Source organism: Cyrtonyx montezumae, unplaced genomic scaffold (genome assembly GCF_038088225.1).
Source record: "Cyrtonyx montezumae isolate F1298 unplaced genomic scaffold, pur_monq_1.0 scaffold_29, whole genome shotgun sequence".
NCBI lineage: Eukaryota > Metazoa > Chordata > Aves > Galliformes > Odontophoridae > Cyrtonyx > Cyrtonyx montezumae.
The window spans coordinates 3661270-3799315 of record NW_027072033.1 but is presented as its reverse complement, the minus strand read 5'-3'; the positions used below and the strand labels follow the sequence as shown (position 1 = coordinate 3799315).

Sequence of the window (138046 nt, the reverse complement as noted above, 5' to 3'; positions counted from 1 at the left end):
GCAAAGGAATGCAGAAGTGTAGCAGGTGTGTATTAAGTATAATACCACCTCCACTGCATATCTAGGATGCTTAAGACACAAGGGGAACTCATTCTAGCTTCATGGTGACAGGAAGTAAATTACACATACCTATATACTGCACAGTGATTTTTTGCATTTAACTTTACACTTCATTGTTTGCAATTCATACCACTACCCAATATCTTTGGAAAGCTAAGCAGCAATATGCTGTTACTGTGATATGTAGCACTTCCAGAAAGATCACAGCAGCCTTCACATCTCCTGTAGCTTACATGTTATAGTTCCCATCAGTTAACAAACAGCTCTGTAGTTTGCAAGATTTTTTTGCTCTGACACACTGTAGGAGACCATGGCAAAAGTTGTCAATGAGGCAGTTAGCTTTAAAAAAAAAAACAACTTCATAATGACATCCCAGCACAGAACAAAACTAATATTCTACTTATTGGGCAATTATCTAGGATGTTGTGCTGATGCTTACATGATCCCATTATAGTTTAATTTTATTATATTAACAGCTATTATGCAAACAAATGACAAAAATACCCAGACTGTATTCTAGAGCTAAAGAATAGGTGTGGTCAGTTTTCAGGGTGCTTTGCACTTTTCTCAAGAAATCAGCATTCCAAAAATGTTTCTATGTTTTTAGATAAAGTTATCATGGCTCATTCCTCTTTGAGGTTGTCACGTTGTTTCACTGATGCTAAATACCAAGTCAGTAGTTTAGCAGTTCGTATTTATCACCAGTGATAACAATGCCATTCAAGACTTCTCAGCAAAATATGCAGAAAATCTCTTAAATGTAACTGGGTAAATTTTCTGCAACTTCACTTTTAAAGAATATAGTCCTGGTTTTGTATTTGCAGTTAACAGGACTAAACCACAGATTTCTTCCTAGATAATAAAATTGTGATATATTTACAAAGTTGCATAGAATAATAGTTACCATTTGTGTTTGACAGATGCAAAACAATAGTTCACTGCATAACACATTATGGATTATGCTGTGAAGGCATTATTCAGTCGGTTTCGTTACTCTAGTACTTTTACTCATGTCTATTTCACCAGCTTGCCTCTTCTACTTTATATGCTCTGCCTATGAATAGCATCTTTGCTTATATGTAATGTGCTCTTCTGCAAATAAAATCAAAGTACACCATTGGATATTATCAAGGAATTCTGTTGTGGAAGTTATTTTAAGAGTGGCACTGTCATTTTAGTGTGTGTTAGGGAAGGATAGGGAGTTGAATAATAATTTAATATTGGTAGTTACCCTGCTAAAGATGTATTCTCACATCAAAGATTGGTACATTCTAGACAACAGACTAATAAGAAATATCTCTGTTTCTGTATCATGTTTTACTTGTGAACTCATGGTGTGACAAAAACAAAAATAATAAAACATAGGTGACATTCAGTGATCATCATGTTAACTCAAAAAGTTTCACAAAACCCTTCACGATGATGAAGCCTGTAATAGTCAAACAGCAACATTTAGAAATTGCAGTGCATTAGAACAATAGCATATTAACGGTAGTTGCTGGTCTAGTAGGATTTCACTTGGGAAATTATTTTGGTGCAGAACTAGGATATTTCTGGTGATTATGGCTTTAAGTGTCAGGAATCAACATGTGCCGTATTGCTTTTGAGGATAGAAAGCCATGAGTCAAGCATGACCCCAGAACACTCAGCACTCTCAGTGGCAGCGTACAGTTCCACAGGGTCTCAACAGGGTACCCTGTTTAGCAGGGAGAACTTGGTGATGCTGGCAGTTCCCATCAAAATTCCAGTAGTCATAGATAAGGTAAAGTAATCAATCATGTCTTAGGTGAAGACAGGAAATGGAAACAGTTCAGGAGCAGTAGAAAGCAAGAATGAAGAAAGGCACATCAACAACCCAGCTTGAATTTAAATGAGATGCCTGGGCCATGGTGATGGTATCCAATGCACAGACAATTTGATAGCAGGCAGCACTTTGCACTCAGCTTCAGTAAAATTCACCCATTTAATTTAGATAGTACTTCCAATATCTCTAATAAGCCGAGCTCATTTAAAAAGTTGCTACTTTCATATTTCAATTTATTTATTGTAAAACATATTTCTATGTATCAATAGGATGAATGTTAGTATAACGTAATACTTCCAACAGCCAGAGTAACATTCAGGTGCCCTTCATAAGTGTGCAGTGAGTTACTGGGATTTTCCACAAGACCTGTTACCATTCCTCAGATAACTCCTGACCTTTGCAATATAAGGTGTGGCTGAGATTACTCATTACATCCTACTCTATTTCCTTGAAGAAAATAAAATACTCTACTTTTTTTCCTCACTTAGTATTGCAAGAATTTATCTATATTCTAGGCCCACAGTGTTAAAAATAGTGCAAGCTAAAGTAATACAACAAAGGTCTCTAACAGCTAGGGAATTAAATCCTAAATAAAAAATTAATTTGACAAAGATAGTATTTTTAAGAAAAGGCTTAAATAATCTCTGCAATATTCTACGAGAAAGCTGTTCAACAGAAGCCTAATCAGCAACCCTTTTTCAAAGGTAAAGGAAGAACATTCCTGTTCAGGGGAACACCCTTTTCCTCCTTTTCTCATGCACTTTCAAGTGAAGACTTCCTACCACAAAAGCTATCTCCTATAATTCCCCATCTACAACACTTTATTATTATTATTATTTTATAAACTAGCTAACCACTAGCTAAAACATACTAGTGGAGCACACTGGATAGTGTCCATTTGACAGAACATAGGCTTTAGATATGAGTTAATGGTGTGTAACCTATGCACAGAAACATTAACCAGCTCTGGTTAAACTCCAGTTGGCTGCTCTGACACGTTCTATAAAGAATGACTCATCTTTTGCTGTAACAGGTTCACCAACCTGCTAAATCAAACACTATTATTAAAACTGACTTACATGCTTGCTGAATTGATTTGCACAGAGCTTACATGAGCTTTTAGAATCATTCCACGTGTACAAAGTTTGATGTATTCTGGCCTGTGATGCAGGAGAGTGAAAATCAGCAGATCAGGGTTCAAAATCCACTGGTGATGAAGAGGACCTACTCCAGGCTTTTTACTGGCTAAATGCAAAGCTGATCATTCTGAATTTTTATCACAATGTTAGCATGATGTTCCTCTCAAATTCATTAGCTCCATTGAGAAGCATGGCATATAAGCTTGGGCATCCCATTTCATTAACATATTTGCATGACTTCTAAGCTGCAAATGTTTTTCTCTCAGCAAAACAGGAGTATAAGGCTGTTGAACTGGAATCCCTCCCTGTTGACCTACCCTAATTTATCAGAATTTGGGACTAACTATTTTGTTTCTCTATAAAACTTATCTAGAAGTTCTTCACAGGAATGCTGTGAAACTTAATGGCTTGTTTACTTTCAGATGCTATTCCGATTTTCAGAAACACAGCCCCTCACTAACTGTGCTCAAAAATGGCAGCAAAGCCACCCAATAATACTAATGTAACTGTTTTAGATTAATATCCTAATCTGTTTTGTAATATGGTGTTGTCCTTTTTCAAATGGGAAAACCTGGTCTGGGAGATAACATGTTTTTGCACAGGAAAGAACTTTTCCTTAGTGCCAGCTGGAGGTTCTGGATACTCAACATTTCTGAAACGCATGCTCAAATTAGATATTTAGCATCTGAGACTATATCAGTAGCTGATTTCTAGCTCTCAGTGTCTCAGTCTTCTCAACCATAAGAGAAAAATGTTCAGTTCAATTTCTTATATAGATATGAAATGCCCTTGATGAGATTCAATCTCTGTGAAAGTTTTGATCATTTGTTCATTGCAGGGGATGTCCCTTTTAAAATGATTCTGTGAGTCTTTGTCCAGCAAATTCACAAGAGGCTCAGGAATATCAAGAAGCCAAAGACAGAAAGACATAATAAACCAGATCTTGGTCTCAGTTGAAAAAGGAGACACTGAAAAGAGGAGTAAGGTGACAACAGGCAGCCTCAGGCTTACCAACTGTAGACAACTGGACAATGAGTTCTCCTGACTAGAGAAAAAAGATTCAGTCAAGTATGTCTCACATGTAATGAAAACTGATCTTTTTAAGCATTCCGAGACTTGTTTCCTGTCTATATGCATATGGACAATAGATTTTATTAAAGAACAGAACACATAGGCTGCCAGGAGATAATAAGAGTGCAGCTGGAATACAAGCTCAGGACTGTCTATAGTACCTGTCAGAGGAATACTGCACTTCCTGCAATCTGGTTGTTGAGAAAAAAAATGTTTTCAGAAGAAATCTGAATTATTAAGGAACAGTAAATAGCAGATGTTTTGGCAATGATCTTGAATTCCTTTTCAATGTTTTAATCTAGTTTTCAATAGTCCCCAGGTCCTAAACTTCTCTTTGACTGAAGTGTTTGCTAGAGAATACAATCCAAACATCTGTGCTGTGCTCTTCTGTGGTGGAAATGGGATAGAGAACTGCACACTGTGTTTTATCTCTGGACTTGAATAATGTACTGTTGCAATTTAACTAGCGCAAAAGTAATGTGGATCATGTTGCCTTGGTCATTCTACTACATAAAAGCTTCCATGTGCTAAGACACCATGAATATCCCTCTAGAAGTCTTGACAGTGCCAGTGTATGCTCAGAAATATTGTTTTTCTGGGCATTAGGCCTCTACTGACTCTGTTTTAAAGAACTCCCATATTGGTAGGTGGTGAACTAAAGAGCTTCACACATTAAATTGATTTCTAACCTATTAGTGATTTCTATCTTTGCTTTTTTGTTGTTGTTTGTTTCCTAACATTGCACAAGGGACCTTATTTCATCAACAGCAAACATCTGGATAACTCCTTGCTTAGGTGTTGCATCATGTCTACTGAAATAAATGGAAAAGCTCCTGTTAGTTTAAGAGGCATCTGTATCTAAACTAGCACTCTCGTAGCTTTTTTTTTTCCACAGCAGCAGGAAGAGTTTTCTTAATCTGAGCAACAATATGTTCTTCATATGGACTAACTAAATCAAAATGAATCATAATGATTGAAAGGTTTTTAGATTTTCAGCAGTGAGAGTCTGCGAAAAACCTATTCCTAGTCAGTTGGTTTGTGTGAATCCCACACCTTAAATGATTTTATGAGTTATTTTTAGAATATTTCTGTTTGCTTGTTGGTGTTGATCTTTCTTTCTTTGTTTTAAGAGAAGGCTATAAGACTTCAGCCAGCATCCTTCACTTTGAAGAAGAAGATATTTTCCCTAGCCTTTCTCTGGCTGTATGGCTATGCGAAGTTCTTTGGTCCTTAGATTTATTGGCAGAGTACTCTCTGGGAGTATTTCTTAATTCACTTCTGGTAAGATCAGTTAAGCTAGCTTACACAGGTTCAAAGGCAAACAAGAAACTCAGGCTGTGGAAAGGTGTTTCTCAATGTTCTCTGCCCTGAAGTTAAAGGAAAGCTAGTAAGACGGACAGACACTGAAAGTTCTATCTTGCCAACTCTTGCTTCTACTTAAAGTAAAAAAGGAGTACAGAAACAGAAATTCCATAACAGTCCAGGTCAGTAAGAGAAACCATAATGAATCCCTGAAGAATAAGCAAAGGCACTTAAAACAGAACTGATAAATGATATTTCCATAAGTTTTGTTGAATTTATGAATGTGAAAGCAGTTCTTCCCTCACACCAATTTTGTGAAATTCATTCTAAAATTGTAAAGTACTCAGTATTCTTTCCTGCATTACTGTTATTCCATCATCTAGCTATCTATGACACCAGTGGGAAACTCCATCTGTCATCTTCCTTTATTATTTTTTGTTGGTATCTCAGTAATTATCCAACTTGATGCATCCTTTTGTATCAATTTCACACATAATTAATGGACAATCTGTATTAATACACTATTTGTTATATAGGGAAGCAACCCCACATTTGTTTTAGGATGTTACGATCCAGCATTCTGAAACCTATAAAAATTCACTGGAACTGAAAGGCATTTAAATCAGTGAAACTGCCAAGGTGGTATTTGTCTGATGCCTCTCAAATCACGCACATCTCAAAGGCTACATGATACAAAGTAACAGAAAAATCACTGCTTCATGGCAGCTGTTCAGTGTTCTTGCCATGTCAGGTGTCAATACCCCCTTAGATCTGCCCAGTGAGCAAATTGTGTAATACCTCCCAATCCATTTCCATCAAAATAAAGCGGGCCATTTCTGATAACTTAACAACTTTGTTCACCCATCTCGCCTCAACTCATGTGGGTTAACAAATGAATATTCACGCAAGCGGCTCGAGTGCTGGATCTGAAACTGCTGTAACCTTTAATAAGGGACAATAGTCTCTTGCACAAGCGCTGGTGAAATGAAAATAGGTTGTGCCTTTCCCATCCAAAACAGTAATTACTGTGGAACAAAACCTGGTAGAATCACTTTCTCATCAAAGTAAAACTTCAGACACGATTAGTTGTTTTTCCAAGGTTTTCATTTTGAAACAGATATTTCAAATCAAAACTTTGAATGGAGGTTTTACATAGCACCTGCTATTCTATTTGCCAAGCCCTATTGTGTAACCAAACAAACAATAGATATTGACTTGTACCTATCAGTAAGCCTGTGCAACAGCTCTCATGCAGGATTTCAGGTCAAGGGTAAAAGCAGCTTGAAATACAAGAACAAAGCACATGTGTTGGAATTGCACATTTCAGTCATACAATGCATGATGCAAATAATGGCAGCTTGACAACAAAAAAGAGAGAAGTAATGGAACACTCAGTCTCTGCTGGAGAGCAAAAGCATCACCCTCAGCTGATACTGGCATGGAATTCTGTGTGCAGATACACTTATGATGGTATATTTGAAAATATGGGGTACCTGTAAAAGCCTAGCACAGTACCCCCTTCCTGGTCAGCAGTTTGCTATAAGCAGACAATTTTGTCTTCTATTATCCTGATCCCTTGGATTTCGACACTCACTGTTTGTTGTTCTGCCAGGCATATTCACAGGCATAATTCTCTGCTAGGATACCTAGCAGTCTGACTGCTTTAAATACCAAAAGAAATGCCCAAACATCTACACATACATATATACTAATGCAAACAGAAGTTACAAGAACTCCTTTTACTCCTATCCTCATGAAGAAAGAAGTCTTAGCCCTTAGTAAATGTAAGTACTGTGAGAGAATCCCTGCTCCTAGAGATTTTCCTGTCAAGGCTTAGGACTGCAGCTATCTGCAGCTGTGCAGCATGGGACATCTGCTCTGTAAGGGTGAGAGCTGGGAGCTGAGGGAAAACCCAAAAGCTTGCCAGCCAAAAAACTGTCTCACAACTTCTGAACAAGGTGAGTAGGATGGGACCAGAAATGGCAGGGTCAGCCTAGAGCCCAGGGCACCTGGGTGATGAGATGGGGTCAACATCAAGGCAGGAATGCAGATCTGTAAATCACAATCATGATCAGGCTCTGTAAAGGTTTCCACTAAACACCAGACAAGTCCACATTGATGAGAAAAGTCCAACACAAGGCTAGGGAGTCACGTGTGAGCATTTCAGTGGACAGATTAAAGGGTCCACAGCCAGGCATAGTCAGGACTGCAATGTAATGGCAGCTGTAGCTCAGGTGGGAGCCAAGCACTGGGGAAACATGGTAAGCCAGCCTCCACAGGAAGCTTGGGCTTCCCAGCAGTGCTCTCCAGGCAACAGCTGCACCATCTCCAAGTTGGCCCTGAGCCTTCCTGCTTCTGCCAGATACTTAAGGTTTCTATACTTAAGCTTAACACCAGAAGGATGTTACAAAAGGGAAAAAGAGGAAATTGGTCTAAATTATGACATGCTAGCTAAAAAGAGGTAACAGGATATCTCTTTTTTTTTTTTCATTAGAGATGTTTGGGCCAATAGATTGGGAAAACCATCCCAGTTTAGCTGCTTGGTAAGTAAACAGAAATAATGTTGTAACTGTATTTTCAAATAAGAATTAAGGCTGATGTCCTATAACAATGATGTAATTTTTCAAAGTAATGATAAAATCAAATAAGAATGAACAAACAGTACCCTATAAGAGTGTTGTTCTTTTTCATCCAAAGATCAGCAAACATGCACTGAGTCCAAGGTGCATTCAGGTCCATTTGAATGCCTCTTTGTTTCCCAAGACAGCGAAGGGAAGGATCCCAGTGGGCTCACTTATCAAAAAAAATGCCTAAATATCTGGAAAATACTCTGTGAGAAGCATGTTCCCTTGCTCTTTTAAGCAGGCCAAACCCCTATTAGGTATTATTTACAAGGATATTGTTAGTACTTCTTTCTGTAACCTAACAAAATCCCAGGCTTCCCTACCATTTTTTATTTTTGTCCCAACAAACAGTGGTTTTGTTGTTGTTGCTGTTGTTTTTGCCAACATTGATTTAGCTCTTCTAGCTAAACAAACATTAAAATAGACAAAAATTGCATGTCGTGTTCCCTTTCTATAGCTAGTATCTACAAATAAATCTGCTTTGTCCGTGACATTCTTCAGCTATCCAGCAACTTCTGGAGTTCTCTTTTCCAAAGGACCCACTTTTTTCTGCCTGTGAAAGAACAGTGAGTCAGAGTTAGCAGACAGCAGGCTTCCTGAGTGAGTCAGCAGACCCTATCGCCTCCTATTCTGTGGCATTAGTATTCACTAACACGGTTGGATGTGTCAGACCAGCACTGCAAGACTGCTAGATACATTTACCCAGAGTGCCTCCTGCTTCATCCTTGACCTTTCCCCAAGTTTCTTTTTCTTTTTTTTCTTTCTGTACTTTCCCAGTCTTTTATATCACAGCCAACACCCTTACACTTTAAAAAAAGGAATCAGATACACAAATTAGGGCAATCTTCCTAACAATCCTGTGTTACTTAATCAGCCCTCTGATCAGTAACTACAGTTAGGCAAATTTAAGGTAGAACTAGTAACATAGCAGAAATACAATAATTTCTTCTACTAAATTATTATTGTCAGTATTCACATTTTTGCTAAATCCCTTCAGTGACTCGCACTTAAAAGATGTCTTTTTGATAAACAGGAAGACCATGGAGCTTGTAGCAGAAGCACTTTTCTTTACAGGCATGCAATATTTCTCAGAATGGGTGTAATAAAGAAGAAGAAAACAAAACAATACCTATCTCTTCCATGTTAGTGTTTCAGAAGGATTTACACATTTTGGAACCACAAACAGTGACATTTGTAAATGCCATTTTGAATAAAAAAACAAATTTTCCAAAAGCAGAAGGCTGACCAAGTGATCTGCCTAGCGTATCTCAAGAAGCAAATAGTGATTACAAAATAAGTTGCATAAATCTGTCAGGATTTGAAGGCTGTTGTTTCTGTGACAGTTATTCTGCATTTTCTTAGATTATTGTAGATAATGATTGATTTATATCTGAATAAAAACAAAAAACTATTGTGCTTTAAGATGGCTGGTATTCATAAGCTGAGACACCAAACTAAAATATGAAAGCATATTTTTGATGCAAAGGGTGTGTTACCCCAGGTGAAACAGCCTCACTTGTTTTGATTTGTTTTTCAGAATTACTTTCATGCTCATTTTCCAATAGCTTTTTCAAAGTACCACTCTTATGAAGTTATACAAATTCCTTAAGTCTGCTGGCTTTCAGGCATACAGTAGTGCCGATGATATTTGAATAAAAAATGAGTAGAGCTAACCTACTGTCATGGTTTTGGCTGGGACAGTTAATCTTATTGTAGAGGCTCATATGTTTAGAATTTTTGATGGAAGTACTGGTGATAACATGCTGATGCTTTAATTACTGCAGAGCAGTGCTTACATAAAATCAGAGACTTTTCTGCTCTTCACATGGCCCTTCCAGTAAGGGGCTGGGGGTGTGCAAGGAAATAGGAAGGAACACAGCCAGGACTGCTGACCCAGACTGACCAAAGGAATATTCTATATCATATGGTATCATGGCGAACATTAAAATCTATGGGAAAGGAGAAAAGAAGGGGTGAACATTTGGAGTGAAAGCATTTGTCTTCCTGAGAAACCATTATCTGCAAGGACTGCCTTCCTTGAAGTGGATGAATATCTGATTGCTGACAGGGAGTATCAAATGAAGTGCTTGTTTTCTTTTGCTTGTGAACACAGCATTGGCTTAACCCACTAAACTATCTGTTTCCGTATCTGTGGGTTGCTACCAGTAGGTGACTATGGAATGCACAAGCCTCTACCTTTTTCCTTGTTAGCAACTATGGCCTTAGCAGGTTTTCAGTGTTTTTTACAGATACCCAGCACTGACCTGTCTAGTTTTTTTTTCACTGAGCTTCAGTCAATATGTACAAATAACATAAAATAAATACATTTTCTTCTTTGATCTTTGATGTGGATTACTATGTGGGAATTACATTATTCATTTCATAATAGCATTATTTGCAGATGCATATAATACTTATCAGTATCAGTGAAGTAGGGAAACTTCTGCAGCTGTATCACGATCAGAACACATTTAATGCTCCAGTTAAATGAATTAAAATAACTATTCAACAGATCCTGAAATGTATTAAAAACCTAATGTTTGTTTTTATGTGAAAATAAAGATACAATACGATGAATGGTGAACAATTTTTAGATTGCACCACCTTATGAGAATGATAGATATTTCATACAAGCTCTCTTCCATGCTCTCCTTGCTCCTTACAGCTCCTATAAGCTGTTACATTAGTATTCTACTGTGCTGAACCCTTGTGTATAAATGTTCTTTACAGCTGTGACTTTAAGAATAATTTCAAAAATAAATTTCAGGAATACCCACATTCTATTTCTCTTTACTGACATCTTATATGCAAGTAGTATCAAAGTAGCCTCGTGGTAGTTTCTAGATATCTATATACCATTTTGATATCCAGCAACACTTACATGATTTTGTAATAGAGTGAAATATATTTTGATCATATGAACTTACTTGTATTTTCTCTCCGTATCAAGTACCTATGGAAATTACAAAACAACAACAACAACAAACACTATGTTTTTACCGTGTTATCCTTTTTCACTTTCTTAAAAATGGGAGTAATGTTTCCCTTTTTCCTCAGGTATTTCACCCGACAGCCATGATTTTTCAAATATGATGGAGAGTGGCTTGGCTCACCATCAAGATGTATTTCCATTCAGTACAACACTTTGAGCTCTACCATCCAGTTTTTCACCCAGTGTACTACGTATCTGTCCATCCCTCATTTGGGTGCTTTGTCCAGAAGGATATTTTGAGAAGAAGACAGTATCGAAAACGTTGCTAAAATCCCGAAAACTACATGCACTCACTTCTCTCAGTAAGTGGGTTATGTATTCATAGCAGGATACTGAATAAAAAAGACAGGACTTTTCTCTCATGAACCCCGGCTAATCTTCTCCATAATTTGTCCAGACTCTGAAGCTAAATTCACGGTTATGTAATTATCAGAATCTTATCTCATGTCCTTCCTGTAAACTGAAACAACTCTTCATAGTTTAGAGTTCCCAGTTTCCCAAGACCTTTCATACTCAATTGGGAAAGATCCTGCTATAAAATTCACTTTCCAAATACTCTGTGGTGAATTCCATCAGTGGAACTTGTTTGTAAGCCCAACAATGGGCTTACAAATATTCAACTGATACAATTCATTCCTTACAATTTCAGTTTCAATAAATGAAAACACTGTTCCTCCACTGCGGAACTGTGCAACAGCAAGAAAAGAAGTCATTAAATGCATCTGCCCTTTCATCATCATTAGTTGCCAAGTGATCAGTTTCATCCAGTCCTTACACCTTCACTCCTCATTACAGAATTTAAAATTTTTTGTTTGTTTGTTTTTTGCTATCTGAAACCATAATTGAGCTTTGTCCTTTCATTTTTTTTTCCTGTAAATGTGAATTGCAGCTCTGCAATCTTCCTGATCTTAGATAGGGAGACCACATGCTTTCTTTTTTCTGCTTGGGTTGCGCAAGGAGTCCCTGTTTGGCCAAGCTGGTTTTCTGCTCACTTACGTGACATATAACACAATGGGATTGACATTTACTTTTAAAACGTGCTTTTTAAAAACAAACCAGCTCTTAGGAACCACTGGCTCTCAAAAGCAGACTCACAGGGGGATCCTGTTGAATGGTTCCTTGGTGTATATTCATATCTTTTTAAAACTGTATTTTTGATGGATTTTTTGATAGAGAAATGTTTTCCTAAGTCAGTTCTTCTGACTGTCTTCAGATATTATGCTATGATAGAGCTTATCTTAACAGGAATTCTAGAACATTAGTTAAAGTCTAGAGAAGATACACAGTATAAATTCTTTCACTATCAATCACAAATCTGACCTACATTTCATCTGAAAGTAAGAGATCTGTTGTCCAATGCAGCATCTGAGGTACAGACTCAGATGTGAACGATACAAAATGTTTATTACAGGTTCTTACTTCCCTTACAGACATTCATAAGTTTCCTCTTTTAACTTTTCCACTCACCTTTGCATGTCAGCAAAACATTCCACAATCACTCCTTGATTCATTAGTTGTTCCAAGCCACGTTCACTTCCTCCAGTGAGAGACATCATCTTGCAGCCATCACACAGCTTACTTGGCTTTGTTTTTCTCTTCTTCTGGAGAGGTCCCTGGTTCTCAGCCTTGCTTTCTCATGCTGTTTATCTTGCTCCACAGTTTCTGCTCTGAATAGTCTTATCTTGTATTCCCACAGTGCAATTCCAGACATTCAGTGTAACAGAATACAAAGCATACAATCTGTAGAAGAGGAAAAGTTCAAGAGAAAGAGATTCAGAAATAAGTATGCTGTGTAAAATATGAGTGTGCTGGGCATCCTCCCAGTACCACACAGAAGAACCAATCCTGTAAACAACAAATCTTCTCCTTCCTCCTTTGCTTCAATACTTTTGTATATTCTGGGAGTTATAAATAAAACTAGGACAGACGCACTTCAAATTGCGAACTGCTATTCTAACCAAATCTTTGTTCAATAACTTTCTGTCCATACAAAGTGCACATAACAACAACAAGACCTAAATCATTTGAATGCACTTGGAGTATCAAGAACTCACACATAACTCACACATGAAGCAAAAGGATGCCAGTGAATTCCTTCAAACAGAAAAAAAGGCACCCAGTTACATACATCAGTGCTTGCTGAAAATTAACAGTGAATGTGAGCACAGTGAAGCGGTAGGTGGTGCATTTCAGCAGTGGTGACAGCAAGCCAAAAAACAAGCCATGTTCTGGATGGCCATACACAGCTATCACGACATAAAATAAAGAGTGTCTCAATCTGCTTATCTGCACAAACTGGGGGGATTCTGAATACAGAACTGTGTACAGAGCTGAATACTGGCTTCAGTGCATTGGAAACAATGGTGGCAACACTGGAATATTGTAAAGTTTGCATCAAGTAGGTCCCACAAATGTTCATACAGAAGGAACTCCATATGCAAGTTTGTGAGGACCTTTTAAACCAATATGAGGCTGAAGGTGACAGTTTCCTGGACTGCATCATTACTAGTGGTGGGATGTGGCATCACCAACACAAGATGAAGTCAAAACAACAGTCCATGGAATGGCAATATGTGAAAATGTTTTCTTTCTTTCTGAAAAAAAGGTTCAAGACACAGCTCTCATTTGGTAAACGAGATACTGTCTTTTGGGATAGGAAAGGGATGATCTCTCTGGGTTTCCTGCAACCCTGATAAACCATCAAGTGTGACTAATACACTGTGACACTGACTGAGCAGAAGACTCCAACTTCCAGAATCAGGCCAGAGAAGAGAACAACCTTTCTTTTGCAACATGATACTACCAAATCCCATATCACTCTGTGAATTACATTGCCTGTCTTGTCTGGATTGTCCTACCACACCTACCACACATACTATGTAGTCTGGATTTAGCACCTTCTGACTTTCACCTTTTGGGGCTGATGAATGATGGGCTGTGTGGGCAGCATTCTCTTAATAACAATGCTGTTACAGCAGCTGTGAAACAGCTGGTGACCCCTGCTGGTGAAGATTTTTTTAAGTACAGCATGGAGGCTCTTGCTCGTTGGCAAAAATGCATTGCTAATGGTGGTGACTATGTTGAAAAAGTGTTTGTAGCTAAGAATTTACTCTTTTGTTCTCTTTGCATCTGTTGTAATTACCACGGAAACAAATTGCTGGTATTACTTTCAGAACAACCTACATATTCATTTGACTTAAAATGATATAGGTAAACATATTGATTTATAGGATGTCGCTACTACACAGAATTCTAGAACCAGAATCCTGAGCTGGAAGGAACCCATAATTATCATTATAAAGCCAACTCCTATTCCATACAGGACAACACAAATATCCAGCCATATTTCTGACAGGACTGCACAAATGCTCCTTAAACTCCAGTAGCTCAGAGCCTTGACCACAGCCCTTGGCAGCTTGTTCCAGTACCCAGCAACACTTTGGTGAAGAATCTTCCCCTAATACCCAGCCTGCCCCTCCCCTGACACAACTCCATGCCATTCTCTCAGGCCCTGTAACTGTCACCAGAGAGCAGAGACCTTTGCCCTCCTCATAAGGAGATAGAGGCCACCATGAGGCCTCCCTTCAGCTTCCGTTTCTCTGTGTTGAACAAATCAGGAGACCTCAGCTGCTCCTCGGACATGTTGCCCACTAGAACCTTGAATCTCTCTAATAGTTTCATTCTTATATTCCTACACTGAGGTACTTTTGTCTACACGGTATTGAAGGTGAGGCTGCACCAGCACAGAGTAGAACACATAGCAAAATATGCTTTAATCCTCCTTTTAGAAAGCATCATGTCTGTATGGCTTCAACACAGATCAGCACAAAGTCTTTAAACAGTATGATACATATTTCACACTCTCTAGAAAGTACAGCTTGGCAATGAAGCCTTCAGTCTCGCGATTTTTGAAAACATATTCAGCTGTTTAGGTAACACAGAAACTGAACTGAAGTTTGAAGTTTCCTGTGAACAGCTTATATAAAAAGTCTACACCAGGGAAAGCTGAACTCATATCAAAAACAAATAGAGGTGGAATGATCTTCATGGAAAGAACTGGAATCAGTTTTTGCATTTGCAGGATTTTTAGCCCCACCTAATGGTCAGAAAGGAGACGATTTTCCTGTCGGCCTCATATTTTCAATATAATCGCTATTTAAAAACAACTCACTGCATCAACCTTTATATCAAAATAACACTAATAGTGAGATGGTAGCAATAATGGAGAAATACCAGCAGCCTTACTTCATAGAATCAACAGCTCATGAACGTTTACTATCCTTGGAGCGAGTTATGTTAATATTTAGCATGGCTGTTCCATGCTAAATATTAACATAGAACAGTACATGCTGCCAGATACGCTGTTCATAACTCAAATAATAGGAAGGATTTTTAGTAGGCAAAGACAATCAGTGTTTTAGGGAGCTATGTGACTTCACATTGATATAGATCTGGTAATTATGTTCTGCTTTATTTGCTGAAGCTTTGTTCTATGTTGCGTCAGTTACTTGTGCAATGTATTTTCTCTGGATAAAAAATAAAGTCCTTCATGCATGCCACTCAATGATCTATGCACTAATTCATCATTGGTTTTTGTTTGTTTGTTTGTTTGTTCCCCCAACAGGAGCAAGCTTGGAACACCAAGCAAAATTAGGTGGTTTTTCTTCTCTTTTTCCCTTCCCTTCCCCTCCCTTCCCTTCCCTTCCCTTCCCTTCCCTTCCCTTCCCTTCCCTTCCCTTCCCTTCCCTTCCCTTCCCTTCCCTTCCCTTCCCTTCCCTTCCCTTCCCTTCCCTTCCCTTCCCTTCCCTTCCCTTCCCTTCCCTTCCCTTCCCTTCCCTTCCCTTCCCTTCCCTTCCCTTCCCTTCCCTTCCCTTCCCTTCCCTTCCCTTTTCCTTCCCCTTTCCTTCCCCTTCCCTTCCCTTCCCTTCCCTTCCCTTCCCTTCCCTTCCCTTCCCTTCCCTTCCCTTCCCTTCCCTTCCCTTCCCTTCCCTTCCCTTCCCTTCCCTTCCCTTCCCTTCCCTTCCCTTCCCTTCCCTTCCCTTCCCTTCCCTTCCCTTCCCTTCCCTTCCCTTCCCTTCCCTTCCCTTCCTTTTCCTTCCCCTTTCCTTCCCCTTTCCTTCCCCTTTCCTTTCCTTCCCCTTCCCCTTCCCCTTCCCCTTCCCCTTCCCCTTCCCCTTCCCCTTCCCCTTCCCCTTTTCCCTTCCCCTTCCCCTTCCCCTTCCCCTTTTCCCTTCCCCTTTACCCTTTTCCTTCCCCTTCCCCTTCCCCTTCCCCTTCCCCTTCCCCTTCCCCTTCCCCTCTTCCCCTTCCCCTTTACCCTTTCCCTTCCCCTTCCCCTCTTCCCCTTCCCCTCTTCCCCTTCCCCTTCCCCTTCCCCTTCCCCTTCCCCTCCCCCTTCCCCTTCCCCTTCCCTTCCCCTTCCCTTCCCCTTTTTCTTTCCCTTTTTCTTTCCTTTTTTCTTTTCTTTTTTTGGGGGGAGGGGGTTATTTTTTATTTTTTGTTAATACTCAAAAATTCTTTATTTATTCTGGTGGCTTTCTGTGATAGCATTTATGTATAAGCGGACAAGGGAGACACCACTGATAATGCCAATCTTGATTTCATTAATGCCTTTGCCATGGTCCCCCGTAACATCCTTCACTCCAACATGAAGGACAGGTGGATTGTTCAACAGACAAAGAACTGGTTGTAAGACTGTACTCAGGGAGTGGTGGTCAATGGCTCAGCGCCCAAATGGATATCAGTGACCAATGGTGTATTTCAGGAATCAGCACTGGGACTGATGTTCTTTAATATCTTCAGCAATGACATCAGCAGTGGGGTGCTGTGGAGTACAATTGACAAGCTTGAGGGATGGAATACCTTTCAGAGACATCTAATCAGGCTTGAGTAGTAGGCCCAGGAAGATCTCACGTAGTCCATCAAATTCAAGTGCAAAGTCTTGCATCTGGGCCATGGCAACCCTGCTATTAGTACAATTTGGGGCAAAGGCTATGGATTCTCCATCCCTGAAGGCATTCAAAGTTTAGCTGGAGCAACCTGATAAAGCTGTAGATGTTCCTGTTCATTGCAGGGGAGTCGGACTAGATGATCTTTAAGGGTTTCTTCCAATTCAGTTCTATGATTCCATAACTTTATAATCATGATAGATCTTTGTAGAAGATTTTTTAGTATTACAGTAACTTCTATCTTATGATAAGATCTAGATGCTAAGTCACCAAAGAATGGGCAGATTCAGGCTTAGTTACATCGTGTCTACAGAGGACCAGAAAACAGCTGAATTGTGATAGCTACTAGTTCAGTCACTTGTTCCACAGAAGGGAAATTCTATCCTAGAATGTATGTGAAAGCAAATAACCTTTCCATGGGAAGTGAACATAGTAACATAAGAGCTCTGCTATTCAGTAAGAGAGGCTAATGAGAAAACAATGACATATCACAAGATATTTCAAAATTATTTTATTCACTATTCTGTTTAATTGGAATATAGATTAATGTATATTTTATCTGCCACTATAGCAATTTTCTTTTCTTGAAAATGTTTGTGTATTTTCTATTTAAAAGCAAACAAAAAAAAAATCAAGAGAAAGATAAAAGGACTAGATAGACACAGGGAATGAGGAGTCCCTAGAAACTGGTTAGCATTTGTAATAGCCTGAAAAAAAAATTAATAAATAATGCTTTAAAAATCACAGTTTGATCAAAATTGAGAAGAAAGAGCTTGCTAAAAATAAAGTGTGGCTACTTTGCAATGAAATTATTGTTATTAATATCACAAAATTTTGTGTTTGGAAGAAAAATAGTAAACTCAGCAGGAATTACAGAACCATTGAATGTACTGAGATGGAAGGGATCCATGAGCATCACTGAATGCAACTTCTGACTCTACACAGGGCAACCTAATAGTTAAATCATTTAACAAGGGAGGTTCTCTTCCCCCTCTTCATTGCCCTGCTGAGGCCACGTCTGTTGTACTATGTCCAGCTCTGGGCTCATCAATTCAAGACGGGACTACTAGAAAGAGTCCAGCAGAGGGCAACAAAGATGATTTCGGGACTGAAGCACCTCCCTAATGAGGAAAAGCTGAGAAATCTAGGTCTGTTCAGCCTGGAAAAGAGAAGACTGAGAGGGTACCTTGTCTACACCTATAAACATGGGCAAGTGTCAAAAGGATGGAGCCAGGCTCTTTTCAGTGGTACCAAAGAAGAGGACAAGGGGAAAAGGGCACAAACTAGAACACATGAATGCCCATCTAAATATGAGAAAGAACTCCTTTACTCTGGGGGTGACAGAGCACTGGTACAGATTGTCCACAGAGGTTGTGAAGCCTCCCTCTTACTGCGAAACCTTCTCTAGGGACACTGCTTTAGGGTGGGGTGTTCAACTAGATGATCTCCAGAGGTCCTCTCCACCCCTGCGATTCTGTGATCTCAGAGTACTGTCCAAATTGTTTTTGAACACTGACATTGCTGGTGCTATGATCACTTCTCTGGGAAGCCTGTTCCAGCACTTGACCACCCTTCCAGTGAAGAAAGTTCCTAATATACAATGTGAATTTCCCCAGTACACCGTAAGTTATTCCCTGTAATCTTGCTTTCACCAGAGAAGAGATCAGTGCCTCCCTTTCCACTCCCCAGAAGGAGGAAGTTGTAGACCATGATGAGATCTCCACTTGGTCTCTTCTTCTGTAAGAAGACAAACCAAATATCCTCAAGCACTCCTCATAAGTTATAACCTCTGTACTTTTTACTGTATTTGTTGCACTCCTGTCAACACATTCTTAGTGTCAAAATACATGATGTTATGGAATATAAAAGACTAGTCTCTCATCAAAGTACACACTGATACTGACTTTAATCACACCAAAGGTCCTTTTGTATGGAGCCTTTCTCCTTTCTTCTTTATATGGAACTTTCTACACTGTATGGAGCCTTTCTATTTTAAACCTTTGCAAATAAGAACACTTTTTATTCTATAATGTGGAAATTAAGTCAGTATAGACTTCAAGCTACAGTACAGAACTGTTCTGAAATTCATCTAAATCACTGTGTATAGATTACACTGCTCATATACACTCATAAAACACTACAGGAAAACTGCTGATATGTAACTATTATTTGATTATCTCTAAAGATCTTTATGAAATATTAATCACTTCTTCAGTCATTTTAAACATAATCAAAATGACAAAAATGAGTCCATAATGAATGGATGTGTCAAGAAACACTAGAATATATATAAAGTTTGACCTAATATCACACACATACTAAAAAAATATGTATCACAACACTGCAATAAATACCTCAGAAGTTATACTTCTACAGACTGCCATAGAGCACATGACAACAGACTATACTTTCTGTTAAATATAATTACTTTGAGTCTGTTGTGCTCACGCAACACACAAGCAAGTCTGACTACCTTACAAGAGGAAACATAAGCCATTTCTGAACTAATTCAAATCAATGTATTTTAGTCAGTGCTAGTCACATATTTCTTCTTGCTCTTACCTATTTTATTTGTAAAGCAACATTTTCTTTTGGATAATTGAAGGAAAATCCATTGTTCATATGTGTTTAGATTATCTCAGATTGAAACAAAGTCTTAGCAGGGGGTTGCTATGAGTCATGCACAAACCCACATAACAGTTAAGACTGAAAACGGTATTATAGCAGACATACTTTTCTACCTCAGTCCAAAGTTTTCTGGTTAGTTAATAATAACGAACACTTACAGCAGTTTGTTGTGTTTTCATCCTGATATCTCTGCATATATTAGAGAAAATATTATGTATACAATACTATAATTAGCATATAAATTTTGGGGGATTCATATTAACTCCAGCAGCTCAGTGCTGTGACCACTGAATTGGAGAGCCCATGCCACAGCCTGACCACTCTGGTGAAAAACGTTTACCTAACCCTCAACCTAATCCCCACCCCTCCCCCACCCCACCCCCAATAGCAGCTCCATGACATTCCCTCAATTCCTGTTGCTATCACCAGAGATAAGTGTTAAGCACCTCTACTCTCATTATACAAGCTATTTTAGAAGCAATAGGGAAGAGTTAAAAATAAAATGGCTGTCTGTATTTCTGGTGCTTCTGTGACATGCTCACCAACCTGATCTTTGGTATTTCCCAAAAAGATATGCATAAACAACATACAAATGGATCATGACTGCATATTTCATCACCAAATTACACCAAAATAATAATGTCAATAGGATGTCTCTTGACCATGTGACATGTAACAAAATTGAGAGAGAAGTTGAATATCTTAACAAAGATTTAGGGAAAAAAATAATAATAAAGCCACAACTAACAATTACTCTTGAAAAAGAACAGAAAAAAAAAAAATACATGGGGTAGAGAGAACACACAAACTTTTAAGGTCATGGCTGAAACCACCACCCATGGTAAATTGCGGAGAACTCTATTTATTTTCTTCGGAAAGATGAAAGGCTGAAGGCTGAGTCATCCGTGAGCCAGTGACATAAACCTTGGGTAGGGTGATATCCTACTTCATTCCTCACTCATCTGATGCCAGAAATATGTTACAAGCAGGACGTATAAAAATTGAGCAGACGAGTCTCTGGGAAAGCTGCAGTCTTTTGTGTTCAGAAGAAAACAAAACCTGTAAAGCCTGTGAAAACCTGTGAAAACAAAATGGCTGGTTAGCATTCAACTATCTGTTTGCCTGCACTTGAACACTGTCCAATGAGATCGAACATTTTACATCTACATACAAACCCGCCTGTATACCCAGCCTTTCACACCTGACCTCCCACTCTTTTCCCAGTAAAGCACTCTAGTAAATTAAAAAGGATCAGTTAAAGGGGAAATAAAGTCACATACACACCCACTTGATGTATTTACATATTCTCTGGACCTTGGGACCAAACTCCATTATTCTCACTGGCTGATTGTGTTTGCCTTTGAGGGAAAGATCTCAGGTGGGCACTTTCAGATACAAAATTACTTTAGCTTCTAAGCCCACTTATGCAAGATACTCTAAAGGTAAATTGTTCTTTTTTGTTGTTGTTTATTTGTTTGCTTGTTTGTTTTTACAGAAGCCTGAACTGTATGAATGAAGCAGGTCTATCCAATGGCCCACACCTCAAACAGTGCTTAACTGCCTCCACAATACAACCAGATCAGCAACGAGTATGCAGCTGTTGATTTCAAGTAGCAGTTTTTGAAGGACAACTTAAGCTGACTGACTAACTTGGGTAAAGAACACATCTCCCTTTCTTTTGCTAGCAAACGCACTTTCAAAGCCATGAGAAAACTAAATTTATTCTCTTTTGTCATATGCTAGTTGCTTGGCACAGGTACCTGAACACTTTTGCCAGTGTGGAGGAGGTAATAAGAAAACTAAACCAGGCATTTGGATGTGATGGAGGCCTCCTCCTTTGGCTTGAAGTATTTGTGGAATCACAGTCTGATTTAATGGGTCTCAGACTACAGTAAGACATCTCTCTCTGCAGCCATACTAAATCTAGTCTCTAAAAGTAAGTAGCCAAACATCCCAGCACAAGAATAGCTTAATAGGAAGCTTTCCCCCTCTTAAGTATCCCTCTTTAGGAAGCTTTCCCTCTTAAGTATCCTTGCAGATACTTTTTTACCAATTGGCAGTAAATCGCACTAATCTTCTCTATGCTGAGTCTGTTTTCTCCATGATTGTAATTGCTGGGGAATCTCTTGTCTCAATCTCAATCCATGAACTTTTGCTTGGTATTTTTCTCCTTCTATCCTTATTGAGGAGGAGAAATGAGAGAGCTCCTGTGTGGCTCTTAGGTGCCCACCACCATTAAACCACAACACAGTAATATAGTGGTAATGTTTTGCATACTTCATTTCATTTTCTGTTCTGTTCAGTTTTGTAGGAGTGTGCCCATTTCCACCAGTATCCAGGAGTCTTAACAAGTAACACTATTAATGTGTACAAAGCCTTCTACACATACCTTTTATCTTTCTTTTAAGTATAATTAAAATGACAAATGAATTTTGCTCTGTGTTATGCAATTCCAGTCAGTCCTCACCATAATAACAAAAGGCTAGTTGTGCAGACTCTATTTCAAAATAAACAAGTTGAATGTTGGGAGCTAACGATAGATGTTGAAGCCAAGAAAAATCACCAACTCATATTGCGTTCTGTAGCCTACGGAAGTAAACACCACCTTCCAGAAAACCATCCAGAAATGAAATATCTACATTTTCATTTAGTTCTACTATTTATTACTATACAGTAAGCAAGTATGTAATATTTCTCTACTGAATTTATATGTGTTTTTATTATGTTTTTATGTTCTTATTATATTTCACTAAATGAAAAAGTCCTGAATACCCTTTGTGAAGGTACTTATTCATTCTAATCAAGTCAATCCAGATCAAATGACAAACTAAGCAAGATCACTTAGTCTCTCCATGAGACATCACCTGCAGGCATTTTCTGTATTCTCTTCTGAAATTATTACATCTCTAAACTAACCTATGTACCTATCTTAACACTGCTCTTTTCAGTATAAAATGCCAAGAGATATCTTGGCGAAACAGTACCTCACAAGGACTTTTCTGCCACAAACTGTTAACATCTTCTGTTTAATATTAATTGCTAGAATATTCTCCTCACCTTGATTGTTACTTTATGTAGCTGTATTTCATAATGTGATTATAAATGTAACAGAACCCAAATCAAGTTCACAGTCCTCCAGTTCAATGCCCTTTGCTGTTCTCATTTTATAACGAAACTCCAAATGGGACAAAAATAACTATCCCTGATGTCTATTCTGACAAAAACAGTGGAGGCTTTAGACTATGAGAATCATCAAAGACTATAGTAATAATTCCTTGAAATGAATTTTCTTGAAAAATAAAGTCAAAATGAGGTCATATTACTCAACATGACCAATACAACCTAGGCAAGTACCTAGAGGTCATAAGTGACACTAGATACGCATGAGATATGCAAATCAGAGTAAGTAGACAATAATTTAAAACAAAAATTATGTTCAAAGATATTTCTACTAACATACGATAAATCAAGTGATTAATTACAAATAGAGTAAAAGTCATGTAAGTCATAAATCTAAATGTACTTAAAAAAAACCCACAACAGTATCTTCAGGGTGTTTTTTACTCTCTCAGGCTGAATGGTCAGGATCAGCATGCAGCAGTATATGAAACATTCAGTTGAGAAAAGTGAAGTAACAATTGTGTAACAACTAATTCAGGAATGTGCAAAATAAAAGGAAAAAAAAAGATAAAAAGTTAACAGTAAATACCAGAAATGGAGATTCCTAGAAGAGACATTAGAAGAATCTTGTGCTTACTTTAAACTGTTTGCTTCCTTAAAACTGTTTGCTTAAGGTTGGCAAAACCAAAAGGTATCATACTCAATACTTCTTAGCAGGAGTAACATCTTTTTTCCAGATGCTGAGGACTCATATAAGATACAATACTTAATGGAATAATAAGTACTTTGAAAGCAAGAGTAAGGTCCATTATTTTCTAAGCAGGACATAGAGAGACAGCACCTGAAAGTTTTTAGTGGGAAAAGGAATGTAACAGTCAAAAAATAAAAAGAGAGAGAAAGGAAGATAAAAATGTTAACAAATGCAGACAGATAAAGATAACTTAATTATTTAAATGAACAATTTTAAAGTATTCCTCAATTTAAGCCAGTATTTTAAGCAGCATCTGTTAGTTATTTAAAGAAGACCGTGTAAAGAAAGGAGTCTCTCTGCTCACCAGCTGGTATTTATTGCCTTCTAGCAAGGCTATCCTGTCTGACGAGGTATTTGACACTGCAACACAGTAACAGCTAATGAAATTCTGACAATTTCATGCATGGGTTGACTGAATTGTTGGAATAGAGTTGCCAAATACGGTTACATTTCTAATTGCTCTGAATCAGATATAGATTTTAAGCTGGAGCTACGTACAACAACTGTATGTTCATCCATTTTCTGTATGTCACTGATGACACAGTGAAAGACAGAAATAGCATGTGAATCTTCAGTTCTCTTCTATCCTACAATCCAAGAAATACATTGTGAAATTGTAATGAGCTGCACAATAAGATCAAACACTTAAAGTCTCAGAACCTTCTGTCATATACAGCTATTCAAAAATAAACATTGACAAAGATTTTCCACATATTACACTGACATCATTGCTTCAAGAATTTTTTGAACTGATCTTGACCAGCACAATTGTTTAGGACATTTGTTTCATTTTCATTATCCACTCTGTGGACAAAACTTCCACTCCATACAACAGTTCCAAAGGCCAGAGATCAAGTGGTTGTCAATGTCATGCCCATAATTCATATGACTGTAAAGAAAAGGATTAAGGAATGAAAACTTCCAGCAGGTGTGAAATTAGGAGATTATCATGTGCTTAGTCAGGATTCAGAAAATAGAATGCATTTCCAAATCAAAGACTTCAAGTAAGCTTATCATGGGCTCAGCCTGCATAAACCCTCATCTATGCATGTCAGAGGCAGCAAGACTAAACAAATCACTTCAACAGAGCTAAAGGAGTGAACAATTTTCTGGAGTTGTAGGTGTGGCAATGGGGAACAAATTAATTTCACTGAAATTGCTTGAAAATTATCTAAACTTACCTTGAGCATGGAATTCTGTGCTACTTGGAATCACTGAATCATTTGCTATAATGTAAGATTCTTAAAATACAGTCTTACAGCATAAGTGAGCAGCTGCCCGGCATATGCACGCTACGGAGTATAATGCTTCCTAGGATTATGTGCTCCTGCTGAAGAACGATAAAGATGAATCAAGAAATCTATGGTATTTCAGGATAAAGTATTCTTCTAATTGCAAGGAGCAGAGCTTAATTCTCTGGACCAGGGAGGTACAAAAGGATGTAAATTAGCTGCCTCTGTCTTGGTCTTGTTCTCTCAGCTGGGTAGTTGGAATTTAACAATGACTTGAGCAATATAGTGGTTCATTCCTACAAAAAGGATAGTCATCTCATTCTTCATGCTAGTTTGGCTACTCAGTGACTGATTGGAGACCATATTCAAATCACTAATCCAGTAAAATATGTTGAGTTTCCTATCGTGTTAGTAAATTGAATGGGCTCAGTGCAAGTTCTGGTGACTGTCAAAACTAGTATAAGGCCATGTGAATGTATGACTAGAAGGGGATGAGGAAGTCCATAAAAGACATGTCTCCAGTAGAAAGAGTAGTAAAAATTATCCCAGAAAGTCTCTGACACTGATTCACTCATCAAAAGTGAATAGATCTCTGCAGGAACTTGTCACTGTGAGCCGTGTACTTTAACCAGTGTCTACTTCTCTGTTTTCTCTGAGATAAGTAATGCTACTCCTTCTTTATTTTGGTAGACTGAAATATCTTTAAGACCGTATGGATGAACAAGTCTTGCAGTATTACACCCTCATCTTCCACTAACATAGTAGATTTTGCAGTAAACTTGGCTCTGTAGTGTTGCAAAGTAATAGCTAAAGAGCAAAGCTAGCTTTTAATTCAAAAATGTGACTTTAACTAGTAAAATAAAAGGAATATTTTTAAGCTCTAGTACTTTTCCACTATACATATTTTAAATATAATTGAAATGATTGAAATATTAGAATAAAAACCTGTTAAAATTAGAAAAATGTACTACTAATAAGTAGTCAGCATACATTTCCAGTATATCCAGCTTATGCACAACAGCATCCTGGATTCTATTAGACATAGTGAAGCCAGCACGAGTCAGAAGGTGATTGTCCTCCTGTACTCAGTACTGGTGAAGCCACACCTTGAGTACTGTGTTCAGTTTTGGGCCCTTCACTACAAGGAAGAAAATGAGGCCTTGGAGTGTGTCCAGAGAAGGGTAATAAAGCTGTGAGGGATCTGGAGCACAGGTTTTATGAGGAACAACTAAGGGAACAGGGATTGTTTAATAAAGAGAAGAGGAGGCTCAAAGGGGGCACTCTCTACAGCTCCCTGAAAGGAGGCTGTGGTGAGGAGGGGGATTGGCTCCTTATACCAGGTAACAGCGATAGGACTGGTGGTAATGCACTCAAGTTGTGCCAGAGAGTTTCAGGTTGGATATTAGGAAAACTTATTCTTAGAAAGAATGGTAAGGTATCGCAACAGGTTGAACACCGTCCCTGGAGGTGTTCAAGAAATGTGTAGATGTGGCTCTGAGTGACATGCTTTAGTGAGCATGGGGGTAATGGGTTGATGGTTGGACTAGATGATCTTAGAGGTCTTCTCCAACCTTAATGATCCTATTAATTCTGCACCAAGCAACACACTCTAGCTTGTGCATTTTCTAAGATTTTCAGTATCTGGTGGCATGTAGCAGTACAGGTGATAGTATTAAGCCTTAGCATCTTAATGAGTGCAGTGTCTGCTCAGATATGTTGCCATGTAAATAAGTCTTGTAAAATGCTAGTCTTCTAGAGCACACCCTACAAAGTTTCATAAATACGAAATCAAGAGATGTTATTGAAACAGTCATTGTCTTGTAGCTCGTACGATTCATTCTTCTGTATACTGGATGTAAACAGAAACCTTTACTCTGCATCTTTAAAAACAGTTAGTGAGCTACATCTTAGCCCTAAATATGGCCCTAAAGCTTCCATCACAGCTATGATCTGAAGTAAAAAAAAAAGTCTGCCTTTCAAGTACCATATTTTAGGTATGATACAGCCCATGGCTTGTTACTTAAGGCAGGACAATTCTCATTTGTCTTGTCCAGAAAGCTTCTGTGACAGCACACTGCAGTGAAGAGACGCCTCTGCCTGAACAGTTGAGTGCAGCACACTCCTGCGCTCCTGGCCAAGGGGATGCAGCATAATCCACCTAATTGGTGAGGCAAATTCATGTATCAGTCTGTCTATCAAAAGATACCATTCAGTCACTTGTGGGAGGGATTGCAAATTGCTGTTCTGCTGGCTTTGGGATGGGAGTTCAGCAAAGAGAGACAAGATAGCGACAGAACAAGGGGAGATGGCTTTAAACTACAGGTTGGGAGACTTAGATTAGATATCAGGCAGATGTTTTTCACTGAGAGTGCAATGTGGCACTGGAACAGGTTGCCCAGAGATGCTGTGGTTGCCCTGTTCATCCTGGTGTTCCAGATGAGGCCAGATGGAGCCCTGGGCAGCCTGATCTGGTGGGTGACAGCTCTGACTATGGCAAGGGGCCCAAACTAGTAAGATTTGAGGTCCCTTCCAGCCCAAATCACGGTTCTAAGAACTCTCTGGAACATGAACTCCCAACCTCCTCAGAAATACCCCTCTAAACATGTACAGCCCCATGCCTTCCACCCTTACAGAAATATTTGGGTAAGAAGCACCACCTACGAAGTGAATCCTCTCGTCCGGGCGGGAAGCTGAAATTACTCTTGCAGTTTCGGCCCTGCAGAGAAGACCTGGTCGGGACACAGACCTATGCCAGCTCAGAGAGCCCCGCAAACTTAATCCCGCATTCCCTCACCGCTCTCACACCCCGAGCGCGGCCATGCCCACTCCCACCCACCTAGGCGCAGCCAAGCGCGGAGCTCCGAGCCCCGATCCCCAACTAACACCGCCCCGCCGCCGCCCGCGGGCGCCCCCTGCCCGCAGCAACGGCTTCCTCGCCCCGACCGCCACCACCGCCTCCTTTCGGGGCGGGCCCGGGCCCGCCTGTAGGCGTTTGCGGGGGAGAAAGTAACATGGTGGCTGTTTCCTTCGCAAACAGGAGCGGCGGCGGCTCGGGCTGCTCCTGACGCAGCGGTGGCAGGAGAGGGGGGAGGCTGCGGATCGGGAGCGACGCGACTGTTGGCGCGGGCGTCGGTGTTTTTTGCCGTCCGGAGGGCAGGCAGACGGCAGGTGAGCGGGTGGGGGCTGACAGGCGCGGAGCGGGACGCGGCGCCCCGTCCCCGTCCCTCCGCCCGTGGCGCGGCAGGAAGCTGGCAGCGCGGCGGGGAGCACCCCCGTCCGCCGGGCCCTCCCTTTCGCCGAGCTGCGGGGGAAAGAAAAAATAGGGGAGGGGAGAAGAGGGGAGGGGAAGGGAGTGCGTGGGCGTTTTCTGAGCTTTCCTTTTCATGTTATTTTTCCTTTCGAAGTGCTCGCTGCTGGTTTCGCGTTCCCTCGCGCCGGCTGTCCGCCGGAGGTGTCTTTGGCTCCTGCCGTCCTGCGGGCGCCGTGCCCCGGCCCACGCAGGGGGCAGCGGAGTGGCGGGTGGGCGGGCGCAGGTGGCCCCGCAGGTGAGCGGGCCGCGGGCAGCTTCCAGTCTCCCTCCTTCCAGTCTCCCTCAGCCCTTCCATGTGCCGGCTCCTCCCCTGGGCCCCACGGCTGCGAGCTTAACCTCCTCGGGCGGGAGGGCCGCGCCGGGCGGCAGCGTTGGGGCAGCGGCGTCCCCCTGCCCGCAGCGCGGCGAGAAACGCACCGCTGCTACCAGCCGCGCACTGTTTGGGGAGCTGATGCTATCAGCGTCGAAACTAGCTCCGTTTGGTTATGCAGATTTAAGGGGGAGTGGATGGGGGAAGCTAGAGCCGTGACTATTAATCACCCTCTGCCATTGTCTGGGGGTATCTGGTGTGTCCTTGCAGCATGGTCGGATAATCTGTGCTGCTGTAGGGTTCGCTGACACATTTGTGCCTTCATAAATCAGCATGGGAAAGTTATCTCTAAAAGCTGCATTTCTTTCTAACTGCGACATAAGTTGATGTAATGCTGTCTTCCTCAACGTTTGTAATTGTAAGTTAACATATTGTTGGTGCGGCAGTTGCAGAAAAGATCCAGAAGTTGAACGAAATTATGTCAAATTATTCATCGGTGAGATCTGTATGCACTTTTCTTTTGCTGCTATGATCAAGTGCGTTCCAAACATGGGCAGTTGTGATGATTTCAAACTTAATGCCCATGGCTAAACTTTTAGAGGTGCTGCGTGAGGGCTTACATTGTAGACGGGATGTTTGATCTGCTTTCTTTTTTTCCCCTTTAGCTGTGTTAGTATGACTTTGGGGACTAGTGCTTTCCTGTATTTGTGCTTTCTTGCCTCATTGAGACAGCTGAGGACAAGCAAATCTTGAGCCTGCATATGCTGGTAATAATTTTCCTTTTAGTTGCTTTTGTTAGCTGTTTTTTTTTTTTTTTGCATGTGTGTTTAGTGAATGCAAGGTTAGGAGAAGCTTTTGTATCACTCTTTTTAAGGTGGTATACTGGAAGTTTAGGGAGCAAGGATTGCTGTATTTCAGTTGAAAAAAAAATGCTGGAATGCAAATTACTTCACACCTATTTGGAAAATGTAAGTAGCTTTATTTTGACTTTTGTGTAAAGGCCTGCCATGCCCAGACTTAATTGACTGTCCAGACCTGTGTATATATTTCAAATGCATGGCTCTAAGAACACCTCTAAATAACCAGTCAACCAGCAGCAACAGAAAAAAAAACCTGTTAGATAGCTTGAATACTTCTGCTACGTGTGATGATTATAAGTTTTTTAAAGAATTTCTTTAATAATTGGCTGGCTGCTTATTACCATTCTGGTGAAACTGAAATGCTAATGCAATCTGCCTTTAATTGTACAAGGGAATAATGCAGTAGAAACCATAAATTTAAATATTTCTTAACCTACATGTAAATTTCCACGTTAAAGTGGTTACTAACATGCATAATAACAGTTGCTGTATTAAATAAGAAAATCGATTTTTTTGAAAAGCGTTAGCTTATAAATTAAGGTGGACATTTTCTTAAATAATATGGATAAGGACAATATTGCATTTGATTGTTCATTTTTAAATTAAGATCATATTCTCTGTAGCCCAGTGGAATTGCAATGATATCTTCATGGTCTGAGTCTTGCGTGCTTGTATTTTAATTTGAGCATTTGAATCATCAAAGATTGTGTGTGAAATTTTCTAATTAATTCTTGGAAACTCTTATTTATGGAGACATTTGCTCCAGCTGTGCTACTGTCTAGATGGAGCAAAACCAAGGTATCCAAATAATGACCTGTATCGAATCCCTGTGACTCAACATGTATGAATTCTCATTTGAGCTAGCAGTGCCAATATTGTTGAAATATAGTTTTTGGAATGGAATCTTTATAAACGTGATTCTTTTTAGGTGTGTCCTTGACCAGTAGAGTTCAATCTCAAAGTGCTTTAGGGACAAATAAGTTCCAGAGTTAGCTTTGATGACATACCAGAATTTGCTTGAGCACACGGGAAGAATGAAGTCTTGGTGAAGTGAGGAAGGAAAGGTGTCTTTGGCAAAAATGCAAGAGGAAGGTAACGGAGTCTTTCAACTGTTATTTAAAAGATCACCTCTCCTATTTGTTGAGATTTCAGGTACATTTCACTGGCAGCTACAAACATAGAGCAGTATCTAAAGACCGTCTGATGTGTTTGGTGGTCTCTATGCTGTTTTCATGTATCAATGAAACACAGCTTTCTGAGTGGTTAAAAAAAAAAAAAAAAAAAAAGGATCTGTAACCTCTGTTCTGGCATCTTTTTGTTTAAAGGTAACCTGAGCTATAGAAATCTGTCTCATGGAAACTTTTTTTTATTTTTTATTTTTCCTGTGATGGCTTGTCATCCCAAAGCAGAGGCTGCATTCTTCCTGAATGATGTTTGAGGTACTGAAGATCTTGGTGTGGGCAAACTCTAAAATATTTTATGGGGTTCATAGTCAATGTTTATGAAGTTACCTCCCATGTGAATTGCTAGGTAGTTGTCCATTACTGCTTCTTCACGTTTGTTAAATGAGTCACTTTGCTGCATTTCAGCATGAGATCTGCTTTTCTCAGGTAGAGTTTCTGTGACACTGTAAACTGAAGTCTTTGCACTTTCATCTACTTTTTAGTTTCTGTCTTGCTAAAAAAATCATCCCTGTCACAAACTCTAATACTCAAGGGCGTTGTCTTTGGTTATACAGAAATGCGATGCCGCTTCTTTCTTATGGAGTAAAGCAGTGTTGGAAACACTGAGTTCATATGATGATAATGATACTGCTTTGTTCCTGCAAATATGTGGAGCTGGCAGCTCGCAGCATTGGCCTCTGTTGTTAGAACCTTAGCAGGTTAGTTCTGGGCTGTTTCTGGACTACAAAATAGGTTCTGATGAAGTATGACTGTTTCCAGTTATTCCTTTGACAACATCTGTCATAAAAAGTGCGCATGCAAACTTAGTTTTAGTACAGTTGTACTGGGCTGTATGTGCCAAAGTGAAATGGAGCAGAAGCTGAGTCTCAGTCGATACAGTCTCACTGTATTCCTTTGTTTTTGCTTACAGGTTCTTCAAGGGTGTATCTGGAGTCCTGATGTTTACTGTTAGCTATGGCATGCAGGAAACTTGAAAACAGTTTTCAAGATAGCGAAGATTGTAATGATATTCTTTGTTTATCCATGTGACTCAGTTTGCTACTCTTACAAAAGTGAAAACTGAGGGTTGCAGGGTTGTTGATACAGAGAACAATAAAAATATACCTACGCTTTCATGTCTAAAGTTGACTTGCATGTCATTAAGAATTTCATTTACTTTGTTTCAGTTAAATATAATGAGGCAGTGCTGCCTTATTCTTTTCATCTTCATTTTGTGCCGTTACAGCTCCTTTCCTTTACTCTAAAAGAACTCTTTTAAAAAGAGACTTCATGCATTTAAAGCATCAACCAAGAGCCTGGTGGGTTTTTTGTTTGTTTTGTTTTTTTCTGTTTAAAAGATGTTAAAAATAGTGTAAATCAGGGATTTACTTGCAAATTAAGCTGTTCAGCTCTGGCAGCAAAAATAGAGTATACAATTATGAATCTCCAAGGTAGCTGAAGCGTTCTTCCTTCTGAAATGGAAGTGTTTTCCCGTTCTGAATGAATTGCAGCTCTACTACAAAACTTAACAATTTTTCACTACAGAGGCAAAGAACCTCATGTTTTTGCTTTCTCCTGAACCTGCCCGTTTCAGTGATAGCTTTTGTCTTTCTAATTAATTACAGCCTTTGATCAGTAACGCTTTAACTGAAGTCCAGCCACTGCATTCTTTAGTGCTCCTCTTCCAGTTAGCAAGTCTTTTGTGTTGAGGCATTGTGTTACTGGTGAAAGCAAAACTATTTCCCCCTCCTTGCCCTTGGGCAACCCAGTGGTGCTATTCTTGGTGTCACATAGCATGGCTCTAACCTTTGTTATTCCTTAGGGAAGAAACTAGACTCTTACCAAGATAAGAAACTTGACATAGGTAGAAGTCTTCGAGTAAAGTATCCTCTTGCCTCATCTCTGTAATGTGTATGCTGCGGCTTAGTGCTTAAAGAGGACATAAAAACGTGGTTGAAACTGGGAGAAAGTACTACAACTTCAGAGCAGTCAGATAGAAGTAGTTTATGAAGAAGTTCAAGCACTTAATGTTTCAGGAAAGCAAGAAATCAAGGCAAACTCTAGCTGGATATCTAAGCCCTGAAATTTCTACAGGATATCTCAGGTCTCAGAGAAAGTTACAGAAAGGAAACATAAAGCAAACTGCTGAGTCACAGCAACAGGTTACTCAGTCAGTTAGTCTTGGTCATTGCATGGGACTATTGCAAAATGTGGAAACAGGTGCGTCCAGTTTTTCACTAGTTGATCATATGGACATCCTTGGAAGTAACAGCTTGCCTAACTAGGGCATAATTTGGTCTGGTACTTTCACTGATTTCTCTGCACGTTAAATTCTTCCACTTATGCTTTAAGTAGTGAATGACCCTAATGAGAATATGGGAATATGTTGGCTATCTAAACCTAAGTAGCAGGAAATTGTTGTGCTTGAAGACAGTGTGAACTTGAATAGACTGAGGCATTTTATTTGTTGTGTGGTGTTTTGTCTGTTCGTTTTTAATCTGAAAGTGTGGACAATATTTTTGCAGAATTCCTTAAATCATTGGAAGTAAGCTGTGTGTTTGCCAAAGGAAATCTCTTCAAGGGTATGGATAGCCTGAAGAATGTTTAATGCTTGTAAAGCATGTATGTCTTGTAGCTGTTAAGCTTCTGAAACTATGGAGAATGTGACTAAAGGGGAATATTTACATAAGTTAGATTGAGCTTTACAGGGAGCAGTTCCCAGTAAAAGCCTCGCTGTAGCTGCTCTGAATTAGCCTTTGAAGCTCCTCATTCCAATTCCTGTAGAATGGAATCTAGGAAAGCTATTTGAGGTTAGATTTTCTTTTCTGAATAGTTCCCATGGCCATCTACAAACTAAAATTTGGATCTAGTGGGAGGAGAAAAAGTAGAGTCACTTTCTAGTAAATTTTTTAAATCATGAACTGCTATGATGTATAAATGTGGTTTATTAATGTGTGGGATAGCATACTGAAACATTTAACTGCAGTATGCCTCATCAAGGTTTGTTTGCAGTTATGAATATTAAAGGATAACCAGTACAAAACAATGGAGAGCTTCCTATCTGCATAAGCAAATTATTGGTTTCTCAAAGTTGTGATAAAACCAGAAAAAGAAATCTGCATGTCACTTCTTCAACATCAACTTCACTGCTGAAGTGAATTCTTGCAGTCAGTGAAAGACTAGACTGACTTCCAGTCTTAAAATCAAGCATTGCACAGGGTGATGTGTGGGTGGTTTTTTAGCTTTTTTTTTGTTCCTTTTTTTTCCTTTTAGTTGTGTCTTAAGCTTGAAGTTGTAATTCTTACTATGTAGAACTGTTTGGTTTGTTCTCTGAATAACATAGAAGAAGAAAATCACTAATGTTTTCTATACTAATGAATTATGCAGGCAAACTTGAAGGCCCACTTGTATAAGAAAATCACACGTCATAAGTAGAAACAGACTTTGCAAATAGAAATTTGGTTGTGATGTTGTGCCTGCACTGAATCTTATGCCAGAATACCGCTGTATCTTTGACGTTAATTTTTTATTCGCTCCTAGATGAGCTAGTGCAGTTTGTCTAGGTAAAAAATAAAATTAAAAACAAAACAAAAAAAACTAGGCCTGCATTATGTTTAGCAAATGAAGGACTGTGTTGTGCAGGAATGAGTAGGTCAGAGAGAAAGATTACATTTCAAAATCACTGTATGTGCCTTGTGTGTGTCATTTTCTATGTCTGATGTGTGTATTGTTGCCTTCCTGCTTCTAGCTTTTGTCATATAATTATCTTACAAGACTGAGTATATGTGAAGGCCTTAAATTCCTTCGGGTTCTGATGATTCATTCACTGTGAATGTAGTGAGTAATGTGACATTTCAGTTTAACTTAAAGAAAACAGAACAAATGCTGCACATAGTCATTTTATAGCTTCTTTCTTCTGTGTGGAATTCATAGTGCATATACATGGTGTACACTGTTAACTTCAAAACCACTGACCTTTAATCTCCCTGATGGAACCAATTCTTTTAGGGGGAAAAAATCTTAATGGTAACTCCTCTAACTTTAAAATACTTCTTAACCAGATGATCCACAAATCAGAGAAAAGAGACTGTGCTTTGAGCCTTGAGTGCCTGTTGTTTCTTGTATCTTTTAAAAAATCCTTTACTGATATGCTTGCTTGAGAGAAGTGAAAATTCTTTTATAGCATGGCACTTATAGCACAGGTAAAATACTTTCCGGTCTTAACTATGATACTTCCAGCAAAGTTTCTTTCAGATTTTGCTGTCAACATTTAGTTGTCCTATCCCACTTTTTTAATCCTTGAAGATTTGTCACACCTCTTTTTTACGTCCTGACTTTCCTCATAGGGAAGGAGACTGGGTTGAACATCTGTGTTAAAGTGCTTGCTTTTGAATTGTCAGGGTGGTAAGTACAAAGTTATTGTGGATGACTCTATTTGTGTCCCAGCTCTCTTTGTCAGCACTCAGTGTTGTTCTTGCCCTAGCCCTATTAACAAATGACAAAGGAAGTAAAAAATCTTGTAAGAAAGGAAAGCATTGAAATTACTGTGCAGTGGAGCTATCTCAATGCGGTACTTAGGAAGAGGTTGTGACAGCTGATGTGGGTTTTTTTGTGAAGTGAGAAATTTCAAATTTCATTCTGCTCTGAATGTCGTTGTCTCATTGCGCATATACCATAGCAGCTGGGCATTGGAGTGATGGGGCTGTGCTGATGAAAGTCATGTGGGAAATGTTGTCTGGTTTACTTTTTTAAACAGTTCAGGAAACAAAACAGGTTTCTTTTTATTTTAAGAATTTATTTTTGTTATACTAAATCATTAGCAACTAAATAAAAACCATTTATGCTGAGCATTTTACTTAGGAGTACATACCCACCCTTCTTGAAACACATACGCATTGAGGAGTGGGGCTCAGTTAGTGTTATGGATCCCTTCCAACCCAGAATATTCTATGATTGGTATGTATATAGTATGGTACTATATGCAGAAGTGAATGTGTTAAACTTTGATAAAAATGAATGTTTAAAATAAAAAAGAGTAATAGCAATGATGTGAAGGGCACTACAGTTTTAAACTCTAAATCCACACTGATTTTCACGTTGCATTCTTTTTGCACTATAGACTTAATACTCATCTTTGTTTTCAGAATGTTTTCAAAGTTCTACTATAGATTAGTTTTGAATTCTCTGAAGGAGTAGTTCTCCATTATAGTTGGACACTGCTAATAACATTGGCTGAAACCTTGTAACATTTCTTCCCTGCTTTTTTTTTTTTTTGTGTGTGTTATTAGCTTAGCTGTTTTGTTCTTTGTAATGATCTGACTTAAGCGCTTTTGCTACTTAAAGGATGTATGTTTTTGCTCAGAAAATTGAGTTTCCAGTAGATGTTTTGTCCTAGAACTCCACCAGTGTGGAGTAATACAGCAGAGATACTTTGAGTTTTAGATAATAATAACACGAAGAATATCTAGATATTTGTAGTGTCAGCCTTTACATTTACTTGCCAGGTGGTGAGTGATAGTGTTTCATCACAGAATCTCTGGCTTGCTATTCTTTAATAGCATTTTTTTATTGCTTCAGAAAAACATTTATTGATATATTTATCTGTGTGAGAAGAACCTTTATTATGCACAGTCTTTCATGACTGTTTTCTTCAGGAGTACATCTAATGATAACATGTTTCACATACAGTCAGGCTTTAATGGATTCAGATATACAGTTCTCTGAAATTTATGTTCGAAGACATAAGTAAGCACAGCAGGAAACAGAGGTTGGTAACAGAGGGCTCTCAAGAGATGGAAATGCAAGATTATTAAAATATATTGCAGAGCTCAGAAGAGGGGGAAGATTTCTTGGTTTGTTGATGAGCAGTTGTGATTTTAAAAACAAAAACAGAAAAGGTATTTCTTGTTGCCTCACGCGTATCTGGTCAGTTCAGCGTAAGCATAAAAGAAATAAGAAAACGTACATTGGATATACAATGTTAACATCTGTGGATGAAGGTTATTTTTGTCAGTATAAATTCCAGCAATATTTTATTATTTTGGAGAAAGAGGTGTAGTCATAATGAAGATTTTGAGTCCCTTCAAGTATATGCTTTTGAAGATATGCATTCTGCTTGGTGACTTCAATTTGTAAATGCTTTTCCGTTTTCTTACTTCCAGTATTAGTTTTCATATTGGCTAGGTGGCTTTGGTCCATTTCATCCGGCCTTTGGAGTGTGGGTCTGTAGGTCATCTTGTAATTATCCTTTGAAATAAATCAGGAAAGACGTGGGAGGCAACTGTTGACTTTTAATGCAGTTTCTAAGGTTGCTGTTGCCTGTTTCTTTATTATTATTTGTCTGCAAAAGTTTTTCTAAAACATTTGGTAATGCAGGAAGTAGTTCTGAAAGGTGAAGGCACCTGTTTTAAGGCACTTGTACTTGATTTGTGTTTGTCGTAACTTCATTGCAAGGTGATGTGTGAAGTGGCTGCTGCAGAGGAGTTGCAGAAGCAGCGTATAGGCTAGGGCTCAGAGCATTTTCTACAGAAGGACTAGTGCAAACCCTCACTGCAAAACTGCTGCAGATCAAGATTTTGACAAGGCTGGTGCTATGTAAAGAACAAAAAAGACAGCTCCTCCTCTAGGCTTCTTATTGCTGGAGCTTAAAACAAAAACTGTGAATATTCTAGCTGCTATCAATCATGTGGTTGGGACTTTTTAAAGCCATCTTGGCAAAGGAGTGTTTCTTAATGAGAAATTGGCAAGAGGATTAAAGGACAGTCTTTCTGAAGTGTTAATAAGCTCCTGCCAAGCTTCAAAAGCAGGAGAGAGAGAATGAAAATGCTGACATGAAACCAAGTGTTTTGATGCTGCTGTCATAAGCTAGATAGAAATGGGAGTCATCCTCTCAGTAACTGGGAATGTGTTCAGTGGGGTCAGGGTAGGCTTTGAAGCTCTGAAACTGTAGCTGAAGCAACTTGTTGTGATGAAGTTGTCACTGACGGGATCTGTAGGGTAGAATGACAGTTTACTGCCTGTTGCAGTGTTTTTACCCCCAAAGATATATGAAAAAAACACAAACTTCTAAAGTGTTCCTCAAAATCACTAAGAGAGAGATTCTAGATCTGTGTAATCAGGAGATTTCAAGAAGCATGTGGTTTTACTGTGTTGTGGACAGCTAACAAAAACAAAATGTAAGTATGATTCTGTGATCTGGCAAATCTGTCTTTCAAGATTCTAGCAAAACTGCTAGTTCTAATACTAGACTTTCAATGGTTAGTGGAGAGAACAAGTATCTCAGACTTTTTCAGTTTACTTTGAGTAACCTCTGAGCTGCATTTGAAACAGAACATCTTTTTGTCCCTCTTTTTGACCTCTCCACACAAAACACTGTCCAGCCCTATCCACTCTAAAAGCAGCAGAGAAAAGCCACGGAAAAAAGCACTAAAAAAACCTACCAAAAACAATCTGTGAGATTTGGGCTCCCAGATGGCACTTCACTGCTGGACTATAGTCTCTTGACTTTTTCTTTACTGTTTTATTTTTGTTTCAGGCTACTATATTTGACTTTGCTCCAACAGAGTTTCCAATTACAGAAAGTGTTCTCTAACAAAGAATGTTTCCAAGGCTGCAGATGTTTCGCTCATTACATAATACTGAACGTGGCTAACCTTTAAAGCTTGCAACTGGGGCAGTAAGCATATTTTGTAATGCACTTCCTTTGCTCTGAGAACTAGTACTGTTTTTCTCATTATTAATGTGTTCTTAGGGTATTTTTATTATTAATTTTCTCTTCAGGACTATTTTTTTTTCTAGTGACCGGGCTGGTTGTATTCTGTTGTGTGAAGAAACAGCCTGGTTAAACTGGCTTATTAAATAAATACGGTTCAACTGCTTGCTGATCGTCATTCTTCCTTGCTTGCATCTTTTTGATTTCTGTTTTCTGTCCTTGGCCATGGAACTTCATTTACGGGTACCAATCTTACCTTCAATTGATTGCAGCTGCTGCTCCTCCAGTCTCTGTAGGTCACTTCAGAATTTGAGTCTTGGTCTTGTAGGTTGTAACTACTCCAAGGCAACTGCTTAATCTAGCTGTATTTCAAGACTTGATGCCTTTGCTTCTGTAGAAGTTTTTCACCTGAGGTGATGTTATCTAATTTTTCTGCTTTCTTCCTAGTACGAGGCTCTGATGTAGTTGGAACATTTTAGAAGATTTTCTTACCAATCTGGCTGCATTTATTTTATTACTTTTATGTATACATTGCCATCAGATATACAACCAACTATTACAGTTAACTTTTTTTCTTTGACTGTGTGCAGATTTCCGACAATCTAGCATAAAAAGCTATTTAAGATTATTTGTACTATCAGTCCTTGACTGAACTTGTTTTCTGGCTGAATTTCAATTAACTGATTTTAAAAAGAAGAAAAAACATCAAAACGTGCTGTAAACATACTTCATTTAAATAATTGACATTCCATTTATTTCTTACTTTGTCCGCAGATTTGTTATTCATTGTGTTATAGACTGCTGTGAAATAATCAGCTTGTGTTTTATAACCTTCATAGTTTTGCAGCCATTACATTCTTAAATGTTCACTTGAAAACTTTATAAAGGAATAGTCCCATATTCGCATATGCGTGTGTTCAGACCTAGTCGCAAGTGACATCCGTCCATTCTTGTTCCACAGCTGGCTGTGTTAGGACAGGTAGAAGTTGGGCATTGCATGTTGATGAAGTTGTTAACTCTAGATTTTAAATGATACTGTGATTTAGTTGAGTGATTGTTTCACTCTGTAGTTTATGATAATACGATGTGCATTCTAAAAAAGAGTCTTGAAATGCACATGTAGGAGTTCTTTTTCTCTTGTTGCAGATCGCATGTGACTGATAAACTGTTAACTGCTAATCTGAACTAGTTCAACATTGTTGAATGAGTTTATGTTCCATTCAGTAATAGTTTTACGTTGTCTGTGGTTCGTGTGAATGCCTGGTTTCTGCTATCACACACAGAAATGAATAGATAGGAGCTGCATACTGAAATGAATAGATAGGAGCTGCATACTTACCTGAGCACAGGTGTGCTTGCTTAGGACTGCCAATATATGGACAAGCATAAAGATGAGAGCAGTGTTACAAAGATGTGTTGAAATGTACAAGTGGCTGGAGTGCAAGCTCTTTGCCAACCCTGTGTGCACAGTCTTGTGCATGCTGGTTCTTAAACTGCTGGTGACTCTCTTTGCTTGTTCCACTGATACTTTATCCTGTGACAGTATATCTGTGTGGTGGAATCATATCTGTATTTTGTGTTTTGGAAAAGTCTGAAGTTTTGATTGCCAAGTATAGTCCATAATCACGTTCTTTATTACTTTTCAAAGTGTCAACATAATATTGAGAACTACCTTTCTTACTATGGGTATGGAATGCAACTAGGGTAGAATGCAGCCCGAAAAAAGTGCTAGTATTGGTTCAATATTATATTGTTGATGCAGTTCCACTGCTGTGAAGTTCTAAGAAATGGTACGAACTTCATGAATGATAGCAGTCGCAATTGCAATTGTATTTCAGTTTGATTTCTTTTTTCTACATTTTTTTACAAATAACCTAAGACAGAACTCTTTGGTATCCGTTTCTTCACTGGTGATCAAACATACTAAGTTCAGGCCTTAAGGTTTTACTTTCTTCTGTTCAAAATAACTAAAATGTATTGTTGAGATTAATCATCAGTAATGTTTTAAAAAAAATCTATATATATTTAGACAGTGTAATTAACTTCTCCACACAAATTTTGTCTTTACAACTGCTGCAAGATATTACATAGAGACTTTGGTATTCAAAACGCCTGCAGAAAGAAGAGGGGGCGTAAGCTGAAGGAGCAGTGCAGCCCAGTTTTATCTGCTGCTGTGCATTGCCAAGTGTATATTTAGCTTCTTGAAAGATTTACAGATCTGTTTTAACTTGTTTCCATTTTGAATTTTAGTGTAGCAGATACTAGTTCAATTAATAAGTTGTCTTGCTTGTTACATATATGAAGCTGTCTGACATTTGTTTGCTAAGTAGTGCTTCTAATATGAATCAGGGATGTTTCCAAGGTGACTCATTAAAGGAAATTCCGCACTATTTGTTGTGGTAAGATTTCTTCACGAGGATCAATGAGAAGATGGTTTTATGCAAACGGGGAAACAAATCGTTCTTCCTATTCCATAACCAGTAATACCATCTACTCCCAGAAGGAAAGAAAAGAAAAGCCAGTATAAGAGGGAAAAAAACAGCAACAACCAAAAACCACCAGTTATCTTTCCCTGATCTGTATCTCAGCAAGGAACCTTTCATTTTGAATTTTCAGGGTTTTTTTTCTCTTCTCCTTGGTTCGTTGGAAATAATGGAGAAATCATAAGTATACTTAGTTGAATAGCTTACTAAGTTCTGTACTGGGGAATTCGTTGTTTATGATTATCCTTCTGTGGTCTCTGAAGTTTTGCCTCATGTAGAGGCTGAAAAAGCAAAGTAATGCTTCTGTCTTACTTGGATTTTAGCCAGCAAATTTCCCAAGTGTTGCAGATGACCTCCTGACAAACTGTCTTGTCCAGCAGAATCTTTGTCTTTTAAACTAGTGCAGTTAGTTTGCTGTCTTCCCTGTTCTTTAGGACCGCTTATTCTAGGAGTAAGTCAAGGGAATAAAGTGGTTGTACATTTTTCTTATATGTTGTTTACTGACAAAAATGAATTATGTTTCACTAGAAAAACCTAGAGTTTGTGTAGGACTCTTGAGTTGTGTTTTACATCTGCTTTGCTTAAAGGTCTTAACAGTGCTGGGTGGCTGATTGCAAAATAGTTATTTCAGACAGCGCGCAGAAAGTGATGAGATTATTCTTGAGTGTGGAATGAAACTCACTTCCTTACCAGCCTCGTTACAAAAAATATTTTCTGTTTTGAGGAAACATGCTATCTTTTTAAAAGTTGGTCAGTCATCTGTGCATAAAGTATGCTTGGACAAAATAGTTTGTAAGTAGTAGATATTTCCAAACTTATTTCATTGGTACTATCATTGTCTGGAAGAAGGTAGAAGTTTAATTGGTTGCAAAGTCACATGTTAATCGTTTATCGCTTGCAGAAGTACCTTTAAAATATCAGATCTTTGCCCATCTCTTCATCAGTATTTTCAATTAATTAGATTTCTGGATTTGAGTTACAATGAAAATAAGGAGAAAAAGTGATGGCTTTATTTTTGTCATTTAGGGTCAAGAAAATTTCAGTTCTGTGTCTTTGTATGGGTGGTGAAGGAAAGGTGATCTATTTGAAGAAAGTGTCAGTCTTCTGACATTTTCAAGGAATTGTTGATGCACATAATGAAATTACTATACGAAGAAGCAGAAAAGTGAGTTTCATTTGCAGGAGGATTTGCATGTCTTTTCTTTCCAAAACTGTTTTCTATTAAGTGTTAGTCTTTTACTGGTCTGATTTCAGTTGTTCCTAATGGACAATTCCTTAGAATTCTGCAATTTTTTTTTTTTATAAGCAAAGTTTAACTTAATTTAGTGTATTATTTTACTGTGTGCAGTTTAGGCTTGGGAAGAACTTAGGAAATTCAATTTGAGGATATTAGTAGGTATTAAGTTTTCTGTGTAGCAGTAGTGTGCTCAGAGATGAGTAAATAAGGGGCTTTTACAACCAACTTGATCTTTTGTGTGTGTGGGGTTATGCTAGTTGTCCTACTGAGCCTTATACTAACTTTTTGAGAAGATGTAAGATAATAATTTCAGTTAGATGTTAGCAGTATGAATCTTTTTTATCCATACACTCTCTCTTGGCATAGCTTCATTTTAGTCTTCGCCTGTGTTGATACCCAACATTTTTGCTGCTTACTCCTGGAAGCTGGAAGAAACAAGTAACAAAGGATTTGTGTGTACATGAGCAGAGAACACTACCTGTGAACGTACTTCACGGATGGATGCTATTACTATGAAGTGAGTGCATATGCACATTTCCAAGGATAGCTTTTCTGTATTAGTATTGAATATAAATATTGTCTCCTTTAAGTCTGCTTGCCCATGAGTGTGTTCTCCTGTTCTGTTGTTGTTCCTAGGCTTATGCTAGGTTACCAATCAAATTTTGGAGAATAATTGAAAACTAATGTTTTAGAATTAGGGATGGCCTGTACTTTGAATTAGATAATTTTATCATCTTTTCAAAGACAGGTATCATAAAATATATTGTAAGCTTTGTCACTTCATTGATGGAAAAAACTCTTCTAGAAGAAGGGTCTGAAGTCTCTAATAAAGCTCTTCATTCTAATAAGATGAAAGTTTCTGGGAAGTGAAGGACACATTTTGTTCTTTTCCACCACTCTTTTTGAGCAGATCTAAACTGTACTTAAAAGACAGGTTACAAAACACTGAGCCAGTTTTGATTCAGCACAACAGACCAATGCGATGCTGAGGCAGTGTTTTACAGTAATAGTATTTGATCTTGGAAATAAAATACTTGCAATCTGTAGTAAACTACTATTTGTAGTTTAAAAAGCAATGATAGGCTTCTGTGTTTTTGTTGCTCCTGTTTTCTGAGTTGGCTCTGCATCTGCTCTGCACAATGTTACTTGGTATAAATATGGATTTTGCTCTGTGGCTGTCCAAAGTGTATCTTAAATGCTTTCTGAAATACATTGAAATCTTTTGAGATAAATGCTTCCCTGCATAATGCTCCTTCTAGTATCCTAAACTTTTGACAAAGTGAATTGATCTTACATCTGTGTTATAAGCAGACATTACCTGACTGCAACTAGTGGGCATAGCAGTAAGACAGATTACAGCGTAAATGGATTTTATGCAGAAGGATCTTGGGAAAACGATTCTACATCTGACACTGTTAAGATAAATATTTACTATTACTCAGATTATGGCATGTTGAAGTTAAGAGTTGTTAGAGAAGTCTCCTTTTCCCTTTTTTGTAGATAATACTGAGTAAAACTCTTCTTTAAAGAAGTATTATGTATGTATCTGAAGAATAGTAGGAGTCCTCAGATCTGATAATCTATATATAATGAAGACTGAGGTCTTTATCTCAGTTTTGGAGTGGAAAAGCTTTTAAGTGTATGAGAAAAACAACATTTCTATGAAATAAAATGCAGATGCAATACTTAATTTATCATCTTCACTTCCTTATGGTTGATTGTATTTTGCTGTCACAAATTCTTATGTCTTTACAAGAAAAACTCTTGTTGCAGTTACAGCTATCTGTAAATTGAGGGAGTTGCAGTCTAACTGTATGGGAAGAAACTTGTAACTGAAGACCTAAGGTGTAATCAGTAAACACAGAAGCTATTTCTAATAATGTAGCATTTTTTCATAATTCTGTCTTAATAAGAAACCTCTCTCCAAAAGCAAATGCACTATGAAATCTCTCCTTAAGAAAGGCTATGATCTGTATGAAGCTGATAGCTGACTTCTTATGTTTTTGATATAACATTATGGAAGCACCATAAAAATTGTGTTCCAGTTGTGAGAAAAACTGTTGTTTTTTTAGAGAGTTAAACCTAACCTGGACTGTATTTCTTTGAGCAATGAAAAAAGTGATCTTTTGACTCTTGGTCTTTTTGCAGAGCGTAGCCTTGGGCTAAAATGGGCCTTACTGGGTGCTCTAAATGTCTGTGCAGGTTACTTCTGCTTCTGACTTATAAAACTTAGTATCTATGTTAGGAGTTCTTCTATGAAAATCATAGGTATTTTAAAAGTACATCATCTAGTATGAGGCCTTCTTGATTTCTTAAAAATAAATTTTTGGTCCTAAACTGTTGGTGGCAAACTTTTCTACTGTGTTCTGACTGTGGGGAACTGAAGTCAGAAGATCTGTTTATATTTGTTTTGGTGTCTGTTAATTTGTAGCTTAGTCTGCACTTACATTTATAGAGTGATGCATTACAGAAGATGCCCATACATTGCCTGAGATAGTCATGGCTTAGTAAGAGCTATAAAGCTAAGATATTTCTTGAGAGACTCTTTTGCGTTAAATCTTTCTGAAATAGGAGAATATATTCTCAGAGAGCTGAGTTGTACTGCTTACTTGAAACCTTACTTATTGTTTTGGAGAAATGAACTTTCAGAACATTTTGCAAAACTCCCTAAATGTTGTCAGGTGACTGTTACTTCTGCCTGCCATATTACACAGATTTTCTATGAAGTAAATCATCACCATGGCTAAGAAAAAACTGTAAAATCATAGCTGTAGTTGTATGCTCCTTAGCAACAAAATGCTACAGTTTTATTGATTTCCACTGGAAAAAATTTGGGAAAGGATTATCATAATCTCTAACCTTTCATATTTAAGTATTTTATTTTCTGAGTACTTTTTAATTAACTTACTCTGTTTACTCAGGAATCCTGTATTTCTCAATTTTAAATAACATCAGTGCAATTCCTGTTACAACAGCTGCAGTCAAAAATAGAAACTGTTGTGAGATTTTTAACTTTATGTACTGTTACTGTTATATTTCCTTCTCTGTTGAGACGGGAGAACGAGTAGTAGGTAATAAAAGATGATCATTTTAACAATAGATTTGATTTTTAGAAAAGCCATGTCAATCAGTTTTGGCTCAGGACTTTTTTTTTTCATTTTTTTTAGACTCACAATTTTATGATTAATCAAGCTGCTGCTTTTCTGCTGAGACAGAATCACCACGTAATTACTCTGGTTGAACACTGAACAGTTGTTTTTTTTCCAGGTTAACATTCAGCCGGAGCAATTCTTCTTCTGGTTCATTTTGGGATTGCAAAAACTGTTTCTGGTCATAAATGAAGTGCAAATGAGTAGTAAGATTATGAGGAGAGACTTTTTATAGAAGCACCAATTTATATGAGAAACTGAAGCCATTAACCCATGCATTTCATGGTGACATGTGAGGAGCTTTATTTGTTTAATGCTGTTTATGATGGTAAGGGGGATGAACTGCAGTGAGTTGTGAAGCTGATAGTTACTCTGAAGCTGCTTAAGCAGCTATGGCATTAAAAGTAGTTCCCTATTTCTTCAGGAGACCTGAGGGGAGAAGATCTGACAGAGTTAAACTGAACTGGAAAAATAATGTATACTGTATACTTCCAGATCACCCCTCTGTTAGTGGGCATTAGTGTTTCTGCAATTACAGTGACAGTAAGGATCTTGTAAATATGAGACACTTGATAGCTTTGGTGCACATATTCATAGCATTCTAGAGATTGGAAGGGATCTCTGGATTATGCTTAAATATTTCTCCATCAGCTTTCAGAAGGATAGGTATTTCATGAAAACTGATGCTAGAAATTGTACTTGTGATATTGAAATATAGTCTGTCAGATAGTTTTACTCATTAAAAAAAATATACATTTCACTGTTGTAAAATCAGATGATAAGTGAACATGCCGAGTGTTTGGGGAACAGATCTTTCCAGAACTAGAACGTGCAGCTGGACACTAACATATACAGTCTAATCAGCTGTTGAAATGTGGGCTTGGATGTGTGATTTCTGTAAATGAGTTCCGGATATTAAAGTCACTCTCTGAATGTTTCAAGACTGTGCTGTTAGGCCTAAAATATGAAACAAAATGGATAAAATGTGCTGATGATAAACTAGAGAGCATATACTAAATATTGTTCTCTCTTCTTAAGGGGAAAAGAAAAAAAGTGTGATTCTGTAGTCAATTTTCGTAGTAAGTGATGCCAGAAAAATATAGATAATTTTCACAGAATCACAGAATTGTAGGGGCTGGAAGGGACCTATAGAGATCATTGAGTTCAGGCGGGTCTGGAACGTCTCAAGAGAAGGAGACTTCACCACCTCTCTGTGTGGCTGTGCCACTGCTCCGTCACTGCACTGGGAAGAAGTTCCCATGTGCATTTGTGCAGAATTTCCTGTGCATCAGTTTGTGGCCATTTCCCATTATCCTATTGCCTCACACTGCAGAGAAGAGTCTGGCCTCGTCCCTTTGCCTTTCACTCCTTAGATATTTATAGACATGGATCAAATCCCCTCTGAGTCTTCTTTTCTCAAGGCTGAACAGACCCAATCTCTCAGCCTTTCCTCATCAGAGAGGTGTTCCATGCCCTTTATCATCTTTGTAGCCCTCAGCTGGGCTCTTTCCAGGAAGTCCCTGTAATTTTCTTACCAGGGAGCCCAGAACTGTACACAGTACTCCAGGTAAGGCCTCACCAGGGCAGAGTAGAGGGGGGGGGGGAGAATCACCTCCCTCAGTCTGCTGGCCACACTCTTTTTAGTGCACTCCGGGATCCCGTTGTCCATCTCGGCCACCAGGGTGCACTGCTGGCTCATGGCTAACCTGTTATTCACCAGGACACCCAGGTCCCTCTCCTTCGAGCTTCTTTCCAGCAGGTCATCCCCCAGCCTGTAGCAGTGCCTGCAGTTATTCCTCCCTAAGTGCAAGACTGCACTTGTTAAACTTCATCTGGTTCCTCTCTGCCCAACTCTTAGCTTGTCCAGGTCATTTTAGTTAGGGATACCTGCTTTAAGTTTTGCCCTGTGAAGATCTTGAATGATCTAATAGCTAATGCCAGAAAATTTTCTGCACAGCTGATGTGTTAGGAACTTTGATCTCTGTATCAGGCTTAATCTTCCTTAAGCTAAAAAATTTCTGTTACTATGCTAGAACTGGAATCTAATTTCGTGCCTATCTTTTTGAGGATTTTCTGGAGTCTCCCTTGAATTATCTCTAATTTTCTGAAGTCTTTGTAGGAATTTTTTTTATTTGCTGGATTTTCTTTAAATATTTTAAACTGTGATAGCTTGGTAGTTGTTTAGGGAAAGGTTTAGCTTGAATGCAATGCGTTTGATTTATTTCTCTTTGTTTTCCCTAGGAGTACTTTCATAACCATGATAGAAGACAAAGGTCCACGGGTGGCTGACTATTTTGTAGTGGCAGGACTGACTGATACAGATACTGCAAACCTCTTGGACCAAGAAATCAGCCGTCATGAAAATGGTCCGAAGGCTCCAATTACTGACATTGCTGTGATAATTAAATCAGCTGGTGAAACTGTCCCAGAGGGATACACCTGCGTTGAAGCCACCCCTACAGCCCTCCAAGCCAATCTAAACTATGGAAGTCTTAAGAGTCCTGAACTTTTTCTCTGCTACAAGAGAGGCCGAGACAAACCACCTCTTACTGACATCGGGTGAGATACTTGTGACCATTTACTTGTTCCTACTGTTATGATAAAATTCTGCTCTTCACAGATGGTGCTGCAGATATGTGAAAGCTTATCAAAGCATATAGTTGGGTATATATATTACTTGTTTTATGTATCTGTGTGGCATTTTTTGTTCTGAAATAAGTTGTCAGTCTTCTAGTGAACTTGTCTTTTTGAATGGAATGAAAAAGTTTTAGCTAGAGATTATATACATAAATATGGAACAAGACAAGTAGGAGAAATAAAGTTCTCTGCTGCGGACTTTGAAAGGTAAGAAAATATTATAAAATTTATGTATACAAATGGTATTGTGCAAAGTCAGAAACATATTTCATCTGGAAGTGATAACTTAAGGAAAAAATACTGCAAAAAACATTGTTGACAAGTCTAATCAGGCTTGTATCTTCAAATAAGAAAAAAAGAAACCCTTTTCTTTTTGTCCTGATTTAAAGATTTCTACAGATTCACTAGCACTGTAATTGTAAACCTTGAATATATTGTACTATATTGAAGCAACATGGTATCTGTGACATTCACAAGTTTCCTGAAATTATTTGTTTTCTCTTGATCACGTTACAATTTTTAATTAAACACTCAAATAACTCAAACCTTTTTCATCTCCCAGAAATACAAAGATTTTTTTTCTCCTGAATTCTAAACCAGAACTGGTTTTTAAGTCAGTAAACTTTTAATCGGTTCTGACTTTGAGAATGGAGGAATCTGGTTACTGTTGATCTCCAAAGCCTTCTATAAATGTGATACAGCTTTTTGCAGCTTGAAAGTTGCAGAGATGAAAGCCGATTTTTTTTCAGTTTCAATCTGTACAGTACAGGTATTTTAACTGCATTTGTGAATTCTTAGCTTTGAAATCTTACTAGCAGTGAGCAGATCTGAATGTAAGATTTGTCCCTTGTTTTCTTGATGTGTCCTCAGTTTCTGTATTATCTTGCATGTGTTCTCAGCTGCATTTTGCTGCTGCAGTATAATACTGACAGATAAAATTGGGAGCATCTGTGGCCCTGAATAATTTTGGAGGTGTATGGTTTAATAAATGTAGAATGTTTGTTGAAGATGAAGGTGTTTGTCGCCTTATCAAATTATCCATATATGGAAAAATGTGAGAATTTAGGCTGCTAAGCTGTAGAGGAAAAAAAAGAGAAGTGGAAGCAACTCATCTGTGTGGTAGGGAATTATAAACATGGAAAATTTAATGCCTGGCAAATGAAGGGGGGATGAGGAAACTTTGAACTAATTTTATTACTTAAAGGATTCTGAGTTTTGTGTATTAAGGTGCAATGCAAAAAAATTCCCCAAAATCTTGAGGTGGTGAGTGTAATAATTCTGTGCTACTACCATTTTGAGGAAATTCTTCATCTGTAACAACTCATGCAGCTCTGCATTATTGTCAGAATCATTCCATATAGCACTGTTTCTTTGCTCCTCTCGTATGGATATGGTTTGCAGAATTACTGGGAATGTAGAATTACTGGAGAAAAAGAAAAAAGAAAGTGGGTGGAACAACTGCTGTGATTGTTGTTATCTAATGAATGTGCTTGTTTTTCCTTATTTAACAAATAACTGATGAAGAGTAAAGTAAAATCACATGTCTGTGTCAGCTGTAAATGCACTTAATGTCATACATGTTTAAGCATGTCTGGCACAATGACTACGTATTTTTTGGATTTAGAGTTTGTGAAAGCCAGCTGATGAGTCCAGTTTGGGAAAAAACTAGTAGTGAAATCTTGGTAACAATGTGAGTTGCATGACAGAATTTGTGATCTGAAGATCATAGTTCCAGTTGTACAGTTAGCCTTATGTATTCAAATTTTTGATAATCTTGACTATCTAAACTATGTCCTAGTACCCGTTGTCAAAGGGACTCTGCTAGTACATGTTTATGTTCATGTCCCCCTCAACTTTTGGAACCTGAGTGCTTCGATCAGCTTTTTGCTTATCAGCTGATAAGCAGAACAGGGGAATAGCTGTCTACTATGAACTTCCCAGGCAGATCTATTCTTTATAAGTTACTGATATTTGGCAAGTAGCAGTTAATTCTCTACTTCGTTTTACGCAGATCTGGTAGGGGTGTCACACTTAACAAGTAATGGCAGACTTTTGTCACTGAGCAGTGGTGCGTGTGAATGTTTTCCCTCTGCTGCTTCTGCTTTTTTGCAGCTATGTTCAAGAGATGGTTTGAGCAATCTGTTTTGTGAATTTGTGTGTTCAAATAAAAGTGGAATTTGGACAAGGGATGTAGGATAGGTCAAATGTACACTCTCAAGGCTAATTTATGCTGTTCTCTGTTTTAGTTAGAAGTTGTGTGAAATAATTTTTTAGCTTTAATTATCCATTCAGTCAGCTGACACACTGAATAGACTTACTTAGTAGAGGAAGATTCTCTCTTCAAAAGGGTTAAATCCATAGTTGGATATTGTTTTTATGTATAAACAAGCAACTTTATAACATACTACTATAAGACAAGCATTTATAAAAGAAAGTGAAATTCAACTTATATGAAGTAACTATATATAAAACTATAAATACATCTGAGAAAGTTAGTTATATTAATAGTATAATATAGCAAATTCACAGTTTGAAGTTGTAAGCCTATTCATTCATAGGTTTTAAAATGATTTTTTTTACTTATTTGAATGCTGAGATAGCAAAATAAGTATTATAGATGTGTGTGTATGTATATATGTGCATGTGTGTATACAATAGTCCTGAAAGTTTTATACATATTTTTAGGAAGATTGATTGAAGAAGCCCTGTTTGGAAGAATGTGAGAAGTGGAAGTGTTGTTCTACTGCTTCATCATTTTCCTTGTGTTCTCTCTGTGCCTTCTACCCTGTTTCTGTCCCATTGCCACACCTTCATATTCTTCTATTGTTCTTAAGCTGTAGGGTCTGTAAGCTGCTAGTGGCTTCCTGTTACAGCTGCTCACTTCCATATAGTTAAGCTGTCTGATGTTCCTCTGACTGCTGTATGTACTGTGGTTGTTTTTTTAGTTGTAAGAATAAATATTTGATGTTAGGACAAGAATCCATAAGGTCTTTTTCTTACATATAGTGTTAAAACTCAGTGCATTATGAGTCAGCAAATAATTCAGCTGCTAGTCATTCTGTTTCTTTCTTCCCAAATCTTTTTCATGACATTCCAGAAGTCAGCAAGAACTGAGGTTTGAGATTTGTTTCTATTCAAGTGCAGCAGTATATTGAAATAAGATCTCTCTGGGGAGGGAGGTGATCGTCCCCCTCTATTCTGCCCTTGTGAGGCTCCACCTAGAGTATTATGGACAAGTCATTAGCCTCACCATGGGGAAAAAAGTGAAGCTTTAGGAGAGTTTCCACAGGAAGGCCATGAAGATGATTCAAGAGCTGGAGCCCCTCTCCTATGAAGACAGGGTGAAGGAGCTGCTCTTGTTCAGCCTGTAAAAGAAAAGGCTGTTGAGGATACCTCATTGTGGCCTTCCATTATTTAAAGGGAGTTTATGAACTTGAGGGAAATCAACTTTTTACAGGGTAGATAGTGATTGGGCAAAGGGGAATGGTTTGAAATTGAAGGAGGGAACATTTAGATTAGATCTCAGGGGAAGTTTTTTTTTACTGGGGGTGCTGAGGTGCTGAAACAGATTGCCTGGAGAGGCTGTTGATGTGTTCTCCCTGGAGGTGTGTAAGTCCAGGTTCAGTGGGGCCATGGGCAATCTGATCTAGTACTTGATCTGTCAGCTGGCAGTCTTGCATGTAACAGAGGGGCTGGCTTTTAATGACTCTTGATGTTCTTTCCAACCCAAGCTGTTCTGTGATTCTCTTCTCACTGGATTTCAGTTGTTAGGAATAGAGGAGAATTCCAAAACTGGTTTCTTACATGAAAGAATACTTGACAGAGAAATGTGTTTAAGGGGTTTTGCTCTTTCTAACACTTCCCGTAGAAGAGATCAAAGATTGAATCCTAGATTTCTTTTCTTAAGCAGAGTTTTTGCATCACTGAGTAATGTTTTTTGGTAACTAATGTAAACAAATATATTTAAATAAATACTAAATATCTTAAATAAATGGGAAGATTTAGTTCTGTTGGGGCTTCTGTATCAAGAATGTATCTTATTCGGTGTAACTGTTTTCTGAAAGTGTTTGCATGAGTTGATTGAGCAAATACTTTTTTAGGGATGTATTTCAAAAATGAAAGTGAAACACAAGTTTCAGGGAACTTAAGAGAAAACGGAGGATTATCTGACTAGCCAGCATCTTACATTGTTCCTTAAAACCCACTAGTGTGACAAGTGCAGTAGAGTATTTGGAACGTCCTAGGATAATGAAGTACGCATCAATGTTTAGATAAATAATAATAATGGTGGCAGTAGAAATAGAAGGTAACTCTTTTCCTTCTACTTGACTGAAACTCTGACCCTCGTTATACATAGTGCATTTTCATTCTATAGTATTTGTATACTGCCTTATCTTCAATGAGATAAGATTTGTTGTAAACGACGAGTTATTTTGCATAAGAACTCTAAAGGACAGAAATGCAGTTGGAACTTGAGGAGGAATCAGGCTGGAGAGCAGGTCCACGTGTGATGTTGTGGCAGGGCTGTTTTTCCAGAAGCCACGTTTGTGCATTACAGATGTTAACCTCATTTCCAGGAAGGTAACGTTTGTCTCTAAACGCAGATATCTAATGTATTGAGATAAACCTTTAAATCAATAAAAACTGGTCACGAGAGAACTTAAATGTGTGACATTATACAACCTTTCAAGTAGATAAGAGTTCGTGCTCATACATTGAAAGGACTCAGCGTTTAGAGGAAGCTGCAGATTACATTTTGCTTGGAATGAAGTTGAACTGAAATTGGTAGAATAATGTGAGAAGGAAGGTGATGAGGGTGAGAGCTAAAGCAGAAAACAAACCTTGTTCTGATCAGTAGAGATTAATCTGACTGCAGACATTGGGAAATTCAAATAAGCATGAGTAGAATTACTCTCTTATGGAGGATTTTATCTATATGTAGGGTGTCGTGTTAAATATTTCATGTATCCTTTTGAATGTTTTCATCTGTATCAGTAAAATCACTGTTTATTTTGAATGATCCATGGTTGTTGGCTTTGTTCTGTTTTTCTTAAACTCCTTACTATGCATGGGATCTGGATATGGTGTTTTTAATAATTTTTCTGCTAGTGGATGTGTAGCAGCAAGGACAGATTTCATTTTTTCTCTTGCTTTAGAGGGGAAGTAATTCTACTGTTGCAGTCTTAAAATCTGGTCAGCCTCTTATCTCCTGGAAGTATTTGCATAGATCAAGTTTAAGAAATCCATCAACACCAAGGGCTGGGTCCTGCACCTTGTCCTCAGCAACCCCAGGCAGCAAAGCTACAGGCTGGGGGCAGAGTGGATTGAAGACTGTTTGGAAGAATGGACCCACGTGGGTTGGCTTTCAACTGAGTGCGAGCCAGCAGTGTGCCCAGGTGGCCAAGATGGCCAATGGCTTCATGGCTTGTGTAGCCAGCAGGATCAGGGAAGTGATCAGTCCTCTGTACTCAGCTCTGGTGAGGCTGCATCTCAAGTACTATGTTCAGTTTTGTGTCTCTCACTATAAGAATGACATTGAGGTCAGATCTTAAGGGGTGTATGTTTGGAAAAGACAGAAGTGTGAAGTTTTATCTCATTTAGGTAAGAATATAGCAACATAAGCTATTGATCTGGCTAAGAAAATCCAGATGCCGTGTGAAGACTTCAGTATGGGTGTTTAATATGTATCCATTCTTCTTTCTATAAATAGTCACCTATAGTTATTATTGTTGTTCTTATTATATATTATGCATTTCTTTGTCTGTAGCATTGAGCATTTTTGTGTGTGTGTGCCTATTATTTGCTTGGTTACTTATTGTTTACTTGTTATTGCTTTGGAAATGTTAACCAAACTAAGAATATAAATAATTACTGATACTTTCCTTTTTTTTTTTTTTTTGCATAGGAAGCAGACTTCTATATCTCCAATTGTCTAAATTATTTTTTAAAGTGATTAAAAAATTAAGTGATAATAATTGTTTCTAAGAAGTGCTCAGGTATACTGTGTGAGGCAGTTGCTATCGAATGGACTAGTTCTGTACTTCTGCCTATGTAGTTTTGTATGTTCCTGAATGCATGTAATATTTTGTTTCCTTCCTGTCCACAGAGTTCTATATGAAGGGAAGGAACGTATCATTTCAGGCTGCGAAGTGATTCAGGCTACTCCTTACGGTCGTTGTGCTAATGTTAACAATAGTTCAGCTTCTTCTCAACGGATCTTTATCACGTATCGAAGGGCTCCTCCAATACGACCTCAGAATTCATTAGCAGTGACAGATATCTGTGTTATTGTTACCAGCAAAGGAGAAACTCCTCCTCATACATTCTGCAAAGTTGATAAGAACTTAAACTGTGGTATGGTGAGTATTTAGAAGTTGTTTTTTTTTTTTTTAAGAAAGCAAACACAAAAGTAGCAGCTCTTTGGACTCTTCTTGGCACTATTCAGGTGGTGTTCTATGACTGTGTCATAATTCTTTCTCTTTTCATACTGTGTGTGTGACCAGTTTTGTAATATTTATTATTCTGATTTTTTTTCCTTTTTTGTTAAAAGAAACAACAAATGTAATTTCTTTTGAAATACAGGAATGTTAGTTACTGCTTACACTTTTTTCAGTCATTTTATGTTTTTTTTAGTGTTCCTTGTGTTTAGCTTTCTCTGTCTGCAGTCTGTATTTTTTTTCCTCAAGTGGGTGACAAACTACAAAAAGCAAAAAGCAAAGCAAAGAAAACCTTATGTGAGTATCAGTTTAAGGAAGTACATTTAAAGGGTCTAATGTTTGTGTTTAGAATCCATTGATGATTCTGCCTTTAAATAACCAAGAAAATAGAGTGTATGAAAGCTGAAAGTGACCTGCTTCACATTTCTACATTCTTACATGGTAATATTTCAAAGAATAGTATGGTATTGTGATTATTTTATGCAAATCTGTAATCTCTAAAAATGTGGGAAGGTCAGATTCTTCATTCCATGAGTTGAAATACACTGAGCAGCTAAACAGTGAGTTTGTTCTGTAATACTTTATTTCTGCTCTCTTTGTAAGTGGGAGTGTATTCAAATGTTTGTGTCGTTTCTCTTTTGCCTATCTCTGTTGGCTCTCATCATGAATTTTATGTCTTTCAGTGGGGTTCCAGTGTGTACCTTTGTTATAAGAAGTCTGTGCCGGCTTCTAACTCAATAGCATATAAAGCTGGTAAGTAATTTTAGAAGCAGACTGTCTAAACATATTACAAGTAGGATTCAAGCACTTTCTGAAATCAAATAAATTGTAAAAACTTAAGTGTTATCTGTAGTAATTATCTTTGTAGACCGTGGCAGTTGAAATCAACTCCTTTAATGCCCTCTTGGCTCACCTCAGTTTTTTCCGGGGTGATGGGGGAGGGAAGCCTTCATAGAAACAACATTGTTCTATGTTAATTTAGTTTATATCATGACAGAATTGGTAGCATATGAGTTTAAATGAACAGTATAGAAAGCACTTCACATGCAAGAAATTACTTTGTATTTTGTGTTGGTGGTGATGGAGAAAGAGTACTTGAGAATTCCCGTCAACCTTATTTGTATTTTCTTTAATGTTTCATAGCTAATTCAACATCTTTCAACTAATTTGCAAGTTAAATGTGTTCTTTTCTTTCAATTTTACAACTATTCAGTAGTTTCATGTTGAAGGAGGGTAAAAAGTACTCTGAACAATAACTGACAAGAAAGCCTTTCCTTTTAAGTCTGGATTTTTTATATATATTTTTAATTCATTGCTATTGATTTTTTTTTCTTGTTCCTGGAGAGGTTGAAAAAGCTTCCAAAGTAGTGTCTACTGATCATTAAATGCAGGAAGATCCTTTGAGAAGAGTAAACTGCTAGATGGTAAACATAAGAAAGTAAACATAAACAAGAGTAAACATCTATGCACTTTTTAAAAAAAAAAAGTCACTGTAACATGAAATGAGTGAGAAGAGCTGCAAAAGTGAACTGATACTCAACATGCTCGTTTTCTACAAGCAACACTTAACTATACTTCTGAAAACAGAATTAAGATTTGTTTAAATTGAACATATTAAGTGATCAGCAGAAAATTTGAGGAGTTAGCTAGCTCACCCTATATTCAGTGGAGATGCTGCTTCTACGGTAGGCAATTTATCACTTTCGTTGGGACTTTTTTGTAACAAAATCTGTTTCAGTGGCACTTAAATAATACAGGTAATTCCTGAAGTAAAAATCCTCAGTGGTTAGTTTTTAATATATAAAGCAGTTGTTCAAAGAGAGTCGCAGAATCACAGAGTTGAAGGGGTTGGAAGGGACCTGCAGGGATCATTGAATCTAACCCCCTGCCAAAGCAGCTCCCTAGCCCAGGTTGCACAGGTAGGCATCCAGGCAGGTCCTGAATGTCTCCAGAGAAGGAGACTCCACCACCTCTCTGTGCAGCTGTGCCACTGCTCCGTCACTGCACTGGGAAGAAGTTCCTGCACACATTTGTGCAGAACTTCCTGTGTTTCAGTTTGCTTCAAAATGTTTCATGTTTACATGAAATTTCTAATTGATTGTTACTGAGATGATACAGCCTTACTGTTAAATGAGAGTCTTCATTCTGCAGATGTAATCTTCAGTTGTTAAGTCCTGATAAGCAACGGACTTTTCTGCATATTGTGAAAAATGTATAGCTTATATAGGGCTTGCAGAGCAAATCCACTAATGTTTCATTTTCCCATCCTGAAGGCTTGATTTTCAGATATCCTCAAGAAAACTATGAATCATTCCCTCTGTCAGAATCTGTACCTCTCTTCTGCCTTCCTATGGGAGCTACTATTGAATGCTGGGACTCTCAAACCAGATATCCACTACCTGTCTTCTCAACATTTGTACTGACCTGTTCCTCTGCAGAAAAGGTATGGCTACACATTGTGACTTCTTTTTGCTTAAATTTAAATTGCCAGTAAGATAAAATAGCCATAATCCCTTCTGTGTTTGAGAATCAATACCTATGAAATGGTTATACAGTTTTCTAAGAGAAATACTTGCCATAAGCCTTGTTATGAGACAGGAGATGTAAACTGAAAAGAAAACCGACGGAAGAATTTGTTCTGTTTAGTAATGTGTAAGTAGAACTATATGCTTAGCAAAACTAACACCACAGGACATGGATTTTTCTGTTCTTTCAAGAAAAGTTCCTAGCAATTGAAGGATAGCCCTGTTGAGGTGATGATCACTTATCAAAGTATTAAAAATGTGTAAGTTGTGGTTTCCCTGTGATTACCTCAAAAGCTTGTTCCTTTTAAATTGGTATTAACTGACTCTGTAGCTATCTGTGTATGTAAACAGAAAAACAGTTTCCAGGAAAAAAAAAAGTGCAGTGAGGAGAAGAAAATGCAAAGAGGAAGTATGTGAGAAGTGCTCAAGAAATGAAGATCTCTTGTGACTAGTGATCGTGTTGGAATTCACATAAGATGACAACTCAGAATTCAGGCAGTATGCAAAATCTGTGCAAAGCCACATGCACACGTCACGTGGCAACAGAATGTAGCAGAACATAGGTGGAAAGGTTCAACCTCTGCTGCCATACCAACATCTGCGTCTGATGTTGTCTGCCAACATAATAAAGTAGGAGGCATTACCTTCAGAGCTGTCCTTGTAGATAAACCTGATAAAACAAGGGAGTCCTTTTTTAGGGGCTGTTCTCCTAGCTGTTGTGTCAGGTTGGCAACTGTGTCAACTGTGTAAATGATTGTAATAATGTGGTTAACTATCTGTAACTAAAAGTAGTTGAGCATCGTTAATGAGAACAGATTGCCTTTCTCTGTTCCCTGAGAAATGTACTATTCTTCTTTTGCCAAATAAGAAAACTTTTATCCAATGTATTAATATTCATTTGCAAGGATGATTATATTAACTGCAGCTGTTTTTCTCAGAAACTACAGCACAGCAATGCTGTGATTTCCCTTTTCTCTCTCTGCTTTCCCTTTGCTAAATTTGCCTTAATGATTCTGCCAACCTTGAAACTTTGACAGATAAGGAACCAATTTTTCTAGTGTATTTTCTTATTAGTTTTTTAAAATAAGAAGAATCAAAACTTAGATTGTATTGTTTCATGTAACAGTAAGGGAATATTACTGAATACAATCATTTTGTGAGATGATTTTATTTTCTCTTATTACTAGTAACAGTTAATAGACAGGTTTTGTCAAGGAATGCAGTTTAATTCCTTCTTGTTTTACTGTGTATAAATACTTAGAGTGAAGTGCCATGAAATAGATGAAGAGAGATACAGGAATCCAGAAATACTTCTTTTATTATAAGGATATTTAGTGTATGCTACATAAATGAGAAGTAGTTCAGCAAGCTACCAAGAAAAGTATTCTGTGTGCAAACACTAATGGCTTATGGAGAGTTCAAAAGTTCTAACCCAAACTCCTGTTAAATACTTGATTTACTCAGCTGTGTTTCTTCATCTTTTAGGTTTATGGTGCTGCTATTCAGTTTTATGAGCCTTATCCTCGGGAGCTGCTAACAGAAAAGCAGCAATTGCAGTTGGGTCTCTTGACAGCTGTAGAGAGAAAAGTGGTTACTTCCAAGACCATCAATTCTAATAAGTGCATCTGCCTTCTTTCACACTGGCCTTTCTTTGATGCATTCCGAAAATTTCTTATGTTCATCTACAAGCTCTCTGTCTCTGGACCTCATCCTCTTCCCATTGAAAAGTATGTTACTTATTTTTCAAGTTAATGTGTGTAGATACCAGTTCAAGTAGTTATCTGATCTAGATGTCATACTTTCATAGCTGCTGTATTTGCTCCGTCTCTTGCATTGTATAACTTGTACTGATTGTACTGTTAGGAGCTGTTGTTTCTTCTGGCTAATGAGTAGGTTTTGCAGTGCTAGGAGTGTGAACTGGATTGTGAACCAGATTCTACCTTTACTTTTCTGTTAGAATTTTTGTAGCCTGTTTACCTTTCATTTAAACTTCAGATAACACAAAATTTGTGAGCTACATGCAACATGCCAGTGCTTTCTGTTTTAGATTTTAAATTAGTAGACTTCAGTGCAGGCACTCTGCAGTAGCAGTGTATTTCTATGTCTATATTAAAGCACTGCAACTAATGCAGATGAATTCCCCTAACTCATCAACATGTCTAGTTTTCTAAGGTCCTACCTTGTTTTTTTTCAGGCACATTTCCCATTTTATGCACAATATACCTTTCCCTTCACCACAAAGACCAAGAATTCTTGTGCAGGTAAACAAAATTTTTGCTTTCATTTTTAGTTACTGTATTGTCAAACCCTTCTTCTTGCCTTCAAAAGCCTGGATTTTTCCTCTTGTTTTCTTTACTCAGTTTTGAATATCCAGCTGCTCCAAGGAGCTGAGAGGAAATTGGTGGGTGGAGTCTCCTTCTTTGACACTGCTATAAACTTGGGGTGACTTAGAAAAGGAAGCTGCTTCAGATTTTGGGCCGTATAAACTGCAGCAGCTGTTCTTGTGCTTTTTAAATTTTTCTCATACATTGCTCTTTCATTTTATAGATATCATTTGCATTATGTCACTGGGGAGTTGTTTGTGTCAGTTTTCCACTGATTATTCTGGGTCAAACATTTTTTGCCTGTGGCACTGTCTCCTTTGCTTTGCTTAATCGCCTAGTCAGTTATGTTCAACGCTGAGTCATGTACAATTACCTGTAACTTACTGCTGACTAGTACAAACTTGTTGACTTACTGAACAGAAGCTCCACAGATTTTTCTGATTTGCATCTCTTGCGTGGCATTGTGACCTTATCTGCCAAACATTTTATTAGATTATGGATTAAAATACTATACTTCACTAAATTTGGAATTGTTAGTAATAGTGCTATTTTATGTGTTTCAGCTTTCTGCACACGATGCATTAATATTGTCCCAGCCAGTTTCTACTCCACTGCCATTAAGGTATTATTGTTTAATCTGTTTGCTGCTTAAAGCATCCTGAGCCAACTAGAAATGAGGCGTAAAAGAAAGCCAAACACTGCTACAGTATCATTAGTTCTTTTAAACAGAAAGCTCAATACGTTTTTGTAGTATTAGGCAGTGGCTTCTTTTTGACATAGATCTATCTCTTATGAAAGAGTAGTGTTTCAGATTATTCTGAAATGAAGATAGATTGCCAGATTATTTTATATAGAAGAAGTAGGCTGTGGGGAGAAATATATGTATTTTAATATTTTAGATCTTTGGGTATATGTGTATATAAGCAACTTTTAATGATACACTTTTTAAATCTCACATACGTCCTTTTTATGGATCTGTGGGAGACACTTATATCAAACAGTTACGTGGAATCAATCAGTGCACAAACATTTTGGAAATGGAAAATTATACCTCAAAATGGATATCTGTGATTGAGGATTGATGAGGTCTCTGGGAATACTGCTTAATCCTCTAGGCCTGGAGATCCATGTGGATGTGACGTGACTTTTTATTTTCTTTGATTGTATTGTTAGGTTAGAAACCAAAGTATTATTCCTTTTTTACTTTTTTTCCTTAAACAGTAACATACATAATACCCTATATGCAACAGGATCCAGTGTTTAATCACATCTCTTTGCACAGCCATTTAGGGGTAAAACTGTAGCCAGACACTGAACTGAGAAGTATGATGTAAGCACTTTTTGAAGGACAGATTTTAAACCTCTCTAGTACTCTTAGAGATGTCAGTAAAATTCCTGAATGTCTGTACAGTATCCAACAAATGAAAAGGAGATTAAACTCTAGGAACTAAATGCATTTTGATATCAGAATGATGGATTGTTTTGTTCTTTTTCTTGACTAGTCTTAAATTTGATACTGTTGATAATAATATTAAATGGGTGCTTAGTACATGATTTTTGCCTTTATCTCATTGATTGAAACTACTAGTGTTATTTTCTACTTGGATTAGTTGATAATGCATTAAACCTGTTGTATTGGTACAGAAACTTAGATGTGTGTAGACATGAGAGAGAGCTATAAAAAGCACAGAATTAGCATGGTGTGTTGTAGTGTAAGTTTCTTTTTTTCTGGATTTTTGAATTTAGGCTTCTATGTGTCAGTACAAGTTTTACAAGTCTTTTATTGGGGTGATAGCTGTCTAGCCATTTTATGTATGATAACCATATTAAGATTACTCAACTAGTAGGTCCAAAACAGCTGTCAGAATTTTTTTTTTATGTTTGTTTTCCCACCTTTCCACTCACCCCCTAGTGGAGCAAACTTCAGCACTCTACTCATGAATCTTGGACCAGAAAACTGTGCTACCCTGTTACTGTTTGTATTGTTAGAAGGCAAGATCCTCCTCCATTCTCTTAGACCAGCTGTGCTGACAGGAGTTGCTGAAGCTGTAGTAGCTGTAAGTACAAAATGTTCTGTGCAGTAGAGAGGGAAATTGGTGCAAACTCCTAATTACTGTGAAGTGTAGAATGTTAGAATGCTTGAGTTAAGTTAGAAAGCTTGATGCATCAACTGGTTATTTTTCCTGACAGTATCATTTAAAGTACCATAGCATATCTAATTGTAACTGTTTAAATGGCTGACATTTTTCATAGGCAATTAAGAAATATGCTGTAAAAAGTTTTCAGATTAGTCTTTTTTTATACAGTAAAACATGGTTCTTGGCAGTTTCAGCTTACTGCATGTAACGACTTCACCTTTTTTTATTGTGCAGTATCTGTTGTCCTATTTTAATACATTGGTTTCATTTCATTTTTCCTTCAGATGATATTTCCATTTCAGTGGCAATGTCCATATATCCCCCTCTGTCCTTTGTCTCTGGCCACCGTACTCAGTGCACCTGTTCCATTTATTGTTGGAGTTGATTCACGATATTTTGATCTGTATGATCCACCACAGGATATTGTGTGCATTGACTTAGACACAAACATGGTGTACATGTAAGTTATATGGGGTTTTTACATTTATCTGTAGATGCAGAAATTGCTTGACAACTTTGGAGAAAATTTGATTTAAAAACAAGTTGGTCTAATTGTTTCTGCCTGACCACTATTCTTTTTCTCATTTCACATTTCCTTGAGACTGGAAATTTGTTAAGGTGAGGGTCACCTCTTTGGGGCTGCTGAAAAATACATGATGCAGATGGTGTTATAAATGTAGTAACAAAATATCAGTTATAATGTACTTATTAGGGAAATGCGCTAGAAAAGCAAGATGAGAAGATTTTATTATACCACTATTTTATATGTTTTCCTCTGGCTCCATCACTTTGGAGCTTGATTTGCCTGTGTTCACTTGAGCATTGGCATGAATATGACAGCTTTTGATGCTGTCTTGCAGTGAAGACTCTTTGTCAGTGTTTAATAATTAATTTTTCGTAAGTTATACAAGCTGAGTTCTCAGTGAGATCAAACAGGCAAGATCTTTTGGACTGCCTGCATTCAATTCACAGTATTTTCATTTAATTATGTTTTAATGCCTTTTTTAAGTAAAGGTGTTGTCTGAGAAATTTTTCCACTTTTTCTGCTGGAGAGGCCAATCTAGAATAACTTCACTTTGTAGTAGATCTTAGTAATGAGTGCAGATAACTGAATTGGAAATCAGTTTTTGAATTCCTTAAACTTATGAGTTACCTTTTCATTTTAGTGTGTTAGATGATAGTTAGAAAGTATTTCTAAGCTATTTCAAGATGAAAGTGTGCATAAGTAAATGATGTGCACATTTTTTAAGTAATCTTAAATTCTTATATCACTTAAACTCGTGATTGTCTTTTTTACTAACATAGAGTCAAAATTAGTCACTTGAATCAGTTGAATACTCTTCTGCTTTCATTATGTCAGAAGAACCCTTTCTGTAGTGCTCCACTGAAGTAAATGCTTCCTTTAAGTTACTGAAGGTGCATAGTTAAAACACACATTATGAAAGAACAATACATTAAAGAAAAGGAAATGAAGCTAACTTGTTTATATGAAGATACTGCAGCAAAAAGTATCTGATTAGTTGGTTGAAATTTCACTTCTTGTGAGTAAACAAAGTCTGGGTTGCAGAAGAATGAAGCAGATAGAAGTAGTAGTATAGAAGAGAGAAAAATGTCAAGATTCTATTGGAATGAGACATAGAAAAATTGAGTATAAACCTTACTTGCATTGGTTATTGGATACTTAATTAAAAATATACTAGTTACTGACCTCATTTCTATTAATCTGAAAGGATTCTGGCACTTCTTCTCTCAATCTTATGAGTCAATTTCTTTTTCAATAGCTAATCTGCTGATCTGTTAATCTTCTGCTTTCTGTTTTTTATATATATGTTATCAGTACCACATGACTTTCAGAGGAATTGAATTTGTCTATCATTTGACTTGAAGTAAAGTTGGGATGGTGTTGAAGACCGTATAGAGTTCTAAAAGTTTCAGGAAGTAAAGATTATTGTTCAATTTTATTTTGTGCACAGCTTTTACACAACACAAGAATAACATGAAGAATTCAATGCTCTCTAGTACATCAATCTGTCTGACTTGGTATTTTTAGGAGAGGTTTGCTGGTATCTTCCTTATGATAGACTGAAGTTTCGTTTACTGTAAAAAAAAATATTGGATGCCTTGTATTCATTCAACATCTTTCTTTCTGTCTTTTGTTGAACGTTTTCAACTGTCTTTGTGAAAGTAACATCAAAAACTGATTAAGGAAAGTATCATTTTTGGGTGCAAATTTGAGAATTTTTTATTTTTATACGTCTTTTTTTGCATTTTTGGAACAGTACCACTTACATTCTTTATAGGCATGCTGTTGTGGTGGGGAAAAATAAATAAAATGGGAGATGACATTGCAAGAATTTTTAGTTTATGAAACTTAGGCTCTCTTCTTAAGTGATATGACTGTGCCATTTTAAGTAATTTCATTGATGCAGAGTGCTAAGCAGGCATTCTCCCCCTCTCTTGAAACATGTTCATGTTGTATTCCAAACTGATTTTAAATTCTATCAATAGCAGTAAGGCAGGTTTACTGCAGTATAAACTCGTCATCGCATACAGGTTGGTGTTCTTGGACTGTGCAAGTGAGAGTGTTAGAATTTCTGAAAGGGAAGTCAGCAATGTGAAACTTCAACCAAAATGTTTAAACCAGATATTAATGCAGGTCTTTGTACCAGATTGGAGAGCACTTGACTCATAATTCAATTTATATTGTTCTTTTCTGTGGAAAATAAATTCTGAATTGGTATCAAGATTCTGTTTTTTAAAAAAAACACAAACATTTCTGAAAGACTGGGGCAGTGGCCAGATTTCAAATAAATTCCTATTTCTGAAAATGAATTAATGAAGCCCAACATAAGCACTTATTTTCTGCATGGTCTGTATTTTCATGTATTTTTATCCTCCCCCATCTTTTAGATCAGATGATAAGAAGAACACAAACTGGAAGCAGTTTCCTAAGAAGCCATGTAAAAGTCTGCTCAGCACATTAAAGAAGCTGCACCCACAGCTGGCAGCAGGTGAAATATATAAAATAAAATGGGAAGGGATAAGAACAGAAACTTCATATATCAGGGATAATAAATATTAAAAGAACTACTAAATTTTCTGATACACCTCTACAAGTCTTAAATTATAATTAGCATATAAATGTAAGTACTTCTTTGTAAAAGATGATGTAAATTTTTTCTTTGCTGTTTTTCTTTTCCGTGACTTCCTCATATTTGGAATTCTTTTACTTATAGTCACAATTATATTTGTACAGATTTGATATCAAAACATATGAATTTTTGTGTGAGCAATGTTCATGAATCTGATAAAAAATAATTGAGGAAATGAACATTATCTTACTCATACACTCAGTACTTCAGGTGCTGTGCAGATGCTGGTGAATATCTCAGATGCTGACTACAAAAATAATCAAGAAGCAAAATATTGACAAGGTATTTTGTCAAAAGAGATAGAACTTCATCAAACTAATAACTTGGAAAGATAAGAACAAACTTAGATACAAGTGTATTTCATACATAGCTTCTATCTGTAGATAGACTCTTCAAGGTAAGATGATTCAAAGTAAATTTAGTTGCATTCTTATAACAGACAGTTATACCTTCATAGCTTTACAACAGATAAATAAAGTTGATGAATTATAACAGAAAAATGCATTTGTTAGGAGTTGGGCTTTCTTGCCTCAGTATTGTTTGTTTTGTTTTGTTTTTCAGATGCTTTTTACCTAATCTGTTAGAAAGACTTCTTTTGTTTTATTTTGTTTTTTTGTTTTGTTTTGTCAGCAGGAAATCCCATATGCTCTACCTAATACAGAGGATACTCTAAAAGTAATGCCTCCTATTTTATTATGTTGGCCAACCATGTCCAGCACAGATGGTGGTATGGCAGTAGAGTTTGAATCTTCCTGACAATATTTCATTACATTTTCTAATTGAATACGTACATCTGAGCAACAGATGGCAGCAGAGGAGCAATCTGACAAAATGGCATCTGATATAGAAGTGTTGATTAAGCAAGGATGTGGAATCGATTTCCTCCATGAGGAATAAATGGCATCTATTGACATTTATCAATGTTGCTGAGTGTTTATGGAGACCCAACAGTAGATGTGAGCACACTGAGTTGGTGATTGGTGTATTTCAGCAATGGCATCAATCACACCAGCTGTGAAACAGTTTGTCATCCTGCTGATGTGGATTTTTATGAACTTGAAATGCAGGCTGTAGTTCGTCACTGGTGAAAATTGTATAGATAATGGTGGTTACTATGTTGAAAAAGTGTTTGTTGCTCTGTCATATAGTGCTTTTTGTAGCTGTTGTAGTTTCCATGGAGGCATTACTTTTGGAGTGACCTATGCATGCTGTTTTCTAATTTTAAGTGGAGAAGAATTTATGGGTTTTTTGTTACTTTTTATTATTATTTACTTTCATACTTATCTTAAAAATCTGGAACTGTAATCTGTTCCAACTTGAATTTCCAGCAGTTTCTGGTACTGTTATTTTTCTTGAAGAATGCCAGTGTGAACGCTGGATGTCATCTACTTCTGTTCACCATTTGCTGTGATGACTCCTTCGTGTTTGCATTGATGTATTACTGAAGGACCACATTTACCTGGGTGTAAACAATAATATTAACTCACCAGTGAGTCTCTTCATTATCTCCGGTCACAGAGGGCTTTATAAGTTAGAAAAACACAGAAGCAGCTGTTGAGGTAACTGTTTCTTATCTAGGCCAGATCAATTGGAAAGTAATCGTAGCCCTAGGAAAGAACTATTTTCCAGTGTTGGTAATTTCTGAATATGGGCATAAAAAGAAAAAAGAAAAAATGTGAATCTTCATCAACGTCTTGCAAAAGTTGTCCGTTAACCTACACTGTATTTTAATACAGGACTGTATATATTGATGTTTGCTAGTTCACAGGAAAACTCAAGAAGGTTCTGCAGTGGAGATGACTCCCATTGAAGCAGATTTTTCCTGGCAGAAGAAGATGACAGAACTTGAGATGGAGATCCAGGAAGCTTTCCTGCGTTTTATGGCATCTATTTTAAAGGGTTACAGAACATACCTTAAACCTATCACCCAGGCACCTTCGAATAAAGCAACTGCTGCTGATTCTTTGTTTGATCATCAAGGTGAAGTTGAGATAAATCAGCTGCTGATAGCACTGGCAGTGTTGCAGCTTCAGAATCATGGAGCAATTTAGCTTCAGAGGATTAGATTTTTCTATGGTTGTGCAACTTTTAAACAATATTTCAAATTGCAGTTATATAAAATCAGACTATTCAAAATTGATTAGAACATTGATTATATATATATATATATAAATAATATACGTTCTATGAGAGTTCTTATTTATATATATCATTTTCTAAGAGCTCTGGTATTGGGAAGAGATTTTCAATAATGGGATGCCATCTCTGTTTGGCATGTTCTCTAAGGGCACCTCTTAGGAAATAAAGAATTTATTCCACATGGAACATAGCAGAAATGCCAGAAGCCTGGTAATGAAGAGCAAATAAGTGTTTTTTTTGTGTAAATGGGAAAATAGAAAGTGCTGAGCAGAGATAAGAAACAAAATAAACAGCAGTCAGTGAAGATCTTACTTTCCTCACCTAATCGACTTAAGATTTCTGATGTGTTCTTGTGTTGAATGCTAGCTGAAATGTCATGGGTGGGTTTTTTTGTTTGTCTTGTTTGTTTTTGAGTTAACTAGAAGATTCTTATTCCAAGGCTTGGAAAGTCATAGATATTTTCAAGTATAATACCTCATATGATAACAGATTTTTTGAACTCTTGTTCTAAATGTTAAATGCTTCTGCTTTCAGTGAGGTGGTCGTCTCCTTTTCCACGTATAAAAAGCCATCAAATCCAAAAAACAAATTTCATGACTACAAGGAGGTGTCTACTTGCTATATATAATGAGCTGTTTGCAAAATATATCATAAAAAATGTTATTTAACTCTTTTGAATGCATATAGTGATAAGCAGTTGTTTTTACTTAAAAAAAAAAAGTTATTTATTAGTACTTTAAATAATTTATGTTAACATATTCCATGTCAGTTTTTAATGGAAACTTTAGTTGGTACTTAGTTTTGTGTTCCTTTTTCTAACTAGGATTTTTAAAAAGTAGAGACCGTGCATATGCAAAGTTCTACACACACCTTACCAAAACGCAAATATTCAGCAGCTTTATTGAAGAGTGCAGTTTTGTGAGTGACAAGGACACAGGCTTGGCATTTTTTGATGACTGCATAGAAAAGGTGAAAAAAACATTAATATTATTTAATTGTATACTTCATTTTATTTTGTTATATTGGGCTTTAGTTGTAAATACAGGGTATTTGTAGCAGAGGTTGAGTGAGATGTATTGCTGAGTTTGTTGTTGTCATCCTCTGTCTTCTTTGGTAGTTATCATTTTCTGTGTTGATACAGGAAACTGTTATCAAAATCATGTAGGATGTCAAGCTACTAGGGAATGTGAGAAGTACCAGTATTTTATAACACAGTGCCCTTGTGAGTTCCCTTTAAATGGTACTCAGCCTCCCTGTAATTTGGAATTATCTAACTGTGGTCACCTCTGGTGTTTTTTTTTTTTTTTTTTTGTTTTTTTTTGTTTTTTTTGTGCAAAAACTGTTCCAGTTCTCATCATTTAATACTTTGAAACACTTAGTTTGTGGAATTTTCAAGTTTCTATGCATTTTTCTTCTCCTCAGTATCAGGCATCCAGAGTATGCGTCTAGGCTATGCTGTGTTTAATAACGTTAATAACTTAGTGCAGGTTGTGAATGTGTCAGACTTAGGTTTTCATATTGAAAGTATCTGCATAGCAGCAGGTTCTTTTAGTTAAGCTAAATGAAATTGCTTTCTTTAATAGATTCAAAATTATGTTTAGCCTGTAATTTTAACATTGAAAACATGATGATAACTACCTCTTCTTGCTTCAGCAAAATAATTCTATGAAAGAGAGATTAATTGCTTCCAGAGTAATGTGAAAACTTAGTGGTGCTCGTTTGATGTGTGGGTAAATCATGCAGCTGTAGTAAGGCTATATAGGATCTTAAGTTGTGAAAAAGCTCTGATTTTTTTCTTCCTCTTTCTGTAGCTCTTTCCAGATAAAGGAACAGAAAAAGGAGATAAGGTAATTTGTTCCTCAGAATTTTAACATGAAATAAAAATGACAAGCCAGGGCTGCAGACTTTAACATTGAGAGCAAATGTACATTTTATATATTTTTATATTGTGCATATACATAATAAATAGAATACATACTGAAAATGTATTTTAAGTACATGTTAAAATATAGAGCTAGTGCGTGTGTATCAGGATTTAGTCCATGCATCTTCATTAGCTAAGTACTTTTTATGTATGGATCACGTACAAATGTATAGGGAGAGTTGGAGACATTTGTGAATTTGGCTATGTTTTTCTTCTGTAAACTTTGTGGAATACTGTCAGTGATAGTCTTCTGAGTAAATATAGAGAAAGGGGGAAGTATGTGCATTTTAATGTTAATTTTATTATCCTGAAACTATTTTCAGTGCTCAGATTACAAATTCTGTTTTTAGGTTGATGTAGATTCCATCGAAGATGCACGGTTGATTGAGCTTGATGAATCACAAAAAAGTGAACACACAGTGTTTATAATGCCACCAGAACCTCCCCCTGATGATGGACAAGACCGAGCACCAAAATACAGGTACACTTTAAAGAACAGAATAGAGAAGAACTGAAGTATTTGAATGCTTATGATGTTGAACAGGACAGATGTTCCAACTTGGTTCAAAACTTAGCATAATAAGATGCTGTGAATAGCATCATTAAAAATATGTCATCTGTTTTGACTCTACTAAGTTTTTGAGTGTCTAGAGGTCAGTATTTTGTGTATATGTTTGATGGCTGGAAGATTTTGGTTCTAGGATTTCAGTAACAATTTGCCAAGTTTATAGCTATTACTTGTTATGAAGGCTGCTTTGAAAATAATCCCTCCTGTTTCATTATGTTTGCCCATCACCTCAGAGACAGGTGGTGGTGGTATGGCAGTAGAGGTTGAATCTTCTTGACAGTATTCCATTTTGTTGCCATGTAACAGATGGCAGCAGGGGGGCAATCTGACAAAATGACATCTGATATGGAAGTGCATATAAAACTGAGGGGTGTCACTGAAATCTTCCATGCTGAAAAAATGGTACCCACTGACTCAGTGGTTGCTGAGTGTTTATGGAGACTGAAACAGTAGGTGTAATCACAGTGTAGTGATGTGCTGCTGCTGAAATACATTACCCCATTATAGCAGCTGTGAATGATCATCCCTACTTTTGCAGATTTTTCTGAGTTTGGCATGCAGGCTGTTGTTCATCACTGGTGAAAATGCTTAGCTAATGGTGGTAACTGTGTTGAAAAATAGTGTTTTGTAGTTGAGAATTTGTTCTATCATACAGTGTTATTGTGTTCTTTGCGGCTGTTGTTGCTTCTGTGGAAATGAAGAGGAGGCATTACTTTTGGAGTGATCTATGTATTCAACATCTGTCCATCACTGAGTCATTTAGGTGTATGTTGTAGTAACTTGAGAACATTCTCTTTGTTTCACCCACAGAAGGTGGGTAATGGACCTGCCCAATACTATTGATCTGTAAGAGATTAACCAAAAAAAAAAAAAAGAAAAAAAAGGAAAGAAAAAAAGCTTTTTGAATTCTTTCAGTCAGTGTTTTTCATCTCTGTGTAGGAAATGTGGCGTTTCAGCAAGTGTATATATGTTTTTCCTTACTCTTTCTTGGATGTTATGAAAGTTCTATTTCCGGCTGTTGTCCTGGTTAATCATCTCTGCTTCTCTGTCTTCTGTGGTATGGATGGTAGTCTTGTTCTTGAATTCACAGTTTATTTAAACTTCATGTCTTAAGCATCTTCTTTCTTATTGCAGTGTTTTTCTGAATGGGACTCAGAGAATTTCATCTGCTCACGCCTGCATGCCCCCTTTCTCCTTGGTTCTTTATTCTCTTTATTAGTTCTTAGTTTGCAAGTTGTCTTTGTAGGGCTTTTCTGCTGTCAATGGATATAGGAAAAGTTTTTCTTTTTCTTTTTCTTCTTCTTTTTTTTTTTTTTTTTTTAATAATCTATAGCTATAAAAACTTCCCACGGCTAGATTTCAAGCTCTTTGACAGACCACAGGAACTCAAGCTCTCCTTCAGGAGACACCCAGCTGGAAGCAACATTTCAAATAGTCCAGCACTCATGGCAAAGAGGACAAAACAGGTCAGATATGTCTTACTGTAACCACTGTGTAAATGCTGAAAGATACAGAGGTTTTTGTAAAATTACCACTGCCTGTTTATGCTATAAATTACGTTATTAGAGACTAGGTCTTGGTGTTGCTATTGGGAAGCAACATTGGTCAAGGAAAGCAGTGGAGAGCAAGAAATTAGTATATGAAATAAAACCTTATTTTCAAGCCAATTCTAAAGCTTTAGGCAGTGATATTAAGAACAAAATACAGAAAAAAAAAATGGAAATGGAAAGGAATGCTTCAATGAAAGGGGCAAAATGAAGGAGAGGGTGGGATTCAGATGCTCTTTTTTGCTTGTGGAGAGGCTTAATAGAAGTGTGTTAAGTGTGAAATGTCAGTTTAATGTTTGTCTCTTGTCCTTAAATGCTTCCTTTAAGAGGCTGGTATCTGAGTTAGTAATGGTTTCTAATTTATGGTTGCTCCCTCTTTGTCATCTTTGTTATTGTTTTGTTTTACCTTTACAGGAGATAAAAACTGCCCATAAGTTAGCCAAGAAATACTATGTAAGCCCTCCACAGTGGGCTAAGTGTCTCTTCAGTCACAGTTACAGCTTATGGTTTATTTGTCTGCCAGCCTACGTCAGAGTTGCACATCCTAAGGTCAAAGCACTCCAGAAGGCGTATGATATTCTAATTAAAATGAGGAAAACTGATGTGGAACCACTAGATGAGGCAAGTGTAAATGAAATATTGTTACAATGAACATGGAAAACAAGGCGCAAGTATAGAGTAAATCTTTCACTGGCAACAGAAAGTGAAACATTCTTAAAGCTGGTTCTGATTTAAAGCTACATTGAAATGGACTTGTAGTCCGCTTAACTAGGGCAACTGGAACTCTTTTTTTTTAATCGCTGACATCACATTAGCTTCTTCAGGTACTCCAGCTTAGTATTGCTTGTATTCTTTCAGACTTCTTTCAGACAGAAGTGCTTGAATATCCCTATTGTTAAAATGAACTTTTGATTACTACTCCACCATCATTGTGAACTGAAGGGGTAATGGATCTGTATGCAGCATTCTGTTCCTGCAGTAGTATACACAGACATAAAAAAGCAAGTTATCCTACTTCTTTGAATGGATGTTTATTTCCCTTCTCTCTTTTGCAAGCAGAAGAGACAGGGAAAAAATCGTGACTTAATAAGTGCTGATGTTATTTCAGCTCATGTGATTTCTTGTTTAAATTTTACTCCCTCTTCTGGCTGTTAGTTGAGTAGCTACTTTCACATATCTTTATCTTACATATTTTTGCAAGTTGGAAATTTGAGAAGATCTAAAGCTGTTTTAAAAATCCTTGTCATGAGTTCATTAATGGACTTCTGTATCTTATCAGGTGTGCTACAGAGTTGTAATGCAACTCTGTGGTCTGTGGGGTCAGCCTGTTCAGGCTGTGAGAGTCCTCTTTGAAATGAAAAATGCAGGAATACAGCCAAATGCCATCACTTACGGCTATTACAATAAGGTAGGAGAAATCTTGATAAAGGATATGGGTCAAGTGTCTCCCTCACTGTTAGTCTCCTTCCCCTATAATACAATGTCAGTACTTCCATAAGACTCTTGAGTCGATTTGTTGGTTCTTTTGGGCACACTTAACTTGATCTATGGCATTACAGTTTTACATTTTTTACATATACATTCCTGTGCTGTTTCCTTAATTAATTTGTTTAATTAATTTAATTTAATTAATTAATTCTGTTGAAATATACTAGTGCTGCTCTGAAAGAAATGCCTCCTGTTTCGTTATGTTTACCCACAGTGACAGAGGTATTATGTTAATGATATGGCATGAGAAGTTGAACCTTCCCACCAGTATTCTGTTACATTTTGTTGCCATGTGACAGGTGACAGTAGAGAGTCAGTTTGACAAAATAGCATCTGGCCTGGAAGTGTGTCTGAAGCAAAAGGATGTAATTGAGTTCTTCCATGGTGAAAAAATGGCACCCTTTGGTGCTGAATTTCATCAGTGACACTGTCATAACAGCTGTGAAACAGTTGATCCCTACTGATGCTGATTTTTTTTTTTTTATGAGCTTGGCATGTAGGCTTTTGTTCATCGCTGGTGAAAATACATAGCAAATGGTGGTAACTGTAGTTTTTTGTAGCTGAGGCTTTGCTCTATCATGTAGTGTTATTCTTTATAACTGTTGTAATTTCTGGTGGAATAAATAGAAGTCATACATTTTGGAGCAACCTCTGTATGCTAGTAGTTTTTCAATTACCAGACTTTTTATTTATACTTATTTACTTATTTCCTTTATTTACTTATTACTTAATACTTTATTTTTTGGTACCTAAAAGTGTACTGGAAAGTGGTTTTGTGATACAACGAGGGATAATGGCTTCAAAGTAAAAGGGGAGAAATTTGTGTTAGATATTTGGAAGAAACACTGTACTCAGTGGGTGATGAGGTACTACAGTAAGTTCATAGAATAATAGAATCATAGGGGTTGGAAGGGACCTCAAGAGATCATCGAGTCCAAACCCCCTGCCAAAGCAGGTTCCCTGCACCAGGTCGCACAGGTAGGCGTCCAGGTGGGTCTTGAATATCTCCAGTTGCCCAGAGAAGCTGTGAATGACCTGTCCCTGAAAGTGTTCATGGCCAGGCTTCGAGCACCCTGATCTAGGGGATGGCACCCCTGCCTATGACAGGGATTTTGAGGCTAGGTGGTCTTCAAAGGGTCCCTTCTAACCCAAACCATGGTTCTAAGGCCATCTGTTCCTATGTATATCCATTAAGGTAGAATGATCCATGACTGGTTGGGATTAGACTACTTAGAGCAGCCTGCTCCTTTCCTTGCTCAGTGTTCCTGGTGGGACTTCATAATAATCTATGTATTGTAAGAAGAAATGAGTCTCTTCTGTGATCTTTTGTTTCTAACTTGTAATATGAATATGAGTGATCTTGTTTAATTGAAGAAGATTTGATCCATAGTCAGTTGCCACTAAGCTAGTGAATCCATTGCTGTCACATAAAAGGGAAAAACCCAAGTATTTGTTCTTAACATTGATGGTAGATAACATCTTTTTCTGAGTATGGAAAGAAGAGGTTCTTACTATACTGTGTTCCTTAGTGTAAATGTGTTACTGTGTTGTTATTGCAATCTCCCTTTCTGTAGGCGGTTTTAGAATCTCCTTGGCCTAGCAGTAATCGCAGTGGCATATTTCTGTGGACAAAGGTACGAAATGTAGTTCGTGGCACAGCACAATTTAGGCAATGCCTAAAGAAAGCAACGCAGAGCCCACGCATACCTGTGATATCAGGTAATAAGTTAGATGAAGTGAATTTGTTCTGCTGAATGACAGCATGACTTGGTTTCTGAGAGACTGCAGCTAACATTCTGCTTTTACAAGTGGAAAGTCTTTCCTAAAGTATATAAAAATTGCCAACTTGATGTCCAGACTGTTTGTCTTAGAATGTCTTCCCCACACTGAAGTACAAATTGTCTAAGTTCTTTTGATAGAATTTCTCATTTAATATGCGCAAGCAAAAGTATTTACTGTTGTCTGAAAAGGTTAGATGCGTTTCAAAGTCTGTAATTTTAAATCCTCTTTTACTAACCAGCTCTCATTCGTGTCTTTAGCTCTGCGGAGTACCACGGGTGGAAGTGATGGGGACATGGTGAGCCATGGTAGCGTGGATAGTTCTAATGATGCTAACAGTGGGGAGCACACTCTCTTCGTCAGTGACTTAGTCAGGCTTGATTCCATTGATAATCACTCTAGCACAGGTACTAGATTCTGCTGGGTTTCACTACTAACAGTCCCCTAAAAGGTGAAATATTCTGTTCTCCTTTTGATTTCCCCTTTACCACCACCGTGTTCCCCTCTTGAGGCTGTAGAGAATGAAGCATGAAGTTAATCAATGTAAAGAGGTATGCTGTCATTGAATATTACTCCTCTGCCACAGTTTACACACCTTCTTTAAGTGAATTGTAGCAAGAAGTACAGTTACTTTAAACTAAACACCATACTGCAATCTCATGAAATTTGCTTTTTTGTACTAATCTTTTAAAAGATAAGAAGCTTCTGCTATTTGGTTTCAGCATATTGTTATTTATTCATAGAAATAAGTGGTCAATGAGTAATGTCCTTGTTTGTCTTAAAAGAAAAGGAGAAACAAAGCTAATGCTTTGAAATGTTGCGCCTTAATGGTAATATGAGAAAGTCTAATTATCACTCCTAGAATTAGCATGATATGCTAGGTCATAGTAAACTGTGATTTTAAAGGATATAACTGACCAGAGTTCGCCTACTTTGGGAATAAATGTATAAATGATTAGAATTCTTGTCATACGGTCTTTAGGAAGCACGCTATTTGAATGGAAAGACAGTTGATGAGCTGGATTAAAACTCAGCCCTGAGTGTGGTGTGCACTCCTGTGGTTAGACTCAAGTGGATAGCGTACACAGACAGTAACCACTTGAGATAAAAATCCATGGTTCTTAGTATCTGTTGTTCATTACATGCTATCTATGCACAGTCTCAACTAAACTTTCTTTCTATTTTTACCTCAAAACTTACTGTACAAACAGTTCTCGCATGCTTTTCATGTTTTTGGTATCTCTTTGAAGAGAACTTAGTGTCTTGATTCCTGAACTTCATCCAATATGGCTGCCTACATTACTGAACTCTCCTTCTCTCTGCTCTTTGTTGCTCTGCTTTTTGCTCTTTGCTGTCTCTTGGGTGCTGCATTTGTCCTTGACTATCATGGTGTGGGGTGCAGACTTACATGGTGTGAAGCCTTGGATGCACATGTACATTAATTCTACCCTTGGCTGTTACTTCTGCAGGTAATTTGCCCATTTATTGATAGGGTATTTTCACTTCAGTGGAATGCAGAGGCTAACATCACTGAGGATAGAGGGAAATTAAGGACCAAAGAATATCGGAAGTAGCTTTTGTGTATAAAAGGTTATTTTACACAGTAGTCAAATGTGTTAATTGATGGCTACATGTTTCTGCGTTTGCTCTATTTTGGAAATATTAACAGTCTTAATACACATAGATAAATTATATCAGTCATTCAAGATTTATGGAATCTTCTAATACCTTTTGAAACATTAACTTACATTTTGTACCCAATAACTTTTATTTTGATCTTTTCAAATAGTGTCATGTGTTCTGATAGCTACTGTGAGGCATATAAATAATCTTGTTTAACATGCTGCTGAGGATTATGTCCCATATAAAATTTGTATGTTTTGCATATACAGCAGCACTTCAGATAAAAGTGACCAAAGAATTAGTCTTTTTTTGATTGTTTCCTGTGGTAGCTTTTTTTTTGGACTGTATTTTTTTTTTCATAAAAGAATGAGTTATAGGTGTCAAATGTGATTGGTATCACAGAAGAATAACTATTAAAAAATACTTAGTTTTTTACTTTTTTTTCTGTTGCATTCTGTAATTTGTACTGTGCTGCAGAAACAGCACAGTTTGAAGTAGAGTTGTTCTCAGGGGTGTTTTCATTGTTAGAAGTTGATTCAATTACAGTTGTGTGTAAATTTCTTTTGTAGATGTACATGAGAATGTAGACTGCTCAGAAGTGAAATATTTCTTTCTAATGAGAGGTGAAAGGAATAGGAATGACAGGAGATACTATGTGTTCAGAAAAGTAGCTCTAGTGTTCCTCGAAAAATAATGCTTATTTAGTATAGTAGTAATTTAATGTAAATTAAAGTTTGCACTGCATAGTCTAATTTTCTCTGTTTTGACCATTGCCAATTTGTGCACAGATTTGTTAGTTTCCTGGTTCTTACTCTGAGCATTTCTGACACAACAGAACATGAAACAAATGGATTTTGGTTTTTATTTTCCTATTGAAAAATTCTGGAAGGAAAAACTAACCCGAGGCTCGTATTTTATTCCTTCAAACAGGTGGTCAGTCAGACCAGGGCTGTGGATCTAAGAATGAACTGTCAAGGGATAATGGAGATAGTCTTTGTGCAACTGAATCACAAGTAGAAAAAGATGTTTCTTCTAAAGCTGAAGAACTAATAGGAGGTTAAGTATGCATGTTTATACTGATGATATTCTTTGATGTACTTTCTTCATCCATTAGTCTGCCACAAATACCTAGTTCATTCATAATGTTACTTACCAAGGTCAAAGTATGACTTCATAGAATCTGCTAGACATTTGCTGTGCGTTAGACAATAGCAGCGAAGTACATGTAGTTAAAAGTAGTCTTTTTTGTGATTAACTTAATATAGATGAAAAAAATGGAGAAGTGTTGAATCATAGAGTATTTTGTATTACATTTCTATCCTTTGTGTGTTTGAACTCTTGACCATTTTTTAAGCTGTACTAGTAGGCCTAATAAAAGGCACTACTCTACTATAAGCTCTTTCCCACTGTTGAAAATATGAAAATCTCCTCTGTCCAGATTTTGACATTTATTTTTCTTGGTTTGTATTTCATTACTGTGTCTGTTTCATATTTGTGTTAAGAAATCCTTAATGTCAGTTAGGGCCTCTGTTCTTATCATTAGACAAACAGTCTTTCATTAAAAACTGAATACTGCTACCCTGATTAGATCTGTTGGAAAAGTACCAAGGGAAGAAATTGACACGAGCTGTACAACCACACAGTCTTAGTCATACTCTCTACTGTTGTCTTCTGAGTTACTACTCCCAGGAAATGCTACCTGCTGGTAGGGCTGACCTTTCAGATTAATACCATATAGAAAAACAGAGTATTTGTTTTCTTAACAATGTAAATTGAGTTGTTCAGTTAAAGTAACTAAAATTTACATCGTCTTTCTTCTAGAGGTTTGCATTGAGGAATCTGATGAGAAGAAACAGCTAGATATAGAAGTTCATAGTCCAGCAGATCCACCTGCTTGGGGTAACAGTATTGTGAAAGTTCCATCTGGCATTTTTGATAGCAATGGAAGGAAAAACAGTGGTGGTGAGTCACTGGCTGAAACAAAACTTACTGAAGTCTTGAGCTTATTGTGCTGTAATGTTTTGCAACATCTTGGCTACTAAAAAAAATAATTATAATAGAAGTGCAAATGTCTTACATAATATTTATTTTCCACTGTTATCCTTTTTAGATTAATTTTAAAGGGATTTGTGGATTTTAAATTTGAAAACTAGTAGTGCTCAGTAGACTGAACTCAAGATTTTTCTTGTTCTACACTGAGTGTCTTTCACTAATGTACTAGAAAATCGAGAGAACTAGAGTCTCTGCTCTTGACTTTTGGCCACCTAAATGTCAGTGGCTTTGGACAAGTCACATTTATACAGTGTCTTATGCTGCCAGTATATAATCTGGGAGCAGTACTATATTCTTAGTGACACACGAGATTTATGTAAATACCTGGTGCTTTTTAATGTGGAAGACAAAAAGGTGGATATATGACAGACAAATCTTGGGCCTCTTTTTTCCCCCCATTTTTATGCCTGTCCTTGACTAAGACAATGTAGTCCACATTCAGTGGTCAGGTACAAAACAGCAGAACTCCTTAAGAGGGTTGCCAGCATTTAGTTTGATATCAAGGAGTTGAGTCTTCAACAAGAAATTGCCCAGAATGTTTATGACAGTTGTGAGAACAAGAAGCAGCGTCAGTAGGATGCTCAAATGTTCTCAAGCAGTGGATATGATACATCTAGTGCTCTGTTGGAGTCCTAGTATAGTAGGATTTGTCCTTACAGAGATCATTAGAAGTAAAAAAATTCTGCTTACCTAACCTTCTTTCTAAGCACATATTGCCCTGAGGAAATAGGAATGTTTTTAGGATTAGTTAATAACTTACACATCTGAATTTAATGTTCTTGAATGTATTTCTGTCATAAGCAAAATCATGCTTTGTTGTGCCCACACATTATACTTCAGAATTAAGTGTGGATTTCAATGTATGCATCTGTGAATGTAGCTCTGGGGAAAAATAAATTAGAATGCACAATTATAATTGTACTTTCCTTCATTTATTGAAGAATTACCTATTGTCTGTTGGGAGGATGGCACAGGAAAAGAGGTGAAGCCAGAAAAAGCTTCAGAGTCAAATGATGATTTTTGATTTACAGGGTACCACTGCAGCCAGTAGAGTAATGTGTTAACAGCAGTTTTAACTTTGAAGTGAGACCTTGACATTATGTTGCCCACAGTCTTCTCAGTAGAGAAGCCAGATGACTTCAGAAGGCAATGGTTTTGATGGTTGTGGATGCCATATTAATGCCATTTCTCTTTTAGAAACTGCTTCAAGCCTACTGTCCATAACTCAGGATTCATTTGAAGATGCAGTCTTCGGTGATGCTCCTCCTAAGAAAACAAGTGAAAAAGGACAAAAGAGGCAGAAACTATTTTCAGAGAGAAGCTGCAGTTTCAGCAGTGAAAGCAAAGCAGAAATGCTGCTGAAAAAAGGGAGCTTGGACTTACATTCCAAAGAAATAGCAATAATGATGGGAGCGGATGCTAAGATTTTAACCGCAGCTTTATCTGGCGCCAAAACTTCGGTCTGTAATACAAGTAGATCTCACAGTGTTGATAGTGTTGCTGACCAACAGGTTTCTGGCAAAAATGGCACTTGGAGTCACGTTATTGATAGTGACTGGGAATTGGAGCATAGAACATCGCCAGTGCTGGAGGAACCTGGGGAAGGGCAGGAGCATCTTGAGAATGGAAGAAATGAAAATGTGAACATGGTAGAGGGCATGAAAATTGAACAGGTACCTGAGTCGAAAAACCAGAAAGTGGAATCCAAAGATGCAGCTACTAAGAGGAATAGCTTTTATGGGGTGGTTAAGCCTGTTGAAAGGGAAGATGTTGAAGTAGGCTTGGATCCTTTATCATTGCTGGCTACTGACTGCATCCAACCAAGACTCCCAGAAGCTGAGGAAAAGCTGGTATCACCAGTTGCAGCACGTAATTTGGCAGATGAAATTGAGAACTATATGAACCTCAAGAGCCCAATGAGTAGTAAGTTTCCCAGCATGGAACTACACAAGCCAGACAGGGAAACCGAGGCTTCTGGTACACTGAGTCACACCCAAGACAGGAGGTCAAGCCTGCCTTTGGACCACATCCCACCACTCCCTGAGTCTTACGAAAATCGCAGAAGTCCTTCTGTCTCCAGATCCAAAACATTTACTGGACGACCAAAACAACAGATGCATCCACGAGTTCAAAAGGAGCGATCTTCATCTTTGACAGGACTAGGTCGTTCTTCTCCACATGGCTCCTTAGGATCGGTTGTAACAACTTTGTCTAATCTGAAGTTAGACAATATACTGTCTGGACCAAAAATGGATGTTCTAAAATCAGGCATGAAGCAGGCTGCCAATGTGGCCAGTAAGATGTGGGGAGTTGTAACTTCGGCATATAGCTACTCAGATGATGAGGCAAGTATTTTTCAAAACGAACAATTTCAGTAGACAAAATTAAGAGCACTAACTCCTGTGCCCAGAAGATTGCTTCACAACACGGTATGCTTTTATTAAGTAATGAATTTTATTAGCTAATTTATAAAAAATGTACTGTATTTTGTTGGAGTTTTGTGCTGGCGCTGAAAAACAGTTTTCAGTTCAAAGCAAATTATATGATCTTGATGTAGTAAACCCAAAACTCAGCATGTTTTATTCTCAACATTTCTTCCCTACACTTGGCGCAGTTTTTTTTTTTGTTTTTTTTTTTTAATAAATCTATAAGATACACTTGTAAGAATAACATTAGGTAATCTTAAATTATACCATACTGCTTTAAAAAAAAAAGTGAAAAAATTGAATTCTACAAACCTAAGGCAGACTGTTGAATGTTAAAGCTGAATACAGTAAAAAACAACTCGAGGTCTAGTAATTACACACTTTAGGAATTTAGTAATGGAACACTGGAGATCCTTTGTGAGCACACTTAATGAAGAGTCTATTTCCATTTAAATCATTTTAAAGCATAGTGACACAAATGTAAGAGGAAATGCGTATTATAATTTAATAATTTACATACACATCTTATTACTGTAATTCCAAATGTACTTTTCTGTCTTCGGGAGGACCTCTGAACTGGTTAATGCCTTTATCTGGTACATTGCTGTCTAAGGATTTGTCTTCTCTCTGGAAGCTGTTAAGGTGGTTCCTTGTTTCCTTTTTCTAATTCTGCCTCTATTTCTCCATCTCTGTAAGAAGTAGGAAGGAAGGAAATAGCTGTGAAGTTTTATTTCTACTTGAAACAGATATAACTGATGTTATTAGTATGGGCTTCTCTACTGAATACTGAAAATACATTTCTTCCCTTTTTTTGGCATGTTATCATGTATATTTTGCCAATAGTAACACTTACTGGTTCTTTTCAGAGTTCTTCTATTTGATTTTCTTTGTTTTTGTTTTAAATCATGACCTAGGTTTTCTTGAATGTTTTTTTCCCTTATGTTGACTTATTCCTTTGAGTTTTCTTCAAGAGAGCATCATAATTCCCTTAGTTTATTCCATTTTTACCTTTATTATGTGTTTTTTTGTTGTTGTTGTTGTTTTGTTTTGTTATTCTCTCCTTGGTTCTCCTATGACAAAGAAGTTAAATATTTTTGTCTGTTTTGTCCAATATCTCCTCTTTTTTATCAGGGAAGATTGTCTACATGTATCTTGCATGTAAAGATAATAATCATTTGATTATTGATGAAGATAAAGATGAACTGAAGTAACCTAAAAATGCTCATTTTGTTTTTTTAACGTTAAAGGAAGAAAACAGTCAAGGAGACTCCAACTTCCCTGCTGGCTTTGAAGATAGTATTTTAGGAGATAATCTGTCATCCAGAGTTGGAGTCCCAGGACTAATTGCAAATGAGCTTGCAGAAAGCACTACTAGTCTTGGCAGTAGCAGTAGCAGTGGAGAAGCAGGAAGACAACATTACAATGCAGGTGAATTTTTTTTTCCTTCAGAATCTGTTTATAATATAATAGTATGTCTGAAATCATTCAAAATAATGGATGCTGTTGCCATAAACTGAAATAATGTCAAGCTTTTAAAATAAGCGTAGACTATTTATCTATTTTATAAATACTGTTTCTTTGCAGTAGCAATTAGCTAATGCTTCTCTTTCCTGAATATAAAAATTGTAGGGACTTAACTTTAAAATACTTCCTCTATATTGAAGAACTGCAAATAGTTGCATAACTAGTGGAGGCAAAGCCATCAGCATTGATGTGGAATAGGAATTACTGGATGCAGACTTGATTTGAAGGTAAATAATTGATGAATATGTGCCTGAAAGCCAAACCGACATTCTTTGAAAGACCTAAAACTAGTTGAATTAGATCAAATCATTTTCAGTTGAGATTTGACTTAATTTGTGAAAAGAAAGTGTGTTGGAGGACTTTTTTTGTGATTTATCTATCTCTGTTGTAATTTAATTATATAAGTATGATAAATTCCACATGCATCAACTGAGGAAGAGGTCTTGTCAAAGGATGGCCCTTTCTAGCAAAATCTGTTAGGAATTTTAAGTCTGAAGGTGTTCTGGTTGCACATTAAAAAAGTGTGTGGCCAGCAGGTGATCCTCCCCCTCTACTCTGCCCTGTTCAGGCCTCACCTGGAGTACTGTGTCCAATTCTGGGCTCCCTGGTACGAAAAAAGACAGGGATCTCTTCGTAAGAGTCCTGAAGAGGGCTACAAAGATGATTAAAGGGTGTGGAACACCTCTCTTATAAGGAAGGACTGAGAGACCTGGGTCTGCTCAGTCTTGAAAAAAGACTCAGCGGGAATCTGATTCACATCTACACATGTTTAAGGTGCAGGAGGCAAAGGGACAAGGCCACTCTTCTCAGCAGTGTGCGGTGAATAGACAGGGGGAAATAGCCACAAACTGAGGCATAGGAGTTTCCACACAAATGCGCATGGGAACTTCTTCCCAGTGCAGTGATGGAGCACTGGCACAGCTGCACAGAGAGGTGGTGGAGTCTCCTTCTCTGGAGATGTTCAGGACCCGCCTGGATGCCTACCTGTGCAACCTGGGCTAGGGAGCTGCTTTGGCAGGGGGTTAGAGTCAATGATCCCTGGAGGGTGCTGGGACTAGATGATAACCAGAAGAATGATATCACTGTATGTTGCAATACCAGTAAATTTACAGAGCTACACACATTTGAGATCTGGTACCTGTTTCTGTCTTGGCTGAATAGAAATTCTGTTCTGGTATTGTTCTTTTCTTAATGAACAAATTGCTAGAATGAATTACTTGTTCTTTTATGTACAGGTGAAGTTTCATTCCCAAGAAGTATGAAAGTTCCAGATTCTGAGAAGTCAGAGGTCAGCTCTTCTCATAATACAAGTTTATCCAGCATTTTCCAGAACTATGCAATGGAGGTAAGATTACTACATTCATAAATTAAATATATAATTATTTGATATTATTATGTTGATTAATTACATGTTTAGTTGGATGGCAGTTGAAGTTTTCTTAGCGTTTTTGCATGTTTCTGCTGCAGAGAGGCTTGATGTGACAATTAAGTTTGAAAAAGTTTCAAGTGGTTTTGTGTCTCTCATATATGGGGAGAAGAGAATTTAGGGAGAGGTTAAAACTTGATGTGCAGTGGAAATCAGTATGAAAACAAGATTTCTTTTCCTTTCAAACATTTTTTCCTTTAGGAGAATTGTTTATTGGTGCTAGATAATTCTGATGGGCTGTCTCTACAAGTCCCTAAACCCCACTCATCCCACCTCATTAGAGTAGAGGAGAGAAGCTGAAGTGCAGAAACAAGGAAAAAAACTTGGGGGTCATGGCAAAGACAGTTTAATAAAAGTGATATTATTTCTTAATATGAAGAAAAAAAAGAAAAGGAAACTGTAAATAAGGGACGTTGTCTCAGTCATTCATCACAAGGAATCTAGTACTCCCTATGCAACAGCTACCTTGGAAAAACTAACCACCACACCCAACTTTTTTGCCAAGGATGAAGTTACGTAAGATGGAATATCTCCTCTTGTCTCCTTTCCCAGTCTTTTGCCCACCTCCAGCCTATTTGCTGAGGTAGCAGAGCAAGGGACAAAAAAAAAAAGGCATTCTGGTGTGTAAGCTCTGGGCAGCAACAGTTAAAATGTTGATGTTTAATCAGCATTATGTTGTTCGTGTATTGAAAATACAGGACAATAAAGGCTACTATGGGAAAAGAAAAGTTAATATACCAGAATAGCACAGTACAATTACTTGTTTTGTTTCTCTGTTTCAGTTATTGCTTACAGATGCTTTCAGAGTTCAAACACATAGACAGTGGACACTTCATGTGCCTTTGTCACTTTTCACTTTAACACTTTTCTGTAGTGTTGTTTTCTTTAGGTTGCGTATAATTTTCTTTAATGTTTGATCTGCATGCCTAGGCATTACCTTACATAAGGGGTATAGAATAGTCAAAGAGAAAGTTGCTGTTTATCTAAGAAGCATTACTTTGTGTTATTTCCTGTGCAAATAAAATAAAGGGAAGCCTGAAAAAGTACTACTACAGTGTTATTTTTGAGCATCTCTTCTCCAGTCCTCAATCTAGTTTAGTAATGAGACTTTTATGAGGTAAGAACTAGCATTCTTTTTTTTTTTCCACCACAAAGCTTTCTTTTTTAATTTCTACTTCTGTGGAAACATAGATGGGTACATAAACAATCTGTGTATGATGATATCTTCACAGTAGTTAACAATTGCAAATGGTAATATCAGCATTGTGGTTTAATGCTTCTTCCAGTGTTCAGAATACCTAACCAAAATGATTACTATTTGCCTTTCATAGTAGAAGTTATGAGGAAAAGATAACTTGAGTATGCTGAGTAAGCAGTGATAAACTCAAGTCTCTAAACTGGCATTCTGATACGTACACTTCTGTGATTACCTTAAAATTTTAAGACTGACAGTTCTTTTATCCATGTAAGCTGTGCAGTGAAAATGTGCAACTTAATAGGAAATAAAAATGAGCCTTGCATTACCTGACAACTTTTAAGAGGAAAAAAAAAAAGGGGGTGGGAGTGGAAGGAGAGAGAGAGAGAGGTGGATGGAGAAAGAGATCACTGGTCCAGCCAGTGGAGGTTCTTAGACTCTTGGAGTGCTCATCCAGAAGTCCTTCCTAAGCTTCTCTAAGGCATCCTTTTGTGTCTGCTAGATTTTTGGCGTCTGCAAGTTTGGCACACCTGCAGTCACACTGTTGTTATCTATTGATCATTTCTAGAGGTCATTCTGTCCCCCTTGAACAGTGGAGTTTTGGCCAGACCAAGGCTACCTGCTTTGACAGGACTCGCTTCTCCAACCACATCTTTAGTTTAGTCTGTTGTCATGCTTATAGTCTTATCTACAAATGCTTGGGACAGTTCCAGGCATACCACAGTTCCAGTCTGCTACACTACCCCATGGTTCAAACAATTAATAGACCATAGTTATCTGAGTAGATAGAAAAAGGGGAGAAAGGACAAGGAGAGAGAAGAAAAGAAATATTAAGCTGCTATTCTGTAGCTTAATATTGTTGTAAGGGATATAATTATTACAGGTAGGAAAATACCTAAAATCATAATTCCATTATTTACAGTCTATCTTCCCCACCGTGTGAATTCTGAAGAGCTTAGCAGGGAGCTAGATTGGGATCCAAGAATTCAGTCCCCGTTGCAGTGGTTTCTCAAGTTAGCACTGTCCTCTTCAAGATTTGAACATCTCACAGTTTATCTTTGATGTTGTTGACTTATACACAATACACAGAAAAGAAGAGAACAAGCAATCTTAGACTTAACGTATGAGAATGCAGTACAGAATAGAAATAACACAATAATTACAATTCCCATTTGTAGAAGCAATACTAACCATTCTTCAGATGAAAGTGTGAAAACACAAAAGATCTAACTACCCTCCATCTCATTCTCTTGGAGATGTTGAATAGCATCTTCTGATGTCTTAAATGAGTCTGAGATTGTTTTAGATGGCAACTGATACATAAGATATTTAAACAACCCATCCGTACAAAATCATGGCATCTGTGATTATGCTGCAGTAGCAGAACAAGTTAATCTACAGTCTGGGTTTACATAAAGTCATTAAAGTCAAAATCAGAAACACAGTTATTATAAACACCAATAGTCCCTGAAGACACTCTAATTCTGCATGCAGTATTCCTTGTACAGGTGCATTCCACTATGTACAGGAATCTGGGATTACTGTAATGCAAATAGATATAGCGGCTCAGTTGCAACTGGATTGGCAGTGATTTAAGGTGTTCAAAAACCATCCTTTGGCCATGTTGTCCATTAAATCCTTGGGAATGCTTTTTTCAGTTCCTTCAGTCCATAATATAGTTTTCCTTGTCTCCAGGGGTTCAGGGAGAGAGTGACTTTCCTGCTGTTCCATTTTCCTAACAGCTAGCTTACATTTAAGATTACTCCCAATGATTCCAATCCTTCTGCCATAGTTTATCAACTCCTAGGCCGTTTTTCCCCAGCCATTGGTCTCTCCTCATCCAGCTTGCAAGGCTAGGACATTCTGTAAGTGGTCATTCTAACTGAACTGCATGTAGAATCATAGAATCACCAAGTTTGGAAAATACATCTAAGGTCATCCAGTCCAACAATCCACCAATCATTAGTATTTTCCACTAACCCATGTCCCTTAGTACAATATCCGAATGTTTCTTGAACACTTTCAGGGACAGTGTTCCATCACCACCCTGTGCAGCCTGTTCTGGTGCCTGACCACTCTCTTGGAGAATTATTTCCTAGTGTCCAACCTGAGTCTCCCCTGGCACAACTTGAGGTCATTCCCTCTAATACTATTGCTAGTTACATGGGAGAAGTTGCCAACTCCCATTTCACTACAACCTCCCTTCAGGTAGTTGTAGAGAGCAGTAAGGTTGTGCTTGTGCTCGAGACCCTTCACCAGCTTTGTTGCCCTTCTCTGGACATGTTCCAGGGCCTTAAAGTCTTTCTTGTAGTGGGGAGCCCAAACTGAACACAATTCCCAAGGTTCAGCCTCACCAAGACTGGGTACAGAGGAATGATCACTTCCCTGGTCTTGCTGGCAACTGTATCCCTGATACAGTCCAGAGCTGACCTCTAGGGAACACCACTTGTGACTGATCACCAGTTGGATGTGACTTCATTTAACACCAGTCTCTATGCCCAGTCCTCCAGCCAGTTCCTTACCCAGCAAAGAATTGTCAACATTTTACCAGGCTGGTTTGGCCCGGTTCCGTGATGATCAGTGTGGGGGATCCATGGACCCACAAAAGGGGAAGGGGGAAAGGGAAAAGGGAGATGGGCCTAGAAACAAAACAGCAGCAACGATCTGAGGAGGAAAGCTCATTTACTAAATAGATATCGGAAAGCAAAATAACACCATATAATACAATATAATTGGAATTAAAGCTAATAAATCAAATAAAATGAGCAAGAGAGAGTGTCCGATAAACCGAAGGCCTTACGCTAACGCTGAAGGCGGACGGCAGCGAGCACCCACTGCTGAGTCCATCCCAAAGGAAAGAGAGTGTCCCGTGACTGCAGACAGTTTTTATCTTTCCCTCTGAGTGTAAACACGTAAAAATGCAAAGCATCGCACAGTCCTCTGGGGAATGCAGTTCTTCTCTTCTGAGACAGGTATACCTGAGACTGATCAATGATCCACGGAGCTGGAGCATTAACTCTTTAACTCCAAATGCACTACATGATGTTCTGATGTGGAATACCAATGCCAAAAATCATAAAACCATGACAAGAATGTGTCTGCCCAAGCCACAGTCTGCCAGCTTTTCCAGGAGAATACTGTGGGAGAGAGTGTTGAAGACTTTGCTGGAGTTTAGGTTGACTACGTCAACATCCTTTCCCTAATCCACAAGGCAGGTCGCTCAATCACAGAGGGAGATGAGAGTCTGGTCATACAGGACCTGCCTTTTGTGAACCCATGCTGGCTAGTTTTCCCAGTTGTCCCTCACATGCCATGTGATCTCCCTCAAGATGACCTGCGCCATCGCCTTTTCTAGTCAAGGTGAGGCTGACAGGCCTGTGGTTCCCCAGGTCCTCTTTACCACCTTTCTTGTAGATGGGAGCCATGTTGTCAAGACTCCAATCCTCTGGGCCCTCTCCAGTTGACCAGGAATGCTGATAGATGGTAGAAAGCTGCTCAGCTATTACATCTTGCCAGCTCTCTCAGCACCCTCAGGTGGATCCCATCTGTCCCCATGGACTTGTAGCTACTACTCCAGTAGCTCTCTTAACAGTTTCCACCTGAATTGTGGGGGGTTTATTCTGCTGCCCATCCAAGACTTCCAGGTCAAGGGGATACCTTGTGGATAAATCATCTGACATTTAAAGACAGATGTGAAGGAAGGCATTGAGAGCTTCAGCCTTCTCCTTCTCCTCAGTGGTCATGTTCCCAACTGCAGACAGTGAAGGATGGAGATTTTCCTTAACTCTCTTCTTACTGTTAGTATATTTGTAAAAAAGTTTTTTGTTCTATTCTACCTGAGTAGCCAAGTTGAGTTCAAGCTGTGCTTCTGCCTTTCTGGTTTTCTCCTTGCACATCCTAACAGTGTCTTTGTACTCTGCTGAAGTTCTCTGTCCCTTCTTTCATGAGGGGAAGATTGTCTTTTTGTCCTGGAGCCTCAGGAGAATCTCCCTGTTCATCCATGGTGGTCTTTTTCCCCCATTGGCTCATCTTGCAACACTGGGGAATTGCCTGCTCCTGGGCCTTCCTTCTTGCAGAGACAGACTGGGGGAAGAATTGCTGGAGAAGAGCCCTGCATAGAAGGACTTGAGGGATCCAGTGGATGAGAAGCTGGATGTGAGTCAGCAGTGCATGCTTGCAGCCCAGAAGGACACCTATATCCTGGGTTCATAGGTTCATAAGGTTGGAAAGGACCTACAAGATCATCTAGTCCAACCATCCTCCTATCACTATCCCAACCCAACTTCTAAATCAAATCCCTTAGCACCTCATCTAAATGCTTCTTGAACAGCGCTAGGGATGGTGCCTCAACCACCTCCCTAGGCAGGCCATTCCAGTGCCTGACCACTCTTTCAGAAAAAAAATGTTTCCTCAGGTCTAATCTAAATCTTCCCCGGCGCAACTTGTGGCCATTCCCTCTCATCCTGTTATTATTTATCAGGGAGAAGAGGCCCACCCCCTCCTCACCACAACCCCCCTTCAGGAAGTGGTAGAGTGCAATAAGGTCTCCTCTGAGCCTCCTCTTCTCCAGACTAAACAATCCCAGCTCCCTCAGCCGCTCCTCATAAGACTTGTGCTCCAGACCATTAAAAAAGAGGGGAGGTGATTGTCCTCCTCTACTCAGCTCTAGTGAGGCCCCATCTGGAGTACTGCATCCAGGCCTGGGGTCCCCAGCACAAGAAAGATGCAGAGCTCTTGGAATGGGTCCAGAGAAGGGCCACTAAAATGATCAGAGGGCTGGAGCACCTCTCCTGTGAGGAAAGGTTGAGGAAACTGGACTTGTTTAGCTTGTAGAAGAGAAGGCTCCAGAGTGACCTTGTTGTGGCCTTCCAGTACTTGAAGGGAGCATATCAACAGCAGGGGTAATAGCATAATGACCGTTTACCTGGATTAATAGTGATTGAGCAAGGGGGAATGATTTTAAACTAAGACAGGGAAGATTTAGGTTAGATATTAGGAGGAATTTTTTTTCCCTCAAGAGTGTGGTGATGCACTGGAAGAGGTTGCCCAGAGAGGTTGTGGATGCCCCATCCATGGAGGCATTCAAGACAAGGCTGGATGTGGCTCTGGACAGCCTGGTCTAGTGGTTGGCAAATCTGCCCATGGCAGGGGGTTTGAAACTAGATGATATTTGAGGTCCTTTTCAACCCAGGCCATTCGGTGATTCTCTGAGGAGTGTCCAGCCTTCATGGATCCCTTTACCCTTCAGTCCTGAATCCCAAGGAACTGTCCCTACCAGTGTTCTGAATAGTTCAGAGTTTGCCTTCTAGAAATCCAAGGTAGTAGTTTTTCTCCCCTCCTGATTTTGCCATGGGTCGAGAACTACCATTGCGTAGTCACTCTGTCCAAGACAGCTCCTAACCTCCATATCTCCCACCAGTCTTTCTCCACTTGTGAACACCAGGTCTAGTGGAGCACCTGCCCTGGTTTACTCTTTTAGCAGCTGTGTCAGGAAGTTATCTTCCACATACTCTTGAAACTTCCTAGACTGTTTCTTCTCAGCTGCACTGTGTTTCCATCGTATATCAGGAAGTTGAAGTCACCTATGAGAACAAGGGCTGGTGATCATGCAACTTCTGCCAGCTGTTCTTAGAACACCTCATCTGTTTCTTCATCCTGGTTAGGCAGTCTGTAACAGACCTCCACAAGGATGTTTGCGTTGTTGGCTCTAACCCTGATCCTTATCCATATAGACTCAACCTTATAATTCCCAGCCCCAAGCTCAGCAACACCAAAGCACTCTGTAACACAAAGAGCCACGCCACCACCCCTCTTTACTTTCCTGCCCCTTCTAAAGTGATTATAGCCATCCACTGCAACACTCTAGTTGTGGGAATGATCCCACCATATTTTTATAATGGCAACTAAGTCATAGTTTGAGCTCCTCCTGTTTGTTGTCCGTGCTGTGTTAATTGTTGTAGATGCACTTCAGCTGAGCCCCCTTGCCTCACACCCAATCCTGTCATCAGTCCTCTAGGCTCATCTCTAGCAGGCCTGGTTTTATCCTCTTCATATCTAGTTTAAAGTCCCCAACTCTGAAGTTTCTGTCAGAATCTGAACTGGGGGCTTTTCTATGGGGATTACATACAAATAACACAAAGAACGCTGTTGCTAGACTGCATTGATTGGAAACAACCCTTTGCAAACTTTCTGTCAAATGATTTACAGCTGAGGTCCCAATACACTGTTTCTAAGGCAGCCAACACAGTAAGCAGCTTATTTGGTTAAGGAACAGAATTCTGATGGATCATTGGTAGTTGAGAAAAATTCAGGCCCCCAGTATCCCTGTGCATCATTTTTTGAAAGCAGGACTCGATCTCTGCCCATCAGTAATACTCTCCACACATACCATGTCTCAGTTTCTTCAGCTAATTTTTGTATTTCTCCTGGATTTTTGGGGCCCACCATCTTGGAGAAGAGAAGGCTGCAAGGTGACCTCATAGTGGCCTTTCAGTATCTAAAGGGGAACTACAGGAAAGGAGGGGACAGATTCTTTAGCAGGGTCTGTGGTGATAGAACAAGGGGAAATAGCTTCAAGCTCAAAGGGGGTAGATGAAAGGAAAATACCTTTCACAGTGCTGGTGGTGAAGTACTGGAACAGGTTGCCATCACCAAGTGATGTAGTTAATGCTTTCCCGCTGAAGACTTTCAAGATGAGGCTGGATCAGGCCCTGGGCAACCTGATTCAGCTGTGGTGTCCCTGTTCATTGCAGGGGAGTTGAACTAGTTGTCCATCAGGGGTCCTTTCCAACTCTAAGGATTTTATGCTTTTTGACTTATTGACTCCCATATAGGCACTGTTCAGGTAACCACCTGAGGTCCCCCTCCACCTTTGCTACTATTGGTAGTCTCTGTTTTAATAAATGACCTCATCCTCTGCCTCCTCATTTTCAAGTAAAAAATTTCTAACTCATTTCTAATTTCTTATTTGGGTGTTAGAGGTTCTTGAATCTGACCTCTGTTTTTCCAATGATTTCGGCAGGCTTGAAAATCTTGGTTTGCTTTCTGCAGCTATGTCAAGGCTTATCACTTGTTCCTTTTCTTCTAATTCAGACCACAGATTTTTTTTCCCAATCTGGTGCATCAGACAAAGCCACGTGAAGATGCTCATTGATCTTAGGGTTTGCATCTATTTGATACTGTAGCACTTTCACCAACTCGTGTAGCAACTTCTTTGTTTCCTCTTCTGTTCATCTGTTTGAACACCTGTCTTCCTGAGAGACTGTCAGGGCCGTTTCTAATACATATGCACTGTGGCTCCTAATACATCACACACTGTTCCCTGCAGAAGGAATGCCATCCAAAGGGACCTGGGCAAGCTTGATGAGAAGGTGCACACCAACCTAATGATGTTCAGTAAGATCAAGTGCAGAGTGCTGCATTTGGGTTGGAGCAGTCCCAGGTGTGTTCAGACTGGGAGAACTTATTGAGAGCAGCCCTGCAGAGAAGGACGTAGGGGTCCTGGTACATGAAAAGCTGGACATAAGCCAGCAGTGTGCCCTTGCAGCCTGGAATCATAGAATCATAGGGGTTGGAAGGGACCTCAGGAGATCGAGTCCAACCCCCCTGCCAAACCAGGTTCCCTACACCAGGTAAGGTGAAGACGAGCTGCATCCTGTACTACATCAAAATAAGCATGGCTAGGAGGGAAAGGGCGGTGATTGTTTCTCTCTGCTCTGCCTTTATGAGTCTCCATCTGGAATACTATGCCAGACATAGGACCCACAGCACTGAAAGAAGAGCTGTTGGAGTAGGTCCGGAGGACAGCCTCAAAAAATGATAAGAGAACCCCTTTCCTGTGAAGAAAGGTTAAGGGAACTGGACTTGTTTAGCTTGTAGAAGAGTAAGCTTCAGGGATATCTCATTGCTGACTTCTTGTCCTTAAAGGAAGGAGCTTATGAACAGGAGAAGGAGTAACTTTTTATGCAGGCAGATAGTAATAGAACAAGGGGGAGTAGTTTTTTGAACTACAGGGGGGCTGGTTTTATATTAGTATTAGGAGGGAAATTATTACTCAGTGCTGAGACACTGAAGCAGGTTGCTCAGAGAAGCTGTGGGTTCCCCATCCATGGAGGCAACAAAGGCTAGGTTGGTTGAGATCCTGGATAATGGGAGGATAGTGGAGAGCAACCCTGACTATGGTAAAGGGGTTGGAACTGGGTGATCTTTAAGATCCCTGCTAGTCCACGTAATTCTGGGGCTCTATGAAACTCATGTAAGTGCTAAGCCAACACAGGCCAAGGAATCCTAAAAGAAGACTTATAGTACTCATTCCTTCTTGTTTTAGGTTTTGATGTCAAGCTGCTCTCAATGTAGAGCTTGTGGTGCTTTGGTTTATGATGAAGAAATTATGGCTGGATGGACAGCAGATGATTCAAACTTGAACACTACTTGCCCTTTCTGTGAAAATATTTTCCTACCTTTACTTAATGTTGAATTTAAAGACCTACGTTGCTCTGCAAGGTTAGTGAGCTTTACAGATTGGTTTTCTGCCTTTTCACCTGTATGTGGTTATGTTTTTTCATGAGTGTTTTAGTTGTATCTTCCAGTATTTTTGTGTAGATATTTTTAAGAGTACAACTGTCCAACAGTTGTGATTGTACTGAAGGAAATTATACATTTTGTAAATCAGTGACTTTTGTAGTAAAATAGTAAAAAGAAAAGTAGTTGTTTTTTACCAGTCTTGATATTTTCTCTGCAAGCTTTATTGCAAAGTAAGTAGTAAGTCCGTTTTCATTTTGTTTCTTAAGTGTGGAAACACATATTACTAGTGTTAAAATACACTAGCAAAACAAGATAATGTTGCTGTTCTCTTATGTCCATAGTAATACACAATCTCTTAGTCTCTAAAGTTATGTTACAGTAACAACTGCTTTATTTTGATTTGTATGGTACTGGTATGTTGTTACTCATTGAGAATGATTACAAACCAAGTTCCTTATATAAATATCCTTAATATATAATCTATATATATCCTTAGAGTATAGAGTAGGATTTCTTATTTTGTAGATGCAATCTGTATTTTTCATTTACTTTCCCTTTCTTGGTTGCCATAGAGAGAAGGGGATGAAGACTCTGTCATGTTGTCAAGTTTTTAAATATTGTTCTTCTTGATTTTTGCTACCTTTTGAAAGTAAACATTGAAAATACTACCTTAAATGAATCTATGTTTGTATCTTAGCTTGTTTCTCCTGTCTCCCATTTATGTTTTAACTTAGTTTTTTCCTGAAGCAAAGTACCTCAGGAGATAGTTTACAAGGTAGTAATACTCCATTAACGACGGATCTACTGGAGCAGAAGCTGTTGTCCAGTCCAGCTGTTCCCGACTTGATCAGTTTTTCAGATCACCCACAGCCCAGCCATACTATAGCTGAAGAAACTAGCCCTGCAACTGATCAGAGGTAGGTAGAAAACGGTTATTAATTCTGTCAGAAACACTTTCCAATATTCTTACTCTACTTCTAGTGTGAAAATTGGCTTAAGCAGCAGATGTGGAAAAATCCAACTATAACTTGTCTGTTTCCAGTTATTCTTTTTCTGTGTTTTAAGTGTGCTATTATTGATATGATGCAAGTGTCTTCCTGTAAATAATGCCTTCTAAGCATACAACTGTCTGCAAAATGTTTGTTTGCTATTAATAGGTAAAGCTTCTACTTGGTACTTTAAGAAGGCCTTCACCTTTTAAAGACACAAATTCTGGCATTAGTCCTCCTTTCTGTGTTTAGAATCAGAGAAAGACACTGCATAATGAGAAAAAATATATATTTGCTGCAGAATTCTTTGAGATAAAGCCTTTGGAATGACCTGCACTTGTATTGTGGGAGTTTTATGGCAATACTCATGTAAGGCAGTGGTTGGTGATGTTGCCCATACCAGGGGGGTTGAATCTAGATGATCTTTGAGGTCCTTTTCAACTCAAACCATTCTATTATGTAATTAAAACTCAGATTCAAACTAATCTTTTGGAACAGTGTGAGAAAAGGTATCGTGTTGGAAGGGGAGAGAACTGAGATATCGCTGCTGTGAAGCTTTTGCTGGGATTTGCTCATATTTTGGTGGAATAGCTTTTTCATCATTGTTCAGCTTGGAAGCCTTGAATATCTGTTATTAAGGCTTCTCTCAGACTGTTAAAACTTTCATCAGTGTATTAGTAGTGGGTCTTAGTACCCTTAAAATGGAAGGAAGAATGTTAACCTCTTACCTTTGGTCTTACATTGTTAACAAAATTAGACTAATTAAAGATCCACACCTCTAAATTAATCACTTCTATTTCTTTGCAGATTATTGGGAGGAAGGTACCTTCTATTTCTCTTGTTATTTTATAGTTCCATAATTATGTATTGTAGTTGAATTACTTTTATGTATTGCTTCGGTTATAAGGCACATAAAAGGTGTATTCTGCAAGTAGTTGGATTTCATTCATGAAATTTGACAGGCCAGTAGTAGAAGTTTGCTTAAATTATCCTGTTGGTGAAGTTCAACGCTAACAATTCTTGTTTTACAGTTATTTTAGCAGACACGTTGCCTTTTGCCTATAATATTTTTATCAAAACAGGATAATCTTTATGTATTGACAAAACATTATATTACTATTTTCTAAGCATGATAAGGCTATACCAGAGGCCTGTATAGAACTGCTGTGTTTTCAAATTGGTGCTTTAGGTATGCCTGTCTGCTTTTTTTGGTGTGAGAATCATATTGTTTAGAGACCTTTTTTAATTTTCCTTAAACTTTGGAGCCAACTGAGCAAATTCCTTGTTGATAGAGAAACTTGGTTCCATGGTCTTACTTGGTGACCATTCTCTGTTTCTTTTCTCTTGCTAAAGAAACACTGAATAGTTTCACACTAGTATATTTTCTTCTAAAATTGAAACAGTGAAGCGGCGGAAGAACAGAGTGAAGATCCCAGAGCCATGAAGACATCTGCCAGTAATCCATCAAAAAGGGGAGTGTCTTTAACTAGAAGCCACAGTGTTGGAGGTCCTCTGCAAAACATTGATCTTTCCCAGAGACCATCTCATGGCATTTCAACAGTTAGTCTTCCAAATAGTTTGCAAGAAGTTGTGGTAAGTTTTGAAGTTGCATGCTGATTTGAGAATAAAATGTTGAATACAATGAACTTAAAATGAATAATGTTCTTCTACTGGCATTGTTGCCTGCTTTGGGAAGAAAAATAGGTCAAGTGTATTTTTGTATTCTTATGACAAGTCTTGGTGTCTTCCTGGTTCAGTTTATCTACAAGAATTTGAAGAACTGCAACTTTAGTATAAAGTGTTCTCTCTGTCAGAACGGAGCCTACTCCTTGTCTTTCTAAAGCTGGAAGGTTGTTTTGAAAATAACTTACGCAGAAGACAACACATAGTGTAGACAACACAGTGGGCCATGAGTGGGAGATTGTTTGTTCCTCTTTCCTTCTTTTACTTGCATTTCTCCAGTATGTTCTTATATACACTTACTTACCTGATGGGTTGGCTGGAAAAAAGTAGGAAGCATGCTCAGAATATTACATTATTTTTTCAACTGAAGCAGAGTTTCTCCTCTCACTTAGTGTTTTTTATAGGAAAGAGGCTGCCTTAACAAGTACTGATGATTAAGTACAATACATGATGCAATTAAGTATTTTTTCTTATGTATCCATTTGCCACTGGCTTAGTATAAGCTTAGATAGCTTGAAACTGTGTAGTCAGAGGCAAGTTGTAACAAAGCAGCATTTTATCTTTTTCACATAAGAGGGAGACAAATGTGCTTAGGTGATTGTGCTGTAAAGTTAAGACACATCCTAACAGCTAAAACTGCTGATTCTGCTAGTGCATGTTCAGTACTTGGAGAGGCTTCTTAAATGTCAGAAGGAGTATTACAATGGGAGATATTCAGGGAAAGTAATTCTGAAGTATATTTCTGGTAAGGATGTTGTTAAATAACAAACTTTTTGTTTGTTTGTTTGTTTGCTTGCTTCTTTTTTTTTTCTTTTTGTCTTTAGGATCCTTTAATTAAAAGACCTAACCCTCTCCCTGTATCTGTACCCTACTTGAGCCCTTTGGTTCTGCGTAAGGAGCTTGAATCTCTGTTGGAAAACGAGGGAGAGCAAGTAATTCATACATCCAAATTCATCAATCAACACCCCATAATCTTCTGGAACTTAGTTTGGTATTTCCGAAGGTTGGATCTACCTAGCAACTTACCTGGACTTATTCTAACTTCCGAACATTGTAATGATGGAGTGCAGGTTAGTGACTTTCTCTATTTAGAACTGCAGCTGTTATAGTATGTTAAACGTGAAAGTTTGGTTCAAAAAAGTAGGTAAGTCCTTTCTGAATCAGTTGAATTTAATGAATTATATGTTGCTGTTTTTAACTGAAAAAAAAAAAGAATAAGATTAACTAAAGGCATAGTTTACAATATGTTATATTGTGCATGTTACGAATCCCATGCTTTGGTATGTATATTTTTAAAGTTACTAGGCAAGATTCTTTGTTTTTTTTATATTAATAGTTTTTGCTGTTCAGGCTGATTGAATTTAATTGTTACATAAATAGAACAAAATAATTGATGTTATCTTCTCAATATTTTGCTTTTCTCATTTTAAGGAACAGATGTTTTCAGATACATATATGATCAAATACCCACATTCCATGGGTATTTGTATACAACTCCTGTGATGAATGAGCCGTGTCTGCTTTTGAACACTCTGATTTTAAGATTCTGCTCTTTGATGTCCAAAAACTGCCTTGGAGAAATGTGAAAAATAAATGTAGCTGAAGGATAAAATCTAAAGCACTCACTTGGAAAAAAAATAGAATATATTAGCAGGGAAAATCACAAGATATTAAATTGTGATTACTTATTTAAATTCTACACTGCTGGCATGTTCTCCTTGTCTACTAGTTCTTATTGCATTACTGATTCAAGAGGCACTTAATTTTATCAAATAATTATGGAGCTATTGTTTTCAGTGCCACATATTTTGCAATGGCAATAAATGGTTGATATAAGCAAGTAGAGTTTCTGGTTGTTGGTGAAGCAAGCACATAAACATGCTTATCAAATCTTACTTGAATCAGAAGACGCTAAGGATGTATTATAATAAGTAGTACAAATAGAGTAACTTATTTGATACACAAAAAATAGTTTAGGATGCCTACTCAAATGTATTCTGCAAATATTCATAGAAAACTGAACAGTCTTCATATGACCAGCTAGACGAGAAAATGTTGCAGTACTTTGCTCCTGCTAAATGTAGTTTCCTTTTAGAAGACATCAAGTTTTTCTGTTTGTTGGATTCAAGAGAAATGAAATATTTTCATTTTGTAGACTGACTACAAGAACAGTTTTTACGCAGTAAGATTGTACTTTTGTTCTTTTTCCTTTTCCTCATTTTTATAGCTTCCTTTGACATCTCTTGATCAAGATAGCAAGCTAGTATATATCCAACTTTTGTGGGACAATATCAACCTCCACCAAGAGCCAGGGGAGCCTCTTTATGTATCCTGGAGAAATCTCAGTAAGTAAAACAAATGTTGAAAGAAAGCAGAGGGATTAGAGGCTACAGAAAGAAATAGTTGTTTTGTAGCGTTTAAAGCTTACGACACTCATCAAGCTGGGCATATTTTTACTATAGGAAATATTTGCTGTCCCTTAGGTACTTAACATAGTCTCAAACATCACATTATTTGTGACAGTATTTTCTGGCCTCTGTGAAAAAGAATGTGACCAGTTCTTCATATGCTGTGAACTTATTTAACACCAAATCTAGAATAAATCCTCCCTTCCTGTGCATAAGCTTCATGTGATTTGAATGTTTAATAGCATGATCTGGTCATAGCTGTACAGTAATTTAAAAGAAAATTGTACTACAGAACAGTGTATTGTTGCTTCTTTAAATGAATGAAAGGTTTCAGATACCATTAGTAGTGCATATGGCAGCCTCCTTGACTGTCAAAGCTAAGATCCAAGAAAACCTTTCTCTACTTTAGTTTAGTGTGGAGGGATGAAAAAACATCACATGTGGCACACAGATTCTGAGAATTCCTTTACTTATAATCAGTAAGAAGTCTTTCATTGACCTAACTTCTCATCATGGATTTTAATTTTTATAATCTGAACATTTTCAGCATGTTTCTGTAGTAAATTCCATAGTAGCATGCAGGTTCTGCATATAGAGCATAATATATAGAAAGGATCCCCAGAGCACACAGCTGTGAATGAAGATGTGTGCATGTGTGTATTTGTGTAAATGAGTAAATAAAGGAGCAAAAGGCCTGTTTAAAATGGGCTGAAAGAAAGGCAGTAATATTGCAGAGAATCTTTACAGAACGTATTTAGGAGACAGTGATACATCCCAGTTTTTGAAACTGTCATGTCAGCATACTTATGACTCCAGGTTTAGTCTACATTTCATTTGCATGCTGAGTGCTTACTACCTAAATCAATTGCCTTAATTTTTGCCAGTAACTGGGTTTTCTTATTTTCTCATGAGTCAATGTTTTCAAAACAATAATGATGTTACTCCAGTTGCAGTGTAAGCAACGAATCACTGTAGTAGATATCTTGATAACTTCCTTTCCTGTTTGATGCAACTGTACCTTATTACAGTATGTAGCCCAAAGTTACTAGTGAATTTCAAGGAAGGTTTTGGTAGGAAGTGTGACAGTGTTTTGTTTTGCAAAAAACGAAAGTGAAACAAAACCTAAATTTCAGTCCAAGAAGGTTAAGTACAGCAGTATATCTGAACTGTCACAGCTAATATACGAAGCTGGGACTCTACAGTCTCTTGTACTTCTCTGTCATCTGGGAGCTTATGCATCTGGGTACTTTTGCATTTGTGGTGAAGCAAATGTGGAAAAGCAAACAGAGCCTTTGTGTAGCAGTGCATTTCTGTAAACTGAGTAGAGATTCTTCATATATATCACTTTCTGAAATACCTTCTGCTTGTAGAGGAAAAAAGACAACCCTTATCTTTACTGTACTAAGAATCTAAACTGTTTTATTTAATCAGATTCTTCTGAAAAGAAACCCTCTGCAGTGGCAGAAGATCAGCAGGCAACAAACATGTTGTTGGAGAACATTAAACTGAGTATTCAACATAATAACGTTGTTAAACCAATCCACCTCCTTGTACAGAAAGTTAAACCAGATGTGAAACGACAAAGGTAAAGTGAAAATCTCTTGTCACTTACTTGCCAGTCGAAGTTAAAGATCAGACAGTATACTTTTCACACTGAGAATTCCATAAGGACTTCTGGGGAATGTTAAAGTTCTTTTATATCCACTCAGCACTGGGTCTAATTTTTAATGCTGTGTTTACAGATGTATTCTGTAGCCAAATGCAAAATTCATCGAAACCAAATGAATAAATGTAACTGTATGATCAAAGTGAGCTTTTAAAAAAGGAATTTAAAAAAAAAAAACAAACAAAAGAACAACAGGTACTTTGTGGATTTTGGAGTTGCCCCACATCTTACTAAGTACAGAAGTGTAGCATAATCTGGAATAGTCTCCAGACTACGTAAGCACAGCTATGGAAGCTTTACCTACTTGTAGTAGTGGGTAATAGAATGGGATGCAGCATGATCCCAAGCCAAGTGAGACACTATAAGTTTGTTGTCTGTGCAGAAATTTAAAAGGGCTTCATACAAAGACACAGCCTGGAATATGTAATTTCCAAAGTGTGTTCAAGAGTCGGTCTTTGCTTCTGGGGTTTGTAGTTACCAAAAACAAACATGACCGATCTGCCTAAAGGAGAGTCTTTCTCAAGGTAAAGATTAATATCCAGTTTGATAGTACCCTTTGTGAGAGAGCTCTTGACTTTCTGAAACAAACAAAAAAAGCATGACTGATCTGTGAAATAAGTTCTCTCTGTATATGCAATGAGTTAAGAAATAGCAGATGCTTAATTCTACATTTCTTGTTCTTCTGGAGGCTTTATGAAATGTTTGGCAGGGTGATTTCCAGAGCCAAATTAACTTCTGAGATCCATGGTTAATACTACTTCATCACCTAATGGCAAATATTTAGGCTTTGGGAAACCTCAAGCCAATGGTCATGTAGATGATTTACATTCTTCACAAGCAAGATTAAAAGAGCAGCTGCAGAAACTACATAATGGAGGATTAGTGTCTTTGACAGTGACTTTTTAAAGTGAGAGTAGTTGGCAAGTTAATTTATTTACCCTTCAAAATATTTCCTAGGAGTTTTTATAGAGAAATTCTTTTCCTGTCTCTGGTATCTCTTGGAAGAGAGAACATTGACATTGGTAAGTAAAAAATACTGTGAATTTTGTTCTATATGAGATATGTGTATAAAATATATGAATATACTGTTTGAAAAATAGTGAAGAAAATTGCCATCCGTTGGTTTCAACTTTTCAATTGCTGCATTTTAAAGAAAAGTAATGTGCTGTCTCTCTTGAAGTAAGTTTTGCTTTTCTTAAAATCTCGTCTGCGTGGGGCCCTTAGTTTTGGCTTTTTTCAGTTGCCCTTGCAGTACTACAGGTCTGGGGCAGAGTGGCTGGAAGGCTGCACAGAGGAGAGGGGCCTGGGGGTGTTAACTGTGAGCCAACAATGTGCTCAGGTGGCCAAGAAGGCCGACAGCTTCCTGGCTTGTGTCAGAAATAGTGCAGCCAGCAGGAGCAGGGAATTGCTTGTCTGCTCGTACTTAGCACCGATGAGGCCACACCTCGAGTACTGTGTTCTCTTTTGGGCCTCTGACTACAAGAAAGACATTGAGGCCCTGGAGCGTGTTTGGAGAAGGGCAGCAAACCTGATAAAGAGTATGAAATGCTAGTCTTGATGTGGGGTGTGGCTGAGGGATCTGGGACTGTTAATGAGGAGAAGGCTTAGGGGACCCCTTATCATTCTCTGCAACTCCCCGAAAGGAGGTTGTGGCAAAGTGGATTTTGATCTCCTGGGTAAGTAGTGACAGTACCAGAGGTTCTATTACCTTAAGTTATGCCAGGGGACATTCAGGTTGGATATTAATAAGAGTTTCTTCTCAGAAAGAGTGGTTTAGCATTGGAACAGGCTGCCCAGGGAGGTGGAGGTGTTTAAGGAAAGGGTATATGTGCTAGTTATGGATGTGGTGGTCTATAGGTGGACAGTTGGACTAGATAATCTTAAAAGTCTTTTCCAGCCTAAATGGTCTATGATTATATGAAACAAATAATAAATTATTTTAAACTTTATCTATCTTCAAGTGTTACTTCAAGTCTGAGAACTTGCTCAGTCTTGCCTATTTTTTTCCCAACTCATATACTGCATTAGCTCTTTGTCTTCTAGGCAGCTGCTTGCCTGTCCAATCCTGCTGTCCTCTTAACATTTATTTGGCAACATGCAAGCAGTGGGACTCACTCACAGCATGTGACATGAGGTATCCTGGTAGCAGGAGAGCTTGCACGTTGTGCTTTCACTGCAGTGGTTTTTGATGTTTCAGCCTGAAAATGCTTTTTTTCTTTGATAGGATATAAAAAACAAACAAAAAACATCCAGTAGCTAGTTCGATTATATTAATACATATTTTTTCTTTAAAAATCACCAGAAGTATTTCTATATGAAAAGTGTTGCACGTTGTACGTGGTTTGTTAAATAATTTTAACAATGCTGTTTGTATTTCAGAGGTCTTTGATAGTGAATACAGACTTGCACATAAAAATCTACCTAAAGATGTTCTCAAAAGGATGCAGAAAATAGATGCACCACCAAGCAGCAGAGTTGAGTGTTGTCGGAAGTACTTTGGAGCACCTTTAATATAAAAATGAGGAAACCACATGCTAAACTTCAGCAAGACGAAAGCAGGTGAACATACAAGGAGTATGGGGATTATATACACTCTTTTGAATCATGTGATTACACTTGAGCAATTTGTAATATGGACCTACAGCATATAACCTTGTCTTTCATCTCATGAGACACAGTGTAAAGTATGTGAAAATGTTTGTAAAATGTATTAATAGGGTGAGTTGGTTTCAGTGATTTATCTGCATTTTTTTTCCTGTGTATGTTTTTCCTTCCTTTTCCTTAAATCATGGCCCCCACAACATCAAATTGTTCAGAAAGGTGATAATGAAATAGGAGACTACAGTTGGTGAGTTTCCTAAGGGCTATCAATACTCGTGTTTTAATGAAAGACCTTCGCTGCTGCAGAGTGCTTAGGTCCTTCAGTACTTTAAAATGATCTGTACTTAAAGGGGATCTTTTGCATTATTGTGCAGTATATATGTGTGAATGTAAATATTTGAGTCTTTGGATTGGAAATTGCAATGCAGTTGCTTCTAACAGATAACAGTACCTAGAATTACTACTCTTGTCCTTACTCTTGCTCCAATTAGTATTCAAAACAGTCTTTGAGTGGCCTTTTCGTAATGTATGACTACAGTTGTAAAACCTAGAAACTTGCCAGTTTTCTTGTCTTGTCTGTTAAATGAATGGAAGATCCTATGAACACACTGCTGTTTTCTGCAAAAGAATTACAGGCTTCTGCACTAAGTGGCTCAGAAGTTGATGGCTTTCTACAAGTTAGATAGGAAGCTTAGATGACAGTGGGATTGAGAGAAGGTACATCAAACAGACCTTAACTCAAAACATGCTATATACCACGTGCAAATATGCTTTGAAAATTTCTTTCTCTTGAAGTGTTTACCTTCTCCCATGGTTTCATGCTAGTCTGTGGGTTGTTTTGCACTGATAGTCCAAATTTAATATTTCAGTTAAGATATATTTATAAATGTGGTCTTCAAGGTGTGACTTCATGTAAATGAAGTGCTTGAATGAATGATGTGACAAGGTAAATCCATCTTCAGCTTGCTTCCAGTAGATCAGACACTTGCTCTCCTCACACACTAAGTGAGCAACAGCACTCATATTGTTGGAAAAGAAGAACCTTGACACAGCAGTGGACCATATGCTCAAAAGCAAGTGGCTTCCTCCCTCACCTGGAAACACTGTCTCAACGCTTAAGACCAGAAAAAAAAAAAGCAAACCACTTCTGAAACATAAGATCAGATTTTGCTGTAGCAGGTATTAAGTTTGCACAAGGTAAACTTGAGTTTTTCACAAAAAAACATTACAAGTTCTTAAAGAGAACAGATTTGAGACCAAGGACTGAGGTTCCATATGGTCTGAGTGCTGCAGTTAAGTCTGAGCAATTCATTTTAAGACACAGCCAGGAATTATATTCACAGGAGGTCTCACAGAAAAATTTAACCACAAAAGGGCTTTATTATTTTCAGTATCACGTACATCTTTACTTCTGACTTGACTCGGATTTAGATGTAGAAGCTCTCAATGAAGAAAGCCGACGTCTCTTAGCAATCTGCTCCTGGCGTTTCTCCTTGGCCTCCTAAAAAACAAAAAGCAAAGCATCAAGAAATGTGCAGTTATCAAGTACTTGAAATCTAGCATTAAATTCTTCTCACACCAAAATAATTCCATTAAGTACTAAACCTGTACAAACTCCTATGTCTTCAACCCATACAGATCAGCATCCAAAGCAGCAGTGAAAATAACGAAGTACATGGAGATGGAAGGTCTGTCTACCTTCCATCACAGTCTGGAAGTCACAAAACTCTCAATCCTGTGCTAAATATCCTAAAAGTAATATCCTAGTACTTCTTCAATCACTGTTGCTTTACATTCAAGCAAAAACACTGGATTCTAATGGACCATCCTATTCAGACTCAAATTAACTGAAATTGGTACTGCAAAAGCATAATCATGGGCTGTTAACTACCCATCATTTTCTTCAAAATTGGCTCTCAGAAACACATCAGACCCATCAATTTAACCACCTTCCCAGCACTGGCAAAACAGAACAGCAACTCTCACAACGCTGTCTGCTGGAAGCATTCACTCTCACATGCAGGTACTATAAAGAAGTTATTAACATACAGTACATTTTTAAGTGCATAGTCAATCTTATCAAATCCCACAATTCTCAGGTATGAGTTATTAGCCACGCTATGAGGGGCACACACACCTTCATTCTCTTTGCCAAGAGCTTAGCATAATCTGCTGCCTCCTCTTTGTTCTTCTGAGTGCGTTGCTTCTTCAGAGCAATACGCCTGCGCTTATGCTGCAGAACTCGAGGAGTCACTAGTCGCTGGATCTTAGGAGCCTTGGTCCTGGGTTTCTTGCCTTAAAACAGTTACATAAGTAGTGTTACAAACTATTTCCAGAGAGGCTGTAAGCCCTCTGGCCATGGCTGAACAGTACATTCAGCAAACTCTAACAGTAACATCATTTAGCACAGTATATACAGCGCAGGACAAGCAATAAATTTGTTGTCACATGCAGCATTATCAAAATACAGACTTTAAACACTAACTTGTTATCAGCAGGCATGTATAAAGCCCTGCAGTTTTATAAAAATGTGTTGTTTCTCACAATACCTGTCATAAAACATTCTCCCTACACCAAAAGCATTTTAAGAATTTGGAAAGTTACCATGTAAATTCCAGAAGCTTTCAGAATTCTATTACAAGCAACACGTACACATCTGTGAAGTGTCACTACTCGATCCTGCTTAACTACAGTAGACACAAACACCATATTATGCCCACCAGGATCACAGTCTTCAATAATTAGACACCCCAGTTCCTATGATGCAGAAAAAAAGATCTCACTTCACAGTCTTTTTCCTAAGAAGCTTCTACAATGCTCATGGTTTACCACATTTGTTCTTTCAAAAATCCCTACCGTTTTTGTTATCTGATCAAAAGCAACACATCATACACTGTAAAAAATAGGCATGCGGGAAGCAGAACACAGCCCTCTCATGATAAGATCATTCTGTAGGTTGTCCAAAGCACGGGGGAAAACTCTCAGCACTACCATCTACATACTTCTGCTTCTCCCCTTCACTTAATCTAAGTGCTTCAATGACATTCAACTTCAGATTAATCCTTACTTTATCAAAACTGTTTCCAGATTATTCTTGTAATAGTAATGACATCGTAGTCTATGAAATTTTTAAACTCAAACTGTGCCAAAGTAGAGAAAGAAAAGTGGTGGGATGGAATTGAGGGAAAAGGGGAAATGTCAACTTCATATCCATAAATTATAGTGTTAAAGCTGTCAACTCCTAACAGTAAACCCCTTGCTCTACAATTATGTATCATTCACAAGCCTCAGAATCAGCTGAAAATTACACGCAACCACAGTGCTGTAAAATCTGAGTTCTTACCCTCTTTATTCAGAGGTTTCCTCACGACATACTGGCGAACATCATCTTCCTTGGAGAGATTGAACAGCTTGCGGATCCTGCTAGCCCTCTTGGGACCAAGACGACGAGGCACAGTTGTGTCTGTCAGCCCAGGAATATCTTTTTCACCTTTGATAAAGCAAGTTTAGATATGTTAATTAATCCTGCATCTACTAAACATCTCTTAAATTCAAGAACAACTACAGTTTAAAATGCATTATAAAATCAAGATGTCATGAGAGCTGCTGCAAAAGTAATGGCTCCTTTTTATTACGTTTGTTCTTGTTGATGGCTGATGTATATGCAAAATTAATGGTGGTGCCTATGTTGAAAAGAAGTGCTGTGTAACTGAGAACTTGCTCTATCAAATAGTGCCATTCTGCTCTTCGTTTTTGTTGTAGTTTCATTGGAAAAGCATAGGAGGCATTACTTTCTGAGCAACTTACATAGATAATCCCTGGGGTACACCTGCCTGCAATGCCACATCTGACTGCACTTTCTAATTTAATGCAATAAAACTGCTGTTGATAATAAGAATATTTCAGTTACCACTGACCAGTTTTAAATACAACGCTAAGAAAGAACTTCTGTGTGCTTTTAGACGGTTAAGACTGAGACAGTGTTTGTTTTCTACAGAAAATTACAGCCACTAGCAAGCAGATTGTTTCCAGGTGCTTACTTCTACCTACTGGCTGCTTCATAAACAGGCTCTTACCCTTTTTCACTATGACCAAGTTCAGAACGCTCAAGTTGGCATCCACAATGCAACCCCGAACAGATTTGCGTTTTCTCTCTCCAGTTCTCCTGGGGCGGTAGCAGGAGTGGCCCTTGCTGAGCAGAAGGCGGACACGTCCATGAGTAAGGACACCTTGCTTCATAGGGAAGCCCTGTTTGTCATTGCCACCACTGATCCGCACAACATAGCCCTGCAAAAACATAGAAATACACCTCTTAGTTGTTCGCACTCGCATTAATTCAAAGAGGTTGGCATGACAACATCCTGCTTTTAACAGCCACTGTAACTCCAGAAAAGTTACAGTAACTGCAGACACTAAGAACTTCTTTAATCAACATCAGTTCAGGCTTTTTTCTTAACACAAATCTGAAACACATCTTCACATACCTCCAACTACCATTTATTTTATCTTCAAATACCTATCCAAGAAGCAAATTTTTATTACAGATTTGCATAAAACACAACAAACTAAGTCCCACCCTGACAGACTTTTCTTCTTCATGCTGAACCTAACCCAAGTCTGTTAACATCACTAACTGCGCATATGCATACAACATGAGAGTTTCTACTACAGTCACAGGGATATAAAGAAAAGCAGCTTCTATTGCCTTCCCTGGGGAGACAGCAGCAAGAAAGATCAGCTTATTCAAGCTCAGATGGACTGCTCATATTGACATCTGGCTATTCCAAACCCATCCATTAAGATCAACATGTTTTCCTATATGCACTTAACAGTTTAAACACTCTTTGAGCTTCTTCAATGCAGAATTAAGACTTTCACGGTACAGTCTTCATCTGTCTTGAATACTGATAAGAGTACCCAAATCAAGAACAGAAAGCTACTGAAAAAAAAACCAAAAAAAACCAGCAAGACAGTTTAAAATACACTGTTTATTCTTACAGGAAAAAGCACCAAAAACCTACCCTATTTGTTAATTTCAATATGCACTTTATGAGACACTTTCAATACACCTGCCAGGTGTGTAACATACACATACCCTATCAACTGCACAACTGAAAAAAGTTAAGGAACTTGACTACGCCTGACACACCTTTCTGATTCTTACCTTCCACTCCTCACCAAGAGAATCAGCTGCAACCTCCGTGGCCATCCGCTTCTCATAGAATGTTCTCAGCTTGCGCTCATCATCCACTTCAATAAGTTTCTGGCAGCCAGTGGCTGGGAAGGAGATATTGAGCTAAGAGTAATAAAAACAAAAAATAATTTAGTCGAAGCTTCTCAAGTGAGATTTTCAGTGAAAATCAGCACTGAACTGCTGGCTTCACCTGAACATTTCAAATCCAAAAGCTTTCAATTGCTTACTAGCATTAACTTGTTCATAAGTTCATAAGTTCATAAGGTTGGAAAGGACCTATAAGATCATCTAGTCCAACCATCCTCCTATCACTATCTCTACCCAACTACTAAATTGTTACTGCTACACTCACAGAATCAGACTGTGTGTGTGCTAAGAATGACACAAAACCACAACTATCCTCCCCACAGCTAAAGCACTATGCCCTCTAAGCAGGCTGCCACCAAGCAAATGACGGCACAGATAGCAGAGCTGCACAGGCCGAGCTCCAGTACACCCTGCTGGGCCTCCACTACTAACGGTGCCAACTTTCCGTTCTCCCCCACCTCAGGAAATCCCGTAACAGGGCAACACGACTCATAACCCAGACCCCTGGGATAGGCCCCAACATGGTGCACGGAGCCGCGCGGCCGCCATCTCTCACCATCCGCAATCCACCGCCATCCAGCCCGCAGCGGCACCCCGAGCCCGCCGCCGCAGCCCATCGCGCCCCATCGGCAGCCCCAGAGGGAATGCCGGGCTCACGTGCGGCGCGGGACCCCAACCCCCTGCAGCACTGCCCGGCCGCCTGCCCGCCCTTGCCTTCATCCTCGCCGAGCTGCGCCGCCGCACAGAAAGGCCTCACTTCCGCCCGCAACCTGCACATACACTCGCCAAGCCTCGCGAGAGCAGCCAACAGGCACCGCGCCCTCACGCACGTGACCACGGCCGTCCAATTGAGAGCGAGGCCTTGCGCGCCAGGGGGCGCGGCGAGAGGCGGCTTCCGGCATGCCCGTGCTGGGCCGCGCTCGTCCCGCTTGCCGCTGCTATGAGGCGGGGGCGGTCGTTGAGCAGTGCGCTGCCACGCAGCTGTCTGCTCGCAGCAAAACGAGCTGCGGGCCCACCTAGCGGGCACGTAGCTGCGTGCCTCAGCAGCTTGAGTAACTGTCCCTGCTGGAAACTGAGCAGGCCGCTTTGTTACTTAGTAGAAAGGTGCTTCTTTCCTTCCACTCCGTGCTTTTGTTTTCCAAACTTCAGCATTAAATGGTTTTCAGCTAATGTGACTGCACCCACTGTGCTAATGTCATGATGAGCTGGCCAGCGATGGGTGATGAGTAAGGTTTGGTTTGTTGGTTTGCTTTATTTTTGACGCAAGAGAGTTGAAATTCAGCAATCGTGCTGTCTGCTTAGAGCAGGAAAAGCAGAAGCCCACGGCTAGTGCAACTGACAAACCACAGCCAGAGACTCCAGAAGTTGCAAGCATCTTGCATGTGGGGAAGGGACTGCTTAAAGGAGCTGGGCAAGCTGAATAAGCCTGACTGTCTTCAGGGAAGCAAAAACCAAGACTGAAGAGAGCTTGCGGTGTTTAAAAATCTGCAACAGAGACTGTCCATCTGACACCTAATTCCATGGGGCGTGCCTGTTCTCAGGTACAGATGTTGCTCGCAAATGTTGAAAATGATTTTTTTTTACAATAAAAACATGAGAATGATGTAACCAAAATCCTGGAGTGACAGCCTTTGTCTTCAGGAGAACATTGCCAGCTGTCTGAAGAGTAAGACAGAAAGTAACATGATTTTGTCACTCCAGTGTACTGATGAAAATTACATTTCTTAGCAATTTTCACTTTGTCTCGTGTCATTAAGAAGGCAGAGAAAGCTGTTTGGAGAAGCATTGTGCACAGCCTTAGCATTACACTTTTGTTGACAAGAGTGTTTGAAAATTAGAAGATTTGACAAGAGGTAATGGCCTTAAGATGCACCAGAGGGTGTTCAGGTTGGATATTAGGAAGAAATTCTTTTCCAGAGTAGTGGTGAAGTATTGGCACAGCCTGATGTGGGGAGTGGAGGAGTTACCATCCCTAGAGGCGTTCAGGAAATGTGTAGATGTGGCAGTGAGGGGCATGGTTTAGCGGACATGGTAATGGGTTGATGGTTGGACTAGATGACCTTAGAGGTCTTTTCCAGCCTTAATGATTCTATGATTGGGAATCAAAATTACGTTTTGCACTGCTTCTTTAGGAAAGCTGCTCCTTCCAATTTTATTTAAAATTAGGAGAATTCCTCTTCCATTTCAGACAAACAGTGGAATCACAGAGACTCTGGCTTGCTGGATCCATCCTAGGACTGAACAGTTGATATAGCTGAAACAGGAAATGCCATCATTTTGTGCAGATTGTCTTCTGGGGGAGAAGACCAGGTGTTCCTGCACACAGACTAAGCTTTCACTTAGGTCTAGTTCCTTTAACAGAAACCTGACCATGGCCTGGGTAAGCTAGAAGCCGTTGCTTCAGCCCTTGCTTCAGCTGCAGTTAAGTTCCAGAGGCTTTCTCTCTTCAGCTGGCCTGCTGCACTGTCTGTGACTACTGGGAGAGCAGGGACTGATGAACATGGAAGGACAGACACAGGGAAGAGTGTGTCTGTCAGCCATCTCTGTTTGTGGGTGTGGAATGCTGGCCCAGCTGGTGTTCCAAGTACAGGAAAGCATCTCGAGTACCGTGTCCCGTTTTGAGCTGCTCAGTTCAAGACAGGAAACTTCTGGGAAGAATCCAGCTATGGGCGACAAAGATGATTAGGAATCTGGAGCACCTGTCCTGTGAGGAAAGGCTGAGAGACCTAGGGCTGTTCAGCCTGGAGAAGAGGCTGCTCCGAGAGGAAAGAAGGGATCACTGCTTATAAATATCTGAAGTGCTTAAGAGGATGAAAGAGCCTGGCGCAGCGACAGGACAAAAGGGGCCACGCCGTGCAGAAAGACATGAGAAGCCAAATATTTTCACCCAAGCGTTATAAACAAACGCTGTTAGTGCGCACAGAAGAAGGGCGGGCAGGAAGCTGGGAGTAGACAGGAAGGGAAGCGAGAGGACTGCACGCCGACGAGCGGGCCGCTCGGCGCCGACTGGGAGACGCGGAACAATGGGGGCGGGCACTGAGGGAGGTGGGAGGGCGGAGGGCCGCCCCGCCCCGCTTTGCCCCGCCCTTCCCCGCCCCTCCGATCCGCGGTTCGACGGTTAGGGGCGGGCGGGCGCCATGGGCGCGATGCTGTGGTGGGACCAGCTGCGGGCCGGCAGCTCCGAGGTGGACTGGTGCGAGGACAACTACACCATCGTGCCGGCCATCGCCGAGTTCTACAACACGGTGCGCGGAGGGAGGGGCGGGGACAGCCGCGGGCTGCTCTGGCGTCTGCTCGGACGCGGTGCCTGGGGGGGGTGGGGGTGCTGGAGGCAAAACCGTGTTTTAAAGCTTTGCCTTCTCCCAGAGGCAAACTTACGGGAGCAGTTTGACGGAGGGGTTGCAGGGTGCAGTCAGCGTGCTGTTGCTGGGAGGGGTCACCTCAAGAAAGGTGAGAAAAGGAAGGAGGGGAAAGAGGACTGAAGTAATCGTTGCTGCTTCCAGGAGCTCTGGTTTGCTCCTGTCATCCCGCCGTTCCAGCCCAGGAGCTGCTGGGGAGTGCTGCTGGAAGCATGTACCCCACAGCAGAGATCAAAGAGTCATAGAATGGCCTGGGTTGAAAAGAACCCCAAAGATCATGGAGTTTCAACACCCCTGCCATGGGTAGGGGGTCACCAACCACTAGACCAGGCTGTCCAGAGGCACGTCCAGAGATCTGGGAGGGGAGCGCTGCTTCCAGCATCCTGTTTATTCATCTGAGGGTTCACAGAGACAAACTGATCCAGCAGGGAGTGAGATCATACATCGGACTTTCTGGTAATGTGCTTTACCATGTCGCTAGGAGAGAACCCCTGTGGTATTGCTGTAGGCTTTCTGTTCTGTGGCAGGTGTGAGGTGGGGGGTTTTGCTTTGTGTTTCTTGACTGCTAACATCAGATGTTAGTGCTACACTTCAGTGAAGGAAAGAAAGAGGTGTCTGGAGTGTTTATCCCTCATGGGACTGTGTACCCAAGGATGCCATCCATTTAGAACAAGTAATTCAACTGTGCATAGTGTACATGGCTAACCTGTTGTTTTTCCTTGTAGTTCAGCACCAGAGTCATCTGGGCAGTTATCGTCTGTGTTTGAGGGTGTATGGTGAAACAGTCTGCTTTCTTTGTTTCTGATGTCACTGTGCAAGAACCAAAAACAAAGGGAGGAAAAGGTCAGGATAAACAATAAGTTTCTTGAAGAAGCTATGTGTTTTGAAGCCAGCAATGCAAGGGGTTGGATATCCTTCTGACTGCACCGAGCTGATTAGCTGTGTCAAGAAAGCTTGCAAAATGCTGGGAGCTGCAGCTATGCCCAGGTGATTAGGCACAGCACAAAGTTTGCCCCAAAGCCCCATGTATTGCAGAAGCTTCATCCAGATCTGCTAACTGTGTATAGAAAACATGGAGGACAGAGGCTGTATTGAGGGTAGACACGCTTCAGTAGAGAAGAGATTATGAGAGACTGACTTCTGTGTTTGCAGCTTCTGAAAATTAAGACTGTTGAATTCAATGAATTGATGGGGGCTGAGTGACTGTGTTCCTGGAAACTGAGATTCTGACAGGGTGGTAGGAAAAATTTGGCCCTACTGTGAGAGGCACTGCAAGTGGAGTCTGAATTTTATTCCTTCTTTGGTTTTTCTGTTATGACACTGACTCAAAACCTTAAAAGTTTCAGGTAAGATTCATCAGCAGGCCTGAATGTGGGATCTAGGTCTTCAAGCTCTAGATTAAAACCTTGCTAATCCACATTTTAGACTGCCACAGCTAAGATCAGGGCTGTCATTTAGATCTCATGCAGTATATAAGCATGAAACTGGAGCAGCTTATCTGAAACATATTTGGGAAGATCCATTTAATTATAGTTGTGGGACCGAGCCTTAGCACTGTGCATAAATTTAACTTGATCTTGTTAAAAAGCAAATCAGAGTGCTCATCAGGATTAAGTGAGGAGAAGAATATCTGTTCAGCGGTTTTGTACAAATTAGTCACACAGGTTTTTTAAAACATACGCGTCCAAGATAATTTCATGGTGCACACTGTAAGTAAAGAGACAAAAAATATTTTGTAACCAGGAAATTATAGGAAAAATAGCTTTCTTTTTAAAATTTATCTATTTAATAATTAATCCTTATGCCGTGTAACCTTGCTCTTGAACAAGAGCAATTACCTCCACATGCTTAAAAGAGCTTACATATGCAGAGATATTTGCAAAATAAAACAAAACAGAAGGAATTTTTCTGTGTTTTACACTCCTGGAAAGACTGAAAACTAGCATTTTTCTGTTACTGAAGTTGGTACTTTTCAGTTTATTAATTTAGATTCAATTGTGCATTTATTTCTTGCCAAACTTCCATTTGAAGAGAATTGCCAGTGGTTTTATTCCTTGTCTATTCTGTAGTAGCAAGGAGATAAATGTTTTTAGAAGCTATCAGACTGAGAATATCCTTATACTCCGGCAACATCTTTTTTACTACTTCAGTCTTGTAGTACATGTCTGTGGCATGCTCTTGTGTAGGAACACTGAATATACAAATCCTCTAACTTCACTGAAGAGATACTCCATTTTTGCTTCCCTTTCTCATAAGACATGCACCGTCATGCAGCTGAATGCTGCAGCTGCTAGCTGAGAGATTCAACACATAGTAAATAATCTTTGGTAAGACCATAGAAAATACCGCATACAGACTGTGTGAACAAAGTTATGTGGTCATAATCTGACCTGGCCACTGGCATTCCATCTATGGTCTGTGTCCTGTATTTCTTTCATACAAGTAAGTAGTTGGAAATTAAAACTAGGAGTCCAAAATTGTTTAAAGCTAGAGGATGGACTTTTATTGATGGTCTTCTTACCTTTTACTGTGACCTTTTGCAAATCTCAAAGGAAATTCTTAGTACCCCTTCAAACTTTTTGTGTTGATCTTAACTTTATAGACTTATGAGTTACATTATCAATGAAGTACATTATCAATATGCAACATGCTTTCTAAAACTAAAGCTCAGTGGATAGGTGCCTCACTGGTTTTGGAAAGCTGGCATTAATCCTGGCAGCATATCTAAGGGTGTGGCTCCTCTTGGGAGAGGAGAGGGTGAAAGCCAGCAACTCAGTTGTCCTCTTGATCTAGCTGGTGAACTTGAAACTAAGAGAACTTAAGCAATGTACTTCAGATCATGTTCGTGAGCTCTGATATGAGCTACAACTCTGGTCCACGAGTACATTCCATATGGCACAGTAAGTCTTTGCTGCACAGAGCTGGGTAGTTCTTAGGAAGATTGTTTGGATGAATGTGAAGGTTTTATGTGGCTTAAGCAAATTTGTCTGCCTCTTAAAATCTGCTTTAGGATATTCTCTTACATATAAGTCTTTGGTCTTTCTGTTGCATCCTTGGGGATATGTTGTACTCTGACACTGGTGATGGCAAAATTTGCTGCCTTGGTGGAGTGAGAGAATTCCTTAAGCGTCTCTTTATTGCTGCTTAAGAAGTACTTCATCTGTGGCACTGCTCATCAACATGGACCCTGGTGGCTTTTTCATACCTGATTTGCGAGGCTGGTTTCGTTCTTCAGCTGGCAGAAAGAGACAGAGGATTCATTAGAGCACAGTTTGTGAAGGGCCTTGAATGAAACTGGTAAGCCTCTAGTCTCCTCTGCACTGGGATAGCTTTTGCCATGGACTGGAGAAGTCTGGGAGCCAGGCAGAGTAAGCTGTCATTTCAAAGCTGGGCAATGTGAGTGGCTTCTGTGAAAATGTGCGAGTCCTCAGGGGGCCTGGTCTTTGACAAAATAAACTGTAGGAACTGCTGATTGGCAAAAGGTCCTTCCTCACACTGATTTAGAGAGGTGATCCGGTGGGAGCAGAATGGTGGCTCTCTGTTAGTGTTTCCCCATTGAGACTGGTCATCATTGTGGCCCAACTGCAAGAAGCATGGTCACATCTCCTCTCAGTGGCAGGGCTGGAGGCTCTTGCTTTTTGTCTCCAGAAGCTGCCAAGATCTTTTCTATCCATCCCCTCCTTTCTCTTTGTCTTTGCACTACAAGCTCACTGCAGTGGAATTGTCTGTGGTTATCCAAAACATAATGCACAGGCCTGGTGTACAGGGCCTTTCCACGCAACCTTAGGACACACACTCCAGTAGAGTTTGTTAAGATGTCTAAGGATGGTGGGACCAGATAATACAAAAATTTCTCCCTGCAGGTTTTCTAGTGGCTGCTCAAGCTTTGTTTTAGGTAGGAAAAATATGGGATTTTACATCTCTAAAATGAGCATGTGGTAGATCTAACTGTTTCACTTAAGTGACGTCTAGCCAAGAATTTTGAAAGAAATGCAGCTTGTCTTTGAGGAGGTACCTTTAGTGTGAAGGAAAGTGGCACACATGAAGTAGATGGTGCTGAGAAGCTACTGCTTTAGTTACTGTCAGTTTGGATACCAGACAGAATAAGAGTATGTTTTGATGAGTCTTGCAAATGTTAAATTAGATATGTCCATTTTTATCATTGCAACCTCTGCTCTCACACTGAGACAGTTTTGAGTGGTAGACAATTGTGAAATGAATAAATGCCTTCTCTATATACCACTCCTGAATGCTTTTCTGTTAGGTTTTAATTAATGACATTTATACGTCCAGAAGCCTCTGAGAGAACTGTCCCAAAGGACTGCTGTTTATCTCAGAGTTCTTTTATAAGTCCATTTTAGGGGAATGTTGCTTGAGATTATTTTGTCATGTGTCTGGGTTAGCTATGAGGAATGCGAGGAGATCAAGGCTGGAGAGCTCATCCTTGCCCTTGTCCCATTATGAAACAGCAGTAGTGCCTGTGGCTATCCCTCAACACACACGACTTCTTACTGAAAGAACTGTGTGATACTGCAGTGACAGCTCCTGCTAATCACAGGTAAAGCATATTCAGCTGATGCTTTGGATTGATGCTTTGGATTGTCAGTAAGCAAATAAAAGCAGATCTTTGTTCAAGACTTACATGCTACATTAAAATAATAAAGTGATCAACTGTCTGAATTATCAGCCTTTACACCTTCCTATAACTAGTTTCCAGTCATATTTTGTTGCTTCTGTGTTGGAGAACCAGGAAAAAAAATAAAAATAGAAGTATAAGAGTATTTATAACTTAAGGCTTTCTTAGCCCTACAAAAAATGGTTTTAACTCTTTCAGCTTAACTTTGTGTTTCAGATCTGCTGAAGAATAGCAGTTATTCAGTGACCTGACTTCAGTAAAACTTAACAGCCCATCCGGTGCTTTTTCCATGCTGGATTTGACAACCACAGAGAAGAGAATTCACTTGCTAGAGCTCCCGTTTCCTAATCTGTTTGCTGTTGAGGACTTCCTGAATTGCAGCAATTGGAGTATTTGTAGTCTTTTAATAAAATTTCTCTGGAAATAGACTTATAAAGTGATTTAAATGTGTGACTAGCCACAGTTGATATTACTTGGAGTTTTATGCTGTTACTAGCTTAATGAGTTTCAGCTTGATGATGCTTTGCAAAAACTGTTCAGCTTTGGCAGAAGCTGAGAACCACGTTTTATTGAGTTGAGGTATCACTGAATGACTTTTTGTAGATGAATTAGCTTATAGATATTAAATGTTTATTTTCTGTCTGTGTGATACTTTTTGTTTTTATAGATAAGCAACATCTTGTTTTTTGTTTTACCGCCCATATGCATGTGCTTATTCCGTCAATATGCAACCTGCTTCAACAGCGGAATATATTTAATATGGACTCTACTAGTTGTGGTCGGTAAGTTGATTAATCTCTGTTTGCCTGCTCATGCATGAAGTGAGAGAGGAAATCGGTTTTTCCTGCTTGTGCATGATTGTTTCTGCAAAACAAAGCAATATTGACATCTGCAGAGGAGTTTGCTTGTACTGGCTTGACGCAAAAGCAGATGTAGTTTCTGAAAGGAAAATACCTCTTGGAGTCTGGGGGGACTTTGACCTTAGATGTGCTCCCTTTTTTGTCTTTCCTTTATGCAAATATCCAACCTTACTCTGGAGCAGTGCTGAATTTCCATCCTCTGACACTGAGTTAAAGATTGCTGAGAGTTCTTAGAAAAACTGGAAAACAATTTTGCTTTGTAATTTGACATTTTAATGATAGATCTACAGATTTAACCATATTGTCAGTGGGAAATTCTTAAGCTTTTTCAATTCTAAATTGACACTCAGAGTCATGCAGGGCCATGTGCAACTTTCCACCTGTAAACTTAGATCATAGAGTGCAGTCATCGCGTGCTGCTTTCCATCTTCATGTTATCCATTCCTGCGTTATTGAGAAAATTCAGAAAGAGCATTTTAATTCATTTCTTGTTGCATTTAGGTTTAAATTTGCTACCTGATAGTTTTTTACACGTATTTACTTCCCCACTAGGAGATGGCACCTTTAGCTCCTCCTTAGATAATGTGTTTGTGTAATACTTATTTATATTTATTTATTAGTTTATTTAGTATGAGATGCTGATGATTCGGATTGCTTTTCTAGAAAAGCTGGTGGGTTTTTTTGTTTTTCTAGACCAAACTGTATCATCCATTTGCTATGAATTCCTGATCATGAGCAGTGTGTTTCAGTCTGTACAGCTCTGTAACTATTGACTGTAACTTTTGACCAACTCTTCCAGGAATTGGATCTGTTTACTTTCATGCCACCCTCAGTTTCCTGGGCCAGATGCTGGATGAGCTGGCTATTCTGTGGGTTCTTATGTGTGCTCTTGCCATGTGGTTCCCTAGAAGATATCTACCAAGAGTTTTTCGGAATGACAGGTAAATCACGAGCACAGTACACATAGCTGTCTCTTGAAGTATCTCATCTTATGTTCTTCTTGTTCGGAGTCTACATTGCTGATGGTAGGTTTTATTTTGGGATGTGATGGTTGTCTGTGAAAGTACCTATTCTTATTAGCTTTAGAAAGACATGAATAGTTTATGTTTGCACCTAAAATAAAGTAATGTATTCTCTCTTTTCCCATTCCTTTTGTATATCAGAGAGTATACATATGGGAGTGCAGCTGTGGAAGTCAGCTGAATTTTTATTTGAACATGTAAGCCAGAGGTTAAGTGTAGTTTTTAAGTATTCAGAGACTAAGTATGTTTGTTTAGAAGTCTGTCATTGCTGCAATGGATTTTTCTTTATTGAAGATTTAAAATAGAATTGTAGAATCACCAAGGTTAAAAAATACCTCAGAGATCATCCAGTCCAACCATCCACCTACTTACTACTAATATTTCCTTTTAAACCATGTCCCTTAGTACAACATCTAAACATTTCTTGAACACCTTCAAGGACGGTGACTCAGCTACTGCCCTGGACAGCCCATTTCAGTGCCTGACCACTCTTTCAGAGAAGACTTTTTTCCTGATACCCAACCTGAAGCTCCCATGGTTCAACTAGAGGCCGTTCCCTCTAGCCCTGTCACTAGTTATGCAGGAGGGGAGGCCAAACCTCACTTTGTCACAGCCTCCTTTCAAGGAGTTGTAGGGAGCTATAATGTCTCCCCCAGCCTCCTCTTCTCCAGACTAAACAGTCCCAGTTCCTTCACCTGCTCCTCGTAAGACTTGTGCTCCAGACTGTTTCCCAGATTTGTTGCTCTTCTCTGGACATGCTCCAGGGCCTCTATGTCTTTCTTGTGGTCAGGGGCCCAAAACTGAACACAGTTCTTGAGATGTGGCCTCACCAGAGCAGAGAACAGAGATATGATCAGCTCTCTGCTCCTGCTATATCTACACTGTTTCTTATATAAGTCAGGATGTCATTGTTCTTCTTCTGCCTGGACACATTGCTGGCACGTATTCAGCCTAGCATTAGCCAACACCCCCAGGTCCATTTCTTCCACACAGTCTTCCATCCACTTTGCCTCGAGCTTATAACATTGCCTGGGGTTAGCTGTGATTTGTTCCCCTTACAGAGAAAGTATGCTGTAATCTTTGTGCATATTATTCTTTTATGCTTAAAGAATCTGAGGTAATGAGGAGGTTGGAATCACAACACCAGTGGTTCTGCCTCTGAAAACTGATAATGTTGATGCCTCTTGCTTTCTCATACTATTGTCTACTTTCTTTATTTTTTATTTCCTTAACTTATACTCAGTTAGAAATTGCTTTCATGGATAAGGTTGTTGTCTGCATTGAGTATTCCTCATAATAGCTTGCACTGTGAGAAGTGTATTGTGAATTATCATATGTAGTCTGTAATGTAATGGCTTTGTCAAGTTACTGTGTATTTAGTACTTTGTAGAGGTTTTCCAGGGGTTATTTAGTAGATAACATGATTTTTAGACATTTAGTTAAAGCGAAGGACTGTTCAGTCTCTTTAATAATTTCTTTGACTGCACATACATTGTTCCTCAAAAGCCTAAAGGAATTCTTGCATGTAATCTGTCACTGTATTCTGAAAATTTGCTTCACAGTATTAGCCATGATGTTAAGCAGTATCCTTTTTAAGAAGAATATTAACACTTCAGTGGAGAAATCCTATTTGAACTTGGTGGTAAAACTAAAGCAATACAAGCTGTTTATAATTGATCCATAAAAATGAAGGATGTACCCCATCCCAATGTCCTCAGAATACTACTTTGCTGAAGACTGTCATGGTGATTATTTGTTAAGATCATTATTTCTTTCTGAAGTGTACAGAAAAAAGAATTTTAATGGACAAAAAAACCTATCCCAGGTCAGATCTGATTTATGCATAGATATGTATAGGAAGGGGATCCTCTCCCTCTACTCTGCCCTGGTGAGGCCACATTTAGAATATTGTGTCCATTTCTGGGCTTCCCAGTCCAAAAAAGACAGATATCTCTTAGAAGGAGCCCAGCAGAGGGCCACAAAGATGGTAAAGGACCTGGAGCATCTCCCATATGAAGAAAGGCTGAGTAACACGAGTCTGTTCAGCCTCGAGAAAAGAAGACTGAGGGGGAATCTGAACAATGTTTATAAACATCTGAAGGATAGTGGGAGGCAAACGGATGAGTCCAGGCTCTTCTTGGTAACATGTAACAACAGGACTAAAACATGAACATAGGAAGTTTCATGCAAGTCACGCAGAAGAACTTCTTTATGATAAGGGTGATGGAGCAGTGGCACAGGTTGCCCAGAGAGGTTGTGGGGTTTCCTTCCCTGGAGAAGACCCATCTGGACATCTACCTGTGTGACCTATTGTAGGGTGCCTGCTTTATCTTCAGGGCTGGACTCGATGTTCTCTTGAAGTCCCTTCCAACCCCTGCAATTCTATGATTCTGTGATTTTGGGATATTTATGTGTACGTACACAGACATATGTTTTGTTTTGCTTAACTTGTTCTTCCAGAATTATGTCTGCTCAGTACTCTGCTGTGATTTCTTCATTCTTCATCCTTGTCACACTCAGATTTTGAATGTTGAAAATGCTGTTATCTACCATGACTGATTTGTGGTGTCTAGTCATTAAGGCACCCACATTAGATCAAAACTTCCTGTGTAGTAACTTGTTGCCTTCTAGTTTTAAAAAGCTTTGAAACAAAAGGCTTGTGAGTTGAGTTTGGTGAAGATGAGGATGATGATACTGATGGCCAGGGAATGGTGCTGACCAGATGTACTGAGGTTCTGCTTGAGATGTGGAATTAAGGAGAAAAGAGCCATCCCTGAACATCAGCTAGTTTTACAAAGTTGTAAGTGAGTAGCCTGAAGGTTAAGCCATAATGATCCTGTATCTGACATAGTCCTGTCACAGACCCAAAATGGGTTGTTTTAAGTCCAAAACTGAAGTTTGAAAAACAATGGATTTTTGTTTTAAAGCAAAATTTTGCCAGACTGTCCCTTTGTGGCCCGACTGTGATTTCATTTATGCTGAGAACATATCAAACAGACTGTAACGTGGCTCTAAAAGCTAGGACACTAACAGTAACAAAAAGTAGCTTAAAAATCCATGTTAAAAGCTGGAAGAATCATGACACAAAACTGCTTTGAGGAAGTACAGTGCTGGTTACAGAGATGGTATTGTTCTTGACTTCTTGTGGGAGGAGGAAAATTGGAGCAGGATCTTAAGATTTTGAAACCAGTGATTAGTGTGGGTCTGTGTATACATACACGTGTATATATACGTGTCTGCTTTGGAAAATTATAGTTCAGGAAAGATCTGACTACATGGTTAACTGTATGCATACACAAGTCAGTTCAGGATCCACTAGCATTTTATGTACATTGTCATTGTACCTCCTGACCACACATAAAAAAATGTAAGTTCTGTTACTCTATTAAAATCATGTTAAGATTTTTGTCTTTTCTAATGGAAAGCTTTGAATTAAAACCACTTTTCCTCCCCACAAAAAAATCCAGGAGCCGGTTTAAAGCTGCTGTTGGTGTGCTCTCTGGAGTTACTACCTGCCTTGCCTTCATTAAACCTGCCATCAACAACATCTCACTAATGACTCTGGGTGTTCCTTGCACGGCTTTACTGATTGCTGAGCTGAAGAGGTGAGTATATTTTCCCTGAACACAGTGTTACCTTTGGAGATCCTTAGGCCACCATATGATGATACAGTAGATATGGCTTCATTGCTTGTGATAGTAGATCAGAAATGCTTCTTCCTTGTACATATGTGGTGCGGGATTGCTCTGTCAGTTCAGACATTTTTGGCAAGGTTTTTTTTTTCCCTGAGGCGATTGTACTAGATCAGACATTGTCTGTCTTCTTGCAGCAGATCTCTTCCCTCAACCTCATCTAAATCTAATTTGTTTATTGTGGAGATTTGACAAGTTTCACTCCGGTGATAGTTTTCTACTGTGCAGTCTGCATAACGGTGAGATGATAATATGATCACATCCTGGTTACTGCAGGGAGGATGGCCCAAGCATGCGTGGAAGACATGCCTGCTTTCAGGGCTTACTGTCTGTCTTACATCACACAAATAATGTGATGGAGTCAGACTGACAAAGATAAGGCTTATCACTAGGTCACAGAGGATGGCTTTCAGTCAGGGCTTTAGAAAGTGTGAAACCAGAATGCAGGTAGAAAACAGACTGAGGTTTGTTTTAATATTTTAAAGAGTCCTACCAAGACCATGAACTATGAAGAGACTAGTTCTCCTCACCAAGGCAGAAAGGACCGGGCAAGCATCAGCATATAAACTTCACCTTTTCCACTCTTCTCCAGTGTCTGAGAAGGACATTATAATTTACGTTGGTTCTTACACTGCACCTGTAAATGTCCACCAAAATAAAGTGCAGCAGGACAAAATGCCTGCATTCTAACTGCTTCTGTTGGTGAGATTCTCCTGTTTCCCACCTTATCTTGTTCTGTTGCTTTCCCATGCAGTGTAAGGCTCCGCTAAACTTACACTCTGTGTAAGTGTTCTTGTGTCTTTTCTCTTTAGATGTTCTGCTAAGCAGCAGCTAATTCTGTAGATGGAGAAATTTGTGAAGTAGCATGGAAGTTCCATGTACAGGAGGAAGCTGGTAGATTAAGGATGCTAGTGGGTGTTTCATTTTTAAGAAAACACCAGGGAACCACTGGCAAAGCAAGGGGAAGCTTGTTTATAGCATTTCAGCAGTAATCAAGCCATTTCTGTTTTCCAGGCATGAGCTCCTGAGAAAATTGAGACGATGAATAGTTAAGTGTCTTATAGGTTTGAATGCTGTTGGATCTGATCTAGGAATTAATATCCCTACATGTACTTGCTCTTTAAAATTCCATGCAAAAAGTTGTATCACATTAAAATGTGGAGTTTATCTGTCAGTTTTTGAGAATTACAGACACTGACAAACCTTCTTTTGAAATGATGAATAAAAATTGACCTAAAATGATATATGGTTCTCTGAATTACCTGTTAGGATAATGTAGTACCTATCATATACATACATACATACATACATACATACATATATATATATACATATATATATATATATATATAATGTAAATGTAAAAGGCAGGTAATTATAGATTTCGTTTTTATCTATGCTGATCCCTGATCAATTTAAATTAGAAATGGGATCATCCCATCTCTTTTTGCTGAAAAAAGAGCAATTCAGAGGTTATTTAAAATGCCTGTGATTCTCCTGTTCTCCTCTACTGCAGTCACTAGGGGGCTACATGGCTGAGTCCTGCCAGTCTACAGTGGATCTGAGTCTGAGAAACAAATATTTTGGGAAGAAAGGAAAAAAAGTTGCTGAAGTAGAAACTCATACTTCAGAGAAATTTCTTCTGTTCTGCGCTAAAGTTAATGTTTTGATATAGTACATCATAGCATTATTCCCTTTCTAGGCTGTTATGAATCTCGTATTGAATTCTGGCAAATCAGAAACCCTTTGTTTTCAAGTGAGAATTTTCTGCCACTCATTCATCCCTGGTGAAGTGGGACTGTTTGCACTAAAGAAGTTTATGCTCTTAAATGCAGAACTAGTGATACAGAGTGCTAAGCACACGCTGTGGATGTAAGATTATCAAAAGAGCTAAAGGTAGTTAAATGCATACTTGCTCCTGAAAGACAAGGCATTATAAATGCAGTTTATTATTTCGTTTGAACATGCCCCTTCATGTGTCTCACAGGGATGCAATCAGACAGTAAGTAGCTGTGAATTATGTTGTTTGCCAAGCCAAACAACAATGGAGATTATAGCATCATCAAATTAGTATGATTTAGTGGGTCCTCTTCCTGCAGGTAACTATTTCCCTGAGCAGATAGGTGGTAGAATATTCTTGCTCTGTGAACTCTGTGTGTTGAGCAGTGAACACTCACACTACTTTCAAATATGTCTATGCATATTTAATCTTGCTACTAGCAGTCTGACTGTGGAGGAGCTCTAATTCATTGTTGCACCTCATTCATTTCTCTTTTTTCTTTGACTGAAAGGTTAAGCTAGTTAGAAGTTTAAAAATAGGATATAAAGGCAGTTATCTATGTCAAAATCAAGTTACTAATTAGCATCTGACAACTACATTGAGTTGAAGAAAAGTTGACGTGTTTTGTTAAGTAATACTGTTGTAAGTGTGCACAAGCCCAGTCCCTTATACAGCAGGTGTCTGAGGTACACCAATGTTTGAAGTAACTGTGCAGGTTACTTGTCCTTTCCTCTTTGCGTTAAAACTACTGAAATATTGTCAAGCATGGTCACTGACTAAAGGAGCAGTCTGTTTGACAAACCTCTTACTTCAAGTGGAGAGAAGTTGCATATATTTGTTTACATTCTTTGGAAAGGCTCCATATTCTCTATACACAGAACCATTGTTCAGTCAGAATGCACATATACTCAGTTGTAGCAGTCTAGTCTTACCTGTTATATGGGAGGACAGTTTACCAATATGATTTTTGTTTTATATAAAACTGCCAAATTGTTTTTTCCTTACTGGCTTATTTCACAAGCGAAAGAATTCTTGTAGCCATGCTCTAGAAGTCGTTATGCAAATCAGTAATCTCCTTAGCCTTTTCTTTGTGCTTCTTATAGCCTCTTAAGGGCCATTTGTTTGTCAAATGAACTGGAGAATTCAAGCCAAGTGAAAAAGCCATTTTGATTCATACGCTATGTGAAATATTGATTTTTATGGAAGTCATGTAGGTATCTTTGTTGTGGAAGCAGATATTGTCATACCTATTTGTGGAGGAGAGGAGAGTTTAGCCAGAAGTTGAACCTTTTTTTTGATTAAAGGTGAGTGTAGGGATTTTGACTGTGACATTATTTATAGATGACTTAAAAGAAGACTACCTGACCCTTAAGGTAATTTGTGCTAAGGACACTTCGGAAAATTCTTTTCCAACAAGATTAAGCAGTAGGTAGCTTTTCTGTCATTAATCCAGTAGCTGTAGAGGTGCCTCCTACTCAGTTTTAGGAGTCTTTTAATCCCAAACGCCTTTAAAATGTGAACTGAAAAAATCTTACAGATTTGTGGAGAAGGCTGTGCAATTTGCTTAGCTTGCAATACACCAGAGGCAGGTAGACTGCTGGTTCTGCAGTGTATTCAGAAAAGTGTTTCTGTACAGAATACTTGGTGTTTTGATTTTCAGTTTTTCTGAATGTTTAGCTGGACTCCTTTAGCAAAGCCATGACAACAGCTGCAGTTCTGCTTTTCCTCCAGAGAGAGGCTGGAGGCATTATCTGTGGATATTAAGTGGTTAAGAGAGTCTGACTCATGAGGAAGGATGTAATGAAAAGTTCTAGCTTGAAGACAGAGTTGGCATTACTACTTTACTGACAATGAAAGCAAAGTAGCCTGTACCTTATAGGCTTAGTGCAGCCATGGAGATGGTATGAACTAATGTTGGAAAAAAAAACCAAAACACATCAGTAACAGCAGAGCTGCATCTAAAGGTATTAAGAGGCCTAATCTCAGAATAGCAAGTGTGGGTAGAGATCAAACTATTAATTTAGTAACATCACATATTATATTTAGTGATGATCACCTACAGGCCTCACTGCATGTGATAACAGAAAATGCTTTCTCTACATTGTACCTCTATGTTAAGAAGTACAGTTTCTTGTGGAGGGAGAGAATTGTAACTTAGTCAGTGTGAAGAATTCTATGTGAGATATGCATGCCTGTACCACCTGCTAAAGCATACTTGTTTGAATAGTCTGCTTCTGCTCCTGTGCATTAGTAGTTCCCTGGAACTGCAGTATCATGGGGAAAAAGTCAACCGACTAATAAAAAAAAAATCCATTTCCTCATTATTACCAATCTTCATGTAGTCACAGTTCAGTAGAAGATAGATTGTGAATAAATTTGAGTGCTTGCTGCATGGCTAGTTACGGACAGAATGTCTGACTAATTTGTTGTTCTCCTATATATCCCCTCAGTGCTACAGTGTTTGCCCACCATACGTACTTTGGTATTTAAGCTAATTCCCAAAACACAACTACTGATAGGTTTGTTTTGTTACCTCATCAGTGCCCTACATCAGAATCATATTATTGCAAGTAAAGCTCCACCATACAGGACATTTATGGTGGAGACATTTTAAAGATGTACCTGGTCTTTTTTATTTTATTTTATTTTATTTTATTTTATTTTATTTTATTTTATTTTATTTTATTTTATTTTATTTTATTTTATTTTATTTTATTTTATTTTATTTTATTTTATTTATTTATTTTATCTTATTTTTATCATGTTCTGCAACACTTAAAGTCAAAGGGTGTCAAGCATCAAGCAAATAGTGTTTTTGTTTCACAGTAGTTTTTTTTGCATTTTTCTTCTCAGGTGTGAAAACCTGCGTGTGTACAAACTCGGTCTGTTTTCAGGTCTCTGGTGGATGCTAGCACTGTTCTGCTGGATCAGTGACAAAGCTTTTTGTGAGATCTGGTCATCATTTAACTTCCCTTATTTGCACTGTGTATGGTAAGTGTTGTACATAATCTCCACAGTTTCATTCAAATGTGACCCATCCTCACTGTTCTGTGCTGTGTCCATAGGCTGCTAGTGGCTATTTCTGGTTAGTGCTAAACAGATTTACTGGTAAGATTGTAAGCCAGGAACAAGTCTCATGCTAACCAAGGTGGCAGATTTAGAAAGCTCTTTGGCCTGATCACAATCTTTGTCTGTTTTTCAGACACTAAGTTGATTAATTGTAACTGAATTTCCTGCCCACACTGGCTGCTAAAAATCCAAAAGCACTGCTTAACTGAAGCAATGACCATAAAGTCTCGAACATCCACTCAACAGCTGAGGATGAAGTGGGAGCAGTGAACAGCTTTGATACATTTTCTCTTTTATTACGCAGCAAATTGTGACCTTGTATCTGAAGTGCTATAAATCATCATTTCTAAAAAACTCAGTAAGGTGGAAAGAGACCAGAAAGCTTCAGACAGTTTATGCAGAGGATAAACTCTGGCTTTGTAGTTTAATGTATTCTCTGATTCTTTGCCTGTTGGCAGAGGGCATCTAGTAGCAGCGCTGGGGACTTGAGAAAGAAGGAGATTGACAGACTGATTTTAAAACATGCTGCTATATTCGATAGCTTTACTGAAGTCATGTAACTGAACTGTTTTTTTTCTGGGGGGGGGGCCTGCTCTGTTCTCAGGCACATTTTGATTTGCCTTGCGGCTTACCTAGGCTGTGTCTGTTTCGCTTACTTCGATGCTGCCTCGGAGATCCCTGAGCAGGGCCCTGTCATAAAGTTCTGGCCGAGTGAGAGATGGGCATTCATTGGTGTTCCCTACGTCACCCTCCTCTGCGCACACAAGAAATCACCGGTAAAGATCACGTGAAGTTAGCTGTGCAGTGGGATGGATTTTCTACTTTTATTCCAGCACAGACAGTATCTAAAATAAAGATAAGTGAGTGGGGTTATATTTTATCTTTTTAAGATGAGCTGCCTTCCCAGTGTCATAGAAACAGGTGGCAACTGTGTTCTTTCCCTTCTTCCTGAAGAAAAGCAAAGAAACAGGAATGTGAAAACTCTTGAACTATTTTCTCTGGTTGGCTGTATTTTGCACTTTTTTTTTAAATGTAGCATTTCACTTGATAAAACTTACTTCCAAGTATCAGTGACAAGAAGTGATGCTCCTGCAGTATATCACTGTTGATGCTTGGTTTGTTTTTGTAAACCTCTGTCTTGAGGCATTCTTTATCAAAGAGGCCTACTTGCCGTTTTTGCGTCCTTCTCGGCTCTGGTGTAGTGCTAATTGCACATCGGCCACAAGGGAGTGCTCATGTTCCTCCAGTCCCGGAGTGTAATGATGCTGGATGTGCAACAGTTTGGATCAGAGTGTTTGATCATTTCCCCAAGTAGAGCAGGAGACCGGTGCAAACTGATTATAACCAGGATATCTGGATCAAGGCAATTGGACAGCGTAGATGTGGAAATAGTTGACAGAAGATCCAGTCCCTAAGATTAAATATAAATTCAAGGGGTTTTAAAGTTTCTGTATCTCCACTGATTTGTTGACTTCATATGCTGCACATTTTCCTCTTACAGAAATGTTGTGGAAATCCTTCTCTACCTCTGCAGACATGTTTGGATATTGAATTTGAAGCCTATGCAGAAGTATGAGGTTTAATTTCTGTCAGCACAGATCAGCATAGAAAGTGTGGTTAAATTGCCAAGACTCCTAGGATACCTATCTGTATATGCAGTTTGAAAGCTGACTTCTCAAGGAAGCTTTGCAAAGTGACATGGACAGTAGACCAGTATTGCTCTGCTGATGATATTTAGGAAAAAAATAAACAGGAAGCGTAAGCATCTGTTTAAAAACAAAGATAAAAGACGTAGATTTCAGTAATCACTGAAGGAATAGTAGATTCAAGCTGTTTTGATAGTTTTCAGCTTGTCTTGTAAGGGATGCAGTTAGTTTAAACATTGTGATTGAAGTTCAGGAATGGCTATGGTTCTTGCAAGCTATTGATGCTACGTCTGATAACAAAACAGTGCAAAGTACAGGTAAGTTTTTTTAAATGTTAGTTCTGACTGCTGCCGTCTTGAAGAAAATGGGGTCTAGTTAGGTTCTACAAAATATCAGAACTGCTAAGGATTTCAGTGTGTTTTGAGTAAAGTGGTATTTTCTTTTTGAATACTAGACCAAGAAATAACATTTCCTCTATGCTTTTGCTATTGAGTCTCATGTATTTATTTTTTATGAATATGTGCTCTGTACAGTATCATCTTTATGAAAATGGCTTTTAACAAGAACTTTGGTGGGAATTAGTTTTCAAGCATTGTAAAACATTTCAAGTAACTTTGTATTCAAATTTATGCTGAGACAATGGAAGCTGAGTGTGTGCTATTACCCTTAAAGCAAAGTTGTTAGTAGGGGATATAACTTCTTGAGAACTTTGAGGTGGGTGTAGCCTACTGTCAGATTGATTAATGGATCACAAAAGCAGCCAAATCTGTTTACTTCATTGCAGCAGTGAATATTCATACCACTTGGCAGTAGGTCTGTTGGGCAGAAATGTGGTTTTGGGCACATATTTTTGTATGGAACTTGTTTGTAACTATCCACATGGTAATGTTTGTTACTAGTTGAAACCCAGCTGCTTTTTCCATTGTTCTTCTTCTCTCCTTGACTATGATATGCTCAGTTTTAACCAATTATCAGGTATTAATCTTATGATTAGATTGTTATCCTGATAGGCTTACTGGCTGGAGCCCAACTAAGGTTACTGTTTTCAGCTAAAATCCTACTTTGAGTAAGATTTCTTCAATATTGATTACTAAATTGTTATATTGTAGTAAATAAGTTATTTTCAGTATTGCCTGGGGAATTAGTAAGTGCAAACACCTGTATTGTTCAGGATGAGTGGAGACTTACTACTTAATGTTTTGTTTGAAAGAAAACTGTGACTTAGAGAGCTCTAACCGTCCTGCAGACAGCTGCTGTCTTCTGCCCTAATGAGTTTGATTGCTCACAAAGAAATGATTTTATAATTTAAAAAATGGATATAGGGCAATTGGCTACTGCAGAAGTGAATAAATGCAGGTATAGGCCAGAACGATCTCACTTTATTTATTAACTAAACTCTAACCCTTGTATTTTTATAAGAAATGCTGTGAACATATATTACTATCCATTGTACAGAACTACACTGTAGAACTGATTGGGAGTATTCCAGGTGTAAGGGCACTCCAGCTTTTTCAAATGTAGTTGTTGCACTTTGCTTTAAATTAACTTATATTCCAACAAAAGCCACATTAATTTCAAAAATAAAAAACATGCAGTTTTTCCAGATTCACAGCTTTACAGATTGTACTTTGAACTGAGGCTCTGGTTTAGGATAACATCAGAACAGAAGGAAGTATGTAATTGGCACAACAAGGGGTTTGTGCACTGCCCTTATCAAAAAGATGAATAGAAACGTGCACAAGTAGGCCTGTTATACTGGAGTATTGAGTGATGGTTTACACATTCTGGAATGCTTCCCTCCTTTGCTGGCAGGAAGTTAGCAGGTTTAAACTTCAGTTTCAGTTAGCATTTTAGTTTCACTATTAGTGTGTTGAGCATAATGTGGATTCTTTGTAGATAGATTCTGATATGTGAGGTGCATCATTCTTTGAGTTAAACTTTAAGAATATTTAGGAAAGGATGTTTAGCTCTCAGTCGTGACAAACACTAGCCCAATTCACAGTCATTACAAATTCAGTAAGTAGTGTGTAAGGAACTGTTTCATTTTGCATCTCAGTTGAAGCCTGTGTACTGAGTATTTGTGGGAAGCATGTAATACTTTGCAACATTAAATTGCCTTCAGAATAACTACTGTTTGCCTTTTTCTGCTTCATGTTTGTGGAGAGGAGTACAGCTGCCAGAATAACACTTTGAACAAGGACAGTCTGTGATGAGGTTAATTTATCTATCTCTCAGAAAAGTAAGAGCAGTTTTGAATCCTAGAGGAAATTCAGAAGACACTGCAAGATTCAAGAGACACTGTGTTAAGTACAAGACCTCCAGCTGTTCGGTTTTTTTTTTTTTTTACAATCTAAGTAGAACAGATACTTGATTCACTTGCAAGCATGTGAATTACTGCTGACAAGTAGCAAGGAACACCTCAAAACAAGTGGCCTGTATTCCTACAAAACCAGAAAATTGGTTCTGGGAGAACAGCGTGTGCCTCTTCTGTATCCATTGTCTTAGATTGTGTCCCCACCTTAGGGAAATAATTGGTGTAAGTAGTCTTCCACCTACACATCCCCGTATACTTTATTTTTATGGCTGTTTCTCTCACTCTAGAATCATAGAATACTAGAATCATAGAATGGCATAGGGTGGAAGAGACCCTAAAGATCATCTAGTTCCAGTCCCCCTGCCTTATTTGAACATTTCTGGATTCCATAAGCAAGTGTTGGATTTGAAAGCATTATATGAAAGTATAGCTATAATTCTCAGACATATCGTATATATAATATTACTCAGAGATAATATTTATAGTTGCCAAGATGTCACAAACAGGTGGATTGTTCTGTCACTCGGCCTGCTTTGTCTGAAGATTTCTGACATTGTTTCCCATGGAACAAAGGGGAACATGATCGTAGTACTGCATTTTTATAATAAATTCAGAGCTCCTTGTTCATTTTAACCAAGTATGACAGAAACAAGAGCCTTAGAGATAATTTTCCACACACTGTAAAAAATTGTCGAGTTTTCATGCCTATGAGGCAAACTGCCACATGAACCTTCTTATTAAATACCAGAAACCTACTGAGGGAGGAAACCAAAGAGATGCTCAGGTTTTGGATAGACTTCAATTTGGATAGACTTCAATTGCAGCTCATACCAGCTACAGCATCTGGAACCAGTTGCACATAGACCAGTTCTGCAGGGAGGAATATGATAGGCTTGTGTTCTAGGGATGACATAACTACTACTTCATAACATATGGAAACCTGTTGAATTCTCCTAACATGTGGAAATCTGCTGTTTTCTTCAAACGTAAGATGCAGAATCATTAAGCATCTTCAGATACATTCCAAAAAAGGGCAGCTGAAAGTCTCAGATCACCATGCACTGTTTTGACTGTCGATTAAGCACAGTGCCACCTGAATAAAATGGAAATTTGAACACGTTGACTTCTGTGCCAGCGGTCTCAGGAACAATAAAAAAAACGTGTTTGTGAACTCCCAGCATACAGCAAGGAGGTAAGTGGAAGTTTGTCAGGAGCAAATTGTGTCTTCGTAATTTAGTTTTCTTCAGCAAGGGGGTACTTGCAGTCCCTGTGGCTATGAAAGAGATGGTATTGCGTTAGGTTTTTGAGAATGATAAGATTTCTAGCACTGCTTGACAGGACATTGTTATGAAAGTGCTAAAAAACCTGGGTTTGATGAAATTCAGTGGATTAGTGTGAAATTGTTTGGGTCACTTCTGGGCTGTTCTGAGTGGTCTGTTATCAAACTAGAAAAAGGTGTGAAGTTCAGCAGGATCTCCTGGGTCAGCTTTCATTTAGTTGTTCATTACTGTGCCCAGGGAAGGTATTGATAGGTCAGGGAAGGTCCACAAGTGCCTTGAAAAACAGATCTAAAATCTGAAAGCAGCTTGCTGAATTCTAGAAAATAGAACAAAATTGTGTAACAGCAAAGTATTACATAGGCATGTATCTGTGTTTATACATAGAAGCTGTACTCAAAAATAAGTTGTAAACAGAGCCATAGGCAAAGATTTTAACTGACTGCCCTGATAGAGAAATATCAGCTGTAAATAAGACCATCTCTGCTTTCCATAGAGACTGGGCTTTGTAAGGTGTCAGTGCCTCTGCTCATTCCCCATAAGCAAAACCATGCAGAGACCTCCATGTAGCTGAACTCTTCTAACACAGTCCACGTAAATCATGATGTAAATTAGTTAGAAGTAGTGCTAATAGAGCTGGCAACTGGGGAGGGAGAAAGGTGGAACCCAGAGAAAACTCTTCTGCTATGAACACCACCGAGCAAAGATTTATCACTTTCCTCACCAAAGTTCTGCCTTGACCACTTTCTGATTACTGCTTCTGTTATCCTCAGAGTGCAACAGGTTTGCTTTTGGTAAGAATTATTAGTTTAAATAAAGCAAAGACCTACAGAGAGGCAATCTGTATCTCATTTCTCTGGCACTACACAGTGTCTGATGGGCCTCATCACCACTGAACTTAAAAAAAACAAAGCCTTTCTATATGATTCAGCTCTATTCTTCTTCTGTTCTACCCCTAACTGATATTTCATATCATCTCCTGTATCATCTTCTGCTAAATGTGGCAATTTCCTTGTGATCCTAGATCTCCATTATTTCTGGCACAGACATGGAATGGGGCCATCTCCACTCTGTTTAGTTGTGAGGCTGTGTGAAGAAAACAAATGTGCTAATCTGAATGCCAGAAGGAGAGGGCATGAGGAGAAGCCTAGAGCAGTGGGGAGCCTGCCTGGGTGCCCCTGTGTTCCGGACCCTAGCACACTGTCTTCCTTATTCCACAGGAGAGACTCTTCACGTTGCTTGGTGGCGTTTCTGTCTGTGAGCTTCCAGAGGTTGCTGGGACATGCCAAAGCAAGAAAAAAAACAGTGAAAATGATGTGTACTGGTTTTGCTCAGAAGTAATATCAATTATTGACATTAATGTCTGACTGAAGAAAACACTTAAAAGCTGGAGTGCTAAGCAAGTACTTTGCTAGAAATCTTTGGGAAAAGGAGGGCTGTGGAGGAAGGTACTGTCAGCTCATGCAAGATGCTTCACTGACATTGAGAAACTGCTAAGTTGCTTATGAAAGAATGGAAAGGAGGCCGTGAATAATAGACTTACTGGTAGGCAAGAGGGAACAAGTCACAAGCAGACAGCTGGCTAGGGACAGACTGTGAGGGCAAAAATTTCAGAGGAGAAGTGGGAATTGTAGGAGGACTGAAGAGAGAGGAACATGACCTACTTTGTTGTAGGAGAAACCCATTCAGCACTGCAATGCGATTTTCCACATAAGCATGTTGGAGTGATGCACACATTGTACTTATGCCTACAGGGATGTGATCTGCTTAACTGACAGCGCAGAGAGTAGTCATTACACAGTCCTAAACAAACAGATAACAAGATTCATATTGTACCATCCCAACCTGCACAGTGCTTCACAGAGGGGTGATGTAGGGTAAATAACCCTAAAAGAGTGGTACTCAAAGAATAGTGAAGAAAATGATATATTTTGCCAGGCTTATATGGATGGTAGAAGGACAACTGGTGAATAAAGAGAGGGTTACCTTTTCCGGACAGTTGAGGCTTGCCGATGACTCCACAGGGGAGGGATCTCCAACAAGAGATCCTTTCCCACTTGTGGCCAGCCCTTAAATGGGGTCTGGGAGAGGTGGAGCCAGACTCCACCCCTTCCAATCACACAGGTACATTACCTTCACCTGTGCTCCTGCAGCTGATTCAGTGCTTGCCTCAGGTGACCAATCAGTGGTTCAGGCTGTGATTCAACAGTTCCCATACAGGTGGTGGACAAATACTGTAAAAAAGTACTGCTTTTAAGAAGCCATAGGAAAAACAGAGCTAGAAAGGTTCTTCAGAAGTCAACTAAACCTCTACCAGCTCAAAAGCAGCCTCAGCCCTTCGGAAACATCCCTGGAAGATTCTTGTCTAGCCTGTTCTTCATAACTTCAAGAGCTTCCAACTGTCCACATCTGGTTCAAGTCACATCAGCAGAGGGGAGCACAGGACAAAGAGGCTGCAGTTCTACTGTCAGCACATTTGTATTGCACATTTCAGATTCAATAGGGAAAGACCTCTCTTCTGCTCCTGCACTGCTGGCTGTAGCAGAACTTTGAAAAGCACAGAAACACCATGATTACTGGACCAGCCAATTTGTCACCTCTGAAATTACAGTAAAAGGCATAAGTCAGGCAAAGATTCCAATTTAACTTTATATTCTGAATAGTCAGGCAAAGATTCCAATTTAACTTTATATTCTGAATTATATTATAAAGTAAAAAAAAAAAAAAGAAAAAGAAAAGCGTAATGAAAGAACTTAAATAATATGTCAGGTCTAGTACATCATCCTGTAAAAGCATATAGGCGCAGTGATGACATGAGTTTAAAAAAATCCACTTTTGCAGTCCAAGTAAGATCTGATCCAGAAAAACAAAATGCATAATGGCAGCTGTCCTTGAAGTCTCATTATGGTATTTAGAGCAAGTCAATGCAATATGTAACAATGCAAACAATAGATTAATTCATGACCCAGGCTGAAGAATCTGATTCTGGAACTAGTCCTTGCTAGTTTTACTAAATAGAGTATTTTATCTTGTTTTCTGTAAACCCTTGGCAGTCATGAAAGGCAATGAAAAAATGTCATGCCATGATTAGGATGATAACTCGCTTTGGCCCATTCTTTGTATCTTTGTGTGTGTTCTGTATTTTATTATTATGGATTTTGTGAGAAATCTTCAACTTTTAATTTGCTGTGCTAATAAACTATGTCCCAAACTCATTTTCAAATGCTGTCACTTATGGTTTACCTGGCATTCTTGAAGCTGCAGTCTTACAAAGAGCTGCTGAACTGATTTTTGCAGCTATGTTAGTGTACTGCCTTAGTAAGGCAGTATAAGTCCTGCCTCTGCTGGCATGAAAGAGTTCCAGTGACTTGAAAGCAAGTGATCAATAGGATCAGTCTGCCACATTCCTTTATGTGTTTGTGGGAATCCTTTCAGCTGCTTTGGTATGCATATCCCACATCTCCAGGGTCTTGTTGATTAATTATCACCTGATGAGGCTCTGGTTACAGCTCATATGACATTAGGGAAATCTCATTAAAATTCAGTGATGCTCTTCTGTTCATCAGAAGATCAGAGGATCAGATGTGAAGATAAGATAGATACCCTCCAGGTGTACAATGGTGAGTCTTTCATCAAGATTTTGAAAGAACAAAGTAGTTGTGTTGAAATGCTACACCATTTTAACCCATAGGAAAGTGAGACTTTGAGTGCTGGATCACGTACATGCAAGGATGGGCTGTTTCAGACTCTCAACCACTCATACCAGAACACTCTGAATGTGTCTGTCCGTTACACTGAAACAAGAGCTACACCTTTGAGCTAGGAGGAAACAGTGATGTTTCTGTGGTTACAGACACCACAATGTATGCACAGAATTAAGGCAAATCATAAAGGATTTTGAGTGACCTTCCATTTGGTCATTCAGGAGAATGAGGCTCCTGTCTCCTGGCTTCTGAACTGCAGCACGATGTCAACTCCTAGAGACTACAAGCTTTTTATGATGCCACAGGGATGTGACCTTGTCAAAATGAGGTTTACATATCACAGGTTATAGATAATTACAGAAGCCTGTACCAGATTTCCTCCACAGGGTGTCTTCATTCAGCTGAGATCATGAGCAGCAGACGAGGAGAGCAGCACATCTTCTCCACATGCACAGATGAGAGGAACACAGTTAATGACACAAAACAATGCCTCAGAGTGCAGAGTGTGAGGCACCCAGCAAAGGGATGTCTGCATCTGCTGTCTGTCAAACAAACGCACACTGCTGACTTCATGCTTTGTGTTCCTTTCATGTCATTTCCCAAATTGTGACAGACAGCACTGTGTATTTTCACAGAGGGAAAGGGATAATTAGTCTAGGGAGAGGAAAAGCTTAGTATGCCAGAGAGGAACAGTGATGTGTTTTGCCAATTCCAGTTTTTGCTTGTCTTGAAAAAGAAAGAAATGCTGTACAGAGAAAAGCATACAGAAAAGGGAAGAAAAAAGACAATTCTATAACTGATGTTGCTGGGAGCATTTATGGTGATTTGCAGAGATCATGGCACCCAACGGCCTGGTCCTCTGGCCTTACTGTTCTGTGCTTCTTCCTCCAATCTCACCACAGAATTCTGCTGCAACTCTGATATGTGGTTGTCTGGTTTGATATTTCTTTGAATTACTTTCCTTTTTTTTCCCCAATCTCTTTTTCTCTCTGCATCAAATAGAACTGCTATGTCCTTGCTTTCAAGGCGGTCCCTATGGCAGCACTTATTCAGTCTTTCGTTCTTTGCCTGTGCAACAACTGTCGGTGACTGCAGCACTGAAAAATAGATTCATAGATACATTAGGTTGGAAAGGACCTACAAGATCATCTAGTCCAACCATCCTCCTATCACCATCCCTACCCACTGAACTACTAAATCAAATCCCTTAGCACCTCATCTAAACGCTTCTTGAACAGCGCTAGGGATGGTGCCTCAACCACCTCCCTAGGCAGGCCATTCCAGTGCCTGACCACTCTTTCACAGAAAAAATGTTTCCTCAGGTCTAATCTAAATCTTCCCCAGCGCAACTTGTGGCCATTCCCTCTTGTCCTGTCAAATATTACAGGAGAGGTTCAAGGAGCTCTGCCTAAAGGAGCTGGACCTTTAAAACTGGAGAGATCTAGTAATCCTTGCAAATTCATTACAGATCAATGGATGAGACACTGCTTTCTAAATAAACCTCAGTATCTGAGTAGGAAAGGATATAAAGGATATAGAGAAGGTGAAACTAATATTTGTATCTTATAACTGTAGTTTGAGTAATCTCAGAGATGATACTCAAAAAGTAGTATAGATGATGGTATATTTGAATAGGTCTATATATAGACGGTACACAAAGAATACAAAAGAGAAGATGGCTCACCTTAAAGATGACAAAGGCTCACAGTAGACTCCACATAGGAGGGATCTCCAACAAGAGATCCTTCCCTGGTGGTCGTCAGCCCTTAAATGGGGTTTGGGAGAGGTGGAGCCAGGCTCCACCCCTTCCAATCACACAGGTATATCACCTCCACCTGTGGCCCCATGGCTGACTCGGTGCTCACCTCAGGTGATCAATCAGTGGTTCAGCCGTGATTCAACAGTTCCCATACAATAACACAGATACTTCCCCGTTTCTCATGTCAAAGTGTTGTGGGTTTTTTTTGTTTGTTTGTTTGTTTTAATTTTTTAAGATTTAAACTCCTGCTATATACTAAAATGGGATGTTATTGGTGCTTATCATCATCCAAATATGGAAAACAGCAGCTGTAATATGCAGGATGCAGGCAGTCATAAGTATTTCTCTCAACATCTCACCTTACAGACTCTGGAAGAATCATGGAATTCTGTTCATTTTGGATTGGTTTTGTGGTTGCTGTTGGGTCTGAGCCTTATGAATAGTCCAGCTGTACCATCTCACTTTCCAAAACTTTTGGTCTGAACTGTTCCCAAGCACAGCCCCTGGGGGAGGGAGCTCTGAGGCTGTGATCTTGCAGGGGTCACTCCTATGCCAGTCAAAGTCACTATAGGGAATGGAGGAATCGGGGAACTTAAGGGTGAGGAATAAATCCCAACTCTGTAGCCTACACTGATGTAATCACTGCCCAGGTAGATGGGGAGAGAAGATGACTTAGGCATGTTCTTTGTGGGCATGCTTTCATCCCCTTTGAAGGCAGGGGATAGATGAGTGGACAGTGAGGTGGGTTGAGAACTGCCTGAGTGGCAGAGCTCAGAGAGTTGTGACCAGCGATGCAGAGTCTAGCTGGAGGTCTATAATTAGCACTGTTCCTCAGAGGTCAGTACTGGGTCTGATCTTGTTCAGCATCTTCATCAGTGACTTGGATGAAGGGATAGAGTCCACCCTCAGCAAGTTTGCTGATGACACAAAGCTGGGGAGAGTGGATGACATATAGATAGGCTGTGTTGCTGTTCAGCAAGACCAGAACAGACTGGGGAGTTGGGTAGAGAGGAACCTGATGAGGTTTAACAAGAGCGAGCATAGAGTCCTGCACCTGGAGAGGAATAACCATATACGTCAGTACAGGTAAGGGACTGACCTCCTGGAAAGGAGGTCTGCAAAGAAGGACCTGGGTGTCCTGATGAACAACAAGTTGATCATGAACCAGCAGTGTGCCCTTGTGGCCAAGAAGGCCAAATATATAATGGGGGCAATAGGGAGATTGTGGCCAGCAGGTCTAGGGTGATAATCCTCCCTCTCTTCTCTGCCTGGTGAGGGCACATCTTCAATACAGTGTTCAGATCTGGGCTCCTCAATTCAAAAAGAATAGGGAACTACTAGAGATGAGTATAGTGGAGGGCAACAAAAAAAATAAAGGGTCTGGATCATCTCCTGGATGAGACCTGGGTTCAGCCTGGAGAAGATAAGACTGAAAGAGGATCTCATCACTGTTTAGAAATAAAGTGTAATAATCAAGCTGATGGAGATGGACTCTTCTCAGTGGCGAGCAACAATAGAACAGGGGGCAGCAGGCAGAAAATGGGACACAGGAAGGTCCGTATTAACATGAGGAAGATCTTTCCTGTCAGAGTGATGGAGCACTGTAGCAGGCTGCACAGAGAGGTTGTGGCGTCTGCTTCTCTGTAGATACTCAAATCTGTCTGGACACCTACCTGTGTGACATGCTGTAGGGAGCCTGCTTTAGCAGGGAGTTAGGTTCAGTGATCGCTAGAGGTACCTTCCAACCCCCATAATTCTGTGAGTCTGTGATTACTTGGAAACGCTGTGGAGTTGTAATGATTTCTGTTCCTGTCTAAATAAATAGCAGATGACCAGATTCATGCTGTCCATTACTGTATCTTTGCCTTTATTTTAGAACCCCTGTAAATTTACCCGCACTAGATTTACTATCAACCCTAAGACTGTAATCTGGATGCTACTGTTCTTTAGATTGTAAGAAAAATGAGAAAAGGTGAGAA

At 38.8% G+C, this 138046-nt stretch overlaps 3 protein-coding genes across 3 annotated transcripts; 2 read left to right on the top strand and 1 right to left on the bottom strand.

The window, feature by feature from the left end:
• Positions 1-27743: 27743 nt before the first annotated feature.
• On the top strand, positions 27744-101645 carry DENND4C (DENN domain containing 4C). The gene is made up of 34 exons (XM_065740630.1): positions 27744-27839; positions 34661-34718; positions 47136-47453; positions 53638-53890; positions 54652-54721; positions 56242-56411; positions 57979-58220; positions 58688-58754; positions 59381-59439; positions 60730-60874; positions 61240-61415; positions 63866-63966; positions 65869-66087; positions 67070-67215; positions 68058-68093; positions 68521-68651; positions 70072-70204; positions 70700-70906; positions 71565-71693; positions 73348-73492; positions 73813-73959; positions 76106-76231; positions 76997-77137; positions 78425-79572; positions 80901-81081; positions 82413-82522; positions 92125-92300; positions 93056-93238; positions 94714-94903; positions 95818-96063; positions 97221-97338; positions 98833-98986; positions 100025-100089; positions 101447-101645. Exons 3-34 carry the CDS (start codon positions 47152-47154, stop codon positions 101581-101583), a joined length of 5853 nt encoding a protein of 1950 aa, XP_065596702.1. The 5' UTR covers positions 27744-27839; positions 34661-34718; positions 47136-47151; the 3' UTR covers positions 101584-101645.
• A 1379-nt stretch (positions 101646-103024) lies between these two features.
• Positions 103025-106980, bottom strand: RPS6 (ribosomal protein S6). Its single transcript, XM_065740620.1, has 5 exons — positions 106833-106980; positions 105745-105955; positions 105012-105158; positions 103806-103963; positions 103025-103169 (listed from the first exon to the last, which is right to left on the bottom strand). The coding sequence occupies exons 1-5, from the start codon at positions 106875-106877 to the stop codon at positions 103074-103076; spliced, it is 657 nt and encodes a 218-aa protein (XP_065596692.1). The 5' UTR covers positions 106878-106980; the 3' UTR covers positions 103025-103073.
• A 3007-nt stretch (positions 106981-109987) lies between these two features.
• On the top strand, positions 109988-129140 carry ACER2 (alkaline ceramidase 2). The gene is made up of 6 exons (XM_065740619.1): positions 109988-110194; positions 115612-115726; positions 116604-116745; positions 120294-120431; positions 125152-125289; positions 125972-129140. The coding sequence occupies exons 1-6, from the start codon at positions 110087-110089 to the stop codon at positions 126156-126158; spliced, it is 828 nt and encodes a 275-aa protein (XP_065596691.1). The 5' UTR covers positions 109988-110086; the 3' UTR covers positions 126159-129140.
• Positions 129141-138046: the final 8906 nt, after the last annotated feature.

Coding starts and splice junctions, on each gene's coding strand:
- DENND4C (XM_065740630.1), top strand. CDS start 47,152: ATGATAGAAGACAAAGGTCCACGGGTGGCTGACTATTTTGTAGTGGCA. Junction 73,493..73,812: donor ACGCATACCTGTGATATCAG/GTAATAAGTTAG, acceptor TCGTGTCTTTAG/CTCTGCGGAGTACCACGGGT. Junction 97,339..98,832: donor TGTATCCTGGAGAAATCTCA/GTAAGTAAAACA, acceptor TTATTTAATCAG/ATTCTTCTGAAAAGAAACCC.
- RPS6 (XM_065740620.1), bottom strand. CDS start 106,877: ATGGCCACGGAGGTTGCAGCTGATTCTCTTGGTGAGGAGTGGAAG. Junction 105,159..105,744: donor CTTGGTCATAGTGAAAAAGG/GTAAGAGCCTGT, acceptor GCTTTATCAAAG/GTGAAAAAGATATTCCTGGG. Junction 103,170..103,805: donor TCTTGGCAAAGAGAATGAAG/GTGTGTGTGCCC, acceptor TTTGTTTTTTAG/GAGGCCAAGGAGAAACGCCA.
- ACER2 (XM_065740619.1), top strand. CDS start 110,087: ATGGGCGCGATGCTGTGGTGGGACCAGCTGCGGGCCGGCAGCTCCGAG. Junction 115,727..116,603: donor GACTCTACTAGTTGTGGTCG/GTAAGTTGATTA, acceptor CAACTCTTCCAG/GAATTGGATCTGTTTACTTT. Junction 116,746..120,293: donor AGAGTTTTTCGGAATGACAG/GTAAATCACGAG, acceptor AAAAAAATCCAG/GAGCCGGTTTAAAGCTGCTG.